This window comes from Herpailurus yagouaroundi, unplaced genomic scaffold (assembly GCF_014898765.1).
Source record: "Herpailurus yagouaroundi ecotype Mexico unplaced genomic scaffold, PumYag 139, whole genome shotgun sequence".
Classification (NCBI taxonomy): Eukaryota; Metazoa; Chordata; class Mammalia; order Carnivora; family Felidae; genus Herpailurus; species Herpailurus yagouaroundi.
In genome coordinates this window covers 55522196-55664844 of record NW_024412394.1, presented here as the reverse complement: position 1 = coordinate 55664844, position 142649 = coordinate 55522196, and the positions used below count along the sequence as shown (strand labels likewise).

The window sequence follows — 142649 nt, the reverse complement described above, 5'->3', positions numbered from 1 at the left end:
TATATATATATATATATATATATATATATATATATATATATATAAGATTATATATATATTTTACTTGCCTTTTGTAAATTAACTATAAAGCATCTACATAGCCACAGCTGTCCCATTAACGGACCATTTTAAACTGAAGAACTCACCAGTAATGGGTTTGGTGCAGGCTTGACACCTTTTGGCATAAAGATGGTTGTAGCAGTCCACACAGAATGGATAATCATCTCTGGACATAAACTCCTCTTCACAGAGCTCTTTCCTACAGCCACTGCATAGAAAACACTCTTTATGCCATGGCTGGTCACGAAATGTTATCCCACCTGAAGTCACCACCTGCCAAAGGACCACAAAGACAGTGACCATGGAAGCTATTACAGTTCAGACCTGTCATGATCCTCTTCTGTGCCCATGAGTGTACTTTGGGTTACTCCATCCCCTTGTGTCAGGATGTCCTTTCCCTGTGGTTTTTTTTTTTTTTGAATCAATATGAGAATCAAAAGGCTATAAGGATTAAGTAGAACTGGCAAAAAAAAAAATATATATATATATATATGTATATATATATATGTATATATCCTAATTTCTCTCCTATTGTGGAATAGAAAAGAATTAGGGCCATAACAGACTCAGGAAAATGAAAAAGAAGTAGAGCCCTGATTCCTTTTCTCATCTTTAACTTTCATGTTGGTCTTCAAAGGTCTACCATTAGAACGAAGATATTTTCTATACCATGTTCTTACTTCCATGTCTAACTTTAAAGGATATTGAAAAAAGCTACTTTTCCCTGAAACCTTTCTTCCAGCAGAAGCAACCCTGATTATTATTGATAAGCACCATCATCCACTAATAATGACTAATATTTCTGAAGTGTGTTTTCAGTCCTTAGTCCTGTGCTAAGGGATGGCCTTTTCTTATGTTCCTAGCATCCCGACATAACCAAGACTCTTATTTTTTCCTCCTTTAAAAGGTGAGAAACTATTGAGGGTTACAGTGGTCAGGTCACTTGCCAGGTCACACACTACTAGCATGCAAACCTAAGCTGACTCCATAGCCTGTATACTTAACCAGTAATATAATATTGAGACAAGGTTACTTTCCACTAATGGCAGTTGGTTAGTCCTTGCTGAATTAATGAATAAACACCAAAGGGAAAAACATTTGGATAGCAGTTCCAGTATTATCTCTAGTACAAATGGGGTGCTGTGGCAACTGCGTGGGTTTTCAGCTTTAGAACTCTAAGTAATGAACACAGCTTGTGTGTTGAACCTTAATGTGTGATGTGCTAGGGTTGTGTCAGAGAAGCTTATTATTCCTCCATAACATACATACATACATACACACACACACATGTGTGTGTGTGTGTGTGTGTGTGTATCCCCATGGATTAAACTGGCTTATATAAGTCTTTTTAATCCACGAATAGTACTTTTTAAAAGGCTGAGATATCTTTATTGAGAATCAGATGGGTAAATATTGAACAACTCTTCTTGGATAGCAGTTTTGTAGTCCTAGCATCTTTCGAATCCATGGCTATTGAGCTCCTGGAGTAGCTGTGGAAACTGGAATGTGCTCATGTGGTATCTGAGATGATTCCTGTGATTGTTGTATCCAAATTCACTAGATATAGAAAATGTGGAACCTATGCAAAGCCATCTCATTGCTGAAGAAATTTAAAAATGTTGTCTATGACACAAGCTTTTGAAAAGATTATTCTAGGGGTGCCTGGGTGGCTCAGTCGGTTAAGCGTCCAACTTCGGCTCAGGTCATGATCTCGCGGTTTGTGAGTTCGAGCCCTGCGTCGGGCTCTATGCTGACAGCTCAGAGCCTGGAGCCTGCTTCAGATTCTGTCTCCCTCTCTCTCTGCCCCTCCCCTGCTCACACTGTGTCTCTCTCTGTCTTTCAATATTAAATAAAGGTTAAAAATATTAAAAAAAAAGAAAAGATTATGCTAAAGATATTTTTAAGCCTTACAACAAATCTCTTAAAAATTAAAGATATTTAATAGAAAAGTTATTTTTCCTAAAGGAAAAAAATGTATACTATTCTAAATAAGTAAATGGGAAACATAATGGCATGTGTGAACTGAAGCAATTTAAAATACCCCCTACTGATTTCAAATGCCTTACCGCAGGCACAGCAGAATTGAAGATTCCTTTCATTTGTTCAGTCAAATTATTAGCAGGCAATGCTTAAAAGACTCAACACTTGAAAAATGTATTCACAGCAAAATAAAACTTGATATATAGACCAAAGACTATTTAATTAGGAAGAAGAAACTCTGGAACATTAAAAATTGTTTGCTTGTGATTATGTTCCTTTTGAAGAGGCACGCGGGCTAAGATGAAGTCTAACATCTAGGTTTGGTGTTTGCCACTGATTGATCCCAGGATTTGGAACAAGTTTCTTCTCTGGCAAAGTGGACGCAGTATTGGTTTTGTGCTCAGTAGACAAGAGCCAATGAATCACAGGACACTCTGGGAAGCTCGAGGAGTTTGAATTTAAAGCACTTGTAGTTTGAGGTTACTTGTTTTTGGTAGAAAACAAGTTTTAGTTTCACAAAATAAAATCTATGAAAAAAGTTCTAAGGGCCTGATTTTTAAGTATTTTTTGCCTATTTTGTTTGTGTTATATTTGGTCTCTGGTTTGAGTTGAAACAAATTGTTTTTCTTCAGCTTGGGTCATCTTGATCAGAAACATTTATATCCAGCTTTCCTTGAATGGCTTGTGGTTTTAAAAATTAAATAGAAAACAATCTGGCATGTTATGGTCTGTCTACTACCCAATATAAATATTTCACAAAGTTTTCATGACTTCAGATCATGTCCTAAATATAGGACAGGCTCCTATAACCTGGGAAATGCCAGTGCTTTACTGTCTAATAGTACTTAGCACTGATGTACTGGAGAAATTCCCCCTCTGAATCTTTATAGCATTGAAAGAAAGTTTATATTGCATTCCCAATAAATGGTTTTGAGGTAATTCCAACAGGTTGCACTAATATTTCAGCTTAAGTATTTAAGAAAAATGACCTGAACATGGCCAATTTATTGTCCCTCAAAACAGTGAGATCAACCTACCATTTTATTCCAAGAATCTGTTTCTAAAATGCTTGCCATTGACCCTGGTGAGTCTTCTGAGTTTCATATATCGCAAGTTCATAGCATCTGAGGGTTGCTTATAAAGCCATTTTTAAAGTCAGTGTTTCTGGTAGAGTGAAGGAAGTCTCCGGGTTTAAGATGGTTTTACATTATGTTACTATCAATTGTAATTTCGGCCATCATTATAGTATAATCAAGATTATAATCCAATTATTATAATTTAGGAGTTTATTGATGCCTCTGCAAATGCAGTACTCGTATTTTAAACATATGTAGAAAGTTACTGTGTGCATATGTTCCCATAGAAAGAGATAATGAGACTTCTAGCTGTCCAGATGCAATTATACAAATAGTCTTGAGATCTGCCAAAGCAGCTCATAGATCAAAAATGTTTAGACAACACTGCATGCTCATCACAATTTATAGTGTTATTTTAAACCTATGATGTCTCATGGGTCAAGGATTTCTTAAAGTACATCAATATCTATTTTATGAAATACAAAGAGGTTTTATCAAAGTGATAGAGAGGAGTGACTTTTTCACATAAAAAAAGAATTGGAGAAAGTTTACCTGAAAAGCTTGACTTTTTTTCTTATTGGAAGATATGTTTTCAATGGGTATCCAAGTCAAAAGGCTGTAAATGACACTCTGGAACTGGAAGCAAAGGAAACCACTTGCCACCCTTATTCCTTTTTCTGTCTGTATGTCTAATGAATTTCTCTAGTGGTCTTGTCACTCTCTTGAGTCTACCTGTCTACTCATTAGAAATATAAAAGCTTCAAGCCAAGAAGACATTTGTGTTGCTGGGACATAATGTGAGAAGTTAAACATTCTGTTTAAATTGGTTCCCTTAATGATTCTGTGAGACAAATTCATATTCCTCTGAAAGGAAAGGGATCAAAAATTATTTTCTAAGAAGTATCTTGTATTCAACAAGAGTTGTGTGTCCTCTACCAGAATACATGAAATCTTACGTAACAGCAGCAAATGGAATTGGAATATCTATAGCTTTTGGAACTAAAGTCATGTTATGGGTAGAATTTTATGATGATAAAAATAGGTGGCCATCTTCACTGTGGCAGGCAGTGTGCTCTTGGACATGCTGGAATTTAAAAGTAACATGAATGTGTAAAGACAGACATAACATGATAGTATCAGTTCATTCCAAATATAGAATGAAGTTAAAAAGCAATGGTCCGGAAGGATCCACAAGCTTCATCCCCTGTAGATAATTACCTTCTTACAAAAGCTGCAGTAGTGAGCAAACTCCTTCTCAAAACACGGTACACAGTAATTGCCACTCTCTTTGGAAATCAAAGGTTTAGTTCCTATTGGCTGTCGGCAATGCTCACACACAAAGCAGGTTTCATGCCAGTAGTTTCCCTTAAATTCCATTTTGCGGGAACCTGTACCCCACAAATAAGAACCTGTTAGTACAAATGAAACATCATTTTTTAAAGTAATGATATGTCAAGTTATTTAGAATATATATTTTAACGTTAAGATGATAAGCTAATTGTCTTTTTAGAAAAATAGTGTTTTGTTGGTTTCTAAAACATTTATCTGAAAAAGGAAAAAAAAGGTAGAGTTCAGCCATGATGATGATGAATCGCTCTTTTACTGAAAACTCTTATGCTGTGTAAGCTACAATTTTGAGATTTGAAAGTACAACTAGTGGAGACTCTGAAAGGCTGCATGTGGGTTAGATAGATTGGGCCATAATTATCAGTATTGGGATATTAGGAATGCCTGGGGCACCAACTCTCAGGATGGATGTTGTGCAGTTATGGTCTTCTAGAAACTCTTTTGAATTCATAATAAGAAAATGAGAGAGAACCGTGTTGTTATGCTGATGCCCAGAGGGATTTAGTAGAGAATCAAAACAGCAAAAGCGCTTGCCTGAAAGTATAATCATGTACATGAATCCTTGTCTTCCTAGAAGGAATAAAGGTGACTGACCCTCAAACTATATTTTGTCCTGCTACAAAATGATGGTTGGCCCCATTCTCCTATGATGGATTATGCTTCCTGATGCCATTGTTTATGCCTAGGAACTGCTGCTTAATGCACTGTTAGTGTTATTGGTTTAGATTTCATCTTTATGGCTCAGATTGTGGTTGAAAATGCCTGTATGAATTAACTTTACAAAAATACATAGAATGCTGTATTTTACCCATTCAAAACAGAACAAAATGGTCTTTTTATTTCTGAAATACACTAAGTGAAATCAAGAGATAGCAAGATAGATGTCTTTCTCAAAAGTAGGGTTTTCTTAGCTACTATACTCTTCCTATACTTGGGCATAATTCAAAGTGTTACAGCTTCCGTTAGAGACCTGAACTCCCTTGTGATCTCACCAGGCATGATGGTCTTCTTGCAGTGGAAGCACTTGGAGGAGCACTCATTAGAATAACATTCTGAGCACAGCAGTCGCTCATCCTTGGCAGCAAAAGGCTTTTCCACCAGAGAGTGATTGCATTTGGCGCAACTGAAGCATTGTTCATGCCAGTGTCGGCCTTTGTAACAAAGATCCTTCGAGACAGTAAATACGAGTTAATTAAATGTGCTTGTGACAAAACAGGTCATTTTATAAGACTAAACTGAACACTCCTGGGACTCTGGTACCAGTAGTTTGTGCTGGTAGCTTGAGGAAAAGTTGTCATTGATAGTATTACCCATAGAGAGGAGACTCTCTGGGACAATTAAGAGCTAGAGCCTGGGCTTTCTTAGTTGGTCAGTAGAGAGAGATGGAAAATAAGTGAACTTTTTCCTATTTTTTTCAAATTTCCTCTCACTCCTTTTCACAAGCTATAAGAGGGGCTTTTCATGGAATGATTCTTACCTTTACGTTGTGATATCCTATTATTGTCTGAGATTAAACAAAATGCCAACACCACAACAAAGACAAAAAAGAAAAAGGAAAAAAATACAATAATGTGCATTGTGAGAGGAATGGACCGTGTCAGGGCACAATGGACTTAGTGGAGATGAGGCTGATTTGAAGTCAGAAGATATAGATTTTTGAAACTTTAAATTTTCAATTATTTATGTATATATTCATTTATACTCTTGTCATTCCAGAAATAAATCAACATTTTAGCTGTGTAGCTTTGGGCAAATAACTGAACCTCTTTAATCTTTAGCATCTTAAACTATCTTCTAAGATCACTGTGAAGATTAAAGTATATGTCATATTTCATAGTGCTGAGCATAGTATCTGGCGACCGATGGTAACTTTGAAGATGCTTATACCCAGCAATAGAGCAATGTGGTATTAATAGTCAGTACTAAAGGAAACAAGGCATTCCAAAGCATTTGTCTGCTTGTTTGCATGCAATAATTCTGGGAATTGAAGTGAGACCTACCTTGGAATCTGATTCAATTGGTTCTTTGCATTCCTCACAATAGTTAGAAAAAATACGATCGTAACAGGAAACACAGTATGGATTGTCATTCTTCAGTATGTACTTCTTCCTAAGAAGTGATGCTGCACAGTATTGACAATCGAATTGACCAGTTGTCATTTTGGTTCAGTCCTGTGAATAAGAAAATGATTCATGTTCACAAAAACAATTTTTTTTCTAAGATAAATTATAAAGCCTCAATAGGAGTCAAGCACTTGAATGAATTTGTGTCTTACACAAAACAAACAAACAAACAAACAAACAAACAAAACCCCACCAATTAGGAAAATATGCTGTAGTCATGATGACATTTGGGAGTGATTTAGGAAAGGCTACTGTCCTATTTTGGCAGTTCCTGTGTGTTTTGTTAACAAAATGCATTAAGTCTGCAGCCAGATTGTGAAAAACATCTTTTATTCATCATTCACTAATGTGAACTTCAATAAGAATGTGATAGGTGTTGAAAGAGGATGGTTTCACCCCAAGGATATAAATACGAACTGTTGATAGGGCTTTCACTAACTGTCATCACTTACTAACTTGCTGGAGAGTTCTGGAGGAGAGTTCCTTGGAAATCACAACAGTCTCTTTTACTCTAACTGCAATGGAAGTTGATAATCAAGTACATTGTCATTTTCTAGGCCATTCTTTTATTTCTCAAATCTTTATTGGGCACCTAATGTGGTTTCTGCGCATTAGTCCTAAGATACTCCGTGCTACATACTTTCTGTTGGGACATCCTCCTTACTTGTGGCTTCAACCTCCCCAAATATGATGTTGACTCCAAAATCTGTAGCTAAAGCTACACTTGTCTCCTGGGCATCTCCATTTAGATGGCCCACACTAAGTTGGCAAATAAGATTTCTGAGCCGGTAGGATTTGGTCCAAGTGCTAGGTCTTTATGACTGTTGTTGAACCATTGCCCAGATGTAAAAGTGCAGCCAAACCATCAGTGGTAGAGAAGAACTCCAGGCTTCTTCAAAGTTTAGGACTAAACTAATATGGATATAGAATGGTTAATAATAGCAGCATCTTACAGAACAAAAACCTGGTGTGAAACATAAAGCCAAGGCAAGGATAAGAACTTGAGTTATTCTATAATAGGAAAGCATGAAAGAACAAAACATATGGATTTCAAAAAGTTTAACTGGGCATTGAACACGAATGTCTCATTGTCCTCCAAGGTACCACCACTGATTTTTTTGGAAAATGAGACTCGTTACCTCTGGACTTACTAGAACATATTAGGAGCTATGAATATTTTCTAATTCTCCACCTCCGAAATTTGTTTTTCTAATTTTAGCAAAATCAGAAAATTAGTTATTGTGATGCTTTTTACAGCATTTTTAATGCTAGTTTTTATTTAATACATTTAAATTGTATTCCCATACGTTTTTGTCTTCTTCCATTTTAATGGTTTTTTTCCAGCAGACTGTCTTGCTGAATATATATTGTCATTAATTCTATATGTAGCAGTTTTGTTATATTGTTCCTCACTAACAGAGAAGAGACTGAAGATTTGGAACATGTGGAGTTTTTCCGAGGAAAGATGAAGACTCCTACTGGAAAGTTCCCAATGGAACATGCCAAAATTATCTGCAAGGAACATTGAATTCCCTATTTGATTAATTCCACAGAACTGTCCCTTCCAAGTGAGTACAAGCACACTCAGAGAGTTAGTGAGGACTTGGAAACAGGAGGAAAGTAGATGTGATTCCCTTGAAAGATTTTCAAATGCGAGTTTTAATCACATTTACAATGATCATGTGTTTATTTCTTAATAGTGAAATAAGTTATATACCTTTAACTTTCATCACAATATCATTTTATATATTTTATAAATATATAAATGTTGATACCACCATGTATATCAATAAATATAAATATTTCTGTAAATAAGTATCCCCATCCTAACCACATAATAGGCCTTACTCCATAGAGAATTCTTAACAAAATGAACCATACTTAGAAATTTTTTTAAAGAAGAAACTTACTTCTTATCTCATCTTTTCTTTATGGCGACATCAGAGGGTTTGGTAGGGTGAGAACAGTCATTTCAACACCTCAGAACCTTGTGATTTTGCATTTTATAGAACTATACAGTGAGATTTAGTCTAGGTCAATATGTATTGAATATATACTCAGTAACATTTGAACTCCCTGTCCTCCTGAAGTCTGGATTCTTCTAGCTTAACTCTTACTTGGTAATGGTGAATATAATTTGAGGTAAGAGAACAAACTAAATGTTCACTTTCTTATTCTTGGTTGGGAAAGATACACTGAGAAATTCAGCCCTCATTTTCATGAAGTCTCTCATTTAACTATGGATGTATGAACACATCCAAATAGAGTTTCTTAAATAGAGGTGTTATAACCATATAAATGATGCGTATTCTACTAGAACCACGGAGTTCTTAGGGAACTAATAGAAAGAGGGTGAGGAGATACAGTGTCAGGAAACCTTCTCAGAAAGACTTTAAGGAAGTTAAGCTGTTGGAACACAGGAAAGAAGGAAGGAGGGAAGGAAGAGAGGGAGGGAGGGTTGATCTCGATTTGGCAGGAAAGTAAGAGGAAAAGACAAATGGGGGAATGGTATGGGTTCTCTTCTGATGTTGGGAAATGGTGAGTCTTGTGAACAGATTTTCACCTTGGTACATTCAGGATTAAAGACGACTTTGAAGCTAAAGCTTTTTAAAGCTATTTGAATTTTTTAAATTGTTTAATGTTTATTTATTTTTGAGAGAGAGAGAGAGGGAGAGAGAGAGAGAGAGAGAAAGAGAGAGAGAGAGAGAGAGAGGCAGAGCACAAGCAGGGGAGGGGCAGAGAGAGAGAGGGAGGGAGACACAGAATCCAAAGCAGGCTCCAAGCTGTCAGCACAGAGCCTTATGTGAGGCCTGAACTCACAGACCCCGAGATCATGACCTGAGCCAAAGTCAGATACTTAACCGACTGAGCCGCCCAGGTGACCCTAAAACTATTTGCACTTTTAATAGAAGCAGTGCTAGATGGGGTGGGGGCAGGCAAAAGAGGCAAAAAAATTCTCCAGTCATAACACCTTTTATCTAACATTATTCCATTCTAAACATCATTCTGTCCTTTCCCTTTTCTTTATCCCTAACATTAATATTTTTAAATACTCGGGGAATAACTCTGTGTCTAGGAGAGCAGACCAAACAACTTGCGTTTTTAATCATTCCCGAATAGGTAAAGCTGTAGGAAAGAGGATGAGAACCATGCGATTCTTACTTCAGGAGCCCTCATCTGAGGATTGATTTGGCAGAGATATTGGGAAAAGTTTTTCTTTCAAATAAATATTTAAAATCATTGAGTAAAGCTCATCTATAATTATGAAGCATAAGAAATCTTAATACTAACAATGTAACCCAATTAGATAGCATTTGACTTTTTTAGATACAAACTCAGAAATGCTAGTATCAATATCAATTGCACATTCTTGTCAAACTTCTTTCAAAGAGGTTATATATATCAATTAAATATATTCTAATCAAACTTATTTCGAAGTCATTCTGCAATTATACAATAGTTTAAGTGAAGAATTTTTATCATTGCCTACGGGAGGTTTTAGAAGATTGATTTAGAGATACACTGATATATCAAAGAACCTATAAAAATAAATACCTCAGAAATCCAATGCCTTGAATGGACTTGGCTTTCATTTTCCAGTTCCCGCCTTTATTTTAGATTTCTACCTAAAAGGATGTGTGTTCATTGGCAATAGTTTCCATAGCTGAGAATGATGTCTCTTAGATGTTATTTTTTTAAACCAGGAATAATTTTGTGTCAAGTTATATTTTATGGTGAATTATTGATTAGACGGCTAATGCTGTGCGCCATATATCCACTTATATTTTTTACTAGGCTGAGCACAATTAATAGATTCACAAGAAGTGTACTTGAGAGAATGTCAAACAAGAGCAAGGCAGGGACCTGATACCATGCCTGGTATCGTTAATATGCCTTTGTTTGCAAGGCATAATACATCATTCATTTAATCATGCAGTCAATAAACATAAAGTATCTTTTTACTTCCAAAGTAATCTGCCAGAAGTTGTAAAAGACATAAAATAGTAGATTCAAATCCTATCCTCAGAGAATTTATAATATAGGAGGAAAAGTAAGGATATTTTATAAATAAACAAAAGTTAAGAAGTGATGAGGAGAAATGAAAGGTTTTAAGAATTTAGAGCAGTCCTAAACACAGAGCGCACATTAGAGTTTAAAATTTTCCAAAGTGCACCCCTACCCCAAACCAATTAAATCAGAAATTTCTGGAAATAACGGATAAGAATAAGTATTTTTCATTTCCTGGGTGGTTCTAATGTCCAATGAGGTTTGAAAACTACCAATTCATAGGAAGCGGACACAGAGTCACTTTTAGCTAGGAAAAATCGGGGAACAAGTTGGAGAAGGTGGCCTTTAAATGAATCATGCAGTAGATGTTATGGATTTCTTCTCTCAACCTTGGCTTTACCCTTCTAATTGGGGAGGTCAGGAAGCTAAAAATAATTCCTGGCCCCTCTACAGAAGTGTTCAGGATGCAGATTTGGCTCTGCTAACACAAACCATGTGTATAAACTGGAAGATGGAAGGGAAACGGAAGACATGTTCCTGCTGCTGCCGATGCTGGCAGACTGTGTCAGACCTATGTGGGTGCTTTCTACTATTTTGAAATGCCTGGGCTCAGGTTGTCCAGGGTTCAGTGGCTAGATTTTGGGCTATGAGATATTGTGGTAATCATATCATTGTGGCAGCTGCAGCAGGTTTCTGACCTCTGTATTACAGAGCAGAATCGATGTAGCGGTGGGAAAAGAGTAGTCTCTCCTATCCCTTGGTATTTTATAATGAAAATACTACCAGTGATCTCTCATATTCCTGTTTCTGAGTGTCAAGCACTGTATTAACCACTTTATGTGGACTGTTTCCTCTAGTCCTCACAATGGCCCTCTAGGTGAAGTCTATTATTATCCTCATGAATAATATTATCCCCTTAAAGAAGAAACCAAAGCTTATTGAGGCCAAGATCACCTGGCTCATAAAAATGCTAGATCAATGCTAGATTCAAAACGACACTTGTCAGAAACTGAAGCCTAGGATCTTAGCCTGTGCAGACCTCTCTTTCCCTGGAGATGTGGGGAAGGGCATTAAGATAGAGCAGCAGAATTAGGATAGACATTCATACTTGGATATGCGAGGTAGGCACGGGAAGCAGCAAGTAATTTATTCAGTGGCTTTCAGGGCACAAGGAGGCAAATATTGGAGGGCAAATTAGAAAGGTAGACTGGGAGAGATCATCAGTGGTTTAAGTTTCAAGCGGGAGTTGAACATATATATTTTTTTTCTATAGAAAAGGAAGTGACCACTGATGACTGGGAATAGGTACGTGAAATGTTTTGAGCTGAGACTTATAAAAATTAATTTAAAAATAACGATAGAAAGGATTGCATGATAGACATACCACAAATAGGCAAATCAATTAGGATTCCATTTTTCTTTTTTTTTTTTTAATTTTTTAATGTTTATTTCTGAGACAGAGAGAGACAGAGCATGAGTGTGGGAGGGGCAGAGGAAGAGAGGGAGACACAGAATCTGAAGCAGGCTCCAGGCTCAGAGCTGTAAGCACAGAGCCTGAAGTGGGGCTCGAACTCACACTCTGTGAGATCATGACCTGAGCTGAAGTCGGACACCCAACTGACTGAGCCACCCAAGCACCCCTGGATTCCATTTTTCAATATGCCATTTGGTCAAGAAATATTATTTTTCTTCCTATGTAAAAAAGTGTGTTTTACACGTTTTATGGGGGAATATGAGGAGAATTCTTATTGAAAAAATAATGGCCAGTCCTCCAAAACTGACAAATGACATCATGGTACAAATTTAAAAAAAGAAAGCAAAAACCAAGAACCTCAACCTGCCTAAAAACACACACACTGAGTCATCTCGGGGTAAAACCACTAAAAACCAAAGACAAATGACATCTAACACATGGGGTAAAAATATTACTTTCGGTGTAACAACAAATTAAGAAGTTACCTACTTCTCAACAGAAAAAAATGGAAGCTGGACAATAGAAAGACAAGGTAAAATTGCTGAAAGAAATTAGAAGCCAACCTAGAAATCTATACTCAGATAAAATAGCTTTCAATAATGAAGGCGAAAAAAGATATTTTTCAGACAATCAGAAACTGAATATATCAATAGCACACTTGTATTAAAATAAATACCAAAGACTGTTTTTCAGGGAAAAAAAGCATTGATCTCAGATTGAAGCTCAGAGAGGAAGCAAGCAGTGAAAACAATAAAAACTATAAATAGGTGTATCTAAATAAATATTGACTATATGGAATAACTTTAGCTAAGGAATTAGAAAAATTGGATAAAACAGGAAACTTCTAAAATAAGTAAATATTAAAACTGGTACAAGAATATAACATTTCAACTAGTTGGTAACTATCAGAGAAAGTAAATTTATTATTAAAAGCCTATTTACACAGTAAAATGCAAGCCCAAAATGGCTTCACTTGTGAATCTTACCAAGCCTCAAGAGATAATACTAATCTTAATAAATTATGCCAAATATTATAAGCAGGAAACATGTTAGCTTTGAACCCATTAAGGTGATACCAAAATCTGAAAACATTAGAGAAAAAAATTTATAGGCCAATTACACTTATAATAAATAATACATTTTGCAGTACATACAAACAATCTTTACTCAAATAATAAGCAATTATCTCTAGTAATATATAAAAATGTTAATCATGTCATGATAAATTGCATTTATCCCAAGAATGCAATTTTGGTTTAAAATTAAAAAGAGAATCTCTGTATTTCACCACATTTATTAAATAAAAGAGAAAGCCATATAATTATCTCAGCAGATGTAGAAAAGGCTTTTGATGAAATCTGACTTCAATTCAAAATCAAAAACTTAGCAAACTAAGAATAAAAGGAATTTCCTCAATGTAATTTAAAAATATATAGCAAACATATATAATGGTGAATGCTGATAGCTTTTACGCTGAGATCAGAAACAGAAAAAGAATGCCCGTGATCACGTTTATTCAGTTCTATACCAGAAGTCATAGCCTGTGCACTAAGATGAGAAAAAGAAAAATATCAGAATTAAAAGAGAACAAGTAACTGTCATTATTTTCTGATGGCTGATTTTGTGTGAAGAGAATCTAAATGATTCTATAATAAACAATTAGAATTTGTAAGTGAGTTAACAGAGTTGCTAGATAAAATGTTTATATACAAAAATCTATTGTATTCTTACATAACAGCAAACAAAATGAAATAAAAGCTATATACCATTACCAAACCCTCATATACCTTGTAATAAATATAATAAGCATGTATGAAACCCCTACACAGAACACTTTGAAAGAATATAAAGAAAACACAAATACATAAGTAGAAAGATAGACCATGTTCATAGACTTGGAGACTCACTATTTTGAAGGTGCTATTTCTCTTCTAATCCTTTTAGAATATAAGAAAATGTCTTCATTAACTTGTAATAGGGAAAAATTTCTTAAGCAATGCAGCCATATAGGGAGAATTTGATAAATTGGACTACATTAAAATTAAGACCACTATTTTAAAAAGATTCTAGATAAGAGAGTGAAAATAAAAACCACAGAGTCAAAGAAAATATTGTAACTCATGAACCAACAAAGGAATCATATCCAGAATACATAAAGAAATTCTAAAAGTCAATAAGAAAAAAACGGACAATACAACAAAGGGGCAAAGGACTTGAATAGACATTACACAAAAGAGGATGTCCAAATACTAATAAACATGAGATTGTGCTCAAGCTCATTATCAGTCAACCAGAGGTTAGCAAGTTTCTTGATACAAAATCAATATACAAAAATCAACAGAATTCCTATACAACAGAAATATAATGTTAAAAACTATCATGTTTGAAAGCAATAAAAATAATACTTGTATTAAATGTAACACAGTATATCTAAACCTTATGATATTGGGAAGACTTGTCATATGAAATCTCAAAACAAAGTCATTAAGGAAATATAGTATTAGAACTGGATAAACTAAGAGACCAGTGGAACAGCATGGAGAACACCAAATCAAGTATGAATCAAATCAGAACCAAATAATATCAGACAAAAATTATATATCTATTTTTGATATATGTATATTTATAAATATTGATCTATTATATAAAGAATGAAATTTAAGTTTAGTAAGAGTAAGAAATTATTCAATAAATGGTCCTGGAATAATTGATTACTTACATGGCAAAAAACTAAGTTGGATCCCTACCTTATACTATACTCAAAATAATTCAATCATCAATATGGAAAGCAAAATTTGAAATATAGGAGTAAATGTCTATGCTTTCATGTTAGTAAAAGTTTTTTGAAAAGATGCAAACCACAAACCATAAATGAGCAGATTGGCAATCAAAAAAAATTGGTCATTGAAAGACACTATTAAATGAAAAGACAATCACAGAATAACAGGTTAACAGATGATATTTGCCACACATATAACTGACAAAGGATTAGAGTACAGAATATATAAAACACTCCCATGAGTAAATAAGAATTAAAAATTAACAGAAAAATGGGAAAAAGATACAAACACATGTTTCTTTTCTAAATGACAGATATTTTAAAGAAAGCTCAATCTACTCCATGGAATTTGAATTGATCTGTTTAGCAAACCATAATAAACTATATATTTACATTCACAGAGTCAGAAAAAATGAACAAGTCTGACAATATCAAATATTGTTGAGGATAAGGACCAATGGAAACTCACTCACTAAAAATAAAAGTAAAAGATGGAAAGGATAAAACTGCTCTGAAAAACAATATTTCATAGTATTGTAAAGTTGAACAAGAACCTTTTGTATGACTCAGCAATTGCACCCATTAAGTGTGTTAAGTCAGAAAATCTTGCAGAGATCATGTGCAAGAACGCTCACAGCAGCATAGTTTATAGTAGCCATAACAGGAAACTGAATATGTCTCGAAGGGAAAAATGAATACATAAGTAGGTGTGTGGTCATACAACATACTAACATATGGCAATAAAAACAGATGAATTACAGGTAATTCATCCTCAGTATAGATGAACTTCACAATATTGAATGAAGCAATTAGGCTGTAAAAGTAAATACACTTTTATAAAGTTAAAAAACATTCAAAATGGATTATTAGGAATTATAATAGATATGTTATTAACATGTTAAAATATGTTAGTATGTTAGTTAACATGTTATTAAACACAATAAATTTTAGTCAAGCTATTTTAAAAATCATGATGATTATAAACACAAAAATCAGGATGCAATTAAAGTTACCTAACTTCTGGAATTAGATGGGGTATTGAGAAGTTGCAAAGAGGATTTCAAATATATAGGATCTAGGTATTTACCCAAATGATACAAAAATACTAATCCAAAGGGATACATGCACCCTGATATTTATAGCAGCATTATCAACAATAGCCAAATTTTGGAAAGAGCCCAAATGTCCATCAACTGATGAATGGATAAAGAAGATGTGGTATATATATACAATGGAATATTACTCGGCCATTAAAAAGAATGAAATTTTACCATTTGCAATGACATGGATGGAACTTGAGTGTATGACAAGTGAAATAAGTCAGTCAGAGAAAGACAAATACCATATGATTTGACTCATATGCAGAATTTATGAAACAGTGAACTTGGGGAGGAAAAGGAGAGAGGCAAACCAAGAAACAGACTCAACTATAGAGAAAAAACTGAGGGTTGCTGGAGGGAAAGTGGGCAGGGAGATGGGTTAAGTGGATGATGGGTATTAAGGAGGGCACTTGTGATGAGCACTGAGTGTTATGTGTAAGTGATGAATCACTGAATTCTACTCATGAAATTAATATTACATTGTATATTAACTAACTGCAATTTAAATAAAAACTTGAAACTACAAAAAAAGTATTTAGGGAATGTCTTGATTTCTTGACTAAATTGCTATTTCTTTACTTTGCAGATATATTAGAAATATTATTTCCTATATATGAAATGCTTTATTTTTTAAAGATTTCAAAAAATGAGTAGATGATAAGTAGAGTGGTATGTATTAAATTATTTTTTCTTATGTTTGTCAAAAGAGACATAATCTAGATTCATAATCTAGACATAATCTATATGGGGGTAGCAATATCTAAGAAGGATTTGACTGCTAATGGTGGTCATGGAAGTTGTCCAAACTGGGAAGATCTGGGATGCATGTGGGCTGAATCAAAGGGAACTGAGCAGGAACATTTTAGATGCAAGAGAGGAGAGGGAAGCAATAAATCTCTCTCTCTCTGTCTCTCTCACAGTACCATGGAAGTGTGCAAAGTGGGAACATGGTTGCAATATGCATGAGCTTTGTGCATGAACATTGTGCAAATCAAGGACAACCTGTCTATGTCTTATTACTTTCCTGTCATGGATTACACTTTTGAAAACTGAGAGGGATTTTCCTTCTTATGGTGGACTTGAAATATACAAGGATACAATTTGAGCCTTCTGGTTTCCAGTAATGTCTCTATTGCCGATGTGTTTTTGAGGAATTTTACTTATTTGAGGCAGTTGAATTACTGTCAATATTTTATTCTAAATAGCAATTATAACTTACATAGTTTTGATTACAGCTTTTTGTTCCCCATAGAGACAGGTAATACTATATAAATCAACACATTATGTTTCCTAAAATAGAGGACATACAATAAATGGTATATATGGTTACTTCTGTCTCCAATACATGATGTGTAAATTTTGCTAAATAGATGCAAATAATGCCATACCCACTACTTTTGCACATAAGTCAAAGTGCACTGTTCTTTAATTCAAAGTTTGCTGGGATACATGGCCTAATTTCCATCTGGTTATTCAAAGCACCTTCACTCAGCCTGTGTAAATATATCTGTGTTCCTATGAGAGTACTGCAGGACTATTTCGACTGCCCGTTCAGGCTTTCATTGATTCAGTAAAGTAGATTTGTTTCTGCTTTTTTTTAGGGATGAACTTGGGGAGAATTCAAATCTAAATGGTGTAAGGAATATTAAAAACCTCTTGGGAAGTGTTAGTGCAAAATGTTTAAGTCTTTGAAGTGTGTGATTGATATACCAGACTTGAATGGAAACAGAAACTGGATGAAGAATCCTAATTCACACTATATTTAACTTAATTTACCTGTGGCCCTTTTTCCATTTAGGATTTTATTTTGAATTGTTTCTCTGATGGCCAGGCAGGAGCATTTTTTGGAAACCTCACCGAACAAAGTATATTTCTCTGTGCTCCATGGTTATAGAAACCATCTATAGTGCATAGTTGTATAATCACCTAGTCTCTTGAGGCAACTGTTTCCATCATTCTCTCCTCCCTCCCTGCATGCACTCCCTACATATGTTTATTGGGTACTATATCCCATTGATTCTATTTCAGAAGCATCCCTTAAATCTTATTTTGGGCCCTCTTCCTATCTCTGATGGGCCATAGTGATTTACATCTATCTGGGGATATTATTCAAGATTTCTTCCTCTATTGAGTGGAACCAAGCACATTGCTACTACATGACTTTTGTTCTCTAATGATAAGCTCGATTTCCCCCAGGAAGTTCCAGAACATCCTCCATGTGCTCAAGAAGAATCTTTTCTCAGACTCATCTGATCATCTCCCTTCACTGGAAAAGTCTCCAACAGCTTGTTTTTGACTCTGAAAGAAAGTCTAAACTGCATTAGCATAGAGACCCTTTACTATCCTGTCTGCTTTCCCCTCCTCTAGCCCTTTCCAGACTCCGCACCGCCCAACATACACACATCTCCCACGTATGCTTTAGCCACTTCCAGTGACTGCCTATTCTTCACACATGCTACATCCTTTAATGGCATTGAGTCTTCACCTGTGGCTTTTCTTCTAAATCTAATACCCTCTTTCTCATCTCACTGACCTTGTCTGCCTGATGATTCTCCTCATCCATCAAGGTCCAGTTAAAACTCCTTTTCTCGGTAGCTTTCTCATATCCCTCAGGAAAGAGTAGCTGCTCTCATTAGTTCATACATATGTCTATTTTTCTTTTGCCACATTTTGTAACAGTTTTTTTCTGTCCACGTGTGTCTCACTTGTGGGCTCCTCAGAGAGGAAGAATGTTGCTTACTTCATTTGTGTATATCAAGTCCGAGTATAGCAGGACCTCAGAACATGGTTTATGACTAAAGAAATGACTGGGAAACTTCCTGTTCTCTAAGGGCGTGGAGTCCAAGGCAAGTATTGATGAAAACATATATGCAAAGAGGATTCTATCAACAGAATAAGGGATAAAGTTTCAATTAGTAAAGAGTTAAGAATTTGTATATCCACTTGACTAGTGAATTAATTGTATCTATTACATCTGTGGCAAATATGTCCAAGGACTGAAAATGAAGGTTAGGGAACAGAAGGTAAAGCCCTAAGGACCTGTCTGTGGCAAGGAGAGTTCTCTCACTTTCCCTGTGAGGGCAACTGAGGAAGACACCTGGTGGGTTCCTTCATTACCAACTGAGGAGTGTGTCAGAGAAGCAGCAGAAGTAGGTGGTTTATCTGTGGATATTGATAAAGGCTTTTTTTTCTCTCAACTAGGGGGACTGATATGCTTCTATTAACAGTTTTGGAGGTGTTGGCTCAGATTCTTCAATTCTCTGTTGGACGTTACACCGGACTTTTTGGATTTGTGCACATAACATTTTGAGATGAACCATGTCTTTACCCAGATCACAAGATCTTTGTCTTCTGAGATCTATGATGTTAGCTGAAATGTTGTTTGATCGAGTGACTGAATTTGATGAAGTTTAGGGGAGTTAAATGAGCTATATGAAAAAATAAATCTTCCAAAGTCTGGGTAAACTAGGCCAGATGGGATAAATATATGTTCTACAGCAGAAGAAATTAAAATGCACATATTTAAAAATATGAAGGAGTTAGGATAACTAGTAAAAAGAAAGTTCTTTTGGTTTTTTTTTTCTTTTCTTGGTTCTGAGGGTTGAGTTCAGCAGGACTGTGTGTACTTCCTTATCTGTTTTTGCTTGTCACCCAAGACAAGGCATATTGAGAAGAATTAGGTTAGAAATCAGAAGCTGGAGATTGTGGCACCTGTTGCTTTAGCACTAGCATATAACTTATCCACTGTTGTGGAAACCATTTAACCTTTCTGGCCCTTACGTTCCTTAACTGTAAATGAGAACAGTAATAGCTGTCCATGATCCCACTCAAGAATCGAGTGGGATGTAGGAGTGGAAAAGTCATGGCTAAGTCATCTGTAGGTGTACTTGACTTGATGGAAAATGTACAGTTATAACTGTAGCTCCCATTTTGAAGAAGGAGGCTATTTTCTTCCCCCCTCATGCACTACTTTTTAAAAACTCAACAAACAATTTAAAAATAACTAAAGCCATAACTTCAGGCCATCAATCAAAAATAACCTAAAACAAGCATCATAGAATGGTGGTGGAATGTTTGATATTAGTCTCTAGGGACATATTTGCAAGTCCAGTTTGTTGGAAGCTGAATGTCTTGTGTAGAGAGGTCAAATAGTAATTCTCCTGAGGGCTGATGAACTACTCTCCCATGAAACAAAACAGCTGACTAGAGCTTTCCATCTGGTTAATTTGTTCTGTGGATACTAACAAAGAAAAAAAAAAGTGATGATTTTCTTGGAGATTTACATTCAGAATCATGTAATTATAGCAGCTGTTATTGAAATGGTAAAATATATCATGGTAATACACAACTATATTTTATCAAACATTATATTCTTTAAAAATAAAAGAAGTAGAACTCTTATAAAATATGTAGGTTTAATACCATCCTTGAGTTTTTTCTCACTGGGAAATTTTCAAGACCAAAAGAATACTCCTTTAGAGATGAAACTGTATTATCTAAATCTCTGTCTATTCAGATCCCAGTTTTCTGCTTTTAAATTTGTCATTAAGTTTGCCTCTACAATTTTGATCACAAAGGAACCACAAGCATTTCAAATTATGTGTAAGTTGAGTTTTCTCTTCTACTTCCTGCAAAATTGCTGCTATTTCTGTAAAAAGTCTTCTGGAAGAGCAGATCTGGTTCCTGGGTTGACTTAGGGTCTCTCTTGCAAGCCTTGTTTTGAAGTTCTGATTAAGTGAAGGGTTTAATAAACGTAAGTACTGAATTAAAAGAGACAATTTATCTAAAAGTATTTAGCATAGGGTCAACACGTAGTAGAGGGGCAGAGTGACTGTTTCTTGCATATGAATTCCCCTGGATCAACCTTATTTCCTACACATGGAATCTATGAGAACACTGCAGATCTAATGTAAATATTAGAGAGTATTTTTCCTGCTTCCTCTCTATGCTTTTTGGAAAACTCAACAAATCTTCTATGGAATTCCTTAAGGGTAGTAATTGTATCAGTTTGTTTTGTCTTGTTTTGTTGGTCTTCCTTTTATTTCAAGATCGCCTTCATCACACTTATTAATTACTAACAGTATGTAAACACTAGTAGCTGTTTTCTGAGCACTGAGGAGGGAGCTCCATTGATTCATCTATTTAACACTTTCTACCTGCTTCCCCTTGCATCTCATGACAAAAACAAACTTACTTAGCAATAAGCATGATGTGTCGTTGTGAAAAGGAAGTCTACCTAAGTCCACTGAGGAAAGACTGAATCTGTAACCATGACCATGTGTGTAACACACACTAATCAGCTCCATCACCACCACAGGGCCAGGTATTTGCACAAGATCACATGAAAAATTTGCTATGATCTGGGGAATATACTTCACCAGAGAGGAAATACAATATCTTTTGTACCTTTTTCATCTTTCCATTTTTGAGTTCAATATCATGTGTTATAAAGAGATTGTGAACTGATCACTGTAAAGCCAAGATGGCTATTTTATTTTCCTGAATGTTTTTAAATAAGTTCTAATTCCCTTCCATAACTAGTGATGAGAAAGCTCAAACCTTGCTCAATTAACTCACCTTTAAATGGTGACAAACATATTCAGTTTAAACAATGGCTTGAGAGCAGGTCAGGTTAATAACTGTGGATCCAGGCACTATGCCAAGTGGTCCAATCAAAAGACAGTCGGTTCATCTGAACCCTATACAATCTTGAAAAACTAAAAGTACATGCTCCTTTATAATATAGGAGAATCAAGCAAAAAACACTTTCTATGATTTTCTTTTAAACAAGTATGTTTTTAAGTATAAGAAATAAACCATTTCTATTCTGATAAAATAGTATTAGAAACTGTCCAAGAAAATGAAATTGCTGTTCATTTGGAAGGTGGCCAATATAAAATGATAGATGTATTCTTTAACTAATAGATCCTACAAGGTAATTTTTTAAATCCCCGACTTACCTAAATGACAACTCCAGTCAAACAAATTAGTTAGGAAGAACTTTCAGCCAATCAACTAAGAGCAATAAATAAGATTTCACCATTGGTCACATAATTCCTTCCTGAGAATATGCCAAGTCTAACCATACAATATATTGGCTTTCATATATCCTGGCATTAATGTGTATTACAGCTTCTGTTGGTTTATGATCTTCAAATTCATAAAACACAATGATGGAAGAAGAGTCCATTTTTGGACCTTCTGAAATTAGGAGAGCCTGTCAAAAAGTTCTATTTCACCTTGGACTTAAAGCTTCAGACATTACTGAATTTTAAGGTATATGAAGGCACATTTATAAATTGTATTATGATATTATGTATTACGTATTGTGATATGTTTAATGAATGCCCTTTGTGTTTTTCGTAGATATTATTTATATTCTACCCTGTGTTATAACTGATTTGGAGCTTTGTTGTATTTCTTATAACCATCATGTAGACTCACTGAGAGCAGCTACCATGTTTTACTCATTTCTGTGCTCTACTGGAAGACGAGCAGTGCCACATATTTTGTGGGTGATCTTCAAAAATGTCTTGGATTAAACTGTTGGTAATTAAAAATTATTTCTATTTTGTTAAAAGTGATGATGGCTCAAGACCAGGAAAATAAGCTGTGGCTCCTCCAGTCTTGGAATTTTCTGCTGGGGCATCATATGATTCCCTAGTGACTAGAAGCACTCTTCAAGCAGCATTCTCTTCTTGATTTCTGGGGTGGAGGCTCCAGATACTCTTTCTCTTCCTCTGAACTAATAGGCCTAATCAGAGGATAACAAAGTGTCCTATATCTTTGCAAGTCTACCAGCAGTTTTCCAGATGATTGTATGCATCGAGTAGGTATTTGCTCTCTCTTTGGATCTTTCTACTCTGTTTTCAAAATTAGTGGTTCCTGCAGCTTTAGGCTCTTATCAAGCCTGTTGAAGGCTGGGGAGGGAAGGGCTGGAACTTTGATGGGAGGAGCTCTTCCTGGCCCTTCACAGACATGGGGAGGATGTAATGCCAGGCACTTGTTGAAGGCCAGCAGCCTGCTACTAAGGGCTGGTCATAAGGCATATGTACCCCTTGTCATACACATGACATTTACAATCTATCACCAAATTCTTAACTTTCAGTTGATTTTTTGGGACAGGTAACAGTAGCATTATTTATAAAACCACTCAGTTATCAGTATCCTATTTGGCATTTTGTCAACACCTAAATATTTATGTGGTTTAAAAAAATGGCATTTATATTCTTCCTTGCAAGGTAGAAAATTGTAAATCGTATCCATAAGTGGTGCTTTAGAGCAAATGAGATAATAGGTATCAAAATACCTTAAAAATTATGAGTTATGCAAGTATAAACATTGCTGAGAAGGAAAGTATGTAGGAATTAGAGTAATTATAGATGGAAAATGACAAAATTTTAAGAATATTTACAACTTGTTATGCTAATAGTGTTGTAATACTTGATATTGATCAAAACCAATCTTGGCATCTCATCAACTGACATTTCACTTAAAAATACTTAGAGTAACCCTTGAGGAAACCACAAGATACAATATGATGGAATGGACAGGGAAGGTAGAGGGATTTACTTTTCACTGGGTAGCCTTTTGTACTTTTTGAATTTTGTTCCAAATGCATGCATGGACTATCTTAAATAAAATCTTAACACAAATCAAAAGATTAAGTTTATTTCACTTGACTCTCTTGTTCCTGATCATAAAATGTAAGAACTAGACGAGATAGATCAGTTTCAACTCATTTTACAGATATGAAAAACTAAATTCTGAAGATAGTATTCATAGTTACTTTCCAGAAAGATTAGGAAAAATGGAATATATCTTCCAAATAAAACTGTGTAAGCACTTAATAGAAAATACCCAAATTGCTAATCAACATGAAATTTTAAAATATCACTCATTACTTTGCTTTATTACCACATCTGTCATTTGCATGAATTTTAACAAGCTTCTTTTTAGACCAGATTACTACTTTGTAATGAGTGACCAGGTTGTTAAATAAACATGAACGATTTTCTTTAAGATTGTCCAAAACTGGATGCCAAGTTAGTGACCCACTTAAAGAATCTTACATTTACCACCATTTTGGTAATTTTTCACAATTTGTTTCTCAGCTCTGCTCTGTGTGACCTTGTTTTCTCAAAGAGAAAGAAAGAATTAACTTCCATTTTCCAACAAATTAGCTGCACAACCAGTCTTCTCTGCAATAGTTTTCTGCAATAGTTTAAAAAAAATGTCTACCATTAGATCTAGGAGGGTGAGGAGGAAGAGAAATAAGGAGAAGGACGAAGGAGGGAGGGGAGGGAGCCCAGAAGAGAAATTTCGGAAACTCAGGAAGAGGAACCCCTCTGGGTATAGTAAGATATTTAGAGATAAAGCCTCTTAGTGCTGCAGTCATTTTGATGTTTTTCCTTCCCTATAAAAGCATGCTTCTGATCCAATTCCATTTTTACAGAACCACTAAATCTAGAAGCAGGGAGAGATTTTTGAAATTCTCTAGTTTGTGCCTCTCATCTAACAAATGCGAAAAACTGAGGGCCAGGAAGGCAAATTGTTTTTTAAAGCTGAAAAAGTGGTTAGTGCAAAGGTTTCCACCAGAGTCCAGATCTCCAACTCCTCATGGAAGCCATTTGTCATTGTTTTCATATATAGATGGGCAAAAAGCTTGTATGGAGTGACAGCTTTGGTTACTGCTGTGATTTTTTTCCAAAAGAGAAAAAAACGTATTTGTATCTGGCTCTCCAGGTTTGAATTACTGACCAGGTAACAACCTCACATGCATAGAGAGGTTCATTCTGGAGCTCAAGCCAAGCCACCACTAGCTATACAAAACAAACCAATTATCTTCAACAGCAAGTACATGTCCCCTCCAACATTCAAGGCCAATTCAATTTCTATTGGTTTTCGTTTATTATAGTTGTTACTGGTTGGGAAGAAAAACCCAAACCACATTTGGTTTGATTTTCTGAATCCTCACCAAAAATATGAGGTAGTGATGCATGTGTGTATATGTGGTTTGTATGTTTGTGTGTATGTGAATATGTGTGCTGTGGTGTGTGTGTGGGGGGTGGGGGTGGGGGGTGTTGGGGCTGGGGATGTGTGGTGAGTGCTGGAAGTTGATGTTAACTAGTTTTTCCAGTATTTCTGCCTGAAGCAAAATAATCTTCCTACCCGAATGTGATTTACAAAGATACCAGGCAGGACTGTATCCTGTGCTTTGGTGATAGCATTAATCAATAAATTCAATAATTCCCTTGACAGTTTAAAATTTGTTGGTGATGGAGGGGGTGACCATTTGAACAGCTGCATGGTGATATTGAAAACCAGCTTTAACTTAATTTTTATCTATTCTTGGTCTTTGAGTTGTAGACAAGGTTGGTTCTCAGCATCTGTTGAAGGAAAATGCTTGTAGTCAAAGTGCTCACAGCCTCACTCATCAGTTGTGGTTTACACCTTTGGAAACACAATGTGTTGATCTCAGGTTGTTCATGCTAATTTTGAGAGTAAACGGCAAAATCTGTGTTCATTCCCTTGGAAACCAAATGTTCACAGTATTAGCTGACAAATACTGGTTACGAGTTAGTGTTGTTTTCATTTTTACCCGAAGCATCACTCAGTGTGTGAATTTTTAAGTCATGCGGATGTGTCACACACACAGGAGCAGAGATCTCTCCTTGCCTTGCTCAGGGCTGTGTCCTTGGCACCTAAAGCAGAACTTGGCACAAATATGTGTTAAATGAATGCAGGAAGAAAGAAGTCAGATGTTTGGCCACAGAATCTTAAAGGTTTAGAGCCAAACAGCCACTCTTCTCCCGTTTTATAAATAGAAGCCAACCCAGAGTCTTTAGATGACTTGTGTTTGAATCACACTTTCTGCGACCTTCAAAATCCAAGCTCTTTAGCATAGCATTTCAGACCTTTCATGATCTGGCTCTTTCAACCCAACATTATCCAACAGTGTACTTTTAGTTCTATGGGTTTCACAAAGAGCTCTGGAGTGCCAAGTCCAGGCCATCCACAGTGCTTAGCAGTGAAGGTGAAACCAGGTTTATCCTTTGAAAAGCTTCCATGCTGGGAGAGAGACTCATAAATAATTCTTTACTCCATGACTCTTCCACCAGATGAGGACCTTGGCTCTAAGTTCTCATGCACAGCTCTCGGTACTTCTCCACACACAGTTCATCTTGGCTCTAGTTAGTCATGTTTACTGCTCAACAGTAAGCTTGTGGTGGGACAGACGCTACGTTCCCACCAGACTTCTGATGTCTAGCAGTATCACCAGCATATGTTGAGTACTCAGTAAACATTGTGGATGGAAGAAATGAGGGCAGAAAGGAGAGAGGACATGCGGAAATACTTGGGATAAATGCGTGGGGCCCTCTGGAGATTTCAGGAAATTTCTAGAAAGCTTCAATTGAAGCTTCTTCTAGAGCAGTGTCCTAAAGTTTGAATAAAGCTAGTCTGTAGGAAAAGCAGGGGAAAGTTCCTAAGCAGTGGGGAGTCCACATGGTTGTGGAGGTGGTGACCTAGTATGCCAAGGGATGTGGACGACAAGCCCAGTGAGCACATTAAGAGCTGCTCAAAGGACCAGACCTGGAAGGCAGCATTTCATCCATAGTTGAGCAAAAGAAACGTCACTTATGAAACTAAATATTTTTACATGTCAGAGCTTTAAAAACCCAGCTATACATTGCTGCAAATGTATTTAGCCTACTGTTTGCTTCTTGGTCAATGGAAGACCACACTATAAAAGCAGGTCATACGTGTGACATACGCTGACATACGCTGTTAACTAAAAATCTTAATTGACATTTCTGCAATTTACATCAATGACTTAAATTTATAAGAAACCAGGAATGGTTTCTTGAATTAAAAATCGTATAAGAGAAGCTCTCATTTCCCCAAGTTTCTAGACTTGTCATTTCTCTTTTGAAATTATTGGGGATAAAACGTTCCTCCCTTGGCTCTTTGATTCTCTTATACTTGTGGAATGACTTAACCGATAAATAACTGGGCAAAAGGGTCCTCTCTAGTGTAACCCATTCTCCCTCAACACTCAGGTGGAAATTGCGTGCTCACAGGCTGCAACTCTGCTCCTCTCCCTCCAGGGAATTCGCTGCAGCCACCTGGCCCCAGGAAGGAGCACTGTCACCTGCAGGGCCCACATTCTCTCTCTTCTGGGAGTGAACTCAATTCAGGCTGCAAGGGGCAGTCTTTTGAAAAACCTTGTTTTCCAATTCCGTTTCAGTAATAATGAATTGAAAATAAGTTGATTCACATATGACACCTGCGTCTACTTTGCAATTCTTAGAACTCTAAAAGTAGAGATACGTGATTAAGTGGAACTTTCTAATCCATACATATGTTACAATAAAGGTGATTTATTCTTAAGTATTGTTTGTTGTATTATGTGTATGGATGTGTGGGGAAAGAGGAGGTGAGTGAGTAATATACATACCAGCTTTTATTAACCAGGATGTTAAATTAGGATTCTCTGATTATGCTAGCTTTGTAGTTTAACACTTAAAAACAAAATGAAGGAGTGAATAGCATTATTTGCAAGCTCTTAGAAAACAAGCAAAACAATAAATATTCTAATTATCTTGATCACAATAGCTGTTAATTCTTAAAGAATTTTGGAATTTGACTTAACTGTTTTCTCTTTAGGTTATAGCGTGTAAGGTTTTTGGATTTCAAATATTAGTTTCCCAGGTGCAATTTTCATAATGGCATACGTTCATTTCTATTAATTTTTTTCAAATCATTCGCGGTTTAACCAACATCAAAAGTAAAGTACCAATATGTGTTTTAATAATGATTTATGGTTTACAAAGTACTTTCATGTATATTATCTGAAACAGTGATTTTTAAACATTTTAGTTTAAGAATTTATTTAGCATCTGGGGCGCCTGGGTGGCTCAGTCAGTTAATGGGCCGACTTCGGCTCAGGTCATGATCTCACAGTCCGTGGGTTCGAGCCCCGCATCAGGCTCTGTGCTGAAAGCTCAGAGCCTGGAGCCTGTTTCAGATTCTGTGTCTCCCTCTCTCTGACCCTCCCCCGTTCATGCTCTGTCTCTCTCTGTCTCAAAAATAAATAAATGTTAAAAAAAAAAAGAGAATTTATTTAGCATCTAATGAAAACTATCACTTAAGAATATATACATATGCATGTGTTCACAGATGCTTCTCAAAACTAAGGAAACCAGGATTCTTGGAACCAGGCTTTAGATTAGAGGTTGCCAACTCTAGCCCAAGGGCCAAAACCTAGCCACAGCCTGTGTTCGAATGGCCTGAGACCTAAACATAGGTTTTACATTTTTAAATGATCAAAACACACACACACACACACACACACACACACACACACACACACACACACAAATGAAGAATACAATATTTCAACATGTAACATGTGAAATGATGTAAAATTTAAATTTCAGTGTCCTTAAATAAAGTTTTATTGGAACATGGCCATACTCTTTAATTTACATATGGTCTGTGGCTGCTTTTTTTTTTTTAAACAATTTATTTTTAAGTAATCGCTACATCCAACATGAGACTCAAACTCACAACCCTGAGATCAAGAATCACATGCTCCACTGCCTGAGCCAGCTAGGTGCCCTTGTGGCTGCCTTTGAACTATCATGGCAGAGTTGAGTAGTTTCCAGGCCTAATATATTTACTATCTGGCCCTTTACAAAAAATGTTTACTGATCCCTGATCTAAAGTTTCAGAGTATATTTTGTGGTTTTTAGTTATATTATGTTGAGTGTTTGTTTAATTATGCTTAAGTTTAGGATTTGAAAGGGACCTCTACACACTGCTTTAAAGAATATAAAATTATTGACTAAATGACTTGTAAAATAATGCTAGAAATCATTAATGTGGTGTTTGGAATGTAAGGGCATGGCAAAATGGTTCTGATATTGCTTTAAGGGAAAAAAGGAGTCTGAAGTGAACAATCAGTGTGATCTCAACTACATAAATACTATTAAAGAGTAGAAATCAAGTTTAGAAGAAAATATGCTCAAATGATAGACCTCTTGATTGAAGTTATGGATTTTTAAAAACATGTTTACTATTCAGGACTTCATAAATTATACAATGTATCTCTTTGACAATAAGGAAAAACAAAATACTGAACTAAATTAGAGTACAGTTAAACTCTCACAGATTAGAATCTTCTGTGGTAGTATAACCATAAATATGTTCAAGAGAATGAGTTGATAGACTGAAAGTAATTATAGGACCAGAAATCATTTTGAAAAATTAAATTTTACTTCATTTAGGTAGCATGACAGCTTGGTATCAGATGCTTTTTCTTTTCTTTCCTGCATGCAAATTTATACCCATGAATCTGCTAAAGAAATGTTGATCTTTGTGTTAAGAAACAATTTTCCACAAAACCGAAGCATTTTAGTTCTATACTAAGAGGCATTTGGTCAAAATTTATGATAGATTATTCCTTGTTCATAGGAGACTCATGAAATGGTCATGAACATAATGCATAGATTCATGATGTAAAGAAAATTAAACAATTTGACCATTTTTTTCTGTAGCTACTATACTGGCTTGATCTACTTGGTGAACATTTGAATGAATATATAAATGAATAAATTACCTTGTATGACTTTCTGGCTCTGAAAAAAATACATAGTTTGATATCTTGATCAGGACAACTCTTAATACTCTTTTAAAACATATTAAGGGTAACATGACCACATTAATTAAATTGTCTTATGAAGAGTTGTGAGGAATCATTGAAGAGAATAAAATCAAGCTGGGATACAAGGAGCCCAGAAGCCCATTCCCCACCGTCTTCAGTGCTGTAATTGTGATTAAATTGTGAATCAAACAAAAAGGTGTATTCTTAAATAATGTGAGGGGAGAATCTGATGTATCAAAATGATCTACTGAAAAATAAACCTCAGAATCCATTTGGTGGTTACTGCTCTTGCAAAATGAACAAACAAAAGAATATCTCAAATCTATGTTAGTAGCAACAGTATTATAACAGAAGAATTTGAGAAGAAATAAAAATAACCATAAGAGACTCAGCAATAGAGAACAAACTGAGGGTTGATGGAGGGAGGTGGGTGGGTGATAGGCTAGATGAGTGATGGGTATTAAGGACGGCACTTGCTATGATGAGCACTGCGTGTTATAGGTAAGTGATGAATCACTAAATTCTACTCCTGAAACCAATAGTGTAGTGTATGTTAACCAACTAGAATTTAAATAAAAATTTGAAACAAAAGAAATAAAAATAAAAATAAAAATGTTGCTATTACACTAATACAAAATTTTACAAAATGGGTGTTTTTATTCCATCTTTAAGACAGGGAGGCAAACTAATTTGCCTGAGGTTGCAGAAGACTCAACATGGACCAGACTTCAAAGCCTTGATTCTCTTCTCTGTGTCACACTATCACCATTGCATTGACTTTTTAGCCTTGTTTATTTATTTAATGAATTTGAAGATCTTTTTCCCTTTCTAGTGTGTTAATAGTCCAACTCAGAAGCAGCATTTGGAGGACTACATCTCATATTTCCTTTTACTCAAACCATATCTTAAAGCTTTCTGTTCCCTGTCTCCATTTCTCATTTTACAGGTCTTTGGAAATGTGTCTATAAAATGCATTCACTCTTTACTGATCACCTGCAACCTGCGAAAGAGTGTTTGAGGTATTAGAAATTTAGTATTGCCACAGTCCTTCACTCTAAAGGGGCAGATAGTCTTATAGGTGAGACAGATAAATAAATGAAATTATTATGTGAGACCAGAAGGCACATTGGTAATATGAGAATACTCAAAGTGGTATGAAATGTGGACTTGGGTGGAAGGTGTTCTGTAAGTACTTCCCAAAGGATGCACACCTGAGCTGAGATCCAAACTATGAGGGTGACTGAGTTGAGTTAACTTTGTAGGCAGAGGCTCTGCCAAGAAGCGCCTTTGGAAGTTTGGCAGAAAGCAGGCATTTGCTCTGTTCTTAATGTGCTGAAGGTCATTCGGCATGTCTGAGCAGTAGTGTGTGTGCGTGTGTGTGCATGTGTGCCCACCAGTGCCACAGTAGAAGAATGTAGAGGCTAAGTTATTCAAAGTATTGACTGATGATAATAATAAGGCCATTTAACACTTACTCTGGGCCAGGCACTGTTGCAAGTAATTTTAATATCACATGTTTATTTCTCATAAAAAAACCAAGAAAAAGGCACACCATCATGATCTCCATTTTATATACAAGGAAAAGGAGACACACAGAAGTTGAGTGACAACTTCAAGTTTCCAGACCTAGGGAGCAACACAACTGGAACTTGAGTTCCAGCCAGTCTAGCATGAGAAGCATGGTCCTTGGACTAGTATTATCAGCTTCACCTGGAAGCTTGATAGAAATGTAAAAACAACCCAGACCTACAGAACCAGAATCTGCATTTTAACAAAGACCAGGTCCTACCTGAGCACTTCAAAGTTTGAAGAGATCTGTTGTAATCCCTTATAATCTATTATTGTTTCTCTTTAACTTTGAGAAGGAATCTGGAGATTACCTTAAGGCCAGTGGAGAGTCAGGGAAAAGTTTGAAGTAAAGGTTGGCAAAGTCAAATGTGTATTTACACCAATTGTTTTAGGTCAATCACTCTGGCTTCAATATGGAGCCTTCAGTAGCAGAGGGAATCCTGGAGGCAGAGAGACCAGTGAAAGGGCTACTGTTCACCAAGTACAAGAAGATGGCAGCCTGAAATTGGGTGGTGGCAGTAACAAAGGGGAGGTGTAGGCTAATGCACAGGACAGCCTTGCCAGAACTTAGAGATTCTTTGGGTATTTGAATTGAGGGAGGGGAGGAGTTAGTTCCCCCAAGTTTATGGCTTGAGCAACTGGTTTCACCATGGTGTCATTTACTATGTAAGAGTATACCTGAGGGAAATTGGGTGGGGAGTAGGAAACGATAATTTGCTTTTAGATTAAATGGTGAGATTTGGGAAGACTTTGGGGCAGCCAAGTATAGCTGTTTAGCCAGGGCCAAAGAAAGCCCCAGAAACCACGTATAAATGGCAGGGAAACCATATAAATTACTTGGGTATGTTGGAAGGGGTCTTTGTGCAGGTCCTGGTTTGTCCCTGATATCCCTTCCTCCTCTACCATTTAATTCATTGGGGTCCAAGCCTACTCCGAGCAGTTTTGCATTCAGCAGACAATTAAACATACAGGTCTATGGCTCAGAAAAGATACTTCAGCTAGAGATACAGATTTCGTATTCATAAGCCTATAGAACAGATGGTAACTGAGGCAGTGAGATTTCCCAGAAAGAGAAAAGGAGTCCAGGATACAGGGGAGAAGAAGAGAAATCTGCAAAGCAGACCAAAAAGAGTGGTCTTCGTGGGAGAGAAGAGTTTGATATCATGGAAGCCCTGGGTAAAGCGTGTCCCAAAGTGGGGGAAATGGAGAATAGGGTAAAATTGATTCTAGACACTGAATAGATAACGAGAAATGTCTGCTGGATTTAGCAATACACTAGTGATTGACAACCTCCATGAGAGCTGGGAAAAACTGATGAGGACTAAAGCCAGATTACAATAGACTGAGAAGTGGGGCTCGGGAAGCGGAGATTAATAGAGTGTAGACAACTTTTCAAGAGATTGATCTATGAAGCTGAGGAAGAGGGGAATTGGAGGAGCTCAGTAATGAAGGAGAAATGTTTTAAGATGGGAAATTTGAGCATGTTTGAGTGCTGATAAAAGGAGCCCATAAAGAAGGGAAGATTAAAGACTGTGATGCTTGAAAGGGTAATGGACACTTGTATAGCTCTTCCTTTTATGTTCCAGTGTACCAGTAGGTAGGTATGGAGATATGGGAGGATGTTCAGAGAAATGGGAAGACTCCTCTGCTGGAGTGGAAGAGTCATCTGTTCCACATTCTGGGGTCTTTAGTGGGTTAATCCTACCAGCATTCCATCCTAAGCCTTGCTCTCCACAAAAGGAACTGTTCTGCTCCTTGAAAACTCCACTTTTATTTCCATTACACACTGCTCAGGACAAGTATGGCCATGAATTAACTAAGCACCTGCTTTAAAATTTAAACTTTAAACTTGGGGCCCCTGGGTGGCTCAGTCAAGTTGAGCATCTGATTCTTGATTTCTGCTCAGGTTATGATCCCAGGGTCGTGCAATCAAGACCTGTATCGGGCTCTGTGCTGAGTGTGGAGCCTGCTTGGGATTCTCCCTCCCTCTCTCTTTCACTCTTTCCCCCTCTGTTCCTCCCCAACCTGTGTGTGCTCTTGCTCTCTCTCTAAAAAAAAAAAAAAATTAACCCTTAAACTAAAATCCTTGCCTTAGCCTTACCTGTCTTCAGGTGAGGACAGTTTAAAGAGACAGTTTAGGCATACTTCTGTCCAAAACCCTTTAAAGATTTGGTGAACCCACTGGTACCAAAATATGTCTGAAGCTGAGGTCTCTGGTTTCACAGAAACCAGTGGCTCATAATCAGGACCCCAGAGAATACTCAAGGGCAGATTTCAGGTATCTATCAACCCCAGATATGTAATTGAAAAATCTATTTGCAATGGGCTTTTTTTTTTTTTTTTTTTTTTGTGAGAAGAAGGTCCATTGACTTCTATCAGAGTCTTAAGGGCATCTGTAGTCTGTGGAGATAGATAAATGCTCAAGCTGATCATTTCCAGGGTACCAAAAAGTAACCAATACTAATGATGACAATCAGAGAGGAAAAAAGACAATTACAAGAACATGGAAATACAAGTTTGTTTAACTGTCGTCTGACTCAGAATTTCCCATGTGAACCCAAGTATTTGGTTTTCAATTCTAAAGAAATCATGTTTCCTAGATTGAAAACATAAAAAACAAATCAAAGCTTTTCCAACATGTTCTAGATGAACGTTTATTTTCAATATTATAGTTGAAAGTTACTAGGCTTGCCTAAGGAACCCAAATGAATCTACCTTTATTCAAAATGTTGTTGGCAAGTATAATAAAAATCAGAGGTAAACTTGTCAGTGAGGTGATATGACATTAAAACACAAATCTGCTGCTCTTGCTTAGAATTGGCAACTAATGGTAACATGTGGAAATCAAGCAAGTGTAGAAAACAGACATCAGAGTTTACCTTCCCCATCAAACAATTTGGATTATGGCTTCAGGCATGTATCATAACAAATATGTTAAGAAATATCTTGTATGATACATGCTTGCAATATTTGCATTAAATATTGATCTATAGGCTTTGCTGATGAAAATGCTAGAATTTATACATGATGATATTGTGAATGTGAAATGACAGCTAAAATGACGTGAGGATTTTCTTACATTTTATTTATAAGGATTACACGTTTTATTCATGATTCTTTTCAGTTTCCACATGTTTGAAACCCAAACTAACAGCTTAGTTTTCAAATGGCTGACAGATACCACAGAGGGTCTGACTAAACTAGTGAGGGAGAAAGTGTAAACACATATGGAATGTATGCTTTTGCTTAAGAAACGCTGTTTGTTTCAAGAAGCAATGCCTAAGATTCCTGTAATAGATTATATATTTGTGTGGGCCAGACATACAGACATTTCAATTCAATCTCAGAAAACCTAACACTAGGAATGATCTTGGGGTGACTGGGTGGCTCAGTCAGTTAAGCATCTGACTTCGGCTCAGGTCATGATCTTGTGGTTCATGGGTTCGAGCCCCACATCGGGCCCTGTGCTGGCAGCTCAGAGCCTGGAACCTGCTTCAGATTCTCTGACTCCCTCTCTCTCTGCCCCTCTCCCGCTTGCACTCTGTCTCTCAAAAATGAATAAACGTTAAAAAATTTTTAAAAAATTACAGGAATGGTCTCTAAGCCTGCTTCTGGAACAAGCAGGCAGATTTTTCTTGAAAATAGCAGGAATCTCACTAACTGACTTCAAATCTGTAAATGACTTCAAATTGTGCTCCGGATACATAAACCCAGCCATAAAATAACCGCAGTGATAAAGTTAGTCATTCAAATAAACGAAGCCAAATAAATCCCCAGAATCCTGCCACCTTTGTTGTTGTTGTTGTTCTGTTTTATGGCAATGAAGCTATAACGTGTATAAAAGCCATTTTCACAACTCAGGAGGCAACTCTGAAGAGTTATCTGTCCACTATGTGGCCCCCACACACATATTATTGAAGTGAGAAATCTGAAAAGCTCAGCTTATAACATATGATAACTGTTGGCTCAAATAGCTTTTTAAAGTTTCTAAGAAACTTCAAGATATACACTTACTTGCCAAGTAAAAGTGTTCTCATAAGAGGTTACTAGAAATTTTATAAGAATCGCTCATACTTAAAAAAAAAAAAATGAACGCCGAAATACCACATAAAAACCACAAAGGAAACATGGAAAAGAAAACAGAACTTACTTTTTCTTAAGTTGCTTCTTCCTGTGATTTAAAGAGTAGGAAAGAAGAATATATGATGATTTTTTTTCCTCCGACACATCCAGATGTCAACTCCAAGAGGAACAGAATGAACCACCAGAGCTATCTGAGGGTTCCCCCAATTGCAGCTTTTTCAACTTTGTAGAAGAAAATAGGAGGGTGAGTGGGTTTCCTCCAAGTCTTGTGATGTGTATGTAGCTGACTCCTACTGGGCTGAAAAAGCACTCCTTGTCAATTTTTACTTAAAATTGGGAGTAACAAATTCTCTGCAGGATATCCTTAAAGGGAAATTCTGCCAAAATTAGTATTTGAAATATCTGGATAAGCTCCAGAATTTTAAAGTACAGTGTGTATACACAGACAACTCACATACACACTCAAGAAATTTCCACTGCCTAGGCTAAATTAAGGGCATATTTAAATTTTTAAAAATCTCTAAAAGGATGATGTAGTTTCCTTTTCCTTGATTAATCTGTTTTGTTTGTTTGTTTGTTTGATTTTGTTTCATTTTCTTGCTTTCTGGTGACTATCTGAACCTGTCTCTTAGGTTAGAGATGGCTGTACTACAGAGCTTTTCTGTCGAACTATCTGGAAAGAGATGAAGCCCCATGTTCTTACCTGAAGAATTTTTGGTAGCTTGAGAGATAAACCCTGGGTTGTGGCTTCTATCACTGCCTTCTTGGGAAACTTGGGAAATTTGAGCCTTGGATTTGACTAGAATAACTCCAGGTAGCTACCTGCTTCCTGCACGTGCACTGAGGACTTACCACTCCCTGCTTCTTTCTGCGTATTGCCCTATGAGCTGGCAACAATTGTTATGTCACAGTCCTGGCTATATGACTTCACTTAAACAGACTCATCTGGTCTTTTGGAATCTTCAATTCAAAAATGAAAAGTGGATAGAGATTTCGAGAGTTGTATATAAAACTGTATTTGAATATCGTAATCCAGAACAGGAATTCTCCGTGGACCAGATGGACTAAGGGACATTTGCTCCTAGAATTTCTACTTGAGGCCATTTCTTCACTTTATAAAGTGGGGCGAGAGAAGAAATGTTCTTTCTGAACTTCATTTGTTCCCAGACAAAAACTGTTCTTGTTCTAAGTGCTAAAGAAATTATATGTTAATATTTTCTGAGATTGAACTCAGGTACACACACACACACACACACACACACACAACAAACAAACAAACAAACAAAAAAGTTGAGTTGGGGAAATGTGTGCATTGCTATTCACCTGACTTTGATGATTTAAGATATGAGAATGAGGGGCACCTGGGTGGTTCAGTTGGTTTAGTGTCCGACTCTTGATTTCGGCTCACGTCATGATCTCAAGGTTCATGAGACTGAGCCTGGGTCAGGTTCTGCACTGACAGAGCAGAGCCTGCTTGAACTTTTCTCTCCCTCTCTCTCTGCCCCCTTCCCTGCTCATGCTCTATCTGTCTCAAAATAAATAAACTTAAAAAATAGATATGAAAATGAAAACATGGTGAGCAGCAGCAACAAATCGATTCAGTGAAAGGACACAAGTACATTCAACTAGTAATAGATTGTAATCCGCATGACCCTACTGCTAGCCAGGCATTATTTTTATCCTTTTATAGGTGAGGAAGTAGAGTCTCAGAGATATAAATTGCATATGTTCCCCTCTAATTATGGGACCATCACCGTCTTTGTTTACACCCAAGCTTCCTGAGAGGGTAGCCTACATTCTCTGATACAGCTTCTGACCCTCCTGCTTTATCCTCCCACAGTTGCAATCTGTCTTCCACTTGAACCACTCCACCAAAAAAGCTTCAGTAAACTCATAAAAGGTCTTAAGTAGCCCTCCAAAGGGCACCGTCTTTAACCTTACTTGAGATTTCTCATCTCTTGCCATGTCTGTTTCTTTTTGAAATTTGCTTTCATTAAATTTGGTTTCACTAAGTTACATTCTCTGATTTCCTCCTTTTTTAGCACCATCAGCCTCCTCTCCCTTTATTCATCTCAGCCTTCCCTAGAGCTATGGAAACCATTAGCAATTATATGACTACCAACCCTGTGTTTTCAATTGTTATCACTCTCTGAGCCTCCAGATCTGTACCCTGTTGTCTGTTGGCCATCTTTTTCTACAGGTCCCCAGGCATCTCAAACTCAACGGTCCCTAATAAAGCTCCTCATCTTCTCCTGACTTCAAATCCTCTCTAAGGGCATGGGCACAATCATCCAAGCTGTCACCTTAGACTGTCCTCACTTATTCTCCACCATCCCCATCAGTCATCCCCATCACCAACTTCTGCTGGTTCTACTTTGTTGGCTCTCCCTCAAATTTGTCATCCTCCCTGCACTCTGATTCTCACCTTTCTCACTTGGATTACTGGATCAGTTGTAGAACGACCAGTAGCTGCCTCAGTCCAGTCCCCTTCTATCATTTCTCTACATCACTATAAAACGGTATTTTAAAATACCAGTTTATCAAATTAGAAAATACCTGCTTCTGGAGCACCTGGGTGGCTTAGTCGGTTGAGCCCCCAACTTCAGCTCAGGTGATGATCTCACAGTTCGTGGGTTCAAGCCCCATGTTGGGCTCTGTGCTGACAGCTCAGAGCCTGGAGCCTGCTTCAGATTCTGTGTCTCTGTCTCTGTCTCTCTGCCCCTTCCCTGCTTGTGCCGTGTCTCTCAAAAAATAAATAAATGTTCAGGGCGCCTGGGTGGCTCAGTCGGTTAAGCGTCCGACTTCAGCTCAGGTCATGATCTCGCAGTCCGTGAGTTCGAGCCCCGCGTCGGGCTCTGGGCTGATGGCTCAGAGCCTGGAGCCTGCTTCCGATTCTGTGTCCCCTCTCTCTCTGCCCCTCCCCCTCATGCTCTGTCTCTCTCTGTCTCAAAAATAAATAAAACGTTAAAAAAAATTAAAAAAAATAAATAAATGTTAAAAATTAAGAAGAAAGAAAATACATGCTTCTTGCAGAAAACCTGGAATAAGAATTGAAAAAATAAAATTTAAAATGACTTGCAATCAAAGAGACAGCCACAAGTCAAATCTTAGCCCAAATCTCTTTAGAATATTAGGGATGTACATGCAGGAAACTACAAGGACATTTATACAAATGTTTATACGGTATATTTAATTAGAAGACCAAGACCACATTATATAGAGTTCTGCATCCTTTTTTTTAACCTAATATACCATGGACAATTTTCCAAATCAAGTATCTTTAAGGTGGTTGTGAATAAAGGCTGCAATATAATGGAACACACGAAATATATTATGGACTAGTGGTCTCTCTTCTCTCTGTCTCTCTTGCTTTCTGATTTGTTTTCTTCAACACCAAAACTTACCCTGAGCGTTTATCATGTATGAGTCACAAGGACTTAGATTTTGGTGAGAAAGGGGGGAAGGAGAAAAATATAAAACACTCACTTTAAGTTATTTACATTTATTAGATACTATTTAAACAACTGTATTTTCTATACTTACCATGTGTCATGTCTTCAAGCAATTAACCCAATCTGTAAGTCTGCATAGTAGAGTTAGGTGAAAGGTATATTTTAGGTGAGTAGACAAGATCAGTAGGAAAGCAGTTTGATCAAGTGCTTTTTCTTCTTCACATTGAGTGGCAAGAAACATATGAGAAACCCCATAGGACCTTTGTCTTAGCTTGACTAGTCAGATATAGGTTTTTTGGGGGGCAGACTAGCATCTGAATAAAAAAGAGTACTTCAGAGCCAAGGAGACTGCCTCCTTTCTGGGCAAGGCAGGCTGTCCATGCTCCTCTTCGACTAGAAGCTGGGGAAAAAGACTTGTATATATCAAGTCCACATTTTACTTTTCAGACAGGAGAGACATTGATTTCATAAATAATAGTAATTTTAAAGGATTTTGATATGTTCTCAAACTACTCAGACTACCTTTCAGAATGGGCAGTCTTTCTAAAAGACAAATCTAATTACCTTATTTTCCTAGTTAACCTTGTAAAACTCCCCGTTTTCAGGATGATGGCTAAACTTTTTCGCTTAGTGTACACATAAGGTAGTTCATGATCTCCCTCTGGTCTCTCCAGCTTCAGCTTACAATGCTTCCCCAGACCATTTTTCACATTTCTCATACTTAGGTTTCCCAAATGTCTCATTTCATATTAGTTCATGTCTTAGTACTTCCCGATTTCCTCCTCTCTCTCAGAAATGCCTGATTTCACTGGGCTTGTCCTACTTTTCTGTCAGGACTCAGTTCTGTCAGGACTTTTCTGTCAGGACTCAGGAGGTCATCTCCAGCCTGTACAGTTCCCCTCCCTGCTGTGCAAGACAGTGGACTTTCATTTCTTCCCCCATAGCATCCTCTGCTCGTTGATTCTTGCCATCTCCTTGAAACAAGGTGTATTTATTTTTCATACTTTTACTTATTCAACTAACACGTGTATTTTTAAATTATTTATTTAAATTCAAGTTGGGTAACATACAGTGTAGTATTGGTTTCAGGATAGAACCCAGTGCCCAACAAGTGCCCTTCTTAATGCCCATCACCCATTCAGCCCATACCTCCCCTACCTCCCCCATCTAGCAACACTCAGTATGTTCTCTGTATTTAAGAGTCTCTTGTGGTTTACTTCTGTTTTTATCTTATTTGTCCTCCCCCCTGCACCATGTTCATCTGTTGTCTTCTTAAATTCCACATGTAAGTGAAGTCATCTATTTATTTGTCTTTCTCTGGCTACTCAGTGATCAAAAAGAAGGAAATGTTGCCATTTGCAAAAACGTGGATGTAACTACAGTGTATTATGCTAAGTCAAAGTGTATTTTTAAGATTTACATTTGTATTCCTAGTTCTTCGTAGTCATACAGGATCCAGGAGATTGTTGAGCTCAGGATTTAAATTCACCATGTCTCCCCTTTCTTCATCGCACCACAACACAATCTCTTTCCTCCTGCTCTGTAAACACACATCCACGATGTGGATTAGTCGTAGTACTAATCACTGAAGAGAAATAGAGGTGCAAATAGAGGCAAACCTGGTAAAACAAATAATAAAACACTGGGAACTTATAAAAATTTAATACATATTCAAAGTAGTTATTCCTTCTTTTTTGGTGATGTAAATTGAATAAACACTTTTTATTTCTGTGTTTCTGTGTATTCTGTTTCTGAAAGCCTGAAAGTCAAGGTTTCTTTGTTAGATGTTTTGGAACAAATTTTTCCCAGGTTCTATTTAATTTTTTGTTCAGTGTCGACTTCAAAGTAGAGCAACTTGTGTGAATCTAGGCCATTTTAATGGCCACTTTAATGTGGTCCTAGATTTCTGTGGAAAATGCATCTGAGTTTATATGTTTTTCCTTCATCTCCCATATATACTGGGGTAAAGGCTTCATTGGTATTAGTCAAAGAAAGCAAACCTTCCATGGTCTCCAACCTCTACCCAACTAACATGTTAATTCTTGATAGAAAAAAAAGTCCCATTGGCCCTGGGATGAGTAGCATTTCTGGGGAAGCAATGAACACTTTGTTCTCAATCCATATGCTGCAGGGATGAAGTTTTGGTGTGATTGGTGGGGTGGTCCGGAGCCAAAGGCCAAAGAATTCTTGAAGACATCTTTGGTGCAAAAGGTGATTTATTAAAGTACAGGGCAGGACCCGTAGGCAGGAAGAGCTGCATGGGGTCATGATGGGTAACTCCTTATATACCCTCAGGTTGCAAGAGGATCAAGGATATAGTATGTCTCTAAGGAATTTTGGAAGCAAGGTTTCCAGTACCTTGAGGGGCTAGGTGTTGCTAAGGAAACATTTATTACCATTTAATAAAACCTTAGTCATAAGAGCCTTTAGATGTATACTGAGGGGCCGTAAGCTTGGAGTATGATTGCCAGCATATATCTTGGGGCAGTTAAGATGAAGTAAACTTACAGGATTCTGGAGGTTGGGATAATGTTAAGCTAAGGTTCTCCTTTTGCCCTAAAGGAAGTGTCATCCTTGAGACAGCTGAGCTCCTAGAAGGAGGTCACTCTGCCTCTTCCAAGGGCTTGTCAATGGGCTGTAGGCAGTAAGGGAATTTAATTTTTCATTTGCCTTAGATTCCCACATTACCACGGCAAGCACTTAAACTCTTTTCCTTTGTTCCTGGGTAGCCAGAAGTGTCCAAGGAATATCACTCCTATTCAACCGGGGGGGGGGGGCGGGGCCGGGGCCAGCGTGCATTTTGCCCTCTGCTTGCCCCATGCTCCCTTTTCACGAACACTGTTGCACTCTGACCTCATCTTTGGTGCTTTATGGTCTGACTAAAACACACTCCCTAAAAAGTTCAAGATGGTTCTATATTCAAATTAAGCAACTTATACATTTATTATTCTGATTTCATATCAGTATCTTTTCTGAAAAGTCACTGATTTTGATAAGATAGGCCATGGTTCACTGAATCATTCTGATGGCTAGAAGTGGGTTTCCCTTGACTCTTCAGAAACATGTGGTCTGGAGAATGGGGCACACGAACACATTATTCAGAAAGCTCTATTGTATCTGCAATAGTAGGAAGTGGCAGATAAGAGTATAGCTGTACATTTGCTGACATGTAGCTAACCGAAGATGATTTACTCAGGTAAAATGGTTCATGACTGGCAAACTTTCATGGAATGAGACACTGAGGACTATCGAACTATTTTTGTGCAAGAAAATATAATAAAATCTTTAAATATATTCAGGAAAAGAATTTTAAAATGTGAATACGTTACAGGTAACATATACATCAATCCTATAGTAATTAAAATAATGGAAGCTCCAAAGTACCACAAAATTTAACAGAAATAGGCAACTTTATTTTTAATAACACTCTTAAATCTTCCCATCAAGATATAGTAGATAACCATTTAAGAATTTTTATTTATAGTGAGATTAGATTTTTACATACAAAATCGGCTATACCACTTTGTTTTCAAAAACAATAAAAATTGTTCTTATTTACTGTGAAAAATATGAACCATTTTGATAAATGAAAAAAATTAATGTGATCAAGACAATCGTTTTCTTTTTATTTGCTTGGTCGTCTCTCCTATTTTTATTCCTACAAATTAGGAAGGCCAGAATGATTTTATTTGCTTCATTGTTTATGACCTAGTTTGAATCAAATGTGGATTACTCTGGTATCTGCTGAAACATAAATGATAAGTTCTTAAAGACTGGATAAAACCTTAAGTTTGATTTTTAATATTTTGAAAGCTGAATAAAAAAAAAATTCCTGGAGTTTGTGGTCACAGAGGATTTGTCATTTTCTTCCTTTGCCCATATGAAAATACATTAATAGAAAATTACCAGTAGAAAAACATTTTTAAATTTAGGTTACATTCCTATCAACTTTAATAATAATGTTTAGTTAGCAATTGTATCAATTTCTTTCACTCAATATTAACACTTTGTCTGAATTAGAGGAGAGGTAGACTGATATTTGTATTCAAACATTTTGAAACAGGAAGTTTTAAATGCCATATGAGGAATTATATAAAATAGTACTTTTTTAATATTTGAAATTTAACTTACTATTATATTCAAAATAAGTTTCTTTTTGATAATAATAAATTGTTGCTTAAGACTCATTTGCTTGAAATTATTACACCAAGGAACTATTTCAGTTACTTTTAACTACTACTAGTCTTTAGAAAACAAGAATACCTATTTTCTTACATGGATTTCCATTTTTGGAAAAAAAAAAAGTTTCAATGATTTCAATGCACTTATAGATCCTCCTACAACAAAGCATTAGGAGTCAGAGTGACTACTGATATGAAAAATAACATTTAGAAATGCAAATTGGGTTAAAGAAAAAATACTTGTATTACATTTTTAGTTCTTCTAATGTGATTTATATCTATTAAGAAGTAATTTTTATTTTTTCTCTCACTCTTGTTAGCGTCTTGTTTTAGAATAGGATAGACCATAGCAATAAATGGGCCCCTCTGGTGTTTTTCTGCAGCTGTAAAGGCATCCCTGAAACTGTCAACCACATAAAAGTTCGCTCCTGTGGGGGCAATGGGAGGCCCTCTATCTGCCAGAAATAAAAGCAGGGGCTTAGTAATAAAAAGTTCTTCTGCAAATTTCTGTATTTTAGGTTTGAAGCATTGTCTATTAATTTTAAAATACACAATTTTTATTGTTGACACCAAAGGGTTTTTTTTTTCCTTTTTAAAAAACACATGGCCACATTTTAAGTTTCCACCTAATATGGGTATATATGTAATAATGTCACTTGAAATCTAACAACACAACGAATGAGTCCTTTTCTAGAGATGAAAGATATCAAAATTTATTCTTCATTTAGCATCTGAAAATAAAACTGAAATGGTTAATTTTTAGAATTATATTGTGAAAAAGAAATCTTCCATGGTTGAACCCAATTTATAAAAATTCACATTTTTATAAGGTTTACATTGAATACAACACTATTGTTTAGACTGAATTGCGTGTGTGTGGGTGTATGCATGGGGGCATTACTGGGAGGAACTGAGGACTGTGAAATGAACACTTTGTGGTAACCACTCACCATATTAAACTTTGGGAAAAATGTATACTATATGATAAAAGTAAATTAAGATCATTACTCTTCTGTCATAGATGACTTCCTGGATTTGAGAACAAGGTCTTTAATGGATGATGAAAGTTCTTGAAGCTCTTTACGAGTAGTATTGGTGATATCTTCTTGTTCTTTGTCTAATTCATCACTCAAAGGATCATCTCCCTGGCCAGTCTTCTTATTTTGACTAACTAAATGCTTTACAACTAAACCTTGATACTTTACCAAAAGAGTATGCTGATCCTGTGAAAAGAGAAAGGAGAAGAAAAGTTAACAAACATTAATTTTCTGTGGAACAAGCATGATTTGTTCAACCAACGCCCATCTTTATAAATCAGTATAATGATCTTAAGTAGAAAACTGAATCAAGCAAGGTCCTTGCTGGCAAGTTGACAGGTTAGGGGCAATAAAACATGAATACAGATCATTTTAATGTAAACCAACTTGGCTAGGTTCTATCACCAGACATTTAGTCAAAGTTACATGGAAGTTCAAAGAAGCCCAATTACTTTTAGCTGAGAAGTTTCTCAGAAGAATCTGTGCAGGGTAAGACTTTTTGAACTGGTCCTTGAACAACAGGTTAAATTTACATAAGCTGAATTGGAAGACTGGACATTATTACATCTTTTTTGAAAGCTTAAATTTCCAAATTCAGAATATTTTTTTTTATTATAGATCCTGTAGGATCCCAAAAGATTCTTGAGCTATGCTGACTTTTTAAAATCAATCTTCTATCACTGTTCACATTCTTGAACGGGAAATCATATTAACATGTTTTGTGTCTTACTGTTTATGATTATTCAAACCTATCCATTCAAAATCTTCAGAATCTAAAAGCTTTAAAAGTTTCGAGTACACTGACAAGATGATACCTCTGGAATTTTACTACTGAGAAAGGCGATGATCTGTGGGACACATCTTCCAGGTGCATGGAGCATGCTGTGGGTTGAGAACTGAAACAGAAGGACTGATGTGAGGTGCAGAATAAGAGCAGGGTCTTCTGTGACTTTTAGCTGTTCAGCCAGTGCTTGTCGATGCTGGAACAATATCTGCCTAAACAAAAATAAAATCACAAAACACATTATCATATTTTCACCAGCTCTCACCAATTTCACTTCTTCCCTTCTGTATTCATTTTTAGCTTCTCCAGTTTAGTTATCTAGCTCCATAAACATCTTAAGCGATATTTTAAATAGGAAATATAGACACACTTGACCCTAAATGGTATGGATAAACTAATATGCTAGAGAATGATACAGAAAACTAGATAGCAGGGATACTCAAGGTATACTTTTTATTTTAAGTTGTTGGGAATCAGACAGAAGTGCACTAATGCACATAAGCTTTCTATAGCCAACATAAAGTTCCCAGGCTTGATCTACTAGGGGATGAGGGAACCTTGCTACCCTATCAAAATGGGTCAGAGAGGGAGACCTATGTATTGAATACACTTAAAGGTATGCAGCCATTTGGATACAAGAGTTCTCTGTGCAAGATCCACATAGTCACCAACTTCAGACATGAAATATCACACATCTAAGAATCTGTTAATAATGTAGATTAATTGAATGTTGTTACCTTTCCCTTTTTTTGTCTCCCCTTTTCACCATAATATCACAAGCCTCTGCTGCAGAATCCAGACAAGAAAGAAAGTCTTCTATGCTCTGAAAAGGTATTCAATGCCATAATTTATTTTTAGTAACAGGTTTCCTAAAGAAATACAGTCATTTAATACTGTTCTATAATATTACACCCTAAATACAATTTTTAAAAAGGTCATTTTGTTATTAAACTTGACATTGTGATTTAGGACTAAAGAGGATAAAATGTCCCCAGCCTGTTCTCCCCCTTCACCTCCCAAAGAGGTTTAGTTTACAATTATTCTTATAAAAATGTACTCAAAGGTCATAAATTCTAGCCCCATTATCTAAAGAGAATCCAACTTTGCTTACCTTTTCATTCAGAGAGCTATGTAGTTTTGTGAGAGCTACTTTGGTTTCTTCTGATAATTTACTTAAAATTTTTTTTCTTACCTATAAGGGGAAAAAAATTCTTTTGGGATGGTGACTTTAACATGTGATGGGTATAAGATCAAACAAAACAAAATAAAGTATATTTGTTGCTATAATAGAATACTGAATAGAATTTATCTTTGTTTTTGAGTTTTAGCTCTCAAAGTAGGGATAAAAACATGCCAAAAGCATTCTAATATCTGAAAGCTAGCTAACAACCAGTCAGCCAATGAAGCTAGATATAGCTCTGTTCCTCCCTTCTGGCCCAGCAATGCAAGAGGAAGATGGGGCAGGGGAGTGGCAGGGGGTGGGCGGAGGGAGGAGGGAGAGAGAACCATTTACCTGTGGGTAAAAGAGAATTTGGGGCAAGGGGCTACTCCCTCTCTTTTTCATTGGGGTGGGAAGAATGTTCTTCCTAATGCCAAGTGAAGGGGGTCTCACTCTTGAATAAAGTTTAAGAATGCCTATAAACTAGAGAACTTGCTCTATGGATGGACAGTTGTTATGCTATCTGGTGTGTGGTCTTTTCAGCACCCCGTCCACACAGATGTGTCTCAAGAAATTTGGTGGCATTCTTGACCCATCTGATGGCCCTACCTAGTATGAAATTTCTGGTGGAGGCCTACTGGAATGGCTTGGCCAGTAGGCCCCGAAAGTTACAGTGAGTCTTGGAAGACTAGGGCAACCTACTGACTCCCCGTCACATGGCACACTAAATCCTTCCGTAGCCCCCAAAGGGCACAGGACAGGACCCCATGTATTTCTCACAGCAGAAGTTGGCACAGAGGCAGGATACATGAACTGCCCAAGCATCTGGAGATTCACTGTCAAGCTAAAGGAGGAAGGGGGACAGTACTTTGCTGGGATAGACAGAAATAACCTGTTTGGAAGTTTAGGGGGTGGTCCTTGCCATGAGAGGGAGTCACATGCTAAAAAACATCCCCCAAACAACCTATGCCATCTATGTGGCAATGGCCACATCACGAGAGACCACAGCATTGGACCTAGGTCATAATCAGTGATATGCAGTCATTCTTATGAGGCACTTTTTGCCTCTTTCATTTTTTCTAAATCTCAAACATTAAGTGGATCAGAGAAGAAGGACAGAGAAGAAGTAGAGGAGGAGAGTTAGGGACAGATCACACTTCCTTCTCTAGGCAACTAGGAGCCACTGCCCTACCTTACATTTCAAGAAGGGAAGAAATTAACTTTGAATTTAGTTTGAGATTAGAATTTTAACAAATAAATTACAATTTATTTAAATATTGAACAGAGATGGTGCCAGTAAGTGAAAATGACTGCAGAGTATGCAATCAGGCCATAGCACTGTTAAGGGATTTGCAACTCAGCAGGAGAAAGGGATGTGACACCATAATAATTAGGAAAAAATAAAAGTGTTGATTCTAAAGTAATTAACCAACATTACTTTCAAAAGACCGGTTATATTACCAATTTGAACTAAAAATCTGATGGATGTTTTCCCTAAAAACCCTTTCTTGTATTTTACTCTCCTTTAGACTATTCCTGGTGTGAGAAAATAAAGCATGCTTTTATTTCAAAACTAAACACATCAAGGATGGCAAACAAATCACTATCATACTTCATTTGTGATGGTTGCAGGATCGTCTACTGCCATCATTAAATCCGAAGCTAAGAAGTTGAAAATGAGGTTAGTGATATCAGTACATACTGTCTTCAGCAAATGCTTTGTAAGAGTAGCTTGCGTATCATCTGGAAAATAAAGGTGTTTTATTAAAATGAATGTCCAAGAACAATTATGAGAATCAATGAAAAAAAACAGCACCAAGTATACCTGTGAAGAACTTCACCCCCTTTTCAAAAAGCCGAATGTTATTATACAGGTTTGAAACCTCTTCTTGCAAGTCCTTGATAGTGCGCTTTCGACCAGTTCCAGAGGCAGAAGAAGTTGAAGACATGAACACTGAACGCACCACCTCAAGGTAAGTTTTATTAAGAGGTCTGTGCACAAGATAAATATATTTAGTTTATTAAAAAGTACTGGATTTATGCATCTAAGAAATTTTGCTTCTATGGAAATAGGCCTTAAGGGAAGACCTCTATATTTTTTAAACAAACAAGATTAATTTGGAGACTAGTTCCCAAGAATTTGTCCTCTAAGCCTAGGACTTATCACTTAAATGCATTTACTTTTCTCAGTCTTACAGTACTCAAAATTATTGCACTAAAGATAGTAAGAATAGCAGTAACAGAAGTTTCAATTCAAATTCAAATTAAAGTAGTTTTTAAAAGTTAATTTGGAGAATAGACTATAAATCTGTTTCCCATCCTTGGGAATAATAAATTCTCAATTTCTAAAGTACTATAAAAGATAACACATTAAAAACTTTATGCTCAACAACTCAGAATAGATTATTTTATTTTTATAAAAAAATTTTTTTAATGGTTATTTTTGAGAGAGACACAGAATATGAGCAGGGGAGGGGCAGAGAGAAGGAGAGGAAGGCACAGAATCTGAAGCAGGTTCCAGGCTCTGAGCTGTCAGCACAGAGCCTGACATGGAGCTTGAACTCATGAACCACGAGTTCAACTCATGAGTTCATGAGTTGGACGCTCAACTGACTGAGCCACTCAGGCACCCCCAGAAAAGATTTTTTAAAAAGTAATGGCAAATGATTAGAAGTAACTACTCCATCTTTTTACATATGAAAAATATGATTATTTAATATATTCATGTACAAAAACATTCAGTGAAATGAAAAAATCTCACTACAAAAGCTATATTCTAAATTCAATGTTAGATGCACTGGGCTCCTGGACTGCATTTATAGCTTACACACTGGAACTACCTTGAGGGAAAATCACGTTAGTTAGTAATGGTCAAGTTATACACAATGTTTTTCACTTCCGTAAAATAAATTTAGCTTGGCTCAATTACAAGCTAGTGCTGTCTAAATTTATTCTCTTTGAAGACAGTTTGTTACTTTATTTCTCCCCTTTTTTAAAAGTGCACTGTTTACTCTCTGTCTAGTCCAGATAGAAAATGGTCTTTTCTTTCTTTTAGATGTTCCTTTTCACGCTATGTTAGAGAGCAGCCAGCTATTATGTTGGTGTTTTTCTCCCAACTAGTACTGTAACATCAGTGAATGAGGATGCCTCCACACTCTCGCCTTTTCTTTCCTATATTGCCTTCCCCAGAGCACTTACATGTTTGTTGAATTGAACAGCCTCTACAGGCAAACAAAATCTGCAATTTGGTGGCTAGATTAAATTCTAAGCTTTGAAAAGAAAAGACCTAGAGTATATGTTTTCTATGATGTTGGTAAAAATTTTATTTAAAACCTCTGAATTTCTATCATAAAACAGAAAAAAAATATGTTTTTATACTTACTTTATTAAGTACTCGGCAAGTTCAGAAATAAACTCCTCAGGGGCATCTTGTACATGTTTTCTTAAAAAATCTTCAATCTCATCCTGGAACATAAAAGTGATCTCTGGCTTCTTCTTTCCTATAGTAGAAATGAGCAATGTGAAAAACAACAAAACCATAAAGCAACCTAAAAGCAAATAAGGTTCAACATATTTAATAAGATGGTAATTCATTCACTTCATACCACAAAGACTCTGATATTGCCAACGTCAAATAGCAATAACCAATGAAAATAATTTTAAAAATAAGAGATAGTGGCATCTCTTTTGAGTAATAATTTCCTAACTTCATTTTGTGACTGTTTTGAATCAATCAGAAAATCATAAAGATGTTTTCTCCCCAATCTAACTTGGATGGTACAAATAGTTGAAAATCAAGGAAAAAAATCTTTTAAGAAAAGATAACTTCGCTGTTGAACAATATATAATGAGCAGAATTTGTCTTTATAAAAATGAATAGGCACTAAAAATCAAATCATCCTTGTAAGTTACATAGGATCTTCAGGAAAAGTCTTTATAATCATGTGAGCTACAACTCTGGTAGAATTAAGCTAAAAATTATCTTTGGGAAAGGCACAGATGAAAAGAATCCTTGTAATTTTACACTCATAATTTATTCTTCTTACAAAAATAATTCCATACCAAGGAAAGCTTGTATGCAGCTAGTGTAATGGAAATAATTGTTAACTGTGCATGCCTACTCACCGACTTGAAGAAGTACAGGTTGCAGACAAAAGAAAGCTAACAATATTTCCGTTATTAATTGTAAAAATATAAAAGTGATTATTTCCAGCTAAATTTGGTTATTGTAAAACCATAGAAATAAAAATAAAAAATAATAAAATAAATAAATAATAGCTCAAAAATCAATCTTCACTATGCATCAAGATCTAAGTAGCTAACGTTATAGCTTTAGAACAGATACACCCATTAGAAGAGATAGACTATTCTTTCTTTTTGTGATTTGCTATCCATTCCTGATCTTCCACATCAAATAGTTTCTGCTTTGTTTGCTTTCTGCATGCATGTTATAAGTTATTACATTATATTTCCATATAGTAATCTTTCACAGAGTTGATGCTGTATTTTAGCTGAGAACCTGATTCCATCCCCCATTGCGAGATTATAACACAACCCTTTTTCAAAAGCACTGAAATTATATTTTTTTAGGTAGAATGGTTTTGCTACCTTTATAGCCCCTCTCTATAACCTGTGCACAAAAGAAGTAACACATGCCTCATTTAATAATTACTTAAGGCTACAGATAATAGAAAAATATTTTATTAAATATCTCTTCTCTCCCACCCCTAGTACATCTGGGGAATAGAGAAATTCATTTACTAATGAAAAATTAAAACCCACATAGGTCAGTCTTAATACTACTTAAAATAGGAACAGGGCTACTAGTTTCTATGAAGATAGGTTTTTTAAAAAGTTTTTTAAATGTTTATATTAGAGAGAGAGAGAGAGAGAGAGAGAGAGAGAGAGAGAAAATGAACACAAGTTGGGCAAGGGCAGAGAGAGAGACGGAGACAGAATCTGAAGCAGGCTCCAGGCTCTGAGCTGTGAGCACAGAGCATGATGCGGGGCTTGAACCCACGAGCCATGAGATCATGACCTGAGCTGAAGTCGGATGCTTAACCAACCGAGCCACCCAGGCGCTCCTCTATGAAGACAGTTTTAATTAATATTGTTTTATGCATGCTGAGAACAGTAGCTATTTTTATCTATCTTAGAATACTTTAAAGATAGATCTTAAGCAAATACATTATCACTAGTAGTGGCACACTAATAACTGAAGCCCATGTCAACTGATTTCTACGCCTCCTGGCTCTAGCCCATACAAAATGAGCTCTGTGGAAGAAGTAAAATAAAAATTTCAGATTATTATCATTTCAATGTTTTTTCTGTGTTTACTGGGGAAAAGGAAGAGGGAGGTATCACAGTTGCATTAAGTAAACATATTACTATATGGAAATATTTGTAAAATATTATAATTTGTTTTTCATGGCAGTGGGAAACCATAAAAGTGACTATGCAAGCCGCAACTGTGCAAGGTGTTCTTAATAAACAATGGGAAAATTTGATTGTTCTGTGACCCTTTAAAAAATGTTTGTGAAAACATTAGAAGTTCTGCTGGTTATGAATATAAAGGGAAATGAAAAAGAAAACTAATAATTTAGCATACTATAATTTAGCTCATTAGAAACCCTGAGCATGAAAGTGTTTGATTTCTTTGTAAAAAACTTATCAAAAATAATCTCAATGGTGCTTGCTTCTTCTCATCCTGTGACTTATATTCCAGAGCAAGCATTTTTCTGTGGCTTGGCAAGTTGTCATACTCCTTTTTTAACTCCGGATCAGCTTACGGCATTTTATCCTTTGCCCTTTCAATGTTGTGAAACATCTCGTGAGAATTCCTTTATTGGAGGTATTCTGCCAACCTCACCCCCTCTAAAACATTTTCATCCTTTTTGTCATGATCACTTTCCCCATTTACGTCAGTTAAGTGCGCTTCTACCAAGTTCCTCAGGCTGCATACTTGGTTCTTGAACAGGGCAATACCAACGTTCCCACAGTCAGCTTTTTCCCTAACTCCATTTATTCCTGATTCATATTTTATTTCCAATGTTATCACTTTTTATTTCTTTGCTGCATTTTTGTCTGTGTTGGCCGGTTCCCTTTTGATTATCCATTTTTTAAAATGTATGGATTCATCACTGGGAGACAAGGAAGCAACACAACTACGTGGGGTATTGTCTGAGCATAAAGTAAGGAAGAGAGGCACAGGGATCCATCACTGACAAACTCTGAAATCAGTGATGTGACTATCACAGCTCATGATGTACCTGGGTTATTATGTGCTCATCTGTGGACTGAGGAGCCAGCAGCAAATTTGTACTTTATGCGATTACTCACAGCTGATACACGCTGGTAACTAAAAACATGAACCATGTTGTTGGGGGGCTGGTGATATCAACTAAACTGTGTAACTGAAATCTGTGTCCACAGAAACTATGCAAAGCGAGGACTTCTTGTATAAGCGTATACACGTAACAGTACGCATCGTAAGAAAATGTTTAAAATCATGCACAAAGGAAGAGTGATAAAGCTACATACCAGTATGAGATGACTCATCATCACTATCCTCTTCTTTTCTTCCTTTCTTCTTGATTTTTTTAATTTTGTACTCTCTGGCATTGCCACCACCACCTCCTCTCACACTTCCACTGCCCTCTGGTGGAAGAGGATACTCATTAGTCTTCCCTAACTGAATTACCATTTTTAGAATGATGACACTACATTGTCATATTTAACTTTACAGCAGAACAAGAAAAGCCAAGTAATTAACTTTTAGGTGCTACTTAAGGTTGGAGTTTCTTTATTAGGAAGTTTTGTAATTCAGTCAATAAAAAATTAATAAAGTACGAAATCCGTTGAACTTGAGCAATTCAGAGAGCCTACCTGCTCTAAATACAGTCTCTCCTTCCTTCTCCAAAGACATCTTTTTCTGTAGCTTTGTCTGGCTTTTTCTTGACCAAACCCATTCCTTTACCTCTTCTTCTACCTTCCCCAAAAGAAATGTGCCCTCATTTGTTCATTTCTGTTACCACAGCCTCATTAATATCTCCATTACAGTATTTCACAAATTTAATTACCCTTGGTTTTGTCTTCTTGGTTGAAAGATTATTACTCATGTTTATAGGAGACATCCTGAGTCTTCCACCATTGAACGAGACAATGAACTCCTTCAGATAGGAAGCATGTCTCACTAATGTTTGTATCCTTGGGGTTAAAGCAATGCTTGACACATTAACAGGTGCTTGATAAATTTTGACCATGAATATTAAATCGGGTAAGTGGAAAAACAGAGTTATCCATCACCCATTGGCCAAATAAAGACTAAAAAATACAAATTATGAGACAAACCAAAACACTGTAAATAAAAGTAATCTTAGGTATTTCTCTACCATTACATATTTACGTTTAAAGTATTTATTCAACAAAATAGAATACTTTCTAATAATGGGATTGAAATACTGAAAAATATTTAAAATATGTTTCTTCATAAAAGATTCATTTTTCAATAAAGTAAAATGACATATAAACTACAGATCTTTTTCTAAATCCTAAGTACAATTCCTTTAAATTTCATCAAGTCCTCTAATTGTAAGTTCTATTATTTTCCCTTGCTTTTGGGATAGAAAAATATAATTTTCGAAACACAAGTCTAAGGTGAATGTAATTTTTACATTTGGTAATAAATTTCTTATTAGGGAAGACTTATATATTTGACATTGTTCCATGCACTATACCTAAACCACTACAACAGGATAGTACTATCACTGAGATGAAGATCAGATAACTCTGAATTTTTAGAAGGAAATAAAACAGACTAGCTATTCTGACATAAGTGCAATTAACTGATTAAGGTAAATTTATAAGTATATCTTCAAATAATGTGATAAAATATGCATGGCTGTGATACTACTATGATTTATGGGAGTAATTTACTTGTCTATTTCCCCCAGAAGAATACAGAGAAATTTCAAAGTATCAAATTGAAAGATTTTGCAGTAAAAGGTTTTTGAAAAGAAACAATCTCAAAGAAATAGAAGTGAGTTCTCACAAATAAAAATTGAAGTTTTTATAACACATCTTCATTATAGTTGGTATTTATTAATGAAACATGTTGAATATCTAATTTCATTAACCTTGATACAGTGCTAGTAAAATTATTTCTACTATATAAAGTATAGAAAATACATGTGCACCTAGAATAATTTCCATTGGCTTTTAATTAAAAAAAATGAAAGAAATAGATAGTATCTCCTTGGGAAATTTATTCATTCAATATTTTATGAGCACCAAAAATACACCAACAAGTGTTCTAAAGACTAGGGAAACAACAATATATGAGATGGACAAGGCTTCCAAACAATAAAACGCATTACAGTGATAAAAGTGATGCAAAAAACCCAGGAGATAATATGATGGAGAGTGACCATGTCCACTATTCCAGGTGGTTAGGGAGGCCTCTCTGAGGAACTGACATTTGAAGTGGAGTTCTGAATGATGAGAAATCAGTTCCCTGATTAGGGAGAGAACATTCAGGTGGAAGGAAGAGCTAGTGGTAACCACAAACTTGCCAAATTTTGAGATTCAAGAAAAAAGGCTACCGGGGTAGAACATAAAGGGTGAGGGAGTGAACAATGGAAGATGGCCAGGTCATGAAAATCATTTAGTTCTGACAAAATAAGAAAGAGTAAGTAATCACTAATATTTCCATTTTCATCATCAAAATTTAATTCATTAGCAAAAGATTTGGTTAATATTAGCAGTTAAAGGTAAATCAACCAAATAAAAGAGCTTTCAAAGGGTCTAATAAATGCAGAGTTCACTGCAACTTGTAAAAAACTCATCTTTGAATCTTCTTGATTAATAATAATTTATTACCTGTTGCTTTTCTCCTTCGTTCATCTTTTTTATCCTTTTTACTTGTGTTAATGCTTTCCAAAATGGAGACTTGTTTCAGATCTTCTTCAGTGATTAAATGAACAGGATTATTTTTCATTTCCTGAAATAAAACATGCTTCTCTTGGTAAGCAAAAATATATGGTATTACCAAAAACATAAAAGTTATTTATATAGTCAATCATTATTACTCATCCTGATTATTCTTGTTTGATTTCATTGCTAAGAACTATAGAGCTCTGTCCAACAGCTGACACTCTGAGGTGGTCCCTCCTTGCCAAAGATCAGTCTCTTCCCTTGCAGTTCCTGGCTCTTTGAATGTGTCATCAGCTAATGAGAAATCCTATCTGGTCACTGAAGAATTGATCTCATAACATCAGATGCAATTTGGCTTGTTCAGCCGATTTGGCTTTTTAATTTTTATTTATTTAAAAAAAATTTTTTTTACATTTATTTATTTTTGAGAAACAGAGTGAGACAAAGCATGAGTGGGGGAGGGGCAGAGAGAGAAGGAGACACAGAATCCGAAGCAGTCCAGGCTATCAGCACAGAGCCTGATGCGGGGCTCAAACCCACAAACTGTGAGATCATGACCTGAGCTGAAGTCAGACGCTCAATCGACTGAGCTACGCAGGCACCCCGCTTTTTTATTTTTTTAACCAATGCTTCATAGGTGGCCCTTGCTCTTTTTTTTTTTGAGGCTCCCAACTCCAATGCCACTTGGATACCTAAGTTTACTACAAAGATTAACAAAATCTACACTCCCAACCCTAACATAATGACCATGTATGAGTTGCACATTTAGTCATTTAAACTGTTTTTTCCTCTGGACTCATTCTTTACCTCTGCTTTTTAAAAAATATGTTCAGAATAATGAACCATTTATTTCCAAGTTCAGAAACTGTTTTTCATTATGGGACAGGGCTCTAAATTTGTAGCGACAAAAGTACATTTATTTTCATGTGAAAAATGGTATTTCCCTTTTGGTTTCCTGAAGAAAAATGTTTAGGATGTTACAGTTCAAACAACAGAATCACCTTTTTTTCCTGAAGTTATTTTTGTAGTTGGAGGGAGGAGCAGGAAGAAAGAAAAATTGATGACCATGTTTTTATTTTAATAAAAGATCATAAATAATAATGTAGCCATCTAGCAACTGGTAGCTAATATACCAGAAATTTTGTATACATCCCTCCTTTATTTACATTTATCTTTAAGAAATGAACCACCATCATCCTTTTTTTTGAAGATATGGAAGCAGAAGGTCTATTTGTCCAAAGTCAAACAGAGAGTAAAGAAGTTGAGATTGGAATTCAGGTTTACTGTTGTCAATCCTATGTACTTTTACTCTTCAATGCTGCTTTATTAGTGGGCAAGTCATAGAAAATTATCGTTTTTTTAAAACTACTGGGGTGCCTGGGTGGCTCAGTTGGTTAAGCGTCCGACTTCGGCTCAGGTTATGATCTCACGGTTTGTGAGTTCGAGCCCCAAGTTGGGCTCTGTGCTGACAGCTCAGAGCCTGCAGCCTGCTTCGGATTCTGTGTCTCCCTCTCTCTCTGCCCTCTCCCACTCATTCTCTCTCTCTCTCTCTCTCTCGCAAAAATAAATAAACATTAAAAAAAATTAAAACTATTAAAGAGCTTAAAAGGAATACAGATGAATACAGATTATTTATATATTTAATAAGCTCTCATGAATTTATTAACAGTCTAAGATAAATGGGCTTGTTCTACCTGTCCGTGAGCAGGCTTTATAAGTTGATGGTATTGCTAACTAGAAACACGACCTGAGGGGCGCCTGGGTGGCACAGTCGGTTAAGCGTCCGGCTTCAGCCAGGTCACGATCTCGCGGTCCGTGAGTTCGAGCCCCGCGTCAGGCTCTGGGCTGATGGCTCGGAGCCTGGAGCCTGTTTCCGATTCTGTGTCTCCCTCTCTCTCTGCCCCTCCCCCATTCATGCTCTGTCTCTGTCCCAAAAATAAATAAACGTTGAAAAAAAAAAATTAAAAAAAAAAAAAAAAAAAAAGAAACACGACCTGAATATTCGTTAAAGCAGACCTGGCAGGACCTCTGCTTCTTGACAGCACTTGCTCTGAAGAACTAATCAATTTTGATAGCAACAATTTCTTTCCTCAGTAAGTTACCCCATTTGTGCATCCTGAATAGGTAAAATTAATAAGGCTCTGCTAGATTAAGTAAATATATAGTGTAGTGATTGATGGATACACTGTATACTTGTGCATTTAATCCACAGATAACGTTTTTGTGGATTTTAACGTTGGATCAATACCCTTAGGTGACTTAATTGTGAAGTGTATGATTTAGATGATTTCAATTTATAAAATCAGCTCCCTAAGTTCCAACATACATGTCCTGATGGGAATGAAGAAGGGGAAAACAAATCGAGGAGAAGAGATAAAAAGGAGTAATACATTAAAGGGAAATGAACAGTGTTCATTCCTGGGTATATACTGCTTACCCCATTTTTCAGAAGATGTCAGATGAGTCTAATGTGAAAGTACCGTTAAGATTAGCAGGGGAAAGGAAATCTGGCATACCTTTTCAGCTTTTTGGTGCATCAGTTCACTGAACAGTTCTGTGCAGTTATTTATGAATTTTTCACTGACTACAACAGTGTCGCTAAAGACTACAGCTGAAGCCTGCTTGCTGAATGCTCTCATCACCTGTTGAAGCAACATTGCAGCATCTTCGACTGATAAAGAACTGGGTAACAGAGGCTAGAATAAGAAAAAGAATGAAAACAAATATAAATATAATATCATACATATAAACCATTTGTTACATATATGCTCTCCCTAGGTGACTTCAAGTCCAGTGGCCTTCAGAACCATCTCTATGCTGATAACCTCCCAAATTATATTTCTGCTTTCATCATCCTTCTGAGCTCTGGAGGTCTATGTCCTACAACTTCCCTAACCTCTCCGCTCATAGGTCTAATAGGCATCTCAAATTTCACATATCCAGAACAACACTGATTGCAGCTGCCACCCCTAGACTCCCAGCTCCTATCCACCTTTCTCCATCATCTCCCCCTCTCAATTAATGGTACTGTTCTCCACTCAGGTGATCAGGCCCCAAACTTTCATGTCACACTCAGTTCCTCTCATAAACCTGCAAACAATTCACCATCAAGTCCTGAAACCTTTACCTCCAAAACAGGTTTCTTCTTAGCTCTTTGATGGTCTAAAATTATCATTTTCATTAACTATCTCCCTCTAGGAAACTTTTCTGGACACCACATTCCCAGCAGGTAAAATGGTTTCTGGTACATATATAGTACTTACTAAAATCTTTTGAATGAATAAACAAACACTTATATCTGGAATCTTTGGAAACTTGTATATTCAAAACAAGGAATTTTCTGCTTTATAAAGAGAATCTGGGCACTGACGAGTAAATAATGGATTGGCCTTATTTCTTTCTCTTCACCCACTCTTATCTTTTCGGCATAATAAAGGCAGGTCAATACTAAACACTGAAGTAAAACAGTATCAGGGCTAAAGCAGCTCATGTTAATACATGAGCAAAGGCTAATGAATGGATAAAGGATACAACAAATGCTACATTAATGCCTGATGCCAGTAAAGCTGTAAATGCTTAGATAAGACTGTCAGAAATCTCAACAATTTCTGTATGGCAAGACTGATATGAGTGTCATATTGTTTGCTTGTTTGTTTTGAGATTTATGGAATTCTGGATGTTGTCTATCCATATATAGAAGGTCATTCTACCTCAAAAGCTATAAAGTCTTTAAGCAAGATTGAGGTAGTTTTTGCTATAACAATGATTGCTAGAATTTGGCTATAAAGCCAAGACTACTTTTATGTATCCTAATACTTAAAATGGCCACATACTAGTGAATATCAGTTGTCCCTGGTTTAAAGAAAAATTAACAAGAAAATGATAAAACGTACTGCAATATCAACCCATGTTCCAGAGCTGATGGCTTCCTCTACTGATGCTTCCACTTGATCTACAAGTCCTTGACCAACACAAGCTGCTTTCAAAAACAAGAGTTGTGTAGTCTTGTATCTTTTCTTTATGTAGCTCACAGCATCTGGGATTCCAAGTCTGGACAAAGCATCAAATTCTAGATATAAATCACAAATAGAATTAGAAAAGAATTCATTGGAATATAACTGTCATTCACACCTTTTAGAAATCTTAGAACGAATTAAGTTCTTCCAACACCTATTCTTTGTGAATGCACTATATTCTATTTTTCTTTTTTTTAAAGAATAAAGCATAGAAATGTACCACAGCCTATTCCCTGGTTAGGCTACCTTCCCAAATTTTTATTACTAAACGTATCTGTAGAAAAATTCGTTCAAATACTTCCTCCATCCCAGCTATGTCACTCCCTCTCCAACTGAGGGGTCAAAAGGAAACATGAGAACTACAGAGCAATAAAGTAGAAATGGGGCTTAAGAGAAATGTAATAATTTAAGTTAAGAAACAAAAAAGCATTTTATTTTGCTTATTATAGTAACTAAAGGAATCAGACAATTTAGGACAAAGTAATTCTCTATTCTAAACTAGTAAGGGATTTAGCATATAAAACAAAAGTTAAAAAAAAACAAAACTTCAGTTTACAGCCATTAAAGTTATTGGAGATAGCTACTGTTCTCTTTATCCCCAAATAATCATATTTCAGTAAATTAATTATAACGAAGTTCTAACCCAAGTTCATAGTTGAAGAAACAAAAGTACATTACAGAAAGCCAAGAAAACATAAGTGCAGCCTAGTATTCTAGCATACATTTAAATCGCTTGAACATTAATGTCTTATAGGTTTATCACTGAGAAAGGAACTGAACTCTTACATGATTTGAGTTGGACTATGAAAATGATCAAACTAACTGAGCAACATCTATCTATATATAAGTGAGCTACATATTTGTGTATGTGTGTGTGTGTATGAGTGTGTGTAATATGTATGTGTATATATATTTGCTAACTGTTTTAATGACTAAATTCAATCTACTTTACCCAAATGACAGAACCCTAGAAACAGAATTAAGAATAATTTCAGGTTTTCTGAAGGAGTGGATGTCTAATAAAAATGAACACTGTAAAGTTGACAGCCAATAAGCCAAGGGGATAGCCAAGATTATGTAATTAAACAACTGGGCAACTTCATAAAATATACTTGAAGGTGTAACAGTATTATATCACTGGAACATTGGGAGCAATCAATACAAGCTTTTGGCCTTTCTATGTTATAACTGTTCAATAACTATGAAATTAAACTCAATTCCAAAATCAACAAAAACCTGCGTGTGACTACTTTTATATTCAAAGAAAAACTTTATAATTTGCTGGAAACAGTAAAGTGTGTACTCCCAGGACTAATACAATACTAAGAATGTGTGTAGTATTAGTTTTAGTTTCAAAGGAAAAAAGAAACAGTTACCTAGATAGCCATTCTGCCTGAAAAAGGAATCCACCCAAGTACTCTGTGTTCTGGAGTAAATGTCAGGAACAAACACCGCCTTATCCTGTCTCCCACCAACCACAGTACCTCGTAAACGTCCACTATTAACAAGTTCCTCAAGCACAGCTTAACAAAACCAAACAAATAGAAATAAATCAGAGCAGGTATAAATGTCAAAAAGTAAAATACTATTTCACAAGTTAGTTACTCTTACCTTAAAAAAAAGCAACTTAAAGTTTAAATTGCATAAATGAAGACATTATATTTTAAACAAAACTTTCCTGTCATTTATAAGAATATACTGAGGTCATAAATTCAGGACATTCTGGCAGCTAGCTAAAGGTGCTGAACTTGAACTAGTTAATACTAACGCTGAATTTTTTAGTTAGAGTAATTTTGGGGGAAAATCATGCTATTATTTTTCTTATGATATGTTTGAGAGTGGATGACTAAATGCTTTGAGAATAATTAATATGCAAAACTGGTGTTACTAAGTTTAATTTTCTCATATTTAGAAAACTCAGGATACATGGATCACATTAGAATAAACTCTGTGAAATAAAGTCATGACAATTTTTATAAATTATTACATTTCGACTATTTAAATTGAAGCAACACCTGTAGAAGTATAATGCCATGGTTAAGAGGATCAATCTGGATCTAAACACCCTAAGTCTAAACCTCAACTCTGTCACTTACTGACAAAAACCATGCAAGTCATTTAGTTATGCCTCAATTTTCTCAGCCATGAAACAGGGATATAATAACAGGCTCATGGAGTTATTGTATTCAAATTAAGTGTTTAGAACAGTAGCTGGCATGTAATAACTACTCAGTAAATGTCAACTAAGTATCATCACAAACACCACTGTCATCAATCATCATCATCATCAAAGGACTGATGCCAGTCTGAGAACTGGATAGCACTGCCATTAACATAAAACAGATGCTTTTTATTTAAACGAGAATATTTAACTAAACATGTTGTTAAAATACCAAAATCCCCTGAAAAAAACAAGCAGATAAGGAGTTACTTCTAAGTGAATCAGCAAGCACAGTCAAAAGATGTCTGGCAAAGAAATGTTTATGAAAATTAGCCTTTCCCAGAAATAAAAATTAGTTTACATATGAATTTCAGGACTGCAATGCTGAGTAAATTAGGGTACATTAGAAAAGTAGATTTTTTCAACAGACTGCACACATAATTTTAAATTCTGTGACTATACAACAGAAATGTGTGTTAAAGACCAAAGTCAGCAAGTTATCAATTATTATTTGCAGAACTATACATGATAATGAAACCCCACCAATCTCCAATTAGTAGATTCCAATATATGTTACATTTTAAATTTCTCTGAAAATATTTAACTCCATATGCTAAAAAATATAGTGAATGAAAATTATGTTTTGGTTTTATACATGAATTTCTTTTCCATTCTTCATTTTAATTCTTCTATTTGCACAGATACCTGAGCTGAAAGATTATGTCATTGTTTTTAAAAATTATTCCAGCAAAGCTTTAAAAACACCCCTTCTGATAAGAGCTTCACAAACACACACATAATACAGGTAATGAACCAAGACTATTTTGGAGATACTACAATGCTGTCTGAATGCTAAAAATATATTTTTATTGGTATTATTATCTTTGTAAAAATTTTTTACTTTTTATTTTAAAAATCATTCATTCATTCATTCATTCATTCATTTTTTGGTAAGTTCTATGCCCAATGTGGGGCTTGAACTCATGACCATGAGATCAAGAGTCACATGTTCTAATGACTAAGGCAGCCTGGCACCTCTATAAAAACTTTTTAGACAAATATTATTTACTTTCATGTTAGAAAATATAGTAAAAATCTGTAAGAAACAAAGTGAAAATTATTCTTAATCCTACAATTTTAAATCTCTATGAATGTATATGTGTAGCAGTATTCTACACACACACACACACTTTTTTTTTTTATTTCACTCCTCTGGAGGTAAGCCAACACTAAATGTTTGATGGATATAACAGATAGATATGTACATGAAAATTGGTATATTTCAACTAGAAATATTTCAGTTATGTAAGTTTTAACATTAGTGGAAGTAAAAATATGAAAAATTAGTAAGTTTTACAATAATAGTCTAATAAGCAGCTAATTAAGTGACATATAATTTAAAGTAAACTCACAGTAAAGCAGCTGCTCTTGAAATCCGTATTTTGAAATGAGAGAATTCACTGCTGTAGGCCTTTACGAAAAGAAAGAAAAAGAACTTCTTACTCATTATACAGTTACACATATTTATGAATTAAAAAAATAACTAGGATAACGAGTTTATGAATAACACCAATTAATATAAATTTTTTTAATGTTTATTTATTTTTGAGACAGAGAGACAGAGGATGAGCAGGGGAGAGGCAGAGAGAGAGGGAGACACAGAATTCTAAGCAGGCTTCAGTTTCCAAGCTGTCAGCACCGAGCCTGACGCAGGACTTGAACTCATGAACCATGAAATCATGGCCTAAGCTGAAGTCAGACGCTTAGCCAACTGAGCCACCCAGGCACCCCAAACACCAATTAATGTGAAAGACAAAAATAACACCACATTTTACATCCTTAATCAGAATTACACTACTGAAGTTCCAGGGGGAACTGATCTGTCTCCACAATTCAGGATCAATTTACTTTCTTACCAACTTTCCACCTCTGATTTAGTGATACTTAATCTGCCTTTACTTTGTTTTCTTCATTCTATTCTTTCTCTCTGGGAGGCTCTTTCCCCACCTGGGAATAGTCAAGTGAATGTTACAAGATTCTGCTTTTGAAGAAAAATGAAATCTTGTATGTAATGAAATACTCCTAGATTAGGTGAATGACTAGGAGGGATCCACTTAAAATGTTCCTTTTTGCTTATGACTATTTTCTATAATGACTACATATGTCTTTTTAAAGAAAAAAAAACATTTAATGAGGTATAATTTACGTATCATAAATCCCATCAATTTTACACAATTAAGTCATTTTAATAAATTTATAAAGTTGAGGAACAATCACTAATAGTTCTCGAGTCTTAAAATGTTTCCATCACCCAAAAAGTTTCATTATAGATATCTGTAGTTAATTCCTGCTTTCACCCCTAGTCTTAGAGAAACTGATCTGCTTTTGGCCTCTATAAATTTGCCTTTGTAGAAATTTCACATAGATGGAATCTATATGTGGTCTTTCTTTCACTGAGCATGGTTTTGAGGTTTGTACATTATGGGGCATGAATCAGTATTCATTCCTTTTTAATGATGAATAGCATTCCACTGTATGGAGATACCACATTTTGTTTATCCATCCATCAGTTGATGGACATTTGGATTATTTCCAGTTTGGGGCTATTATGAATAATGCCACTATGAACATTTGTGTTCATGTCTTTATGTGGACATATCTCTTCGTTTCTTTTGGGTAGATCCCTGTGAGTCCTTTTCTTTTATAGTAATTATCTTTTAAATAAGGGAAAATATAAAGAAAATGACCTAGGCTTTCTTTTTCTGACTTTATATATTTTCCCTGTTTAAGTCAATTATGCCTGTGTTCTGGTTTGGGTTTAGTCTATGTTTTTATTTTTATGCATATAATTAAGAGACTTTTAAGTTATTCCAAGTAACTCAATCATCTATTGTTGATTATTCAAGATGTTATAAATTTTCTCTATGGGAGAGCAAACTGGGAGAGCAAAAACATTTGTCTGAATATTGAATTGATATTTAAAACCCCTATGTTTGAGAATTTTTGACTAAATCATTATTTTTACCAAATTCTTATGTAGGTTAATTTGTTTTTCATTAAATTGCTTTACCCTACTTTTTCAGCTAAATTATCTAGAATCCCTAAACCAATTAGGTCCATTTAGGTGCTCAGTGAAGTTTGCTCTCCTCTGTTTATAATCATTACAACTTTCTCATGTTTTGTTTTTTTGTGTGTCTTCTGTTCCCTTCCACCTGAACACATCCCTACAAAAATGTAGAGGGCTCCTGGAAGGACTTTATCTTAAAATATCTGGGCTCATAACATATTGTGGGTGTTCAGTAAATGTTTAATCGAATTTCACATAATTGCTAGCTTTTTTTTGTACACTAAAACTTAGCTGTTGGATTTCTATTTCAATTTAGAATACAATGTAGTTTGGTATACCTACATATCTCGCTCTTATAATTATTTCCTACTCTTCTTTCTGGCTACCTATAACAACAACAAAAACCTTTTTAAAATCAGAGATGGAGGTGTTTTCTCTGAAGTTAGACCAGGAAAGTGGGGTAGTTCCTTATATTTGAGAGACAAATATGACAATATGGTACCTTAAGTGGAACTATCTGGAAGCCACAGAGCCTAGCAACATCTTTTAAGGCTCAGAATTTATTTTTCTCTCATGGTTTGATAATGCCTCTACACAGAGAAACTCAGGGCTAGTATGAGTCAGAAAAAATATTATTTGCTGAACCTGATGATAACTACACTCACCACAATACTTAGCCAAAGAAAAAAGATAAATGTTTGTCAATAAGAAAATATTATTTTAGTATTTTTAAAAATGTTTAGTTATTTATTTGAGAGAGAAAGAGAGCATGCACATGCACACAAGCAGGGGAGGGCAGAGAGAGAGAGAGAGGGAGAGAGAGAGGGAGAGAGAGAGAGAGCATCCCAAGGAGGCTCTGTGTTGTCAGCATACCCCCCTCCCCCAGCGTGGGTCTTGATCTCACAAATCACAAGGTCATGACCCTGAGGTGAAATCAAAAGTCAGACACTTAACCAACTGAGCTACCCAGGTGTCCCTATATTTTTAATTTTTTAATTTTCTGACCAAGTAATATATATAAAGAGCACAAAAGTTACAAAACTGAAGCCCCCTCCATTTTTATCACTCAGCTACCCAGTTCCTTTCCCAGAAACAACTACTGTTACCAGTTTCTTGTGTTAGGAGGGTGATTTGGTGCAAGCTGTCACAGCCTGTATGGAGAAAGGAGAGCATCCACATAAGGAAGAGAGGTGTAGCAGCAGTGGGAGCTCAATCACATAAAGGGGAATCAATTAAATAAATAAACATATCTGACCCTTGAACAACGTGGATTTGATCTGCATGGGTCCATCTTATACATGATTTTATATATACACACACACACATATATATGACAGTACTATAAGTGTATTTTCTCTTATGATTTTCTTAATATTTTGTTTTCTCTAGCTTACTTCACCATAAGAATATGGTATATAATACATAAAACATACAAAAGATGCATTACTCAACTATTTGTCATTGCATTGGTACGGTTTCTGGTAAACAGTAGGCTGTTAATAGTTAAGTTTTTTGGGGGGGTCAAAAGTTATTTGCAGATTTTCAACTGCAATGTGGGTGGGGGGTAGATGCCTGTATTGTTCAAGGATTGACTGTATATTAAGAATAATGGGAGCTACATTTCTCATGGTCAAAGAAGGGAGTTGCAAATATGGAAAAGGAGACAACTAGAACAAAACTAATGGAGGTTTGGAAGGGAACTGGGAATATCAGTGTGAACTCATGGTTTTTGATAAACATATAGATATAGAGAGGGGTGTATACACATGTGCATGTGCATCCCTTAACTTGTCTGCTGAGAGGGCTTGGGAGCAGTGACAAACAAACAGCAATAAGCAATTTAGTGTCCAGATCTTGGTCTGTAAATAGTACACTAAAAAGACCTAGGGTTCTTTGGGGAAATGGCTGATTCCAGGGATGGGACAAGGAAAATATGAACTGAGCCTTTCTGTTGTACCAGAAAGAAATGCTCCAAGAATGATGGAGACATATTAAAGGACACAGAGTACAGCCTGAAGCATGGGCCAATAGCTAAATCAGAGCCTATTAAAAAATATCTAAGTAATGATAATTATAAATTTTAATCCAATGAATAAAACAGGGAGCCAGGAGTCCATAGTGATTTATAGAAATAAATAAACTGAAAGTTTGATAAAAAAGAGGATCACATTGGGGCACCTGGGTGGCGCAGTCGGTTAAGCATCCGACTTCAGCCAGGTCACGATCTCGCGGTCCGTGAGTTCGAGCCCCGCGTCAGGCTCTGGGCTGATGGCTCAGAGCCTGGAGCCTGTTTCCAATTCTGGGTCTCCCTCACTCTCTGCCCCTCCCCCGTTCATGCTCTGTCTCTCTCTGTCCCAAAAATAAATAAACGTTGAAAAAAAAAAAAAGAGGATCATTTACCTGATCTCAAACTGCCCTCCCCAAAAATACTTAATTATAAGGGAAAAACAAGTATTTTTATGAAAAGCCTAACAGATATCTGCTTATTAAGAAGTTATAATGTACATCATCAGTAACTATAAAATCTATACTGTTTACCACCTGATAGGATTCAATGACAAGAACACACAATTACTTCAGTTATACTCCTGTCAAAGATGCATAACCTGAATATCAGAATGAAAAAATAGCAAACAAAACTGAACATTTTACAAAATAAGTGGCCTGTGGTCTTCAAATTGTCAAGGTCATCAAAGTAAAAAAAAAGACCAAGTAAGTGTTCCAGATTGAAGGTGACTAAGGAGACATGACAATCAAATGCAATGTGTGATTCTGAACTGGATCCTTCACTAAAGGATATTATTGAAAAACTGGTAAAACATGAATGAGATCCAAGGAGTGGATGGTAGTAATGTACCAATGTCAATATTTTGATGTTTGTATTACAGTTATGCGATTGTACAGGACAATGCCCTTATTTTAGGACACACAGACTAGAGTATTTGTGGTGTTGGGACACTCTGTCAGGAACTTCCTGTCAAACAGGACAGAAAAAAAAGGTTCTCTTGTAATTTTTCTGTAATTGTGAGATGATTAAAAAAAAAGAAAAAATGGTTGCATTAAATTGCAAGCTCTGTCCTCTAACCTAGTCTTTTATAGCAGTGCCTTAAATGTATTAAGTACTCAAAAAATGCTGTGATTTGCTGAATGACAAAAATAAATCACTGTGACTGCCATGTAAAAAAAAAATGTGCTGGAAGGTAATGAGAGAAGAAGGGAGACTGATTAGAAAGCTACTAAAATAGTCCAGTTAAAAAAATGGACTAAAGTGGGGGGAATGGTCATAGATAGGGAAAGTATATAAATATTTAGAATACAGAATTCAAAAGCCTTTGTGTTCTGAAAAAGGGGGCGATGAACAAAGGATGATGTAAAGGAGGACTCCCAGGTTTGTGGCAAAACCAACTGATAATAACATTTACTAGTAAAATGGAAACAAAAGTGGAAGAATAAATTCAGGTGGTGTGGGGTGGGGTAGCTCAGTGATAGTGAGTTATTTTAAATATGCTGAATTAGAGGGACTTCTAAAATATTTCAATACAGATGTGGGGTGGGTAATAGAAGTCTGAAATTTAAAAGAAAGGTAGGGCACCTGGGTGGCTCTGTAGGTTAAGCATCCAACTCTTGATTTTGACTCAGGTCATGATCTCATGGCTAGTGAGTTCAAGCCCAATGCTACTCTGATAGTGCGGAGCCTGCTTGGGATTCTGTCTCTCCCTTTCTCTTGTCCCTCCCACACACAGACACACACACACACACTCTCTCTCTCTCTCAAAATAAATAAATAACTTAAAAACAGAAAGGTAAAGTCACCTAGGAAGACAGTGATGGACTAAGAAGAAAATATGGCCTGAAACAAAACTTTAAAGGGTAGAGAATGGAGAAAGAGACAGAAAAACGTGCCATATAAGGCACAGCCAAAGGAGTAAGAAGAAAGCAGTAAAGTGCAGTATTAAAACAACAACAACAAAAGGAATGACAACATTTCAAGAAAGAAAGAAGGAAGAGGTAACTGGAATTAAATGGTGCTGCAAAGTCAAGTAAAACAAGGGCAGAAAGTATCCACTAGAGTTCATGACATTGACATTATTGCTTTGTAAGCTGGTAGAAGCCAGATAGACGAGTTGAGAAGTGACAGAGGTAAGAAAATCGAGATAGTAAATGTAGACATCAACTCTTGAGAAGGTTCACTTTATGGAAACAAACAAAACAAGATGGTAGATGAAGTAGAATATGGGGTTGAGAGAGGTTTGACTGTTTTAAAATGGGAGAAATCTGGACATATTTAAATACTGATGGGATCCCAAAACCACTGAGATACAGTTAATGACACAGGGGAGAGGAGATAATTAAGAATGTAGGTTTTCTTAATTCTATATTAGAGTGTCACTCAGGCTCCAAACATTTCAGAAATTCTCACTTTAGAAAAGTTAAAGTGATTTTGAAATTAACACTGTTATTCATTTGAGCTGTAGAATGTTAAATATTTAGTAAAAAGGGTTCTAAAATCATCTAGCCCCATCTGAGGCTCGAAGGACTTACTTATGTGACTGACTTATCTGCTGCAGCTCACATGGTTATTATGCAATAGAATGAGGACTTCTTACTTTAAACTGCAAGCTCTTTCCGTATCCCAGGATGACTCTATATACTGATTTGGGTATTCTGCAGACCTACATCTGGGGTCATGAGGATGATTAAGGTAGGGAGTGGGAGGAGATGTGGGTTGAAGAGAGTTTGGCTACATTCTGGGGCTTTGGAATCTTCATTCCCAGAAGCTACCTACCCTTCTATATGTCTAAAATCCTAGAGTCCTGAATGAAATTTTAATTAAAAAAAAAAAAAAAAAAAAGAAAAAGCAAAAAGAAAAGAAAAAATACCTGATAGAACAGAAAAAGCAAACCATGATCAATGAAATATAAAAATATACATAATTTATTATTATTATTATTTACTTTGAAAGAGAGAACACGAGCAGGGAAGGGGCAGAGAGAGAGAGAGAGAGAGAGAGAGAGAGAGAATCCAAAGCAGGTTCCATGCTGTCAGCACAGAGCCCACCGTGGGGCTCAAACTCATGAACCATGAGATCATGATCTGAGCTGAAGTCAAAACTTGGATGCTTAAACCAACTAAGCCACCCAGGTGCCCCAAAATACACATACTTTAAAACAGGCTTACCGGGTAATAGCACTGAACAGTCCACGGATGCGTGCTTTATGTCGAGCTACAAAAGCTTCAGTAAATATTACTCCTCTGTTATCAAGATCAATGTGTCCATTAATAATTCTACCTAGTCGCTGCGTTAGTGCCTGAGGGTAAAATGCGAATTTTTATTAATTTGAAAGAACAAAATTCTAAATATACATTTGTATAGCCTTATTAAAGGTACAATGCATGCTGTTGTTGTATTAACCACATGGTTGAGAAATTTCAACAAGCACAAATTTATAGGATGTATAAGCTAAAATGAAGATTTAGGATCTAGGAAACTTCAAAATCTCACAGCAGGGCAAAGAACCGAATGAGTCAAATAGATATGTTAAAAGGCTTAGCTACATGGTAAGAAGGGCTTTTTCTAATGTAAAATAAAATTGAATGATTAACCAATTTTTCTAGATATAGGCAGCCTGAAACATAGACAGTAAGACATATACATGGAGACTCTATCTGGAGCTGAGTAAAATAAATGAGTATTCACTGAGTAAAATAAATGTTATTCCAAGATTCTGAAACCTAGGGAAACGTAATAACTAAAAAGTTACCTTCTCTGACGCAATTATCAATAAGTTACTTGTGCCCAGAGATCTATACTAGCAGACATGATTTCCTGGTAACCCCAAGAGAGTATTTCTCCATAGCTACATTATGACTGGGGTCAGGTACATCTGAAATAAGTCTGGACATATTTCACATCCCAAGATAAGTTAAAACTACTCAAGGCAGCCTGGCTGATAGTTTTCTGGTATAAAAAAATGCATTTCAAACCATTTCTTAGTGACTTTTTAGAATACTGCCTGTAATATTCAGAAAAACTAGAACTGAAAAATGTTAAGAAACCATATGTATTTCCAAAATGTGTCAACAGCACAGTTTTATATGAAATCATTTGGGGCTGTTCTGATATCTTTAAACAGTGTTCTAAAAATTTATTTTTTGACTTTCTGTGATCAACATATATTTGCTCACTTAAAATAGAACTTAGGCTCCTGATATGCTCTGTAAAACAGATCTGTATTCAAATTGTATTTTAGATGCAATTATAGGAAGTCACTCTCTTAAAATGGGTTAGTAAATCTGTTTGTATTATAAATTAATCTCATGCAATTATGGTTTGGTAAATTTTTGTAAGTTGGATTTTCTTAAAGAGATATATACCTAAAAAGAGATTTGGTTTTTCCCTTATTTATTCCAGTAAATACAAAACAAAACCATCACTTATTGAGTACCTCCATTGTGCCAGACATATCACTGATACACCATATATATAACCTTATTGAAGTCTATGAAAAAGACAATTATTCCCATTTTAAAGATATGGAAATTCAAATACAAAAGAGGTGAAATAATTTTCCTAACATTGAGTAACTAAACAGGGGCATAAGCAGAATAAAATCAAAGTCTGTTTAACTCCAAAGCACATGCACTTTCCAGTATACAAAATAAATGTCTATAATTCTAAAATGGCAAACTATTTTAAGAACAAAGAAATAATCATTTCTAAATGGTCTGTCTCATCAGAGCCATCAATGTATTGGAAGCATCCCCAAAACATACAACTACATCAATAAACACTTGCAACAAGTTAATGGTATGAAAGTCTAGTTTTTTTCTTCCAATTAAAATTCTTTATTTATCTGAAAAGACACTAAGCTATTAAGAAAAAGTACCTGTGTCAGAAAGTTTCCAGGAAGATCATAGGTCTTACATAGTTCTGATATGGTGACCTGACCACTTTCTTGCAATTTATCATTTACCTCTTCTGCTAACCGATCCAAATAGTTGCTAATAGTTAAAGAAAAAAAAATTACAATTATTTTCCTTTTTTATGTGCAATAAGGTATGCTCACAAAATAATGAATAGGGTATGTTTAGGTAAACATAAGTCATTATTCATATTCTGAAAATTATTTTTCTTATCAATGTAATTAATGTAAGGTTAACCAAATGATAAATGCTGGGATTTTTTTAACTATGTAAATTCTGCATTTTTCATTAACATTTTCGGAACAAATTTGCTTTCGGAATTAAGATCATAGAGGAAAGACTGTAAGAATTACGTTTATGCTGCTTTAATAGAAAAAAAATCAAAGTTTTTATTATTCCCAAGTACTCCATACAATTAAGCATTTACTTTTTTTTCTTTGAGAAAGAGAAAGAAAGTGAGTGGGAGAGGGATAGAGGGAGAGGCAGGGAGAGAATCTTAAGCAGGTTCCATGCTCAGCACGGAGCTGAGGCAAGGCTCAAATTCATGACCTTGATATTGTGACCTGAGCCAGAAATGAAGAGTGGGACGCTTAACCGACAGAGCCACCCTGGTGCCCCAAGCACTTACAATTTAAATATAATGATCCTAAAAATGAAAATCAGCACTTGAGTTCTAAATAAAATGCCAAACTGGTCACAATTGTTCTAAATTTAAACACTATGGAAAAAAAAAAAGAAACAAAAAAGTGCTCCTAAATATTGTACTTACTCATCTATCAGTTGTCCCAGAACTAGCTGAACATGCTTTTCTGATTTTACAATGTCACCAATTCTACTTTCAATATGAGTCAGATCCACATTAATTACCTGGAAAAAAAATAAAATTCTATTAGTGATAAGTTCATATTGTTTCTTAAGTTTGAAACTATATATTAGAACATTTTTTTTCTATGACTTTTATTTTTATTTTTTTAGTTTATTTATTTTAAGAGATAGTGTGAGGGGGATAGGGGCAAAGAGAGGGAGAGAGAGAATTCCAAGCAGGCTCTGCACTGTCTGCACAGAGCCTGACGTGGGGCTCGAACCCATGATTGGTGAGGTCATGACCTGAGCTGAAACCAAGAATCGACAGAGCCACCCAGGTGCCCCAACCTATCTTTTTAAAAACTTACTTTCTCTTAGATGAATTTCAAATTAATTTGAAATACTGTCAAAAGTCTCAGTCAAATAAAAATTAGAGGTTTATTGCTTATTTACTTTCATTTCTGAACAATTACATTTTCACTTGTTAGCAAAGTTTGCATTAAGAAACTGTATTGTCATACAATAGGCAGGATTTGCACAAGATTTTCCAGCTTCTTGGATATAGTGTAACTTGTTGATGACACGTGCTCTTATATTTTATAAAAATATCTTCTTCTTTTTAAAATATTTCTTTACTCCTTCCATATACTAAAGTAAACATGAACATTATTTTTCTCCCTAAATACTTAAACCCTGTTACAATGAAAAATCATAACTATGAGTTTACTTGGTAAAGAATAAGCAAATAAGTAAGAAAGAAGAACTTATTAAATCAATTCAGTATGTCAGAACTTATTAAATTAATTAAATATATTAGTGTGGGATATAAAACTATTTCTTCACAGATATACAAAATAAGATACCAGTATTAGTGAATTCTTTTTTAAATTTTTTTTTTTCAACGTTTATTTATTTTTGGGACAGAGAGAGACAGAGCACGAACGGGGGAGGGGCAGAGAGAGAGGGAGACACAGAATCGGAAACAGGCTCCAGGCTCTGAGCCATCCGCCAAGAGCCTGACGCGGGGCTCGAACTCACGGACCGCGAGATCGTGACCTGGCTGAAGTCGGACGCTTAACCGACTGCGCCACCCAGGCGCCCCTAGTATTAGTGAATTCTTAAGTCATAGTATCAAAAAATTGAGAAAGGAAAAAAATTGATAAATTAAAAATGTACCTGTTGTAGATCAACAATGTTTACTCGACCTTTAAAGAAAAGACATTCATTGACTTTAATTCATGTGTAAGTATACACCAGACAAAAACTGTAAATTTCAATAGATTTACATCTTGGACAGTTAAGTTCCCCGTCTTCAAAGCACATAAAGCTACAATAATTACCATTTTCAAATGCAAACCATTAGCTGAATACATCCTCGTGGCTGAAGGCACAGGCAATAATTTATTTTTGAAGTTTCATTTGTCACATTAGGCCAATAACGAACATCAATTGATTGATACACAATTTGGCCAGATCTATGGATTTAAGATGGACTTCCCTGGCAGAATTTATCTATTGTACCAAAGTGATACTGACAATTAAATTCGGATGAACTCATTTAAAAAAATTTTGGAATGAGTAGATTTCCATGTATTGGCAAAAGAAGTCTGTCAAGTATTCCAAATTATAGCTAATATTTTATTAGCAATATGGAGGAAGATGAACCAACACCAAGGGTATATCTGATAACATCTAATGAAGAGCTGTTTTCATAGTTGCTTATATTCTAATCAAAGTGTTCAAATTTGCTCAGTAGTTTGTTCAAATTAAAAAAAAGAAAAAAAACTTTTTTTTATATGCTTATAATTGCATTTCCCATGATATATAGGTATAACACCATATCGTTTCCTAATCTGCAAATACTTAAAGGTAAGTTTTTTTAAAAAAAGTGGCAGTATAGCTCTGATTTTCAACAATCTATAATCCTTCAAAATCTCTGTTCTCATTTCATAATTACCACCTGATAATAGACAGCTAAGCACCCTCCCCTGCGTCATGCAATAAATTCATGAACTGTGAATAGGAACAGTTGATTAATTCACACACAGAACACATAACTCATAATAATAAAAGATGCTATTTTGTAAAGTGACGATATTTGACTTCATTTAAATTATATGATCTTTACCTGAAGCTATTAAAAACATTAACGCTGATTTCCATATTAACAATTGAGAAGAATGTCCCACATCCTCCAAATAATTTATTAGTTATATTTTATAAGTTTTTTCCCTCTTCCAAATAACCAGAAGAAAAAAAAACTAAGGAATTACTTACCTCCTCGGACATGTAGCTCATCTCTCATTTCTTTACTAATTTGGGCTGGAGTAATATATTCCTTCCCATCAAGTGTGTGAACTACATCTAGCTGTTTCTGAGCAATCAATTTATTCACAATCTCAATGCAGTTCCGCTCTGACAACCTGAGGAAAACAAGAAGTTTTAAAATGCACTTGATACATTTGGTGCTTAACAAACTTAACAATGTATGAACTTTTAAAAAAAGTTTGGGTAAAACGTCACTAAGATCTACATTACAAAATCTGTATCTTTGATTAGTATAACCATACTGATTCAATGTGTTAAAACACACACACACACACACACACACACACACACACACACACACACACACCCCTCTTGGGAGTAAACAGGTTTACATAAACTTAAATCATGTACCTAACTGGTACAAACCATTCTATTACAGAATTTCAAGTCTGCTCTCTCCTACAGGCCTGCTTGTACCCTTCAAATCTGAATAGAAAAGTTAGCACATATAATTTAGGTAGCACATATAAATTAGGTAGCCCTACTTTTACTTCAATTCCCAGTTTAAGTTCAGTAAAAAAACCAAAACCAAACAAACCGGAATTTTCTTTAAGTGTATAATTGCCTACTACTATTGGTCTGTAGGCAAGGGATATGGCCTAGGAAAACCATGACTGCAACTGTTATCCAAGCTCTTAAGTATGTGCCCTAGTTTGCCCTCAGTACTACAAAATACAGTATTAAGGGATTAAGGTCTTCAAGCCCCATTGGGAACAAAAACATCGAAGTAAGAGATAGTCAATGGATAAAAAAGGATTCTATCAACATTGTTTATGTGTTCTGTAATATTAAAAAGCAGAATTAGGGTGCCCAGGACACAATCCCGCCAAGGTTGGTGGGTTTGCAAGAAATGTCAGTGTCCGGGAGTTCTTAAAAATGACGGATGGGACCATGGGTCTGGCCTGGCACACTCTCCTGGTGGACAAAAAAGGCAAAATGTTTAAAGGGTCAACACAGCATTTACAAAGTACTGCATTTTGTTGTTGCCTCTCCCTTCCAGCTCATTCTAGGTCAGGAAGTGCATAATAATCAGTGATGCCATAGGGGGTTGGGTAAATAAGGATCTGAGGGACACTCTTAAGACAGTGAGAAATCAACAGCTTCAGCCATCAAGAGGGCGGGGCGCGGCAGCACTTGGCTGGGGCATGGCTGGGGGCGGGGGACGGTCCGGGGCGTAGTAGCTTTCGGGGTTCAAAGCTGGGAACTATACTTGGAACTGCAATCCAGGCTCGGGGAGGAAGGTGAGGGCGAAATCGGTGACACAGCCTGGGAAGGTGCGGGGTCCAGAGCCAGGGATCTGCGGCCTCAGATCTCGGCGTGACTACCCAGGGGCTATTTTGGATTCTGCAACGAAAAGGGAGGGTCAGGCACCTCTGTGTGGCCTCGGCGAACTGCGCCCGCTGAAAGTCAGCCGCCAACCGCCTGATCTCCTCCCAGGCGTCCGCCATCCCGGCCCTACTCGCAGAGGTTCCGAAGAACTGCCGACACGTCAGCCTAAAGGAAGCGGGAGCCGAGGCGGAACGGGCCGCGCGGAGGGACAAGAGACTCCTCCCCCGACGCAGATACCGAACGCGCGCGCCCGGCTCCTGCAGGGACGGGCCGGAACAGCCTCAGCCCCGCCCACCTCACGTGGCGGGGAGCGTCCTGCTTTTTGTGAGGCGGAAGGGCCTTGTTTGGGAGCCAGGTGGCTAGGTTCCTGGAATACTGCAGGCGGGATGCAGGGGGCTCAAGTTAGTAAAGTGTTACTTTAGGTTTTTGTATTGTCAATAGTGTTTCAGAGCAGTGTTGATCAAATTAACCACTTTTATTTTTCTTGTGCCCTTCATTTGTTTTTGGGGGAGGAAAGGGGGAGGATATGTGCCTGTGCCTGCGATTAGTATTTCTTCTTCCCTGGCTATTAAGGAGCAGTCCGTAGTGAATTATGTTAATTTTTATATGGACACAGAGCAATTGTACCTTTTGGGTGACAAATGGGAGACAGTACTGAAGGTAGGTACGCTATTTTTTTGCACAAAGATGATGAATTTGGGTACCGTTAAAGGTTGGGAATTGTTTCCTGTTATTCTAGATTTAGAACGTCATTCTTTCCCGTTTCTCCTACAGGGAATATTGGCTCTATCAAGTAATGAAATAGGAACATATATATGCATATATAGCTACCGATGAAATGGAGGAAGCAAAGGGCACCTTTATTTTGCTTTACTCTGCATTGAAATCAGTAAAAGGTGGGTATTTACTCTGAAGTAATTTACTCTGAAGTACTCATTCTCTATCAGATACCATGGATTACATTGGTTGGTAAGGCAGATATGATCTTGCCATAAACAACTTATAAGTCTAATGAAGCAGATTTTTTTAGTACTTAATATAAACTATAAAAAGTAGAACAATAGGGAAAATATAGCATACCATGTGATCACTTGGCATCCAAACTTGTTACTTACTATATAGGACTCTGTCAGCCTGGAGTCTACTTTTTGGCAGCATCAGCTGCTGCACACCACATGTGGATTGTGGCCTAGACACACCAAACCCTTTCAGTATCTTTTCTGGAATGCCTGTCCTATTCCTCACTGCACCATGCCCCCATTTATTTTGTAACTTATTTTTCCATGATGTCCCAGATTAAATAAAACTCTTCAATGAAGCCTTTTTTAAATTCCTACAATTATTGTAGGAATTATATATATGGTGTCTAGTAGCTAAATGCTATTATTGTCTCTAATAACAAGCAAAACTACATTGCAGTTTTTACTTACTATGTCTCTAAGTCTGAGCTCCTCGGTGCTCCTTAGCATTAGTATGACATCGGGTACATAGTACCCTGGTATACTCCGTATAGGTTAAATGAACAAGTCAGTGTAACTGTTTTGGTGCAGCATTTTACTTTGGTATAGTAATAACATTTACATTTATTCCTAAAAAGCAATAATTCCTAAAAAAGGAATAATTACTGATTGTATTTTTTAGATCCTAGAGTAAAATGGTAGCCACTAGGAAGATGAAGCTATTTAAAGTAAAGTTAATTAAAATTAAATAAAATTATACCAACAATGAACAAGTGGAATTTGAAATTGAAAACACAATACAACTAGCATGCCCAAAATTACATTGGCACCCCCCAAAATGAAATACTTAGGCATAAATTTAGCAAAATATGTACAAGATCTATATGAAGAAAACGACAAACTTTGATGAGTGAAATCAAAGAAGAACTAAATACATGGAAAGGTATTCCATGTTCATGGATAGGAAAACTCCAGGAAATCTTATATTTTCAAGATGTTAGTTCTCTTTAACTTGATCTATGATTCAATACAATCCCAATCAATTTCCCAACAAATTGTTGGGTGGATATTAACAGTCTTATTGTGAAGTTTATATAAAGAAGCAAAATGCCCAGAATAGCCAACACAATATGGAAGAACAAAGTTGGAGGACTGACACTACTGGACTTTAAGACTTACTATGAAACTACACTAATCAAGATAATGTGGTATTTGTCAAAGAATAGACAAATACATCAATGGAATAGAATAGAGAATCCAGAGATAGACCAATATAAATATAGTCAATTAATTTTTGAGAAAGGAACAAAAGAAATACAATGGAGAAAATACAATCTTTTTGACAAATGTTACTGGAATAATTGGATAGTCTCACACACACACACACACACACACACACACACAAATGACTATAGATACAAAACTTAAAGCCTTCATAAAAATTACATTTGGAGTGGTCTGCCTGCATGGCTCAGTGGGTTGAGTGTCCAACTTGTGATTTCAGCTCAGGTCATGATCTGAGGGTCATGGGATTGAGCCCCGCATCAGGCTCCGCACTGAGCACAGAGCCTGCTTGAAATCCTATCTCTCTCCCTCTGCTCCTCTCCCCTGCTTGTGTTTGCACTCTCTCTCTCAAAAAGAAAATTACATTTGGATCATAGATCTAAAAGTAAAATGCTACTATAAAGCCCATAGAGATAACAGGAGAAAATTTAGATGACTTTGGATATATCACTGACTTTACAGATATAATACCAAAGGCACAACACATGAAAGCAAGAACTGAAAAGCTGGACTTGATTAAAATTGAGAACTGGTCTGCTAAAGCCCAAGTCAAGAGAATGGAAGACAAGATATAAACTGGGAGAAAATCTTTGCAAAAGACATTTCTGATAAAGGACTGCTATCAAAATATACGAAGAAGTCTTAAAACTCAAAAGTAAGAAAACAAGGAGCCCAATTAAAAAATGGGCCAAAGACCTTAACAGGCATCTCACCAAAGAAGATGTATAGATGGCAGAGCCACCTATAAAAGGATGCTCTGTATCATGTCATCAAAGAAACACAAATTGAAATAAGATATCACTACACAACTATCAGAATGACCAAAATATGGAATATTGACAATACCAAATGCTGATGAGGATGTGAAGCGATAGGAACTCATATTTGTTGCTAGTGGGAATGCAAAAAGGTACAGCCACTTTGAAAGTTTGGTGCTTTCTTACAAAATATAAAAATACTCTTACTCTACAATTGAACACTTGCACTCCTTAGTATTTACCCAAAGAAGTTGAAAACTTATGTCCACATAAAAACCTACACACAGATATTTAAGGCATCATTATTCATAATTGCCAAAACTTGGAAGCAGCTAAGATTTCCTTCAGTAGGTGAATGGATAAATGAACTATGATACATCCAGGCAATGGAATATTATTCAGCACTAAAATGAAATGGGCTATCAAGTCCTGAAAAAACATGGAGGAACCTTAGGTGCATACTGCTAAGTAAAAGAAGCCAATCTGAAAAGGCTACATACTGTGTGATTCCAACTATATGACATTATGAAAAGGCAAGACTATAAAGGCACTAAAAAGACCATTGATTGTCAGGGGTTGGGGAAGGTGGAGGGATGAATAGGCAGAGCCTGGAGGATTTTTAGGGCAGGGAAAACACTATGATATTATAATGATGGACGTGTGTTGTTATCATACATTTGTCCACACCAATAGGATGTAGGACACCAAGAGTGAGCCGTAATGTAAACAATTAACTTTGAGTTATTATGATGTATTAATGTAAATTCATCATTTATAACAAATGTTCCACTTTGGTGAGGGGATTTTGATAATGGAGAGGCTACATATGTGTGGGTGCAGAGAATCTAGGGGACATCTTTATACCTTCCTTGCAATTTTCTTATGAACCTAAAACTGCCCTTAAAAAACAGTTTAAAACTTTAAATAAAATATAAAAGTTAGTCCTTCATTCACAATAGCCACTTTTCAAATGTGCAATAGCCATATGTGGCTCATGGCTATCTTATGGAACAGTATAGAAAACCATTTTCATCTTCAACAAGAGCTCTATTGGACAGTCCTGGTTTCAATCTTTGATAAAGACACACATTTGTTCACTCTGAAATCATGAGACTCAAAACAACTATCTGCACCTAACAACTATACCTTAACTGCAGTATCAGTTATTTTGAATGGGGAATAAGAATGAAAGGGGACTATTTCAATGTTGGCTAACATCATGATAAAGAGTAGAGGAGCTTTAAGTAATCTAATGTATGAATAGGATAATGGTAAACAGTACAAGTGGCTACTGAATAAGAGATGAAAGATTCCTCTTAAGAACAAACTGTATGTAGACTTGGAAAATAGAGCTTCATTCCTCTAAAAAAACCTTTCTAACAGCTTGTGTCTACAGACTTAAGTCAAATTTTTGACACGTATATTATGTGGGAAGGACTCATGGTCCTTCACTACACTAGGTACATGATTGTGTATGGACGCTACACTAGGTACATGACTGAGAAACCATCCTCAGATTCATTTTAAATTCAAAGGCTAATAAAATATTCTAACATTTGTAATGTGGATTGATGGTTTCTTTGATGATATGAGATGTGATCCTGTAAAATTCCTCCAAGGTAAACCATACTTTTAATAAAATTTGAAGACTTTTTCTTTTTTACTAGAAAATAAAACAATAAAATGTGAAGTACTTTTTCCACCTCAACTAGGAAAATAAACCCAAGTAACTGCAAAATGTGTATTCTTAACCAAGTCATTGCAGAGAAATTACAAAGACATTGTGTTAATATTGTCACTGATAGTACCTTACTGTAGTTAGGGATTTAACAAGCACCTTGATACCACCATCAAAAATGGCAGTTCAATCTTATACATAGAAAGCATCAATACCTTTGGAAGCTACTATGATTTATGGGTGAAAGAAAAGCCAAAAGTTCAGAAAAAAGAAGATGAAATTGAAGAACTAGAAATAAGGGAAGCAAAGAAGGTATAGAGGGTGGAATAGTTAACAATACCTCTACGGGGTCAAAGAGAATGAAAATAAATGCAAACCCGTTGACTATTAGAGCAAAGAGGTTATGACTTTTAAGAGGGGATTTTTTTTTCCTGCTATGATAGCAATGGAAGTTAGATTGTAGGATACCTCAGGAACAAATGTGAATAATGGGAGCAAGAACAAAGAACTGATCAAGTATTAAATGAATAGAAGATAAGTCAGTGAAAAGAGAGATTACAATAATGTTCAAGAGGTAGGCAGCAATTATGCAGGGACCATAGAATCACAGCGTATTAGGGCAGGAAAGCCTCTTCAGATCATTCATGCTAGTATCCACCCACAGTAATAATTTCTCTGCAAGGCCCTGGCAGATTATGTACGTTTTGTGTGACCACTTGAAGTGATGAAGTATTCCCTTCTTTGCAAAGTAGGTTAATTCATTTTGGGACAGATTTAACAGAAATTCCTTCCCTATACTAAAGCAAGATCTATTTCTTTGTAACTTCTGTATTCTTTCCTTGAGTCAGCAGAATGACTCTAATATATCTTTCCCATGACCACTCTCCAGATATTCAGTATGTCCCTCCTGTTTTCTATCTCCAAGTTTAGCATCTAAGATCCTTCATTAGATCTCCTGAAAGAATTTCCAGACCTCTAGATATCCTGGCCATCTTCTCTTATTGAACTCTAGTTCGCCAGTATTAGCTTTCGAAAGTGATGCCCAGAGGAATTTAGTATTTTACACACAGTCTGAATAGAGCAGATGACAGATTAATTTCCCTAGATATTATACTTCTGTTAATTGGATTCTTGGCTTAAATTGAGCTGGTAATGAACTGTATCTAAATTGCTATCAAACTAGGTTTAGTCAACTCTGTATCTGAAAAAATTAAATTTAATTTGATAAATTTCACCTTGTTAGCTTTGACCCATTCATTCATTTATTATTTCAACAAATAGTGTTTGAGATCTACTATATGCCAGTCTTTTACCATGGGTGTACCAAGAAGAGCAAACTGTTCTAACTAGTTGAAATTATTTCCAAAATTAAATGTCCTTCAACATTGTTATTTCTGCCATCACCTGCCATCTATAAGTTTTTAAAATATAATTAAGTTTTTTCATTCTAGTTAATAGAAAAATTGATTAAGAGAGAAACAAGGATATAGTCTGTGATAAGTTGGTGACACTGGTATGTTAGGATTCTAGATTCAAAAAATTTTAGAGCTAGAGGGAACTTTAGGGACATCTGAAAGTCTGATTTATTAGTTTTATAGAGTTAACACATACCTTTGAATATGATTGTCTTAAATACCATATTTCCCCTTTTGTTTAGGGGAAGATGGTGGAATGCCAACTTGTTTATGGAATTCCAGAATTGAAATTTATCAGTCTTGGAAAAAACTTTTCAAGACTTACTCTTAAAGAACTCTTGCTGTTCCATAATAATCACCATTTTCTTTATCAACATCCTACAAAGCTATTTAATAACTTATTTTAGAATATTTTTTGCTTTCCTATATTTTTCTTTTTATTCTCCTTCCAAAATGAGATTTAAAATTCTTTTTTGATATTTGTAGGTTTTGTTGGATGGGGGAGCAAGTTTTTGTTCATTGTGACCCTTCATCTTTATCAGTAAAGCAATAACTGGCATCCCTTCTGCTTCACATCACTTTATCATTGGTACATAACCTTTGTAGTCTGGCCTATGGAGTCAAATGCATATACTTTATAAACTATAAAATTACTTATCTATTTATGCTCCCCTTACTCCTCACTAGTGTTGTGACTATATTGTCAGAATTTCATTTTAGAGCCACATTTTTGTGAAAGTTGTTCTGCAAATATATATATTTATTCCCAAAAACACTAAGTAGTCTTTTGTTTCCAAGGGAACAAATTCTATATTAGTCTTTTCTGGTTTTGTTCCCCCCCTCTCCCGCCATTTCTTCACAGTGCTGTATTTAGAGCCAGACGTATTAGCCCCAGGCACCAGTTGCTTTCCTGAGTACACTTCTCCACAGTATAACTGCCAGGCAAAATGACAAAAAGTCCAATTCGGAAAGGAACAAGTTAGTGTTCTTGTCAGTGCTTGGACGTTGTTCTCAAAGAAGCTAAAATTCTTCTATTTTATCAACAAAATATGATGTAAAGGACTATATTGGCAGTTTGTATCACTACTAAGGTACTGGTGTGTAGAATGGTATGTAGAGTTAATAGTCATAGGGACACATTCTAAAGAAATGTATAGTATCTGTGTTTCCTCCCAAACAAAAAGTCACACTGGCTCAAATCTCCAGGAATGATTTGTGTCTTTCTTCTTCTTCTTGGTACCTTTACACCACTTTCACCTACTTCACCCACGTCTAACACCTAACCTCTGGCAACTGACGAGTGTGTTGTCTGTATCTATGAGTTTGTTTTATTTTAGATTCCACATGTATGTGAAATAACATAGGGTGTGTCTTTCTCTGTCTGGTATCTTTCTTCTTTATCTCTTGCTCCTTCTCCTCTCTCAATTTTCTCCTCCTCCTCTTCTTCCTCCATGTATTAATTATTAGTTACACCAACAAGATATATGTTGTAAAGAGATTGAAGACTTTATAGTAGCAGCAGTGATACATCTGGAAGTTGTGAAGAGCCACAGCTGGTATACCTAATATTCACCCTTTTAAATTCCATTCTGCGATTGTTTCAGAAAGTAAGTTCTGGTCAAGCTCCTAAAGGTACTTCAATCAAGAGTAGGTGGTAAAAATGTCTTCAGATATATAGATGCACAGTGTATGTTATTGCAAATCTTTACGGCAATTCTTGTGTTCTCTTAAATTGATTTGTTTCTTTGAATCTTAAAATCTGTGCTCATGTTTTAAGCAGATTGTGTTTATGAGACAAATACTATTGCTGATATCTGTTATTAATCATCATAGTAAGTATATCCCTGTGTAATTTTTACATGGATTAAGCACTTAATGTCTTCCTTATATCTGTTTGACCGTAGCAATTCCAATTGATTTCATTTGGTCAGCAAATACACAGCACATAAGCTAACACTCTTCCTTTTAGGACCTAGAGTAGACCACTAATCAGTTATACCATTTGTCTTGCTAAGCCTGGAAATGCCTCAGAATCCTTCTCAAACAATGTTCCAGCCAACTGCTAACAATGTATTAAAGTTGGCACTTGCTATGAAATATATTCCCCATTCCAGAGCAAGGCCATACTTCTGAGAAATATCCTAATGTAAAAAGACCTCTGGGCAGTAGCATCAGAAATATAAGGATCACCAGTGAAGTATGTCAGATACTTCTTTGAATGAGGAATTGTACCAGGAGAATCCGATATAGATCCTAATTTCTCAGGAGCCAGGAATTGACAGAAGAGAATTCTGTTTTAGACTTAGAGTAAATGTTGCATGGAAACAAAAAAAGAAAACATACTTTGGGGGTATATCTATAGATCTCTAAATTGTCTATCTGTGTGGCCACCACTCAGATTCCCCTTATTCTACTGAGTAGTTTTTTGTATTGCACAATGGTGCTTAATTGTGATGTCATACATGTTTCCTGGAGCTAATGATCCAGGAGGTAGTGAAAGGGGACACATATGTTTTTAGTTTTGTTTTTCCACAACATACAGGAAGGAGCTTCTTAAAAGTGGGAGTTCATTCTTTCCCTAGTGGTTCTTACTGTTTGGTTTCAGGAAACTTTTGTGGTCTTAAACATTTTGAGGATCTCTCAAAGAGCTTATGTATATGGGTTATATCTATTTATTGTGTTAAAATGGAAATAAATTAAAATAGTTATGAACAATGACTGCACTAAAATGAGTGTTAATGTAAATAATATATATTTTTTGTAAAATTAATCTGGTAGAACAAAAAATTTAGTGAGAGGAGTGGATTTGCTTTAGGTTTTCCCAAGTCTTTTTAACATTTGGCTTGTCAAAAGAAATTTCAGAGAATTTCACTTGATATATTTTATTGAGAGAGAAACAAACTATTCATAAGCTGGGAGACTTCAAAACTAAAACTGGTGGAAGCATGGCTTTCAGTAGTTACAGCTCAGTTTATAAAGCATGAATGAAGAAGTGCATTGTTTTGTGATTTGTTACTAGAAGCTTACATTCCTTTTATGGTAGTAGCACTCTATATGCTGATTTGTTTGCATATCTTCTTACTTGGTTGGCTAGGAAGCTGTAAAGTCATGCTTATTTGAAGGAAATGTAAGTTTTATTTAAGGTTAGACTTGGCATTTCAGGGAAATCAGGGCAGTTTTAAACTTTGGTTATGTGACTATAAATGTTTGGTCCCAGGGGTATATTCAGATTGTGCCCTTCATTTTGGATTCTTTTTAACAGGGTCAATAGAAACTTTTTCAGTTTGTTACGATATCACACATCATGTAATTGCTGGAAAACTTCACTGTATGCCCATGAAAAAAAATAAGCATGAAAAAGACAAATAATGATGTAATACCACTTTGACAATAGTTTGACATCATAACCTCTGAAAGATTTTAGGGACACCAGAAGTTCCTTACCGACACTTTCAGAACTGATGCTTCAACCTTTTCTGTGATGACTGCTGACTTGATGTAGAATGAATGTATCAAGTCTCCTGCTAGGGCTGTCCTTGGCATTGCATCATTTAAAAGAATCAGGCCTGTGGAAACACTATAATCAGCCAAGATAATTCATTCAACTAAATATTTATTAAAGACATTTTCACAACTTTTACGATATTTGCATTCATAATTTAGAGAAAGTGTACCCCTAAATACAAGCAAAAATAGAGAGTTAAGATCTGGGGAAAAATAATGAGGTTTTCAGGCTACATAGCTCTGTAAAGTTGGCTCATTCATTTATTCAATGCTTATTTATTGAACACCTATTCTGGGCAGAGGGGATACATAAATGGCTAAGACAGCTCTAGTTGTTACCTTCATCTGAGCTCATAGTCTAGTTGTATAACTTGCACCCCAAATATGGCTTTTAAGCAAAAGAAAAACAAAAATGAAACCAACAAATATGTCAATTACAGGATTATCACCAAAAGGTAAAGAGGGACCCTCAGGGAAAGCAAAGATTTTTGGAGATGTACTAAATACTTTGCCTACAGTAAATGCCACGATGGACTTTTTAAAGCTGTTTGTTCATAGCCACCATTGACGAAAGCTGAGAACGAGAACAATATGCAACTCAGAGTATCACAGAGACTGCTTTCTTTGAAACAAGCATTATCATCCGTTTGTTGTCAGTCTTATAAGATGGTGACTCTAAAATGAAATTACTTTTAGGGGCTTCTGGGTGGCTCAGTCGGTTGGGCGTCCGACTTTGGCTCAGGTCATGATCTTGCAGTCCGTGATTTCGAGTCCTGCATCGGGCTCTGGGCTGACAGCTCAGAGCCGGGAGCCTGTTTCGGATTCTGTGTCTCCCTCTCTCTTTGACCCTCCCCTGCTCATGCTCTGTCTCTCTCTGTCTCAAAAATAAATAAATGTTTAAAAAAATTAAAAAAAAAATAAAATGAAATTACTTTTGTTTTTTAGATCCATATTTTCATAGTACAGCCTCTACTGGTCCATTAGACCTGTAGTGCTGCCTACCAAAAATTAGTCCCAAGGTTTTACCTTATAGCAAGGGGACCAAGAAATGTGGAGAAACCCAGACTATTTGATGGGAAGTAAATGTCTGATAGAGCTGGAACTGTATTATACAGCTGAGGGAGTATTTCTTTAGATGGAAGGTTTTTTGTTTTTGTTTTTTCTAGAATGGGAAAGAATGGTCTGTGTTATGGAGTGAATTGTATTCCACCCCCCCACCAATTTATATGTGGAAGTCCTAATCCCAGAACCTCAGAATGTGACTGTATTTGGAGATAGAGTTTTAAAAGAGGTAACTACAGTACAGTGAATTCATTAGGGTGGGCCTTAATCCAATATGACTGGAGTCCTTATAAGGAAGAAAATTAGGACACAGAAATGTATGGAGGGAAGATCATATGAGAAGAGAGAGTAGACAGTCATCTACAAGCCAAGGAGAGAAGCCTTAGAAACCAAGCCTGCCCACACTTTGATCTCAGATTTCTAGCTTCTGGAATTGTGGGAAAGTAAATTTCTGTTGTTGAAGCCACCCATTCTGTGGTACTTTGTTATGGCAGCTCTAGAAAACTAACAGTATGAGTATATGATGAAGAGAAGAACTATTGAAGGAGAAGTAATTAAAGATAGGAGAGTAAGGGAGAAGGAGGCAGAAGGATTTTCTGGAGAAAATCCCCAGAGTGACAGAAAACTATGTGGTAAAATCCAGATAGATGGTATGTAGTGATTTGAAAAATAGCACCAAAGATATCCATGTCAATTTCCTGGAAACTATGAATATTACTTTATATGACAAAAGATGTGATAAAGTTAAGTCTCTCTCTCTCTCTTTTTCTTTTTTAATTGGCAGGGGAGGGACAGAAATACATCGTGGGGAGAGAGACATTCTCTTCATTGAGTATGGAGCCCGATGCTGGGCTCGATCCCATGACCCTGGGCTCCCATGACCCTAGGATCATTGAGCCAAAATCAAGAGTTAGATCCTTAACTGACTGAGTCACCCAGGCACCCTCTAAAGTTAAGTCTCTTGAGAGGAACAGTTTATCTTGAATTATCTGAGTGTGTCCTAACCATAATCATGTGTGTCCTTATAAGAGAGGCAGAGAGAGGGGCGCCTGGGTGGCGCAGTCGGTTAAGCGTCCGACTTCAGCCAGGTCACGATCTCGCGGTCCGTGAGTTCGAGCCCCGCGTCGGGCTCTGGGCTGATGGCTCAGAGCCTGGAGCCTGTTTCCGATTCTGTGGCTCCCTGTCTCTCTGCCCCTCCCCCGTTCATGCTCTGTCTCTCTCTGTCCCAAAAATAAAAAATAAAAACGTTGAAAAAAAATTTAAAAAAAAAAAAAAAAAGAGAGGCAGAGAGAATTTTGAGACACATACACAGAAAGGGAGAAGGTAATGGGATATAACCTCAAGCTGAAGAATGCCTTAGCCACCAGAAGCTGGATGAGGAAAGAATACATTTTTTATGTTTTAAGCCACCAAGTTTGTGGTAATTTCTTACAGCAGCCAGAGAAAACTAATAAAGATGGGCTAAGGAAAATGTCTTCCTTTTAGACATGAAGTATAAAAGTAGGGATGTTTATACATTAATTATCTTGGAGGTGGTGAAGTAATTAAGAGTATCCATTTTAAAAAATTTTTTAAGTTTATTTATTTATTTTGAGAGAGAGAGAGAGAATGCAAACAAGGAAGGAGCAGAGGGAGAGGGAGAGAGGGAGAATCCTGAGCAGGCTCTGCACCATCAGCCGAGAGCCCAACACGAAGCTTGAACTCACCAATTGAGGGATCATGACCTAAGCTGAAATCAAGAGTCAGATGTTTAATTGACTGAGCCATGCAGGCATCCTAAGACTGCCCATTTTGTAAGCAATAATGCCTCACAAGATTTTATGATGTTTTTATTTGGTAGAGACCCCAGACTTTAGACTGAACCCCAAATATAATAGAAAGCATTCAGATGTTAAAAAATCTTTTACCAACAAACAGTAAAGCTTATTTTGCTTCATGAAGTACTTATAGATTTAAAAAATCAGACAGTAAATACAGGTTCAGTAATGAAATACCCACCTCCTCAAGATATGCATGTTTCATAAGTAAGAAATTTCCAATTGCTTTTCTTGAGGTCAAAACAACATTCATAGCAAGATTGCTTCTTTGAAATTCTGTAATAGTACAGTGTTCTAGATTGTGATATACTGCAACATAGCAAAGTCTAATGGATTTTCCTCACGAAAATCTATAAAAATTGTTATGATTGAACACTGCTTCAGAACTTGGTAAATACATTGTTTATCTAAAATCTTCTATGTGTTATCATACTTATTCTGGCAGGTGGGGGGAAATTTGGGTGAATGTTTGTTGTTAGCAGAAGGATGAATTAGTTTTGCACCTATGAGTTGGCATCCCATAAAACCCATTCACAAAATAGTTGCTTACTGGAGTTTTTTATCATTATGGCTGAAAAAGAGAGGCACATCTGTGTTCCTTGCAATATGAGACATTCATCTTTCAAGCAAATATACGTGCCAGAAGAGATTAGGATATGAGCAAAAAGATTCAGTAAGTGGTTCTATTTGAGACCATGATTCCAACATTAGAGGCAAAATTGAGATTCAACCCTATAGCTGTATCGTGAAAAGCCACAATAACCATATGGAGGCTTCACACATTTTACTTCTGTTTGAGTAATTTGGTAGAGAAAACAACATGAAAAAGAAACATGTTTAGAAGTCCTTAAAGTATTACTAATTATTTATTTAGTTTGTTTCAGAAATTTGATATGTTATCTTAAACAAATATGAAATTCTCTAAGCATACAGCAAAAAGTCATGTTCTAAACCCAAGTGTTTTTTCTTCCTAAGGACATTTGTTCAACAACACACAAATGAAACAATGGAAAGGGACACTGTGTGTGTGTGCGCACATGCTGGGGAGAGGCTAGAAGGTGCAGAAAACCCAACCACTGGGGGCATCTTCTAGCATTTCTTGAACCCCAGAGATTTTTTTTTTTGAGTTGAAGTTTTCTTTCTTTTTTTAAATTTAAATTCAAGTTAGTTAACATAGAGTTCAGTCTTGGCTTCAGGAGTAGAACCTAGTAATTCATCTCTTACATATGACACTCAGTGCTCATCCCAAAAAGTGCCCTTCTTAATACCCATCATCCATTTAACCCATACCTTCCCTTCCCTCCAGCAACCATCCATTTACTCTCTGTATTTAAGCGTCTCTTATGGTTTGTCTCCCTCTCTGTTTTTATTTTATTTTTCCTTCCCTTCCCCTATGTTCATCTGTTGTGTTTCTCAAATTCCACAAATGAATGAACTCTAAAGATTCTTGGCCTCTAATCTCTGACTCTAACCCTTCACCTGTTTCAATTCTCTTTACGAACAACAGCAACCTGTTTTATAGGTTTCCTGGGTTTAGTGACAATGTCATTCATTTTTTTACCCACATATGTATATAGCATGGTGCCTTGAGGTAAAATACTAAATTGTCCTATGTTGATTATTACAATAGTCACTTATCTGTTTTGCTGATTTCAGTTTACATTTCTACAATATATTTATATTAAAAACATAATTATATTAAAAGTGTAGTTCAGGCCACACATACTTTTAAAAACACTTAATGGCTCTGATTTTGTCAAAGTAATGAAGTACATACAGACTCCTAAAAATCTCCTGAAATAACCCTACACAATCTGTCCGAACTTACTGTCCCAGCTGTATCCTGATATCCTCAGCACCCTTAATGAAGGCTGGGATCCACCAACATGCCACATTGTTGTCCTTCTCAAAACCCACAGGATTACTGCAGATCTCTGAATATTTGCACCCAATAGTTTGTCTTTTTGAAAGACCCTTTCCTCTCTTTATCCCTGGCAATGTAATTTTCTCCTTCCTCTCTGCTCTAATATCCTTGATCTGCCCTCTTCTTGAATAATATAAGTACCTTAGAAAGCTTTAATTTTTTTCCACATATAATTTTTAAACTTTATTCCATTATTTTATTCTTCACATTAGTCAAAGGTATAACATTTTATTTCTTCTGAGTTTCACCTTTCATATGTTCCTTCTTTCTTGTTTCAAATTCCTTCATTATGAAGTAGATCCGTTCGTAATACTTTCTGCAAATAGCTATTGGTAGTAAAACTGTTATAGTCTTTATTTGTTCATCAGAAAATCCCATTAGATCTTCAAAATGGCTGCAGAATCTGACCACTTTTACAACTTTGACCACTATCATTCTAGTCTTCTTCAAACAGGTGATGGGAACAGCTTGCTACCTGATCACACTGCTTCTGCTCGTCCTCTCAGTAAATATTGCTAATTACCTCCCAAAGATCCATTCTCTTCTCTTTTGTTAAAACTCGTATCCTATTATAGTAGAATGACATAGCAATGAGCTAAAAATGACAATTCCTCACCTCTCTTGCAAATGAAGTGGTTGAGGGGATGTCAGAATTGTCTCTGGGTAAAGCCTTGAGGAAAGCTCTCTTTTGAAGGAGCTGATAAATCTGGGAAGAACACTCATTTCCTGTTGCCTCTTCCTGCATTTTAATGCCTGTCATGTGAAAGTGGTAGCAAGAATTTCAGCAGCCACTGAGTCTAAAGTAAATCCAGGAGGATTACTGAGACTTTGGTACTGATATCTTTGAGGAATAGAGTCTATACTAGCAATCTCCTAATTGATACAATTTAAGACTAATGCCCACATAGCAGCTAGAGGAATATTTTGAAAATGTTGGTTTGTAAGAGAAAACATAAAGAAATGGTTTGCATTTTTGGAGTAGCCAAAATTTTTTTTTACATTACCCCTAAAAATACTAATTAAAAAGGAAAAACGTGACATGAAATATATTAAAAACTTTCACCAAAAGATCACAATAAATATTAAAGATGCAGAGTGGTAGAAAATATTTTTTGACATATATATCTGACACAGACTTTATATGCAAGAAATATAAAGGACTTCTACAAACAAGTAAGAAAAATACTACAATCTAACAGGAAAATGAGCAAAAGACCTGATAGGTGCCTCACAAAAGAAAGTATCTAAATTACCATTAAACATTTGAAATGTGCAACTTCATTAATTAGAAGGGAAATTAAATGAAAACTAAATGTAATGAAAACTAAGATAATGAAATAACAATATACATCCCCCAGAACAGCTAAAACTAAGAAGAATGACAGTGTCAAGTATTGAAACATAGCTGGTGGATGTGTAAGTAGATACAACAATTTAGAAGAACTGATTGGCTTATCTACTAATCCTTATCATACTTAATAGCTTATACACCAACAATTTCACTCCAAGGTAAAATCCAGGAGAAATTAATATATATTGTGGTAAGCTGAATAGTGCCCCCATAATGATGGCCACATCTTAATCCTCAGAACATGTGTTACCTTGTATGATAAAGGCAGGTGTGATTAAGTTAAGGCTATTGAGATGAAGAGACTATCCTTGATTACCTGAGTAGGCCTGATGTAATTGCAAGCGTCCTTATAAAAGGGTTGCAGGAGGACTTAGGGAGAGAGAGAGCAAAGAGTGGAGTGATGCTGTTATAAGTCAATGAATGCCAGCAGCCTCCGAAAGCTAAAGGGGCAAGGCATAGAATTCCCCTTGAGACTCCAGAAGGAACTAGACCTGCTGACATCTTTATTTTTTCCCATGCACTTCATTTCAGACTTCTGAAGTATGAGAGCAGGAACTTTATTTTCATTAATACTATGTTGCCATGTCTAGATAATGTAAGTGCCCAATAACAATTGTTGGAAAATATTTGTGAATGAATGAATGCAAATGTTTTTATTTCATTCTTTTTGATAGATAAATTATCATGGTATATAATTGTAGGTTGACCGTTATTTCCTTCAGCATGTTGAAGAGGCTTCTGGCTTCTCCTTATTTTTCAGTTCTTTCCTTTGTAACTTCAACTGGATGTTCTATCCTCTCTGTCTCTAAACTTCATTGTATCCATCTCTTTATTTCCTTATGCTGTTCTCTGGGTAGTTTGCTTAATTCTATATCAAGTTGATGAATCCTTTCTGTTTAACTCATCTATGTAAAGTGCATACATTGTAAGGCTAAATCTCAATGAATCATTACAAAATAAACATACCAAACATACCCTGTAACTACCACGTAGGTCAGTAAGTTTTGTCAGTACCCAGAAGCCTCCTGTCCTGATCAGGGTTACATTCTTTTAATATTTCCATTATAGAATTTTAGGATGAAAGTTAGTTTCTTTTGGCCCTTTAAAACATACAATTTATTGTGTTCTGGCTGCTATTGCTTTTATTGAGAAGTCAATGATGAGTTTTATTATGGATCCCATCAACCTAGTCTGTTTGCCTTTCTTGTAACCAATTTTATGATTTTGTTGTTTTTCTTTGTTTTTCATTGATTTTACTATGATGTGCTTATGTGTAGCTTTCTTTGTATTTATCACTTCTGGGTTTTCTAATGCTACCTGAATCTATGGCTTGATCTCTTTTGTAAGTTTTTAAAAATCCATAGCCATACTCTCTTCAACTATTTTTCTGTCCCATTTTTCTCTCTTCTTTTTCTGAGATTTTGGTTACACATCTGTTCAAACTTTTGCTGTATCCCCTTTGAATCTCCTTTGTAATTTTCTTTATTTTCCTTCCTTTTGTTTCTCTACTTAATTCTGTACATTTTCTTCTACATATTTTCCAGGTGACTTATTCTTTTTTTATCTGTGACTAATTTACTATAAGCCCATATGTTGAGTTATTAATATTCAGTCATTACATTTTTCTTTTCTTTTTTTTTTTAATTTTTTTTTTCAACGTTTATTTATTTTTGGGACAGAGAGAGACAGAGCATGAACGGGGGAGGAGCAGAGAGAGAGGGAGACACAGAATCGGAAACAGGCTCCAGGCTCTGAGCCATCAGCCCAGAGCCCGATGCGGGGCTCGAACTCACGGACCGCGAGATCGTGACCTGGCTGAAGTCGGACGCTTAACCGACTGCGCCACCCAGGCGCCCCCATTACATTTTTCATATCTAGAATTTTCATTTGATTCTTTTTTCATTATTATTTATTTTTATTTTTAAATCTATATCCAAGTTAGTTAGCATATAGTGCAATAAAGATTTCAGGAGTAGAATTGAGTGATTCATCCCTATGTATAACACCCAGTGCTTATTTCAACAAGTGTCTGTTCATCTGTTTTGTATCTTAAATTCCACATATGAGTGAAGTCATATGATATATTCTTTCTCTGACTTATTTTGCTTAGCATAATATCCTCTAGTATCATCCACATTGTTGCAAATGGCAAGATTTCATTCTTTTTGATTACCAAGTAATACTCCATTGTATGTATGTGTATATACACATACATACATATATACATACCACATCTTCTTTATCTATTTATTTGTCAATGGACATTTGGGTTATTTCCATACTTTGGCTATTGTTGATATCGCTACTATAAACATTGGGGTGAATGTATCCCTTTGTCACAGCATACCAGTATCCTTTGGATAGATACCTAGTAGTGCAATTGCTGAGTCCTAGGGTAATTCTAGTTTTCATTTTTTTGGGGACCCTCCATACTGTTTTCCAGAGTGGCTGTACCAGTTTGCATTCCCACCAGCAATGCAAAAGAGTTCCCCTTTCTCTGCATCCTTGCCAACATCTGTTGATGCCTGAGTTGTTAATGTTAGCCATTCTGACTGGTGTGAGGTGGTATCTCATGGTGGTTTTGATTTGTATTTCCCTGATGATGAGTGATGTTGAGCATTTTTTCATTTGTCTGTTAGCCATCTGGATGTCTTCTTTGCAAAAGCATCTATTCATGCTTTTGCCCATTTCTTCACTGGATTATTTACTTTTTGGGTGTTGGGTTTGATAAATTCTTTACAGATTTTGGAAACTAACCCTTTATCTGATATGTCACTTGAAAATATCTTCTCCCATTCAATTGGTTGTCTTTTAGTTTTGCTGATGGTTTCCTTCACTGTGCAGAAGCTTTTTATCTTGATGTCCCAATAGTTAATTTTTGCTTTTGTTTCCCTTGCCCCTGGAGACCTGTTGAGTAAGAAGTTGCTGTGGCTGAGGTCAAAGAGGTTTTTGTGTACTTTCGTCTCTAGGATTTTGATGGCTTCCTGTCTTAATTTTAGGTCCTTTATCCATTTTTTAACTTTAATTTTATTTTTTTGTTTTTTATTTTTGACAGAAAGAGACAGAAGTGTGAATGGGGGAGGGGACGAGAGAGAGGAGACAGAGAATCTGAAGCAGGCTCCAGGCTCTGAGCTGTCAGTACAGAACCTGACACAGGGCTTGAACTCATTGACTATAAGATCATGACCTAAGCCAAAGTCGGGCACTTAACCTACTGAGCCACCCAGGTACCCCCTATCCATTTTGAGTTTATTTTTGTGTATGGTGTAAGAAAGTGGTCCAGGTTCATTCTCCTGCATGTCGCTGTCCAGTTTCCCCAACACCATTTGCTGAAGATACTGTTTTTATTCCATTGGATATTCTTTTTTTTTTTTTAATTTTTTTAAATGTTTATTGATTTTTGAGACAGAGAGAGACAGAGCATGAATAGGGGAGGGTCAGAGAGAGAGAGGGAGACGCAGAATCTGAAATAGTCTCCAGGCTCTGAGCTGTCAGCACAGAGCCTGATGTGGGGCTTGAACCCACGAACCGTGAGATCATGACCTGAGCCAAAGTCGGACACTTAACCGACTGAGCCACCCAGGTGCCCCCCCATTGTATATTCTTTTTTGCTTTGTCAAAGATTAGTTGGCCATACGTTTGTGTGTCCATTTCTGTGTTCTCTATGGTGTTACATTGATCTGACTGTGTGTTCTTGTGCCAGTACCATACTGTCATGACAATTACAGCTTTGTAATACATCTTGAAGCCCAGGATTTTCATGGCTTCAGCTTTGCTTTTCTTTATTTATTTTTTAGATTTTTTAAATGTTTATTTATTTTTGAGACAGAGAGAGACAGAGCATGAGTGGGGGAAGGGCAGAGAAAGAGGGAGACACAGAATCTAAAGCAGGCTCCAGGCTGAGCTGTGAGATCATGACCTGAGCCAAAGTTGGACACTTAACCAACTGAGCCACCCAGGCGCCCCTGGTTTTCTTTTACAGAATTGCTTTTACTATTGGAGATATTTTCTGGTTCCATACAAGTTAGAGGATAGTTTTTTCTAGGTCTGTGAAGAATCCTGGTGTTATCTTGATAGGGATTGCATTAAATACGTAGATTGCTTTGGGTAGCGTTGACATTTTAACAATATTTGTTCTTCTAATCTATGAGCATGGAATCTTTTTCCATTTTTTGGTTTATTCTTCAATTTCTTTAATAAGCTTTCTATAGTTTTCAGTGTATAGATTTTTCACCTCTTTGGTTAGATTTATTCCTAGGTATTTTATGTTTTTTGATACAGTTATAAATGGGATAGATTCCTTGATTTCTCTTTCTGTTGCTTCATTATTGGTGTATAGGAATGCAACCGATTTCTGTGCATTGATTTTATATGCTGTGACTTTGCTGAATTCCTGGATCAGTTCTAGCAGTATTTTGGTGGGAAATTTTGGTTTTCCATATAGAGTATCATGTTGTCTATGAAAAGTGAAAGTTTGACTTCTTCCTTGCTGATTTGAATGCCTTTTATTACTTTGTGTTTTCTGAGTGCTAAGGCTAGGACTTCCAATACTATCAGTATTGGATTGAATATCAGTGAATATTCACTTGAATATTAGTGTCAAGAGTAGACATCCCTGCCATGTATCTGAACTTAGGGGGAAAACACTCAATTTTCCCTATTGATGATGATATTAGCAGTGGATTACTCATATATGGCTTTTATGATCTTGAGGTATGATCCTTCTATCCCTACTTTCTTGAGTGTTTTTATCAAGAAAGGATGCTGTATTTTGTTGGATGCTTCCTGCATCCATTGAGAAGATCATATAGTTCTTGTCCTTCCTTTAACTAATGTGACGTATCACATTGATTGATTTGCGGATATTGAACGAGCCCTGCATCCCAGGTGTAAATCCCAATTGGTCATGGTGAATAATTTTTTTAATGTGTTGTTGGATCTGGTTGGCTAATATCTTGTTGAGGATTTTTGCATCCATGTTTATAAGGGAAATTGGTCTGTAGTTTTCCTTTTTAGTGGGGTCTTTGGTTTTGGAATCAAGATAACGCTGGCCTCAAAGAATGAGTTTGGAAGTTTTCCTTCCATTTCTATGTTTTGAAATAGCTTCAAAAGAATAGGTGTTAACTATTCTTTAGATGTTTGATAGAATTCCTGTGGAAAGCTATCCTGCCCTGGACTCCTGTTTTTGGGGGAGATTTTTTATTATTAATTCAATTTCTTTACTTGTTATGGATCTGTTCAAATATTCTATTTCTTCCTGTTTCAGTTTTGATAGTGTATATGTTTCTAGGAATTTGTCCATTTCTTCCAGATTGCCCAATTTATTGGCATACAATTGCTCATAATATTCCCTTATTATTGTTTGTATTTCTGCTGTGTTGGTTGTGATCTCTCCTCTTTCATTCTTGATTTTATTTATTTGGGTCCTTTCCTTTTTCTTTTTGATCAAACTGGCTAGTGGTTTATTGATTTTGTTAATTCTTTCAAAGAAGCAGCTTTTGGTTTCATTGATCTGTTCTACTATTTTTTTTCCTTCAGTAGAATTGATTTCCACTCTAATCTTTATTATTTTCTGTCTTCTGCTGGTTTTGGGTTTTATTTGTTGTTCTTTTTCCAGTTCTTGAAGGTGTAAGGTTAGGTTGTATATCTGAGACCTTTCTTCCTTCTATAGGAAGGCCTGGATTGCTATATACTTCCCTCTTATGACCACCTTTACTGCATCCCAGAGGTTTTGGGTTGTGATCTTCTCATTTTCATTGGTGTCCATGTGCTTTTTAATTTCCTCTTTAACTTCTTAGTTAACCTATCCATTCTTTAGTAGGATGTTCTTTAGTCTCCAAGTATTTGTTGCCTTTCCAGATTTTTCTTGTGATTGATTTTGAGTTTTGTAGCATTGTGGTCTGAAAATATGCATGGTGTGATCTCGATCTTTTTGTTATGAATTTATTGCCATTATGTTGCCTGTAGAGCTGGAGTTTCTGGTGATGTTTCTCTGGTCCTTCCTAGTTTTTGTTGCTTTTGTTCTTTTTTGTTTTGTTTCATCTTTTCTCCCCTCAGAGAGTCCCCCTTAAAATTTCTTGCAGGGCTGATTTAGTGGTTATGAACTCCTTTAATTTTGTTTGTCTGGGAAACTTTTAATCTCTCCTTCTATTTTGAATGACAGCCTTGCTGGATAAAGAATTCTTGGCTGCATATTTTTCTGATTCAACACATTGAATATATCCTGCCACTCCTTTCTGGTGTGCCAAGTTTCTGTGGATGGGTCTGCTGTGAACCTGATCTTTCTTCCCTCATAGGTTAAGGACTTTTTTTCCCTTGCTGCTTTCATAATTCTTTCCTTGTCTATATTTTGTGAATTTGACTGTGATATGCCTTGTTGATGATCAGTTTTCGTTGAATCTGACTGGTGTTCTCTGTGCTTCCTGGATTTTGATGTTTGTGTCTCTCCCCAGGTTAGGAAAGTTTTCTGCTATGATTTGCTCACATAACCTTTTACCCCTTTTTCTCTCTCTTCATCTTCTGGGACCCTTATGATTCAGACGTTGTTCCTTTTGAATGAGTCACTGAGTTCTCTAATTCTTATGTCATGCTCTGTTGCCTTAGTTTCCCTCTTTTTTTTTCCTGCTTCATTATTCTCCCTAAGTTTGTTTTCTATATTGCTGACTCGCTGCTATGCTTCATCCATCCTTGTTGCTGTGGCATCCATTAGAGATTGCTTCTCAGTTACTGCATTTTTAATTTCATCCTGACTAGATTTTACTTCTTTTATGTCCACAGATTTTACTTCTTTTATGTCCATAGCTTTTTTCAAACCCACCTATGATTCTTGTTGTCATGACTCTAAATTCTGGTTCAGACATCTTGCTTATATCTGTGTTGATTAAGTCCCTGGCTGTCATTTCTTTCTGTTCTTTCTTTTTGGGTGAATTGGTGCCAAATTCTGTGTTTCAGCTTATGCAGATTGTTTTGTTAGTCCTCACATCAATTTTCTTGGTGTGCAAAATGCTTTGATGCTGATCTAGCTGCATTTCAGGGATGAAAGAAGTGGAGAATTTCCATGCTGCTCTGCCATCTTGACCCTGCCCTGTTAATCCTCTCTATAGTTCTAGTTTAATGTGATTTCATTTGATTCTTTTTTATAATTTCTACTTATCTGCCAATATTATCAATTTTATATTTTATTTCCTTAAAAATATTAAAATCCATTTCCAATAATTCTGTTATTTGGATTTGGGGTTTGTTGGTTTCTGTTACCTGTTTTTATCTTTGTTGTGATCATGTTGTCTTGTCTCCCTGTATTTTGTTTATTTTTTTAATGTAAACAGCACATTTAACCCGATGCGATACGGCTAATTTAGGGTATGATGATGTTATTTTCCATCAGAGAGGATTCATATTTTCTTCTGGTACATGGCTACAAATTCCAGATCATCTTTTTTTTTTTTTTCAGATCATCTTAATTCAATAACAGTTTGTGATGATTCTTATCTGGGAGCTAGCGTTTATTAAAAGCCTGTCTTTTAATGATGGACTCACATTCCTAGGGTGTATTTCTGTGTGGACCCAAACCCAAGTCCAGGGTGTTTGCCATGACCCGTATTTTGAGTATGCAGTGAACTCCAATTCTTGTCCCTTGATACCATGAATCTGTTCAAAATCCTACTAAGTTCCTGATTTTCTCAGATGCTTCTTCTGGTATAAGCATGTACGTTAAGGAAAAGTGACCCCAGATACAAAGCTCTTCTGTCTTCTTAATTTTATCCCCCAGATCTTGGTCTTCTAATTTATCCTTGCCTCTTTAAATATCAAATGGAATCAAGTAGATTAAAAAAATATTTTGCCAGCTTTAATAGTTATTATTAGCATGAGGGTTGATCTGTTTTAATTTGCTATAATTACCAGAAATGAAAGTCAGGAGGAATTACTAGCCTTTTCAGTTATATAAGTTCTATTTTATTCTTTCTAAAGTTTGCCTGTCCTTTTCTATAGAGACTTCTTTTGGTATGCCTTAGATTCCTTTTATATATCTTTTATTTTTATTCTAAATACAGTTATCTTATAGTGTGTACTCAGTAACTACATTATTGGAGGATATAATTTGTTCTTTATTGTGGGTTTTTAAAAAAGAGAGCTCTGGGTTTGCCTGCTAGATTTATCTCTTAATGGCTGTATGACCTTAGGCAGTTTGCCTAAATTTTTAAGGCTAATTTTCTTTCATCTTTTTGAAATGGAAATTGTGTTAAATATAATTCTCATAGTTGGTTCTGCAAGGTCGATTTTTGTTTTTGTCTGTTTGGTTAATATAAAGGGAATGAAATTGGGACTAAATTAAAGTTATAAGTTATAAATAAGTTCTAAATGTTTTATTTTGTAGGTATAGAAAACTTGTTACTTTGGATCTTCCTGTAATCACAGTGATTCAGTCTGACATTACCTTGATGGATAGGACTTTAATCTTACTGCTAGAGAAACTTGGGAATTTTTGCTTCTAGAGCTATGGAGAGCTCTACTACAAAATGTGCTAGATGTAATTTAAAACCTTTTAAGGTTTATAATGGAATTCCTCATTGTCCAAAAATAAAGAAAAAGCAGGAATCTAGTGGGGTAAGCCAACACTGGATTTGTGGCCTCATAAAGGTATTTTCTGATAAAAGAGGCTTGTGTTTTCGTGATGCAGTGATTCCAGTAGTCAGTTCCTTCAAATGGATATGTTCTTGGTAAAAAAGATAATCTAGAAAAAAAAATCTTCCCATCAGCAAAGATATGTGACAAGGTCATTTCTTCATTCTTGGTTCCGGCAAGGGAGGGCAAAAGAGAACGAATTTCTTAAGAATTCCTGAATACAACACTGACCTCTTGTGGAATTGTTATTCAGATTTATGTAATCCCAATCCTAGAAATTAGAATAATGTGGTCATGGGTATCTGGCAGAAGCAAATAAAACTATTCTCCAGAAAAGTCTGCATTTAATTCTGATCCCATCATTATTTCCATAGATTTAGACTAACTAAATTTACAATTCAGAATTAGAAAACATTAAGAAACAAGCCATTGTGAGTGAGAATCCATATGAACAACAATAGAATCTGAAATTGGGTAGAGCATCAGTGGGAGTTTTTGTTTTGTTTCATTTCATTTTTTTGTTAAGATGGGCTAGACTTAATTATGTTTATAGGTCAATATCAAAAACAGATTTAGATGGAAGAGTCAGGGGAAATAAACCAGAAGAATAGAGAAAAGTTGGAGGAAGAGGGCCCATTCATCCCCTGAGGAAAGGAAGCTGAGGTTGAAATATGAATTAAGCAGGGAGAAGACCTTGACTGATTTGTGTTTCAATTTTATCAATGTAATAGGAAAGCTGAAGGAGGTGAGATTGAGTATGGGAATTGGAAACTTGAGGACATGGGTAAAAGTTTATATTTTGCAAAGAGGAGAGGAAGATGAACAAGAGAAGGACTAATAATGATCAGTGTTGAGTGCCTGGATGTGCACATGAGAATTTGAGCTATTTTCATCTTATGAAGTGTGGCATTTTCTGTCAGGTATGGGAAGATGGAAAAGCTGTAAAAAACAGTTAAAACCAAAGGCATATTAAGAGCAAGGGCAAATTACTAATTCTTGCATCAAGAAAAATATGAAATTCTATTTAATATTTTTATTTTAAGAAGAAAGGGATTATGTTTAGGAGCTTTGAGAGATTTTGTTGCAGTTGAAGTGATTACAAATTTTAAAGTTTTTATGCTAGAAAGAGTAAACATTAGCTACCCAGAAAATTTATTTACACGAACAAATACTGGACAAATAAGTCTTACTGAATTTCTTTAGTTTTTACCTGATTATTTTGGTTGCCAAACATTCTAAATAGTGTTTTCTCTTTCTCTAAATGTGTATTGCAAAGCATGGAACAAAAAAGTCAACCTTAAAACTTTTAAACTATATTCAGAAACCGGTTAGACACTATGCATGTTAAATTTGAAACCTTGACAGCCAAAGAACAAGTGCATGTATGAATTTTAAGTGATTTCCTACATCATTATTTCAATGCTACTGGAATCATTCACTGTGTTAGGTGTTCTAATCATTTATTGATTTTCTGGTAACTAGCATGGCAGCAGCAACAAAACCTCATACACTTCTGTCTAGAATTACTGCTGTACCATAGCACCTGCTGTGAGGAAAATTAAGTATAGATGAGAGATCCTTGTTGATTTAACTCCCAGCAGGTTCCACATGAAAACAAAACAAAACAAAACAAAAAAACCCAAAACTTTGTTCCAGGACATCCTGAAATAAGAGAAGAATAAGGAGAAATGAGGGGATCTGAAACAATAAAAGGTAAAACGAATTGAAAAAGTAAACAAGGTAAGACATAATTTTTAAGAATTGTGAAATTCAGGGGCTCCTGGGTGGCTCAATCAGTTAAGCATCTGACTCTTGGTTTCGGCTCAGGTCATGATCTCACAGTTCATGAATTGCATTCCTGCTCTGTGCTGTCAGTGCTGTGCCTGCTTGGGATTCTCCCTCTGTCTCCCTCTCTGTCTGGCCCTCCCCTGCTTGTACTCTCTCTCTCAAAATAAATAATAAATAAAATTAAAAAAATAGAAATGAAATTCAGAGGCCAAGAAGAAAGGGCATCCCCAGTAATGGTTTGGTGAGAGGGCTAGGCTTGGGAACTGCCCATTGTCAAAGGAAGTTGGAGTTGGTCTGATTCCAGTGCTCTTGGCATCTCACACAGCTCTTTGGCAAGAGAGTCTCCTCTGGAGGCTGCTAACCACTTAGTATCCCTCAGAGGGAGTTTATGAAGAACATTAGGTAAGATAGAGCCTTGTTTAACTTAGTTTCTATATTCAGTTTTGCTACTAAGAATTTCATAAATTGCCAATATTTTCTTTTTGTTATTTTAACATCGTGATGTTTGTTTAGAAAGACAGTGAGAATTAGAATGAGATATATTTTAGGCCTGACTAAAATATGATCAGGGCCTAGAAACATCTCTCCAGACATCTCATTATTTTGACTTAGCCTAGGAAGCTCAAGAAAACTGTTTCCAAACCACCCAGTTGTTATATGCTACTCCCTTGATAGCACGCTGCTTCGGTCCATCTAACTCCCTGCTTCTGTTTCTGCCTTGAGAAAAGAAGGCATCTAATGTGGAGTAACCGAAAATCAAAAGAAACATGCTCACAGAAAATATGGCTAAAAGAAGTAAGTTTTTTATTTATGGATGTGACAAAAGTAATAGCATCTGTAAAATAATACAAAAAATTTATTATTTGTATTAATACAAATTTATTAAATATAAAAATTATTTTTTGTAATAATACAGTAAAATAGTGGTATAAAATAAAACTAGAGAGTCCAAGAGAAATCATATCAGTGTTTAAACTTCAAATCATAAGGCCCTAATGCTTTATTTTCTAGGAAATCCCCTCAGATCTTCATCCAGAGGCTACCTGATTATCTACTTTTTCCATTTGCAAATGGTACATGGAATAGGTTGGTCTAGATAATCCTGAGAAATCCACTAACCTGCAAACTCCATGAGGGCAGAGACCATATTTACCTACTCAATTTTGGATTTCTAGTGCCTAGCATATGCCTACCACATAGTAGCAGCACGATAAATATTTGTTGAATTAATGAATAAATGAAAATTAGTTAGGGTGATCAAGAAATCTAGATCTTTTGGGGCGCCTGGGTGGCGCAGTCGGTTAAGCGTCTGACTTCAGCCAGGTCAAGATCTCGCGGTCTGTGAGTTCGAGCCCCGCGTCGGGCTCTGGGCTGACAGCTCAGAGCCTGGAGCCTGTTTCGGATTCTGTGTCTCCCTCTCTCTCTGCCCCTCCCCCGTTCATGCTCTGTCTCTCTCTGTCCCAAAAATAAATAAATGTTGAAAAAAAAATTAAAAAAAAAATAAAACAGACTTTATCAAATTTAACTCTAAGTTTTGATGCATACAACCTAAATATTGTCTCAGCTAAGAAACTTTTGATCAAAGTAACAAGCTACTTCTTGCCTTAATTTAGCATAAGGAAGCTGGTGTTTCTGAACTCCAGACTAATCCCATGATAGCAATAGTCCTTGAGTAGTGTAGATTCCTTTTGCTTCTATTTCTGAAAAAAGATAATGAATAGAAAGACAGCTGTAAACAATAGAAATCTATTCTCTTACAATGTGGTTTAAAATGAATTCGAAAACTTGTCAGAATATTATTATTTGTATGTGTTATAATCAAGGATGTGTGCCAGGGAATAATCCTTTCACCTAGAATGAGAGAGGTAACCATAAAATATGTTGATTAAGAGCACAGACCCTGGAGCCGGACTAAGGTGCTTAAACCCTGGCTATACCACTTAGCAGCTATGTGAATTTAAAATGGTGGTAGTAATATTACCTATGTAAGAGGGTTTTTGGGAAAATCAAGAGTTAATATGAAGTTCCTAGAAAGTGTCTGGAATATCATTAGTGCTAGATAAGTGTTTAGTCTCCTATCCTTTCTGATAAAGTAACATGGAGAACTTTAATCATCCTTTGGAGAAACCTATGTTAAAGGGAAGAATGACATGTAACCAGGTTAACATTAATTACATCAACAGGTTGGCTGTATTCTCTGTGCGTTTGGGCAGTCATTTTACTGCTGGTTCTGTCCTAAGCTGACTTTGTTTTGGTGGACCTGGAAAAGATTTAGGGAATTCTTTGGAGATCAAATTCCTCAGCGTGGCTCTCTCTCTTGGCTTAGACTAATGTACTATATTTGAGCAGTAACCCCCTTAAATAGAGCAGTCAGTCCCCCAGGAGCTTAGATGTCCATCTCCAACTTCTTTGCTGAGGCCTGTTTTTCCTTGTAGGTGACAATTTTGGACAGGACCAAAGACAACTCTCAAGCTTCTTCTCTCTAATAGGTGGACACATCTTCCCACATGCACCTTTTATGCACACTAACCCCAAAGTGGTAAGTAGCACCTCTTCTTCTCTCCAAAGCATCCTGCCAGTGTGCTCTTGCCCTCCATAGTTCCTGGGCAGGAGTCAGTAACCAGTCCACATGGTCCTCCTAATGCTGGAGTACATATCAAGTTCTCTGACTGCTCTTCCTGAAGATCCTCTGTAGCCCTCTTTGCTCACAGCATCCCAGTGGCTCTCCCCACAAGAACCCTAAATCTTTTCTCCGATCTCACTGTTTAACCCTTAATACTCTCAGTGTAGGCTTTAGAATTGTCTAATTTTTGACAACATCACTTTGAAATGTTTAAGTTCTACTGGATGCAGTCCTTCATCTCATTTTAATAGCTAGTGTTCATCCTATCTTGGTATTTCAGTTAAAATTTCCCATTTTTTCCCTTTTTAGAAGCAAAACCTGGTTCTGTGAGGACATTAATGGTAGAGATTTTTTTAAAAGTTTTTTTTTAATCTAAATTTTGTTTCCTGGAAGTTTCTTCTTACCAGGTGTGTTGTTCTCTGTCCTTCATCCTGGGAACTTTCCTCAATAGACTGGTGGTCCCTGACTGCTCACATTTCAGAGTGAGATACAAAGAGGTGACAGAAAGCCCTCTCCACATGTGTGTAGATTGAAGTATCAACTGGTGGGTTTCTCTGTAGCATAATCCAGCTGGACAGTTTCATTGAAGAGTACAAGTCATAAAGGATCTGTTAGGTCTTTCCTTTAGGGATGGTCACCCCAAGGAGGAAATCCTCCAATCTCCTGCTTTTGAGTTGTGGATTATTGAACCTGGATTTCCAGTTTTCTCCAAGCCAAGAAGTGAAGGGTATTAGGGTTTCACCCTTTATAATGTAGTACTTGACTAACACGATCTGTGGAATCAGCTCTATCATCTTTGTGGAAATGACATTTAGGTGAGAACCTGAAGGTTAAGTCAGGTGATTTATACAGGGAGTAGAAAAATTACTGGTTTAGTAGTGGTTGTAGCATATCTGAAATCCCTGAGCAGGTGTTTAAAGATTTGAGGTGTTACCAAAACCCAATGGGCAAATAGAGCAGGTAAGATGGAGTAGAATGATAGACAGAGGGGCAGATTGTATAAATTGTTAAAGGACATAGTTAGAATTCTGGATTGATTCTAGGTGTAATGAGAAGCCATACAAAGATGTTAAAGAGAGTGGCATGATTGATTTTAGGTTTCTTTTTTTTTTTTTTTCAATGTTTATTTATTTTTGGGACAGAGAGAGACAGAGCATGAACGGGGGAGGGGCAGAGAGAGAGGGAGACACAGAATCGGAAACAGGCTCCAGGCTCTGAGCCATCAGCCCAGAGCCTGACGCGGGGCTCGAACTCACGGACCGCGAGATCGTGACCTGGCTGAAGTCGGACGCTCAACCGACTGCGCCACCCAGGCGCCCCTGATTTTAGGTTTCTAATAAAATAACTCTGGCTGCTGCCAGGAGAATATATTTGAACAGTACAAAATTGTGAGTCAAAGAAGAGTTAAAGGCCCTTGGGAACTAGAGGCTCTTGCTGTAATTCAGACTGATGACTTGAAAATGAATGCCAAGAGGGAATTCTAATCCCAGGAGTTGCAGAGGACTGGACTGATCCTTCCACAGATAATAATTATAATACACATACATGTGTCTATGCATACGTGTGTTTGTGTATATAGAATTTAAAAGCATTGAAAAATGACCAGAAGCAGGCAGAACTTAGGACTTAACCCTAAAAGGAGACATCCATACACACTGGGCAAAATTCACATTTATATAATTTATTTTTAACACAAGCTACACTGAAACAGAAAGCCAGAATTCTACTGGTTTGAGAAATGTGAGGTTGGAGTTCCAGGATGTCAGAGTGACTGAAAATGTAGAAGAACCTCCTGCAAAGAAGGAATTTATAGAGAGGGAGACCAAAAATATGAAGATGAACTCTCTTCAAATCCTTGGCTAACTTCTGAACTATGTATGCATGGGGGAGAGGCCATGAAGTCCATTAAAAGTAATAGCTGAAAGGATGGAAAACTGAATAGAAATTTTAGATGCTTTTCAAAGCAGAGAAGTCAGAGTTTGGAATTTAGTCCTTTCAAATTAGGGAACTTGTTAAACTCCATGCGTTTTCCACCCACCCACCCACCCTCACAAAGCATAACACTAAGCCTCCACAAATTTTAGGTGATCATCCAGGAATTTAACTCCTTTCCAGAACAAAACCCAACATTTTTCTAGAGACGCTAATAGATTCCAGCATTTCTACAATGAAACACAATATCTGATACACAATACAAATTTCCAGACATGCTGAGAAACAACAAAAAAAGTTACCCATAATCAAGACAAAAAAAGCAAATGAATCAGATATGAAAATTAGCATACAAAGACTTTAAACTTGATTTTATAAATATGTTAAATGACCTGAGGGAAACAATAGTTCTAAAGAGTGAACAGATCAGAAATCTCGGTAAATGTTAGTTCACAACCTAGGGAGTTCCCAGGGTAAAATTCAAAACTGGCCCTCATACACATAAGGCAAGGAGAGACCAAATAAAAAGGCAGACCACTGCCGGTTGGTAGATGGCAGTTTTAATAAGCAAAGGAACTTGGATATGAGGCTTGTCTTGGGTGTCCGCAGGATGAGTAGATCTGCATATACACCCACCAGAATCTAAAGCTTACATAGAAGGCTTAATGGAGTTCAATTGTATCAGCTTTTTACATGAGGGTAAAAAAAAATTCAGATAAATGAAAGCTGAGAGAACTAGTTTTCATTAGGTCTGTACTTCTTAAAAAAAGTTTATTTATTATATATTCATTCATTCATTCATTCATTTACGTATTTATTTAGAGAGTGTGAGCAGAGAGAGAAAGAGAGTCCCAGATAGTTTCAACAATGCATTTATCTTCATGCCTGTGTCCTTGAAAGAACTCCTAGAATAGGAACAGTGGGTAGAATGTACATTTCAAGTAAGGGAAGGGAATAACCAGCCTCTGATTGTCTGGGTCCAGCTCACAAGTCAATCATAGGTTATGTCCTTTTGATGACTTCCTGTAATAGTAAAGAATGAAAATCTATAAAAAAAGCTAGAAATTTTAGAATTGAAAAGTACAGTTTCTGAAATGATCAAAATCATGGGATGGGCTTAACAGCAAATTAGAGGAAGCAGAAGAGAGACAGTAACTAGAGGACAGGTCAATAAAAATTATCCAATCTGGAGAAGAGAAGGAAAACCAAGACTGGAGAAAGAATTAACACAGCTCCAGTGGCCTATTGGATGATATCAAGTGATCTAACATATGACTAATTTGAATTTCAGAAAAAAAAGGAAACAGAATGCAGAAGAAAAATATTTCAAGAAACAACAGCTCAAATTAAGTGAAAAAACATCATCTGACATGTCCAGAAAGCTCAGCATATTCTAAAAAGGATAACTACAAAGAGGAACCACACTTTAGGCACATCATAGTCAAAGTGTTGGAGAGAAAACGTGGATTTTAATCACATATCATACATAGGAACTCTGAGATATGAATGTTAGCTGCCTTTTCCTTAGAAATATTGGAAGATAATAGAATGGCATCTTCAAGATACTGAAAGAAAAATAAAATAATTGTTGAGCTAGGGTTCTATATCCAGTGAAAATGCCCTTAAAACATGAGGGTAAAAAAAGTTCAGATAAAGGAAAGCTGAGAGAATTAGTTTTCATTAGGCCTATACTTTTTAAAAAAGTTTATTTATTTATTTATTATTAATTAATTAATTCATTCATTCATTCACTTATTTATTTTGAGAGACAGCATGTGAACACAGAGAGAAAGAGAGAGTCCCAAGCCTGACACAGGACTCAAACTGTGAGCTGAAATCAAGAGTTGGATGCTTAGCCAATTGAGCCACCCAGGCACCGCAGGCCTGTACTTTCAAGAAATATAAAAGGTTGTTCTTCATGCCAGAAAGAAATAATACCTGATGAAAATCAGATGTACTGTAAAGAAGGGCACAACAAATGGCAAATATGTAGTAAAAATAAAATATTGCTTTTTTTTCTACCCCTATTTTCTGCATAAGATTACTGATGGAGGTTAAGGCATTTATAACACAAGTAAGATATATAAAAACAATAACAAAGGGATAGGAAGTAGTTAAATAGAATTTTACTGTCACAAGATTGTTAATTTTACATGAATTAATATATACCATTAAGTCTAAGTAATCTCTAGGACAACCACCCAAAATTATACAAACAGGTATAGCTAAAAAGTTGATAGACAAATTAAAACAAAATCCTGAAAATTATTTGGTTCACCCCTCCTTTCCCCCAAGAAAATCAGGAAAGGAGGAGCTGAGAATCAAAAAACAAGACAAATAGAAACCAAGCAGCAAAGCAGTATACTTAAAACAACCACATCCATAACAGCATTAAATTTAAATGGTCCAGCAGACCAATCCAAAGGCGGAGTTGATGACAGGAGAGATGGAATTGAAGGATGAAACAGTGATATGCTGGTAGTAGATTCTAGCTAATGTTGTTCAGTAGAAGGTGTGTATTGTGAAAACTATCTGATATAAAGTGATATTGCTTTATTTTATATGTTAAAACTTTTACAGATTTATCAAGCCTGACTTTAGAGCCACAAACAGAATTCACTATAGTTAATGGTTTACCTCCTTCCTTCCCTGCATCCGCTGGAGACAAAAGTACCCACCCAGGTACTAAATTATCTCTTTCTTTTGGATGTTTACAGTCTGGAAGGCATTGAAATACCTAAAGAATAATAAAACAGGAGAACTGGGACTGATACACCCGTGGTTATTTTTTTCCAGAGTTATTACTTTCCTTTATATGATCCAGCACAATGTAGTATGTATCTATTTTTAATGATACCCAGGGGATAAGATTCCTCTTGGCAACTTAGAGCAATGCTTAGCAGGTTTCTCTGGAAAGGAATGTTTTATATGTACCATGAATCCCTTGTGTTTCTCTTTGAGTTTATTTGAATAAATTAAGAATTTGTTGAACACCTGCTATGTGCAGTACATTGAGGAATGACAATTAAAGGCAAAATCAATATTAAAAAAGTGTCTTGATTCTTACTAAATTTAAATATATGTGTGGAGAGAGATACATAAATATTCAAGTAGTTAATTAAAAATCTAAACATTAATGCCAAACATTAATTGAATGGCAAAGACAATAAATGCAATACAAGTCCCTAGGAAGTATAGACAACTGTGAGATGGGCTGGTTAGGAACAGCTTCAGGGAGAACCTGAGACTTTCTCTGGCTCTGAAATCAAATGTAGGGTTCAGACTGATAGGGAAAAGGATGAGAGCTCATTTTAAGAGAAGAAAATTGAAGAAAGATGCTGTGCGCTAGTGGATCTACATGTTGTGCTTGAAAACAAAGAGCCAGCAAGCCCAGCTACAGCAGGGGGTTTGAGTGGCCATGCATCACGGTCTAAGATGGCAAAGGCAGGCTGGGCAGAACTCATGGGAGGCAGTGGATGCAGGTTAAGTTATTTTGACCATCACCAGGAAGTCACTGGCTGTGGTTGAGAAGAAATGTAACATGGTGGAAGCAGTATGAAATTTAACCTTGTAAAGAGTTGCCTGGATTAGTGGCAAGAAGATTCCTCTTATTTGACTTTAGTATAGTCTGAGAAAGATTTGAGTAAAGCAGAGTTAGATGTGAGAAAAGAATAAGCACGTTTACTATAGTGCACCTTTATAGAGCAGATACGAAAATGCTAATATTGTTAGTTGTGGAATCGTTTCAATGAGAACATTACATATTGTTGAGTATGTGTGAATTTTTGCCAAAGAAAATTTGTGTGACCTTAGTTATGATCTTTTAGTGATCATATAGTTACATCTTCTAATAGCCTAGAACTCAATTTAGATGAACTGCCCTGGGTCCCCAGGAGAAGGGCTCAGAATTTAAAAGTCTGTCACTGGTGTGACTTTATTAGCTCTCCTTTGTTCACGGGGCATAAGCTTTCTACAGAGATGTAAATTTTTTTTTTTACTAATAAGAATGAATTAATAATTCCTCCATAGAGGCTTTCATTCTGCATTTCATTTTGGTTTCAGGCTTATTCAACCTTCTTTGTGATAAAGTGGAGGCACATTTTTATCTTTACTTGTTTGCTATGAAATAACTCAGGTACCAAAATATCTACAGCACCTGTATAGAATATGGAAACTTTGGAGTGCTAATTGGCAATATGGTACATCACCAGATAAGCACTTCAGATGGAACTCTTAAAAAGAAATAGCAAAAGCTCTTTTCCTCTACTTTTCTTGATAAAAGCTTTATTTATTACAAAAAGCTGGGGCTTGGGTTGTAGGCTGAATTGGGAAGGAATTGGAGAAGATAGTTTAAAGTGAAAAAAACACTTTAGAGAAAAATTTATTCTTTTGAGCTTTTCTTGTGATATTGTATCATCTGCACCCGTGAGTCTAGTAGGCATCATAGTTGGTGAATTTTCCTAGGAATTATCCTCTGCCTGCTTATGTCACCTTTGTGTATCAAGAAAGCTATAGATATCAAAGGAGGCCCTGGCAGCAGTATGGAATAGGACTCTGCAATTTGATGACATAATGATACTACCTGTTAGATCATTTCAGGGAAAAATTTGATAATAATTAGGCTGGATATGATTTATATAGTGCTATTATGGGTAAAAACATTAGAAACCATTTAATTCTGATTTCATTTTTGGCTTTTATATATTGTTTTAGATTATATGTGTTATTAAATTTGGTAAATGCAGAGATCACTTAATGTTATCCAGAATTCTACAAACTTGATGCAATTTGGCTTCATTATAGATGGTCAGAATTACTGAATTAAATGAATGAATCATTGTGTGCTTCAAAATAATTTTATATGTAGAACAAAGCTTAGTAATTTTTAAGACATAGCTTTTGAATTCTTCTGGTCTTAACATAAAACCTAGCTTTAGATGAACCATTGAAAAAAATCAGGGAAAATTTTCTTGCAAAAAGTATCCTGCTTGTTAGAATCTGGACAAATCCTTGGCCAGGCCATTTCCACCATGGTTAAATTCTAGGATAATTATTCTCAACTAACCTTTAGGGAGTGTGGAGAGGATAGCCATTCAGATATGAAATAGGGTTATTTTGTCTTCAATCCTCTTGTTCTGGGATTTCACATGAATAAATTTTAAATTTCCATGAAATAGAAGCTTCCCACTTATAGATATGAAGGATGGATATGCAATTATTCACATATTGGCTTTTATCTGCATCTCTGAAAGGTTTAGAGATGTCTTACCTTAGCATGACTCTATTTCTGACTATTTTTGCTTGCATTTGTGAATGTTTGTGTGTGTGTAGTTTCTGATCTCAGGAATGCTTTGCTGTGCTCCTTTATTTTTTTCTTTTTGGCAATTTCACATGGCTTATGAATCCTTTTCTAACATATTTTGTCTACTTATTTGAAGTAGAATTTTAACAAAAGGCATTCAAAGGCATTACTTATAAAAGATATTATAAAGTAGCTTCAAATACTCAATTTAGTATGGAGTTTGCTAAGGAACCAAAACCTGCTTTGTATTCTCTTCAAAAGAGTAGAGTTGCCCTGGGGCACCTGGTTGGCTCAGTAGGTTGAGCGGCTGACTTTGGCTCAGGTCATGATCTCACGGTTTGTGAGTTCAAGCCCCACAAGGGGCTCTGTGCTGACAGTTCAGAGCCTGGAGCCTGCTTCAGATTCTGTCTCATTCTCTCTCTGCCCCTCTCCCACTTGTGCTCACTCAAAAATAAATAAATGCAAAAACAAAACAAAACAAAACAAAACAAAACAAAACAAAACAGGAGTGGAGTAGTCCCCAGTTTGCCTGCAGCAGAGCAAAATAATGATAAGATAGGGAGGAAAAATTAGAGGCACGTCTCAGTACTTACATTTTTCTTGTCCTTGGTCTAGCCTTCCAGAGCAAATGTGATACAGTATTATTATGATGCCTGTTCCTAATTGAAATCTATAGCTTTATTGTGGTTGCATTTAGACACATGCAGTCAAGTCCTATCCTATAAACTGATGGTTACCAGAGGAGAGGTGGGTGGGGGGGTGTGTGAAAAAGATGATAGGGTTCAAGGAGTGCACTTTTGATGAGCTCTGGGTGATGTATGGAATTATTGAATCACTCTAGTGTATGCTTGAAACTAATATAACACTGAATGTTAACTAACTAGAATTAAAATAAAAACTTAAAAAAATCCTATCCTATTATAACATGGAGATCCAAGCTTATAGTTCATCCCCGAATGCATTACATACTGTATGAGAGTTCAGCCACTAAATAATTGGGGGGGGGTGGTAGCAATCATGCCATTTCTTGAGGATAATTGGGAGATTGGATTGCCACTTGGTCCACTGTCTAAGGAAAGGAATGCCAACTTTGATTCATTTTAGATTTCCAGATATCTGTTGAACTGTAGCTAGAACACTGTTTGAGAGTTAAAATTCTTTATATTTTTTCCTAAATTTGACACCTTTCTATCAAATGACCTGAAAATATCTCTGATATCTCCATGACTTTGCTTCATTCCATTCTCATTGCTGGCTGGACAGTTGCAAGTGATTGTGGAATGATTCTACTCCTGAAGTTTGTAGATGAATGCAAAGAGGATCGATGTAGGGGCGGGCACCTGGGTGGCTCAGTCAGTTAAGCATCTGACTTTGTCTCAGGTCAGGATCTCACAGTTTGTGAATTCAAGCCCCACATAGGGCTCTGTGCCAATAGCTCAGCCTAGGGCTCTGTGCCGACAGCTCAGCCTGGAGTCTGCTTCGGATTCTGTGTCTCCCTCTCTCTCTGCTCCTCTCCTGCTCATGCTCTCTCTCTCTCTTAAAAAGAAATGAAGATTAAAAGAAAATTAAAAAAAAAAAAACAGATGAAAGTATAGGGAGGTGTTAATGATGAAAACCGTAAAAAAAAAAAAATGAAAAGAAACAAAAGAACAAAAAAGTTGGCCCAGCAATAATCAAAGATGGTGACAGTTTATGGAAGTGTCATGTCAGCGAGAGAGATTTGAAGACTGGAAAGGAGGCATTGGTCACGTATTAATGGAGGATGTGGGGAACTTCTGTATATTTTTGGCTGGACTTTTTCCCTTTTGCATAATGGATAGTATTAGCAAAACATTCTTTCTTGTGGGATGGAAATAACAATTTTCTTTGATTTTCTTCTGATCCTCATGAAATTTCTAATTATAACGACAAAACTTAACTAGCTGCTTATGTCCTATGCTGTAATGTGTAATTTTAATCCCTGAACTCTAAAAATGGTTTACCCACAAGTGTGTGCAGATAGAGAGAGAGAGCCTTGCAGAGAGGTACAGAAAAGCCTGTAGCTGAGGCTTTAGGAAATACCTGCGGCATACGCCCTCTGGTCGCCGTTCTCCTGAAGTGTACGGTTTATCAGGGCACAGCAGGTGGGACTGGGACACCCACACGTGGGTGGTAGGCCAGGAGGGAAGAAGTTCTAACTCCTGTATATTCCTCCTCTGTTCTAAGAGATTATTCCCGTCACAAAAATAAAGGTAGTACATTGCCTGTGAGGGACAACTGGTTTAAAAATATTACTTATAAAGGATGCTATTTATTTCTAATTTAAATTACTTACCCCCTTTTCTTGATCCTACTTACATAAAATAGGTAAGTAATCAACTTACACTATAGAGTTTTAAAATGGCTTTTAGAATGCATGGCCAAGTTCTATTTTCGTGGCCTTTCAAGATCACTGCCTTGGTTATCATTATGAAATAGCTGTCTCTAGATGGCAGCATTTCAAACCTTTATAGTACATATTTTAAAATGTACAAAAGAGGTGGCTAGTGATGATTTGGGGGAACTGCCTAGTTTGCTGAGAAAAATCAAGGACTTGTTCAAATTTTAGGACATGTTTGACATTAATTGAAAGCAAACTGGTAGGAAAATAACTGCCCATGGAATAAAATAAGACTGTGTTTTTGTTCACAGCTGGGCTTCCTAAGGATCGTCAGTGTGATTCTCCCTCCACCACACTGTCTAGAGCTTTGGTGGAAAGAGGACCCTCTCCAGTCATCCTTCTCAGAGTGTGTGAGTACAAAGAGAATATTCTGCTGCGCCATCTGTATGGCTCCCTCACCAGTTTAGCAAAGGGGAGGAACTAGGACCTGACCCTGGTTGCATGCCCAGGACACTATCAGATTGGATGTCTATTATTACAGCTAACATTTATTGTCTATTGTGTGCCAGCTTCAATCTATTTACTTTATGTATGCTTGTAGATTTATTCCTCATAATAGCTCCAACAGGTAGGCACTGCTCTATTCCACTTTGCAAATGAATACTAAGGCACAGAGAGAGTAAGTGACCTTGTCCAAGGTAACACAGCTAGAAAAATGGCAGAACAGAGGTTTGAACTCAGCCATCACGCTCCAGAGATTTTGCATGGATCTACCATGCTTGACTGTATAGTTCTAGCTGGGGAAAAGGCCTGGGGAGAGTGAGAAAAGCACAGCAGCAGGTATGGTGTCACTTTTATTGGGCTTAAGGAAGAAATATCACTTCTTTATGCTCAAGGCTCTGCAGGGTATTCTTCTGAAGGTTTTGCATCTACTTTCTGACCTGGTACTTCAATTCAATTCAGCATACGTTTATCGAGTGCCTCTTTATGATCTAGGAATCATGTAAGGTGCTAGGGACAGGAAAGCAGATAAGATATAGACAAAATTATACATTAAATCTTAGAAAGGTGTTCTTTATTTTATAAATGTCCTCTAATGGCAGTTCTTTGCTGATGTCCTTGAAGTAGTGGAATGACACAGTGAGAATGCAAAGCTCCAGATACATGCTTGTTTCTTAGTAGAAATCAACCTCCCTTTTTGTTCACCTCTCAAATTATTCCGTGAAGTACCACGGAAGATGTCCATATCAGATGAATCTGATTAATAGGGTCCTGTCTGGCTATCAGTAGCAAGCCATGGTTGCCTGAAGCTGTCTATTAACCTGATGGCTCCAGGTGAGCGTCTCAGACCACAAACATGCAATGACTTTAATGGAAGAAAAAGAATCAACTCTTTTTTTCCATCTCTGTGTTTTCGATCATTTTTGTTTTGACTCCTGACTTCCCCTTGATCTCTAAAATAGCAAATAGCATGTAGGAAAATCTATCATCTGTTAAACAATCATGCAAAGAATGACATGGCAATACTGCCTCTTTTACATGAACGGCATCATCTGACATACTTACTACCACCCAAACTCATGAATTACTTAAAATAAATGTATGGAAACCTCATCCTTAACCTTAAGCAATTGAACTTCTTGATTCTGATTATTTTCTACAAGTGACTTTGAGAGTTAATTACAAATAATAAAATGTGAAAAGAAGACGCTGAGCTTCACAAATACGTTTACAAGAAGGACATCAAAAGACTTTTTGTCTCTAGTATCTATGGGGTAAGTAGCAAATTTAGAGGTAGAGATGACTTGGGACCATGCTATTGGTATCACTCCACTTATTTCATGATAATAAGAGCAATAATCCATAGTTATTGAGCCAGGCCCTATGCTGGGTACTTAAAGTGTATCATCTCATTTAATACTCCCAAACGTCCATTTTCACATAAGAAAACAGGCTCACAGAGGTTACTTTTCCAAGGTCACATAGCTACTTGTGGCAGAGTGGGGCTACCAACCTGGGAGATTTGTCTAAGTCTATTCTTATAGTTACCTTTCCATACTCTCTAACAAAGTCATTTTAGTTATTGACTTTAGTGAGTGCCCACTTGCTGAGCATATCAGAGCTGAAAGCCATTCCTGACTCCATGAATTTTTGCAGATTTACTGTGAAAAATACATTCATCCCCTAATTATATATGCTTACTCCTTTAGACACCTTCATTTTACAACTTGTCATAGTCATTATTTTACCTTCACTGGTGTTGTGGGTTTCATCAGTGCCAGTATTAGTTACCTATCGATGAAACAAATGACTCCAAAACTTTGTGGCTCAATGCAACAATCATCACTTATTATTTCTCATGGCTTCTGAGGGTCAGGAATTCAGATAGAGTACGACAGGGATGAATTGTTTCTGCTCCATAATGTCTGAAGCCTAAGCTGGGGCTGGAATCATCTGGAGGCTTGCTCACTCTAGAGTCTGACAGTTGATGCTGGCTGTCAGCCAAGGGCCCAGCAGGGGCTTTTGTTGGAGCATCCATACATAGCCTTTCCATCAGTCCTGGGCTTTCTCACGTGATGGCTGGCTTCAAGAGAAATGATCTCAAGACAACACCAATGTAAAAGCTGAATTACCTTTGTTTTTTCTTTTTGAGTGAGTGTGTGTGTGTGTGTGTGTGTGTGTGTGTATGTTTGTATGTGTGCAGCTTTTTAAGGTGTAATTCACATACTATACAGTTCACTCATTGCAAGTGTATTGAATATTTTTTCAAAGTCTGTACAATTGGCATTTATATAAATGGCTACATAGTTAAATAAAATACATACTAATGCTAGGGTTATTGATAAAGTGAAGACAATTAGGTATCCTTGAAGCATTCCATAAATCATCTCAACATCTTAGACTATGCTTGCCTTATTTAAAAAATGGGGTCCTTGATTGGAGAAAAAGCATGATGAGTGCCTGGGCATTATACATACATGCTCTGTATCTTTATCAGGAACTTTCTGTACACATGTGACTATCCCAAGAGTCATCATACAAGATAACTGATAAATGTGACTTCTGTTGGGGTGGAGCAAAGAGTTCCAGGTGTAGATACTACTATCTGGCTGTCCTGTATTTGTTCCTCCATTGCAAACAAATATCTGATTTTGTTCAGGTATATGATGAGATGTGAGCAGAGAAGGTGGAATTCCACTCATGCCCCCTAGCTTTAGGTAATAAACAGTGAAGGGAAGCCCACACTCTTCTTTTATGCCTTGGGAGACGTAGTGTGACGGCAAGACACTTGGAGGTGTGACAGCCATTTTGTGACCATGAGGGGAGAGCCAATGAAGTAGCAGAGAAGACAGCTCAGAGCCCTGACAGTTTTGAGCAGCTATAGTAATGAACTCTGAAACTTATACTTCAAAGAGTCTTGATTAGTGAGCTACTAAAATGTCCATAATGTTCAAACCACTTGAATTCACATATTTTGTTACTTGAAGCAGAACTCCTCCTAAGTGACAAACTCCTGTGAAAAATACAAGTCATATTCATCCCTATTGGGAACAGAACAAAAGTATATGACTACTGCTCTCATTAACAGCACTGCTATAAACTGTGAGTTAAGATTATTACAGTTTATAATTTTTCTTTTGGGAAGTCAATGTCAGTGATGGTGTTTGTATTTTCTAGGCACCTGAGGCCATAGTGACTGTGTGTTCAAGAAATATTTAAGATTAAAGCAAAAAATAGTTTACCCAAGGTTTGAACTTTATGCTTAAAGACATTATAGGAGATAAGGAGAAAGCTCTAAAGATCTGAGAAAATGATTTACAAAATAAAAAAGTTGGGAATTAGAAACTATAAAATATCTTTATGGAAAGGGCATAGACTGCTAGGCTAGGGATCATTTTGTACTACCAAATTGTGTGCAGGACTCCCACTGGAGTCAATCAGAGTCATATGCAAAAATCAATGTCAGGATCTTTCCTTGAAACCATAAACTGAAAGCTGAAAAATCGGAACTATTTCTTGATAGATGTCTGGGAGAGCGCCAAATGTCAGGGAGGCCAGGTGTTTGATGGAAATGAATGTGCTTGATACTCTAATATTGCTGGATAAATTAGCAAGAAAGAGAATTCCATCACTGTCTTTCCCAAAACTTGATTTTTTTAAAGCCCTCAGAACTTCTTCAATTATTTTTTCCAGATGGTTGAGAATTTTAATGAATAATATTCACTCTTTAAAGAAACGATATGAATAGACTTTTTCTTTCCAATAATCTTAGGAAAAAAATCCTTTACGTTTAGACCTGTACTTAATCTGTGGGTCAGAGGTTAACTTCTGTGCACTCTTGTTTCTGGAGTAGAAGGTATTAGTTTAACATGCAATGCACCAACCACTCTATTGTGAGTCTCCTAAACTGTTAGAAAGAGGGTGAGGAAGGGAGGGTGCAGCATTTGGGAACGTCAAGTCTCTGAAAACCAACTTTTTGAATAATTTGTCATGGAGGTTCAAGAGAATAATTAAAAATCATCTTCTAATGATTAAAAATCATCCATATATGGTTATGTAATTTAAACAGAAGGTGTGATTTATTAAAATATATAATGCTTTAATTGAGTAGGAATTTGAAGAGCCAGTACATAGAATTTTGCTTAATATCAGTGTTGATTAGAATTTTTTCTTATCAGTTTTAATAACAAAAGAAATTTTTTAAAAATATTGATTTTAATCTTCAGTTATGAAAATTTTCTCAGGCTTTCCCAGGCTAGTTCTGTAATTTATAAGTTCATCATTCATGGGGATAAGCGCTTATTGTATTTTTGTTGCTGTCTCCTTCTTGTGAGACCCAGTTCATCATTTTTATTAGAATGTTATCATTCTATAGTATTTATTAAGTTGGTAACAGAGATTTATACTGTGCATCACTTTAGGACCCGCTATATGAGATCTAAGGCAATTTTGATAAAGAAGTAATAGTATTGATATATTGATTGAATGATCTAATTTTTTTGTTTATTTGAGAATCTTAAGAGTTTCTTGGTGGATAAGACCAAAGGTGTAGGAAGTCTAGTATTAGTAGACAGAATCCTCAAGAAATTTGCAATGTGCAGGAAATGTGATTTTCATTATATTGTGTGGAATTTAGGCTTTACAGATCATGTATTCAGCTCTTTCTTACATTCGAAGGACTGGAGGAGCACCTAAGAGGTCCCTTGACTTTTCAAGGACCATACAGTGGGTCAGTGTAATAGGAAGGGAGGCCATATCTTCTGACCCCTGTCCAAAGGTCTTTAGGCTATGTCATAATGTCAATCTTAAATTTTTCTAATAATCTACTGGAGTCTATCATTTTACAGTTCTCTAAACCCTTGTTTTTCAATGATGTTTGCAGAGTTACAAGTTCAATTAAGTTAAAGTGCCAGTACACAAAAATTGCATTTATTATTTTTGTCTTATAGCAATCTTTAAAATTTCAAGTTTACTTCTGGCTCCAGTGTTTTGGGATTTAATAAACTATTGCACAATCTACTTCTACTCTTCATAACGTACCTTCTCTGGGTTGCAATGGACTCATCATAAAGTAAGGATGTTGCTATAATTGATCTCGGAAGTCCAGCCCTACAATTCTATTAATCTATATACAATTTCCACTTACTCTTTGGATGAAGTTTTCCTGGTATTAGTATTTTATTGTGTTTCTTTCATTGGGCAATGAAGATTTTCTTTGAGTACGTAAAATAATCTTAGGCATGAATGGTTAGAAACTTTTTTTTTTTTTTTTTTGGCAAAGTAGCCTCTTTCTTCTTGGATTAAATTGGGTTTAAGGCTGACTCTGAAAGTAAAACCACTGTTGGCCTTTAAATGCCCTGGAGTCTGGATTAGAAGGAAAGTCCCTGGTGGGTAAGGAAGGCACTTGAGATGAGCACTGGGTATTATAGGTAAGTGATGAATCACTAAATTCTACTCTTGAAGCCAATATTACACTGTATGTTAACTAACTAGAAAAAAGAAGTAAAGTCCCTGGCTAGCTCCTGTCTTCTGTATTCATTAACTCAAGTCTCTTTTCTGATCTCTCAGTCCTTAAATTCTCAAGTGCCAGAAATGCAGAATCATTACTCATTCTTTTTTCTCTTGCCACCTGCAACTGCCCACACTTACTGAACAGACACTCTGGGTAAGCTATGGCCTCATTCTCTACTATTCCTAGGGCCTTCAAGCCCTCTATTACCCGAAACTCCTGGGTCAGGGTGACAAAGGTCACCCCGCTTTGTCAGGGGGTGGTCTGGTTACTAACTCCTTGAAGATTTCTGATTGTAGTGATGGGTCTGGGAAAACACTGGGTATATGGGTATAAACCCATATAATGTCAATACCAGGGTGTGAGGTGGGAGTCAGTGGTGCTGGAACTCCAGGTCCTGGTTTTTCTAATGTGTCAGTGCAGTGTCAGTGTGAAATTATACTGATGATGATGGGGAAGAACTAACTATTAAGTGCCATGGGGAAAAACTGGAAATCTGTGCTCGTAATAGATCCAACATAAGGAGGGAAAATTCAAAATTTAGTTTGGTTATGAAAAAAAAAGTTATAGTACTCTGGTGACTTGATCTTAACTTAGGTTTACTTTTTGAGCAACAACAAAACAACAGCTATATATACAGCTAAATACATCACATGGGTCTTATTGCTTCACTGTTCAATTTTATTCGTGTACTTTCGGTGTTCATATAATCTAGTCCTGTGCTCATGCAATGGGATTATTGTTTTAGATCTTAAAGGAATATTAGATTGCATCCTGACCAAGGTAATTTTGAGCTTAAAGGATTTGTGTGAATGCTAATGAATGCCCACTCAAGAACTCTCAGGTACATACAGGCAGATCTTGAGAAGCATTTTGATACAGTGAGCTTTTTATCACACATCAGTTCTTTGAACAAATTTTTTAAAGCAACATTTCTTGTTTGTTTCTACATGTTCATTGGAAAAATAATGGAAATAGAGACAAACAATATGTGAAATGATTATTTACCCACATACCCCACATATAAATGAACACCAGTAACACTTTGGCATAAACTTTTATAATTCTTTTGTACACACACACACACACACACACACTTTTTGTTTTGGATACCAAATTGCTCCCAATCTATTTCTTTTGTATCTATTTTAAAATATTAACTTTTCTGGGTTTCACTAGATTTATCAAAAAATGAGGGTGTTGCTGTAATTGATCTCTGAGGTCTAGTCCCACCAATTCTATGGACTTTTAAAATTTTCACATATTCATTGGGTAAAATCACTTGCACACCAGTATGAAAATTCTTTTAAATTTCATACCTAGCAATGTTTTGTGAACATTTCAATGTCATTGAATATTATTTAATAATATAATTTTAATGACTTTATATTATTCTATTATGATTATAGTGTAGTGTTATTACCAATCTTTTGTTAAACATTAAGGATTTTTTTCTAATTTTGCAGTTATATTTTATGCTCAATTATCATCCTTATAAATAAACTTTTATACTTGTGTCAGATGATTTGTGTATAATAAATTCCTAAGTGTGTAATTTGTAGAAATCAAGATTCCCAAAGTTTAAATGTTTTATAAATGTGGTGAAAATTACCTCCAGAAATGATGTGCCAGTTTATATACCCCCGAATTTTAGTTCAGCATATTATTATTCAAAACTATTAATTGATGAAGTTTAATATGATGACAAATTGTTTTATGTTCGTTCCTTTGCCAAATTTTTAATATATTTATTAATCATTTGTATTCCTTTGCACATTAAAAAAAATTTTTTTTATTACATTTCTTTCTTTTTGAGAGGCAGAGCGTGAGTGGGGGAGGGGTAGAGACAGAGAGGGAGACACAGAATCCAAAGCAGGCTCCAGGCTCTGAGGTGTCAGCACTGAGCCCGATGTGGGGCTCGAACTCACGAACCGTGAGATCATTACCAGAGCTGAAGGCAGACGCTCAACCGATTGAGCCACCTAGGTGCCCGCTTTGCACATTTTTTGTACTTACCTACTTTATTCCTTCACATATTAACACCTTGTCAGAAGTGTTGCCAAATGTAGTTCCCTGGTTTAGTCCATGACGCACTAGCTATATGATTTTTGGAATGCCGTTTATCTTGTCTGTGCTTCGGTTTCTTTAAAGCTGGAGTGATGAAGTCCATCTCTTTAGTTAATGTGTTCTGGATCTGAAAACTGGCTCAGGTTTGGGGTCTGAGTGGGATTGTGACTTTTTATTGGACTGAGCACCCTCACCTTCCTGCTCTTCCATTCTCACCTTTGTACCTGGTTATAGAAGTTAAGTAGTACCACTGTTGGCTGCAAGTCTGTTTTGTCCCTAGAGGTGAGAAGCTCTTTTAAAAATTCCCTGCAGGTCAAAGCCCCTAGGTTGTCCCTCTGGCCTTGCTAGTTGTTCAGCTGATGGTGGCTTCCTGGCTTCTAGTACCAAGCACCACCCTGTGGACTCTCATCTCCGCAGATATTTAAAATTTTTTTTTTCAACGTTTATTTATTTTTGGGACAGAGAGAGACAGAGCATGAACGGGGGAAGGGCAGAGAGAGAGGGAGACACAGAATCGGAAACAGGCTCCAGGCTCTGAGCCATCAGCCCAGAGCCCGACACGGGGCTCGAACTCACGCACCGCGAGATCATGACCTGGCTGAAGTCGGACGCTTAACCGACTGCGCCACCCAGGCGCCCCTCATCTCCGCAGATATTAACAAACCTAGCTCTGGGTCTGCCTCTCCTTTAGTTAGCCCTGGCCTGCAGAGAGGGCCACCTACCCTCTCTGTACCCATACAGCTTCTTAGTCATGCTGGCATTCTTCTCACCAGTGCATTCCTTATGGCCTTGCTGAATGCTATGTTATTCGGTGTCCTGTCCTTCCAGTGGAACGTAATCCTCTGATGAGTATTCCAGCCTTACCTAAGAATTTCATTCCAGCTCACCCACCCCTCAGCCTCTTTAATCTTTACTAGCTGTCAGGCAAGTCAGACGTCACCACCTCATTCAGCAGGGCCCATCATTTTCCTTAGACTTCCAGGAGCCACTCTGGCAACAAATGGAGTATACTCCCTGAAGTTCCTGCCAGCTTGTTAGCTCTCATGCTCTGAAAAAGTGCCCCAAGTAAATAAATCCTTTTTTTATCCAGTCTTATATTCCAGCCCCACCTAGTAAGCTCCCTCTGGATTTAATACCAGATTCACTTTCCTGGCTCCTGCTGGTGTAAGGCAGATAATTCTTGCAGCTCCTTGGGTGTATAGTCTGTTTCCTTTGTCATGCCCAGAGTGGACCCACACAGGTTATGCCAGGATGTAATCCTAGCCCTCAGTCTGGCAACCAGGAGAGGAAGTGCAGGCAGTTTCTGAGAGGGGTACTTGCTGCTTTGCTGCTTTGCTGCGGAGAGGCCTCTGCAGCATTTTCTGGCACAGGGGCCTGCAGGTCAAAGTCCCATGTTGTTCTACCCCGGGCCCTGACCTTAGGACAACAGACCTTCCTTGACTGAGTATTTAATCATCTGTGGAGCTCTGAGACTTTAACTTTCAGAGCTTTGATTTGCTGTTCCGATGTGTCTTTTCTTGCACATTGTAAGCTATTAAACAGGCCAGTGATTCTCACACTTAACACTTAGCCTTTAACTGCTTTCTCACAGCACTTAGTTTCTTGTTATTCCTTTGTAGTTAGCAATACACTTTACCTGTAATCAACCAACGCTGCTGTGTTTGTAAGTATTTTTCCTCTTTATCTTCCAAATGCGTTTCAGGTCACTATTGATGACTGTTAGCAGTTGGGATGGCTTGTGCCAGGGACTATCCATGTCCCATGTACTATGCAGGATGGCATCATCTTTGAGTTCCTGAGCAGTGAGAGACCTCGTCCCCCAAACCCACCGTGTTGCCTCTTTTCTTGGATCACAAGTGGCACCAACCATGTTTGTTCAGGTCCTCAAGAAGCAGGTTCCAGGACAGAATTAGAGATGTGTATTAATGCCCTCTGGCTGTTCTAACAAATTACCATAAATTTAGTAGTTTTAAAAGTGCACATTTATTCTTTCACAGTTCTGGAAGCCAGAAGTTCTGAGATCCAGTTTTGTTGGGCTGAAATCAAGCTGTCAGCAGAACCACAATCCCTCCAGAGGCTCTGGGGGAGCATCTGTTCTTTGCCCCTTCCAGCTTCTGGGTTCTGCCATACCTTTGCATCACCAACATCTTCAGATCTCTCTCACTGCTAATCTTCACATTGCATTCTCCTCTGCTTGTGTTTATGTCAAATCTTGCTCATCCTTTCTCTTATAAGGGCATGTGTAATAGCATTTGGGCTCACCAAGGTAATCAATCAATAATCTCCAAATCCTTAACTAATCATAGTTGCAAAGACCCTTTTTCCAAATAAGGTACATTCACAGATTTCAGGGATTACGAACTGATATCTTGAATATCAAAACATTAAAATATAGCCTCCTACAATATGCAAGAGATTTATTGGGGAAATATATCCATGAAGGAAAAAGAGGAGGGGACTAGAGACAGTTAAGGCCTGATGTCTCTGAAAGAGAGTGACAAGGAAGAGGCAATGTGTATAAAGTGCTTCAGATTGAAATGTAATTGCAGAAAATTTGGGCAGACTGATGGAGAGTCCTTGAGCCAAAGTATTCCACTGAAAAGTTTCTGTTCCAGGAATGGGTCTGTATCCGTAAGCCCATTTGAAAAGTCATTGGTTCAGTGCTGCTCATGGGAACTGTGGCCTGGGCAGGAATGTGGTGGTAGATGCAGAAAAGTAATAGCTTGAGCCATCAATCAATTATGCTTCCTAAAGTGGAGAGCTGAGCATGTATTTTCATGGCCACCGCATCCATTGATGTACCTTTTTCTCAGATCTTGTCATCAATCTTTACCTTTCTAAAGGTCCCTGACTAGCTAGGCAACCTATAGCCATTACCCCGTAGCTGTTAGTGATTCACTGATTCGTGCAATTTACTTTGCTATGAAGACCATCTTGAACCTAATCTTGAGTGTTCCATTTAAAGAATAGAATGCTGCTGTACATGTCCAACTTCATAATTTAGCACAACAAATAAGGCCTAATTCATGATGGGCAGCCCTGGTCACAGAATCACATGGTATCTTGTATCTCTGCCAGACTCGGTTCCAAGCCAAGACCTGCTTTTCAAATGAGGGCTGGTGTTGGAAAGAGCATAGCCATACACCCAAATTCTAAAATATGTGTTGTGATTCTCCTATTTGGTATTCTGTCTGCCAAAGTCACTTCAAATACCATTGAATCTATTTGGTCATAAAGCCTAAACGGCTGTGCCACTTATACCACAGTTTGTACCCAATGTTGAGGCCTGTCTTACTCTGGAACCTACTTGGAACTGGCAGCTTTATATATTAGCTTGAAATGGGTTGGGGCAGCACATCCAAATATGGTATACATTCTCTCAAAAATCTGAAAAAAATCTACCAAGCACTGTGCCTCTTTCTTCATGGTGTGAGTGCCAAGTGGAGATCTGTCACAGACCACTGCTCATCCAGAAACGTTATCTATGTGGTTAGATCTCTGAACTTTCAGGGGGTTTGGCTCACCTCTCTTTGGGCATGCATGTGCATTTCAAAAGTATCTTTTACTACTTCCTGATTACCAGGTCTGATTACCATATTGCCATCAATGTAATGAACCAGGATGGTGTTCTGTGGAATATCAAAGCAATCAAGTTTCCTCTAGGACATAAAACTGACAGCCAAGAGCTCATATAGCCTTGAGGTAAAAGAGTGAAGGTGAATCACTTCTAATTTTCTCTATTACCTGGTGTAAGAAAGAAAATGTTTGCTGGGTCAGTGACTGCATAAAAGGTGCCAAGGGCCGTGATGATTTGCTCCAGTGATGTGCCACATTGGGAACAGCAGCTGCAATTGGTGTCACAACCTAATTAATTTTATGATAATGCATTGGTATCCCTGAGCATACATCTGGCTTTTGCACTAGCTAAATAGGTGCATACAAAGAGAATAAGATAGAATCGGCACTTCTGCATTTTTCATGTGTCTGATGGCCGCACTAATCTCTGCACCATTCAGAGATATAGTTATTGTTTTCAATAATGGGGGGAATGTAAAGGGGCTTTTACCATAATGACCCTTACAACAGGGGTTACAGAACCAATGTTTAGACACTCCATATTGGAGGAAAATAACCACAAAATGGGTCTTCAGTCCCAGTGGGATCAATCGTGAGATGGACTCAGCCCAAACCTCCATCTATTATCTTACCTCCAGAGGCCCTTCTGACGGTCTGACCATAGTGGAATTCTAGGCTTTAGGGGTAAATAATGAGTTCAGAGGAGTATCTGTTAATTCCTGAATGAGTATTTCCCTTTCTCCAGTGCACAGTCACCCTGGTGAATGGCCACATGTCCCTCTGAGGAAGGCTTGGAGGAAAAGTTTTAGTAAATATGTGTGGCCATGTGCAGGGTCTAACTCAAGACCCTAATCAAGGGACTCTGGGTCTGAGAACTTAAGTGGTCTTTTATCCCTACTATAGTGACTCACATCAAGTTTCTGCCACTAGATCTGGATTTTTTTTCACTTTTATGTGTCAAACAGTATTTTAATGGACACCCATTTTTTTATTCCTCAGGATTTTCATACTCAATTACCCACCACCAGAGATCATTTTAGGTTAAAAGACTTTGATTACTGCTCCACCCCATTGGCTTATTATAGTAATTGCACACAGCAAGTCTCCAGTGATTAAACAGTGCCACCTGGTCTCTATCCATCTGGAAATGAAACTAGGGAGCCCAGTTTTATGATGGCATCTGCAACTGTCATCTCTAGCTTATAGAGAACAGCCACCATAAAGCTTTTTGAGGATGTTGGTCTTCTCCACAGCACTGCATTTGTTAATACCTTGGTGAAGGCAATGCTCTCTGGGTTCTACCAAGAGGAATGGCTAGAGATGGCTAAACAATTTGCACATAGTAGTTTTATTTGAATATTATCTCCTTAAGTCATCATACTTCTTTTAAATTTCTATACCAGGGTCTGTCATCTTATCCTCACTGTCTATAGTCCACTAATGAGCTTCTACTTTAAATTTTATCCATCATTTCTAGGTGTTTTGTACTTAGAATTTTTTCTGCTTATATAGTCTGTCAGATTGCAAGGACTGTGTTATTCTATGGTTTAAAATTAATGTTCATATTAGTTAGAATGCCATCTACATTTATTCATTATTTCATATTTCTCTTTACTACAAGGACCTTGTTATGGTTTAATTTTCTGTTTAAAATTCCTTACCATATGATTAATATTGTATAAAGTTTTTAAGTAAACCCTCTATTATCAACTCATAAGTAAGTTTTAATCTTAATCTTTTGTGTTTTTATAAGTATCTGTGATTATGCTCTGCATTCTAGTGAGTTTCTCAATTTGTGTACACAGTGAAGTTTATCTCTTCTCATTCCAGTTGCTATATTTTCTATTTCCAACATCTTAATTTAAAAGGTTACATGTACCTCCATCCCCAAATATTCTATAATACATATGTAATGAGCAGAATTCTAAGACAACCCTCAAGATTTTCATCCCTTGGTGCATATGCCCTGTATAATCCTCTCCCCTTGAATGTAGGAAGATTTTTTTTCTTTTATTTGTTATTCATCTCTGAGGAGTGGTTTTGGTTTTGCCTTCAGTCAACCCATTTGTCCCAATATAGAACCAGGTCATAAAATTTTTTTAATGATGATGGTGGGGATGGTGAATGCAGAGTTGGGGTGGTGGGGGGGAGAGGAAGTTTCCTGGTTTTAGGTCCTGGTTTAGAATCTGTTCAAAATCCTCTGCCTCCCTAATTTGGACTATAATCCCAGGCAGCATTCTACAATAATATATACATTTATTATTTTTAAGCTTCTTTCAGGACTTGGTATAGCCAAAACATAGACCCTGGCTTCAAAAAGTGAGACTGTCATTAGTTTTATATGGAATTTTTGAGCTTCCTTTGTCCCCATTATCAGCTTCTGGCCCAAAGGCCAGCCATTGTGTGGATTCAGTCCCCACACACTATTTGCTTTTCTACCCATTTCTAGTCTGTCAGTTTAACTGTTAGGTTGTTTGATTTTCTCTTTTTATATTACTTTTCTTTCATTTATCTCTGAAACAGAGACATTAAAAAAATCTTTTTAATGTTTATCTATTTTGAGAGAGAGAGAGTGTGCGAGCAGGAGAGGGAGAGAGGGAGACACAGAATCCAAAGCAGGCTTCAGGCTTGGAGCTGTCAGCACAGAGTGCGATGTGGGGCTCGAACTCATGAACTGTGAGATCATGACCTGAGCCGAAGTTGGACGCTCAACCGACTGGGCCACCCAGGCACCCTGAGACAGTTTTCAAAGTATGAAATCATTATGTCATTTTCATCCAGAAGTCCCTCCATATGGTTATATTCCTTATAAGATGTATTTAGTTTGTTATTGTTTCTTCTCCCAAATCAAGCATTTTTGTGATTGAATGAGGGAATTTAACCCATTTACACTTATTTCTTTACAGACAGATTTGATCTTTCTGTTATATTGGCCGTGCCTGGTAGTCCTATTGGTGGGCATAAGATGATTGTGAGAGATCTCATTCATGACTGAAACCTGGTGAATAGGGCTTATCCTTCTGGATTATTGTGTTGATTTTGCCCCTTAAGGATATTTGTGTGTTAAAAAAAGTCACAGTCTCCATTACTAGAAGAAGGTTGATTAATTTAATAAAACAAAATACCATAAAATGTCTACATGAAATTTAAGTGTAGACTAAGTCTGGGTCTTCCTCAGAAGAACCTGACTGAAGAGCTGCCACTACTGCTGGCTGCCATCTTTCCTCCAAAGACTTTGGTTATTATATATAAGGCAGTGGCTTATTTTAGCTGTTTTCTACAGTTGCCCTCCAGGGCTCCAAATCCCTACTCCTTGGACCTGGTGAGTAAAGAGGTTTTTTAAAAATAAGCTTTTAATTTGGAATAATCTTAGATTTACTGAAAAGTGAAAGACAAAGATAATACAGAGAGCTCTTATATATCCCTTACCCAATTTCCTCTAAAGTTAACTGCTGATAATTCATGGTACATTTATCAAAAAACTAATGATTCTTCACTTTAACTGCATCCTAGTTCATTCAGATTTCACCAGCTTTTTCACTAATGTTCTTTTTCTGCTTCAGGATCCAGTCCAGAATGCCAAATTGCATTTAGTTATGATGAATAGATCTTAAAACTTGAATAACATAGATTCAAAAACATTTGATTTTTGACAACTCCAGAGCAAACTGTAGCTGTGTCTAGGATATATGATTTGAAACTGTGATTTGTAGGGACCAATGATGTTGCCTGTTGTGGAGAGCCTTATATAGAGACAACATCACATAAGTATGCATTCTCTGTTGGTTTTCTTGACATTGTGGAGGCCAATAAAAGTGAAGAAAAATTAAAACATCAAGGCCTTAGCGTCATGTTTAGTTGTGTCTTCTTATGGATAGAGATTTGTTGCTAATACAGAAAAGAAGTATCTGGAATTCAGGGCAGGTCAAGCTGACCCAAAGGAGCCTTTTAAGATGGATGGCAGACCATTTAACATCCCAAAGAGCTGAACTCTCTAAGCTGGTTTCCCTGGCTACTGGAAGACTCTCTACTCGCTGGAGTTGAATGACCAATTGTTGAACATTTGAAAAAGAGGTCAGGGGACTATGTGCTAGTATTGGGGGTACATAGTTACTAAGAAGGCAAACTGTCTCCAGAGCACTGTAGGTAACTGAAAGAAGATATTCTCCACAAAGGTACATCCTAATTTATCAGAAAAATGTTACATTTGTGTATGTTTGAGACTCTTGTGCCCTTTCTAGTAGCTAGAAGGGGTGTAACTTTTAAATATTAAATTCTTTTACTCTTAGCTGACCAAATGTTCATAGGATTCAGAGTAATGCATGGAGTAGCACTTCTGTCTTGAGTCATACACTCCAACCTACAGAGTCCATGGGAATCTAGGGATGGATCCCCTACCCTATTCATCTCATGCCTCTAGCTCTTCAGGTTCAGCTATGGAGCTGCCTTATGAGGCTTCCTGTCTCATAGTTACAGGGAAATTCAAAACCGTTGTTTCTTTTGACCTCTGCTTTCTCTTCATACTTCCCAGCTACCACTAGCCCCTGTTTTCCACCCAGTTTCAGAGGAATTATTATTCAGTTCTGTCTGTTTCTATTTTAGTTAGGGTTGGGATTCTGTGGGTGGGGGCAACTGCACTTTGGATTGTGTGGGAGAGGAAGCTACAACGCAATCGAACATTACTCAGACATATTATAGTACATATGTCCCATACACTATTATGCTAGGAACACCCTGGTTTCTTTCTCTAGTTTTAGTTGCAACACCAAATGTCTGCTTTTCTTCTCCTTGCTTACATATGTAACAGGAAGCCAGAAGGGACTTGGCATTTTCTAGAAGTCAAGAATGGAACATAGGGTGGGGGGAGTGGAACGGAGATGAGGAAAATACCTTGTAGTGACTTACTTGTTTTATGCTTTTACATTCTTCAGACTTGCTAGTCTCTCTCTTTTTTTCTTTCCTGTATTCCAATTTGGACTCAGTGTGTTGGCTTGTTTTTCTCTTCTGGTGAATTGGGAAGTCTACTTTCTATTCTTATTATGCTAATGGTTATTTTTGACTTTTATGCCATATTTGAAGCTCCTTTTCTCTAATGAACAATGTCAAAATGAGACAAAGTTTACTGCAGAACTGAAATTCAAACCTAAGCAGTTTTCATTCCAGCCTTGTGCTTAGTTATTATGCTCTTAAGCCTACACAATGATGTTTCAACCTTCCTCTCATTTAGGCTTTATTTTTAGTATTATTTCCTAGCCTTTTAAATACAAATTATTTACAGTGAGATTTCTTGAATTAGGGTTACATCCTCCTAGAGTATTCCTTACCTAAGTTTGTCTTAGTCAGTAAATGATGGTTTGTTTTACTGGAATGCCGTTTCTCTGAAGACTTGGGAAAATATTGCTGAATCTTTGTTGTCATATATATTTACAAAGGAATCAGCAGAATCCCCGTTCTGTATATATCTTTGTACATTGTGTGTATGTGTGTGTGTGTGTGGGGGGGGGGGCGGGGAGGAGAGATATTACCTAGAAAAAAGAAAATATGCAAAGAGTATATGGAAAATTTGGTGTTTTATGTATTCTAGGAAATAACTGTTATTAGATTGGTATGGTGGATGAAGCAAAGTGGAGTATGCCATGGTGTTAAAAACATATGCTTACTCCATCTACTCCCATAGCTTTGCAAGTCTGTCACACAGGAGTAGGGCTGTGTGATAGTTTACTATTTTTATGGGGGTCCATATAGCTGTTTTTTAAAAAATAACATTTACCACCTCATAAACCATTTCTTCATTCCTCCACTTTAATTAATTGCCAACCAACCAAACTCAGCTCCATCAATTAAAATTTTTGCTGAAATTGGGCTTTATGCATGTTAATTTATAAACATAGGACTTTGCTTTTTTAATTACCAGTCAAAATGAGTTCCCTTTTCAAAAAAGTGTCCTCAGTTGTTACCTTTTATTATTTTACGTGTTCTTCTTTATCTTACTGAAGTGTCCTCATTTATCTTTAAAAATTTTTTTAAAGTATATTTCTCTTTGCAACCTGGATGTGTGAAGCACAATCATAACAGAATGTAAGTACATGGCATTGTAAGGAAATTGAGAACAATATGAAATCATCATATATTGTGGTGGATGAAGCCATTATCCCTAAACTTCCCACAATGAACTTAACAAAGAAGTTGATAACTCTTTCCAAACACAACCACTAAGTTGATACCAAGCAGTAATCAATCATAAGAAATTTTGGATGTACTTAGATGCCAATTTAAAAGTATAGGCTTTTATTATTGTAGAGATGCAAATGAACCTAAATTTTGGTGTCTTTTATGTAAGGAAACAATGAGTGATAACTTCATGAAATATAATCATTCTTCCCATGCCATTAACAAAGATTCACTCTCTTTGTGCATATAAGGTTTTTCTTTTTTCTTTTTTCCCAGTCTCCAAGTTCAGACATTTTATCAGAATACATCTAAATATACATTTTTCTCATTGATTTTTCTAGAACTGAGCTTTTTAATATTTTGATTTGTAGACTCAGGTTTTTCTTTGGTGAAGAAGACAGTTCCTTGATTGGCTTCATGCTTTTTAACAGTTCCTTCTCCTCTATTGATCTTATCTTGGAATTCTTGTTTTTATAAGTTCAGTATTTCATATTTGTTTTTTAGGGATCATCATTTGCATCTCTTAAACTTCTATTCTTCTTCTATAAGATTTCTCTAACTTTTTGTCTCCTACTTAACATATCTAAGTTTCCTTAGACAATACTTTCTGATACTCTTTCAGGTTCCAGAACATTTTTTGCCTTATTAGCTTTTAATAATATGCTGTTTTAAAGAGTTTTGCTTCCAGAAATGGTGAGCTAGCTTATTCGGACAAATGAAGAACAACTAAACAGATTTGTAAAACATATACAAGAGTTATAAAAATAAGAACCAAAAACCTGATTGCAGGCACTGCACAGCTACCTTGGTAGAGAGGACTTGACAGTTTAAGACATGTAGAAAAGGAAAGAACAGGGAGGTGTGTGTCAGACAATTTGGCCTTGCTTTTTTCCCTCAATGCACTTGCCAACTTGAAAGCAGTGACTGAAAGCCTAGGAAACTCAGCAGAACTTCTGTCAACCTCATAGTATTAGCAGAACAAATATTGGAATTGGGGCAAAAAGGAAGTGTACCCACAAACAAACTAGGCTTTCAGTTGAAGCCCTGAAGGACTATACCTTAGGAGTAGGGTAAAAATAGCATAGACTAGCTCTTGGAAGGCCTGACCTCAACTTCAAAATCATTTTTTTAAATTTATTTATTTTGAGCGAAAGAGAGAGAGAGAGAGACAGAGACAGAGAGAGACCACGCTGGGGAGGGGCAGAGAGGGAGAGAGAGAGAACCCCAAGCAGGCTCTGCACTGTCCACACTGTCAGTGTGGATGCCCATGTGAGGCTCGAACCTGCGAACCATCATGAGGTCATGACCTGAGCCAAAACCAAGAGTCGGAAGTTTAACTGACTAAACCACGCAGATGCTCTTTAAATCGATTTCATCTGTGATTGGTTTAAGAGGATATCCTCCTAGACTTATTCTTGGCTGAGAAAATGCAAATCAATTTTGGATGAAGAAAAAATTATTATTACCTTCAAATGACCTCTAGATATTTTTAAATATAGTTTTCAACACTCAGTAAAAAATAACAAAACATAAAAATAAAAGTAACTAATTAAAAACCAACAAAAACCTAAACATGTCCAAAAGAAATGCCGATATTAAAGTTGGCAGACACAGATTTTAAAATCACTGTGATAATATTTTAAGATATTCAATGACAAGTTGACATATTTAACGAGAGGACTAGAAATTATGAGAGACCTGAATGGAAATTTAAAATTGAAAACCAAGATAAATAAAATTAATTATGAGGGGCTTGGCTTTAACAGCAAATTGGATGCGTTTACAAAAAATTGAACTGGAAGATAGGTTAGAAGAAATATCTAGAGTGAAACAAAGAGAAACAAGATGTAAAAGATGCAACAATGGAAAAGAGAATACTGTGCATGTGACATGCAGTTAAGATGTATGCAATTGAAGTTTTTGGCAGAGAGGACAGAGAGAATGGGGCAGAAACAATCTGGGAAGACATACGAGTGAATATTTTCTAAAATTTATGAAAGATATCAAACCATATATGCAAAAGTATAGGTTTTCAAACATATGACTACAAAGAAAATCCCACACAGTCAAAGACAAAGGTAAAATCTTAGGGAAACCAGAGGAGAAACCAGAGAAAAAGATATTCTATCAAAGGAACAACACTGAACTGACAGTTGGCTTCTCAGAAGACAAGGGAATAATAATATCTTTACAGTATTGCAAAAAAATAATTACCAACACAGACTCTGTACCCAAAGGAAATATTATTCAGAAGGGAGGACAAAAAAAGACTTTATCATAGAAACAGAGACTGAAAATTCATCAGCAATAAACCTACATGAAGGAAATTCCAGAGGGAGATTATAAGGCAAAAGGTAGATGACTTCAGATGGAATGTTGGAGGTGAAGAAGAAATGAAATGTATCAGAAGGAATAAATGTTAGGTAAATATTAATGAATATTGTATTTGAAACAATAATAACGTTTTATGAGGTCATAAATATATGTAGAATTAAAATACACAAAAATGATGACATAAAAAATTCATTGTCTGGGAAATGTTAAAGAAAGGTAATATACATAATAAGTATTTAGTAAATCGAGTAGTAAGACTGTGATGACAGATAACAGTTCACTAGCACAATAGTAAAAGAATATATAAACCACAAACAGTTATGGGAGAAAATGAATTAGACACATTTAGTTAATCCAAAAGAAGATAAAAGAGAAAAACAAATACAGAACAAGTAGAATAAACATTAATTGACTAGCATTTATACATGAGGCACTGGACTAGGGGTATGAAATATATTTAACAACATATTCTTTGCCTTTAAGGATCTTAGAGTCTAGGTATAAGGGAATGTAATAGAGCTAGTAGGAATGTTTGGATTCCCCAGAAGCAGACCTGAAAAGGATTTCAGTGAGTGCAGTTTGTTTGCAACTTGCAGAAAACACTGGTAGGGAATGAGGAAACGAGACAGTAGGAAATACAGCAATAATAAGTGTGCTATCAACCAGGTATTACTATGAGCTCACTGAGCTTTATTTCAAAACTTTTTTTAATGTTTATTTATTTTTTTATTTTTTTTTAAATATATGAAACTTATTGTCAAATTGGTTTCCATACAACACCCAGTGCTCTTCCCAAAAGATGCCCTCTTCAATACCCGTCACCCACCCACCCCCTCCCTCCCATCCCCCATCAACCTTCAGTTTGTTCACAGTTTTTAAGAGTCTCTTATGCTTTGGCTCTCTCCCACTCTAACCTCTCTCTTTTTTTTTTTTCTTCCCCTCCCCCATGGGTTTCTGTTAAGTTTCTCAGGATCCACATAAGAGTGAAAGCATGATATCTATCTTTCTCTGCCTGACTTATTTTACTTAGCGTAATAGTCTCCAGTTCCATCCACGTTGCTACAAATGGCCAGATTTCATTCTTTCTCATTGCATTGTAGTATTCCATTGTATATATAAGCCACATCTTCTTTAGCCATTCGTCAGTTGATGCACATTTAGGCTCTTTCCATAATTTGGGTATTGTTGAAAGTGCTGCTATAAACATTGGGGTACAAGTGCCCCTATGCACCAGCACTCCCATATCCCTGGGGTAAATTCCTAGCAGTGCTATTGCTGGGTCATAGGGTAGATCTAGTTTTAATTTTTTGAGAAACCTCCACACTGTTTTCTGGAGTGGCTGCACCAGTTTGCATTCCCAGCAGCAGTGCAAGAGGGTTCCCATTTCTCCACATCCTCTCCAGGATCTATAGTCTCCTGATTTGTTCATTTTAGCCACTCTGACTGGCATGAGATGGTATTCTCAGTGTGGTTTTGATTTGTATTTCCCTGATGAGCAGTGACATTGAGCATCTTTTCATGTGTCTGTTGGCCATCTGGATGTCTTCTTTAGAAAGGTGTCTATTCATGTCTTCTATCCATTTCTTCACTGGATTATTGGTTTTTTGGATGTGGAGTTTGGTGAGTTCTTTATAGATTTTGGATACTAGCCATTTGTCTGATATGTCATTTGCAAATATCTTTTCCCATTCCTTCGGTTGCCTTTTAGTTTTGTTGATTGTTTCCTTTTCAGTGCAGAAGCTTTTTATCTTCATGAGGACCCAATAGTTCATTTTTGCTTTTAATTCCCTTGCCTTTGGAGATGTGTTGAGTAAGAAATTGCTGCAGCTGAGGTCAGAGAGGTTTTTTCTTGCTTTCTTCTCTAGGGTTTTGATAGTTACCTGTCTCACATTCAGGTCCTTCACCCATTTTGAGTTTATTTTTGTGAATGGTGTAAGAAAGTGGTCTAGTTTCATTCTTCTGAATGTTGCTGTCCAATTCTCCCAGCACCATTTGTTAAAGAGACTATCTTTTTTCCATTGGATATTCTTTCCTGCTTTGTCAAAGATTAGTTGGCCATATTTTTGTGGGTCCAATTCTGGAGTCTCTATTCTATTCCATTGGTCTAGTTGTCTGTTTTTGTGCCAATACCATACTGTCTTGATGATTACAGCTTTGTAGAAGAAATGGACAAATTCCTAAACACCCACACACTTCCAAAACTCAAACAGAAAGAAATAGAAAACTTGAACAGACCCATAACTAGAGAAGAAATTGAATCAGTTACCAAAAATCTCCCAACAAATAAGAGTCCAGGACCAGATGGCTTCCCTGGGGAATCCTACCAGACATTTAAAGCAGAGATAATACCTATCCTTCTCAAGCTGTTCCAAAAAATAGAAAGGGAAGGAAAACTTCCAGATTTCTTCTATGAAGCCAGCATTACTTTTATTCCCAAACCAGACAGAGACCCAGCAAAAAAAGAGAACTACAGGCCAATATCCCTGATGAATATGCATGCAAAAATTCTCAACAAGATGCTAGCAAATTGAATTCAACAGCATATAAAAATAATTATTCACCATGATCAAGTGGGATTCACTCGTGGGCTGCAGGGCTGGTTCAATATTCACAAATCAATCAATGTGATATATCGCATTAATAAAAGAAAAGATAAGAACCATATGATCCTGTCAATTGATGCAGAAAAAGCATTTGACAAAATACAACATACTTTCTTAATAAAAGACCTTGAGAAAGTCAGGATAGAAAGAACATACTTCAACATCATAAAAGCCATTTATGAAAACCCCACAGCCAATATCATCCTCAATGGGGAAAAGCTGAGAGCTTTCCCGTGAGATCAGGAACACGACAGGGATTTCCACTCTCACTGCTATTGTTTAACATAGTGTTGGAAGTTCTAGCATCAGCAATCAGACAACAAAAGGAAATCATAATTGACAAAGATGAAGTCAAACTTTCACTTTTTGCAGATGACATGATACTACACGTGGAAAACCTGATAGACTCCATGAAAAGTCTGCTAGAACTGATACATGAATTCAGCAAAGTCTCAGGATACAAAATTAATGTACAGAAATCAGTTGCATTTTTATACACCAATAATGAAGCAACAGAAAGAGAAATAAAAAAACTGGTCCCATTCACAATTGCACCAAGAATCATTAAATACCTAGGAATAAACCTAACCAAAGATGTAAAAGATCTGTATGCTGAAAACTATAGAAAGCTTATGAAGGAAATTGAAGAAGATATAAAGAAATGGAAAAACATTCCGCGCTCATGGGTTGGAATAATAAATATTGTTAAAATGTCAATACTAGCCAAAGCTATCTGCGCATTCAATTCAATCCCAATCAAAATTGCACCAGCATTCTTCTTGAAGCTAGAACAAGCAATCCTAAAATTTGTATGGAACCACAAAAGACCCTGAATAGCCAAAGTAATATTGAAGAAGAAGACCAAAGCGGGAGGCATCACAATCCCAAACTTTAGCCTCTACAACTGAGCTTTATTTCAAGGGAAAACTCTGTGATATGGTGTAGAAGAAGCACTTCAAAATATATCCCACAAGGCACAAAGAGTCTAGCTAGAAGTCAATCATTGTTGGACAGCTGTTCCCAGAGTATGGATTCCTTGGTGCTTCCAGCCAGCTGCTGTGTAACAGCAGAGCAGCCTCTCAAGGCTTTGGAGAAAGCCATTAGACAGATACAGATACTGGTGTTTGGAAGTCAGAAACACGAGGTATCAACAGCTTTGGCTACATTGCATTCCTTCATCATTTAGAGCCACTCTTCCTTCTATTAAGTTTCACTCCATCCTGTGATAGCTTCTTCAGGCTGGTAAACACTCAAAATTTCTATCAAACATGCTTTACATGGAAAGGTTTGTAGGACAAACTATACTCTCTGATGCTAAGGCCACAATTCATACTCATCACATACTTTATTTACCACCTGTTTGAGATTTTCTTTACCCTCAGCCAGCATTTCTATTGATCTAGGATGCTTAATGAGTGGGGTAACCCAGAATTTTATGCCTGAGGGATCTGAGACCATGGTTCTTGTACTCCTGTAAGGCAGTGGTTGCTACAACTGTCCACCAAGAGCTGTCATGCATGTGGAAGTAATCAGAGGTAAGTCAGTGACTTTGTCAAGTCCCAGACTTTCTGCTCATGGTCAAAGAGCAATTCTATCTCCTCATGATAATCAGGGATTAACTGATTATCAATGACTCGTGTTAATATAGCATAGCAACTCTTTGTTTTTGCCCTGTGGTCTTTAGGCATGAGGAGCTTAAAATTGCCAGGCATAAGATATAAATTTAGAATTAGTGGAATCTTTGCTGTGCCCCTGATAGAAGTACCTCCTCATCCACTCCCAGGAACCAGAAACTAAATCAGCAGAGCCAAAAGTTGTGGGAACAGAAAGCATAAGTTCTTCAAGTGGATTACTGGGAGTGACATTTAGAAAAACTTTCCCTATATCCACATTTTGGTTCCCAGACCAGGGACATAACACTGTAAAATAGACATTGGTTCAGTGTCTATACTTCACTTTGAAGGACAGCACTGGACCCACAAGCTGGAATCTCAGGTGCACTATGAAGGGGCCCCTGCAGTGTTAAATTATGAGGGCAACTTCTGAGTGATGAACTTTGTGATAGGCACCAGGAGAGTGTGTGTATGTTCACCATCACACCGTCTTTCCTGTGAAGTGGGTCCCTTGGCCTGTAGTGATGTTACGTACGAATCCCATGATAATAAACACTGTTAGTCCTTACAGAGTGATGCTGGTAACGGGACTTCACAAAAGGAGAGCAAACCTATACCCAGAATGTGTGCTGATTTTGTGAAAGGGTAAATTTCTGCACTTCTGGAGTAGAAAATATGTGAAGTAACCAATTTGCTATCCAAGTGGCTGTTTGGTCTCCTAGAGGGGTGGTATTATACTGAGGACATAGTGTCAGTCTCCACAGCCTATCAGCTAGACCCACAGCAAGCTCAGTAGAGGTGAGAGGAAGCCTGTGCTTTTGACCACGTGCAGCCTCTGGAACAGATGGTATCATGGTTGGGTTGGCCTTCCTGGGTTGATTAGATGTGAGACAGTAAACTTCTTACATACCAGCTCAAACTGAATTCCTCTGACCATTCCCTCATAACTGAATATTAATCCTAGTACTCCAGTCAAATTCGTATTCCTGGTATTTATTTGAAACAGATACATTTTAACCTTGAATATATTGCTCCTTCTAAATTTTTTATTTTTAGGTGCCTTATTTTCAGATTGTATTTTGCCTTACTTAGTGTTGATTATAACATCTGAGAGCACAGTTTTCTCAGTTATTCTTTTTGAATTAAATCTACTAAATACTTTATATTATTATAATGATGAAAATAGTTATTATTGAACAGTAGCAGGCAATATTCTTGAATTATAAGCATCACAAGGGCAGAGATCTTTGCTATGTTCATTATATATTCCAGAAACCTATAAAAGTGCCTAGCACATAGTACATGTCAAAAAAATTATTGATCAAATAGATTTTCCATAATACTCTTGCAGGGTATTGTTATCCTTATCTTACTGACGCAAAAGTTAAGGCTCAAAGTGTTTAAATGACTTTCTAAAAGTAACACAGTTAGTGAATGGCAGAGGGAAAATTTGGACTTAATTCAATCTGACTTCACAGGTGTCACTTTCCCACAACTCAATAGAGATTACAGGGTGACCCTGATTGTCAGACAACTCATTGTCACACAATTGATTTGTGTTTCCCAGTATTTGGAAAACTCAATGGGGGCAGGGAACTTTATCAGATTTTGTAGCCATAGGAATTAACAAGTAGCTTGACACAAAATAGGCCTTCCATAAATATTTGTTAAATAAATGGCTCTGATTTACTCAAATAGTTCAGGTGAGTTTATGGCCATAGGGAGTCTGACTTTAAACCTGCTGTGTCTATTTATTGATCATGAGTATCATCATTCTGCCAGACTTTTCAGGTTCAGTTACACAGGACTTAGTTATGTAGCCTCAGACACAAAAAATGGGAGGCTACTGCTAGGTTTAGCTACTAACCTTGGAAATAAGAAGGTATGGGGGAGAGCAAAAGATAGGTTCACATTCTGCCAGTACTTGAAAGCCACTTTAACAGAAACACAACCTATAATCCTTGGTTACAGAATTATCTCTGATATTATTACTATTATTTATGATTATGATTCTTATCACTGACTCAGTTATTATTTTGGATTGATTTGTTTTAATGGTACTCAAATGGTTCCCAATGACTATGGAGTTTTTCCCCATAAAAATTAACTCACATGGAATTGGATTCACTATAGGACTTAGAAATGGGAACAGAAAAGTGCTCCTTGAACTTAAGTGATTATACATTTCTAAACTAACATATTCAGAGAAAGATCTTCCATGCTTGTACTTGTTTTCCATAGATCCTATATCTTTTGAGATTTCTTATTTAATGTGGGAATTAGCATTTAGTTCCCAGAAGGCATTAGTGAAAACATTTTCCTTTTCATGGAATTCACGGGCATATTTTGTTTTGAAATATGAAAATAACTTGTACAGATGTAACAAAAGTGCAGAAAAAGAACAAAAAAATTAACAAATGCATATTTATGGGATCAAAGAAAATAAGAGGTAATGGTCCCTGTCACAAGCGTAAAAAAGAATTAAGCAAAATTACCAATCTAATTCATGTTTTCATTCCATAATTCAACATAAACCCCTATTTTCCCTAATAAAAATGTAGCCTAAAATTTACTTTATCAATCAACAATAATATTCTCAATATAATTATCAGTGTAAGAATGGCTAACACAATGAGAACAGCTTTTACTAGTTACAGTTAGGCCAGTGTGACAGACAGACAGACAGACAGACGGCCTTGGAACACTGCTCTGGTGCTATGACAACTGGCATTTAAAACTTCCTCAAATGCCAGCAAAGAGGCAAGGCCACCATATTTCTTTTACCTGAGAATTTTGACTGTCAAAAATGAGATAAAAAGGGAAAAATATCACCAGGAAACTTAGATTGTTTTAGAAATTTAGAATTCCTAAATTTAGAAATTTTAGTTTCTAGGAAGAAAAAAAGAAACTTTAGTTTCATTGGCATTCAGTCCTCTGATTTTATACCTGAGAATAGATCATTTAAATATGTATTTTAATATTTCGTGTGTGTGTGTGTGTGTGTGTGTGTGTGTGTGTAGGTGGGTGTATTGCTGGTTAAATCTATCATATGTCACTTTTGCTAGAAAAACTTTTGATAGGTTTAGTCTGAGTAACATCACTGCTATTATCATTTTTTCAACAGTAGGGGTGAAAATATGAATGCGTAACATTATATTATATCCCAGTGGAAAAGAACTAAGAGAGTTTCTGAAGCAGAGTAGGGAGGTTTGCAACATTCTGTTATAATTAATGCTTTTCCTGGTCTTTGGATAAGGAGGCGTTTATTGCCCTCTGCTCTAAGCTGACATATTCTATGATGAATTCGCTTTGAACTGTAAAACAAAGAGCTTTTTCAAAGTATAGATTATAAAGAGATGTTAGTTTCTAAAAGAGTGACCAGTATGATGAGAGAAATATTTCCATTCATTATGTAGGTTTATATTTTACCGTACAAGATTAGGAAAGTTACTCTTTTTATACAAGGATCGGTGAAATAAATCTCAGTAACAAATGCAAAGTTGAATTTTATAATTCAAAATTAATATTGATAATAAAAAGTAGCTCAAAATCAATATTGATCAAACATTTAAAGTATTTTAAAACCATGAATAATGTCAGTACTATCATGGATATTGCCATAATTATATGAGGTCTGGTAGACCAGGTAACAGAGCAGGAAATCCATGAGGTTCTTGTAAGAGATTACACCCCAATAGCAACCATGCCAAAGGACCCCTTTTTATGAGGTTCCTCAGTCTGATGGTTTCATTTGGCATTACCTGAAGAGATCTTTTAACTTGGAACTTTTAGAGAGCCACTATGCTACAATATGGCATGAAACATATAAAGTTCACCAAAAGTTAAATGAAACTTAAAACACCAGTGTTGCCAAGGCTTAGCGAGAAAACCTTTCTCTTATTGAGGTGCACATAGTGGCATAAAGCATAAAAATCTGAAATCATGAAAATGCAGGGAAGACAGAGAAGCCAGGTAGCAAATCAGATACAGTATTTGAGACCTAGGGTACGTATATGTGGGAAGGAGCCAAGGCTGGATGCCAGCAGTGAATGTTTAGCAGAGAGCTGAGCCAGAGCAGTACTGAAGATTTTGCCAAAACACAAATGTGGAAAGCAGGTGAGATGGCAGGAGGTGAGGACACTGGGTCATCTAAGTTAATTAAGTAAACTGCATCTCTTCCTGGCCTGGGGCTGTTTATAATAGGCTGCTGGATGTGTGGCACAGGGAAGTGCTGACTAGTACCTGAATAATAGAACACTGCTGAGACCATAAGTAGGATTGAATCCAGCAGTGCCTCTGAGGCAATTCTTTCTGCATTTATCTTCTGGTTTACCTTGTTCTCTGCCGGTGCCTCTTCTTTGAAGGTCCATGTGCCATGCTCATCTTGTTGCTTCCTGATGTCTGCACAAACTGGTACAGATATATATATATATATGTATATATATATATATATATATAT

General features: G+C 36.5%; 2 protein-coding genes and 1 long non-coding RNA gene across 9 annotated transcripts in view; 1 reads left to right on the top strand and 2 right to left on the bottom strand.

The window, feature by feature from the left end:
- Positions 1 to 36139, bottom strand: part of FHL5 (four and a half LIM domains 5) — a 41889-nt gene extending 5750 nt beyond the window's left edge. The window contains exons 1-6 of one of the 4 annotated variants that reach the window (XM_040474205.1): positions 35969 to 36139; positions 35333 to 35563; positions 6464 to 6634; positions 5456 to 5630; positions 4335 to 4504; positions 147 to 333 (exon numbers count right to left, since the gene is read on the bottom strand). In XM_040474205.1, coding sequence (XP_040330139.1) covers positions 147 to 333; positions 4335 to 4504; positions 5456 to 5630; positions 6464 to 6622 — 691 coding nt within the window. In that variant the 5' untranslated portion in view covers positions 6623 to 6634; positions 35333 to 35563; positions 35969 to 36139. The remainder of the gene's footprint in view (positions 1 to 146; positions 334 to 4334; positions 4505 to 5455; positions 5631 to 6463; positions 6635 to 35332; positions 35564 to 35968) is intronic. The other 3 variants (XM_040474206.1, XM_040474207.1, XM_040474204.1) reach the window with 3 other exon arrangements.
- A 5969-nt stretch (positions 36140 to 42108) lies between these two features.
- Positions 42109 to 75586, bottom strand: UFL1 (UFM1 specific ligase 1). 2 transcript variants are annotated; one of them, XM_040474202.1, is made up of 19 exons: positions 75481 to 75586; positions 74059 to 74204; positions 72958 to 72986; positions 71747 to 71844; positions 70941 to 71055; positions 69232 to 69362; positions 62399 to 62457; positions 60202 to 60348; positions 58703 to 58878; positions 57326 to 57505; positions 54756 to 54876; positions 52419 to 52535; positions 49261 to 49378; positions 47704 to 47870; positions 47491 to 47621; positions 45831 to 45911; positions 45457 to 45542; positions 44751 to 44931; positions 42109 to 44121 (listed from the first exon to the last, which is right to left on the bottom strand). In XM_040474202.1, exons 1-19 carry the CDS (start codon positions 75555 to 75557, stop codon positions 43903 to 43905), a joined length of 2379 nt encoding a protein of 792 aa, XP_040330136.1. In that variant the 5' UTR covers positions 75558 to 75586; the 3' UTR covers positions 42109 to 43902. The 2 variants fall into 2 exon arrangements, with proteins under 2 accessions (XP_040330136.1, XP_040330137.1); XM_040474203.1 differs by lacking the exon at positions 75481 to 75586 and adding an exon at positions 74648 to 74665.
- Positions 75587 to 75652: 66 nt separating this feature from the next.
- On the top strand, positions 75653 to 122432 carry LOC121029802 (uncharacterized). Of its 3 annotated transcripts, XR_005789906.1 has the most exons (4): positions 75766 to 76098; positions 76213 to 76334; positions 114128 to 114226; positions 122390 to 122432. It is a non-coding gene; the product is annotated as an uncharacterized LOC121029802 (long non-coding RNA). The 3 variants fall into 3 exon arrangements; XR_005789904.1 differs by lacking the exons at positions 114128 to 114226; positions 122390 to 122432 and adding an exon at positions 78144 to 84250 and having other exon boundaries at positions 75653 to 76098; XR_005789905.1 differs by lacking the exons at positions 114128 to 114226; positions 122390 to 122432 and adding an exon at positions 101469 to 101552 and having other exon boundaries at positions 75761 to 76098.
- The last annotated feature ends 20217 nt before the right edge of the window (positions 122433 to 142649 follow it).

Bases quoted from the DNA above. Each gene is read 5' to 3' on its own strand.
- UFL1 (XM_040474202.1), bottom strand. From the start codon at position 75,557: ATGGCGGACGCCTGGGAGGAGATCAGGCGGTTGGCGGCTGACTTTCAG. The intron at 69,363-70,940 runs GTACTTTTTCTT...TTTTACCCTCAG, and splicing joins CTGGAAACTTTCTGACACAG to GCACTAACGCAGCGACTAGG. The intron at 47,871-49,260 runs GTAAGTATAAAA...TCTTGTGCACAG, and splicing joins CTTGCCGAGTACTTAATAAA to ACCTCTTAATAAAACTTACC.